The sequence below is a fragment of the Chenopodium album genome, chromosome 8 (genome assembly GCF_948465745.1).
Source record: "Chenopodium album chromosome 8, dcCheAlbu1.1, whole genome shotgun sequence".
In the NCBI taxonomy this organism is placed as follows: domain Eukaryota; kingdom Viridiplantae; phylum Streptophyta; class Magnoliopsida; order Caryophyllales; family Amaranthaceae; genus Chenopodium; species Chenopodium album.
The window spans coordinates 70,555,893-70,694,878 of record NC_137841.1 but is presented as its reverse complement, the minus strand read 5'-3'; the positions used below and the strand labels follow the sequence as shown (position 1 = coordinate 70,694,878).

Genomic DNA, 138,986 nt, shown 5'->3' with positions numbered 1-138,986 from the left:
CTAATTATCCACCACTCATAAATACTGACTATTTCCCAACTAATTACCTTCAAATTCAGTGATCAGCTGTAATTGAAACCTGAACACATGCAACTCCAATTCACACAAATCACTTCCAGCTTCAAAATAGTGTCAACCTTCCCCTCCCTCCTCTCTCCTCTCCTCCCAAACAAACATACATAAATTCATACTTCCTCAATATCCCAACTCGCCCCGGTTACCGCTGTTTAAGTTATTTTGATTAATTTGTCGTAATAAACAGAGGAAAACAATTGAAATTAAATTAACCAAAATTCATGAATCAGCTAGTTACACAAAACCCATAACACAAAATTTGATAAAAAGCAAGGAAACGCATAATTATGTCATCACAGTAGCAAAATTTAACCAATAAAAATCACCCAAAAATGCAAAATTATTGGGAAATACTTAATTAAACAAAAAAGAGTATGTTAATGAGAAAAGATTACATTGTTGAGAAGGGTACTGACGATTTGTTGAAGTTCTTTAGGACCAGCATTTTTAAGGAAGATACATGGCAGTTCCAAGAGGATTGCCTTCTGGGTCTGTCAATTGACACATCACACTGTTCCCATTGTTCATCTCTTTATCTCCTTCAACCTCCATTGTTATGGTAGATTAATAATTATCAGAGGAATTCTTCAAAGTTTGAAGCTTGCAGGGTTTTGGGATTATTAATTATCAAGCAACTTGAGGAAATAAGAGGGACAGTGGGCTTTTATACTTTTACTTCGTATTTATTTATTTATTTTTATTTTTATTTTTGACAGCCAACCGTATTTATTTTGTACGGAGTATTTGTCTTCGAATATAGTACATTTTATTTTACTACTCCGTACTAAATACTGAGTCTTGAAATCGAGCTTATGTAGACATATTGTGAGGAATAGTTTTTAAATAAGGCATCAAGGCAAATTAGTTTATATTTCTACGGGAATAACTCGACAATTGAACAAGTTTCAAGGATTAAAAAAGTATATTCTTAAAAAAAAAAAAAATAAGGATTAAAAAAATATATTTCTACTTCACACACTTCCATCAAGACATCAACCACCACATCCATTCGGTTCATCCATCACTACTCAACCATAAGAATAACGAAAACCAACATTTATAGTTAAATCTACCACAAGTCTACAAGTAGAAACTACTTACTATCAACGATATTGAGTCATATTACAAGTACATTTCTCTTCATACGGATTATTTCTTTTGTAGACAAGGGAATAAACAATCAAATATATACTTTCTCCGTATTTTTTTAAATGTTAGAGTTTGTCCGACACATAGTTTTAGACAATTTAATTGACTTAAATAAAATAAGAGGTAAGTGGGGTAGTTGAAGTATTAAAAAATTGTAAAAGAAAGATAGTGGGGTTAATAGTTTATTGAAAAGTAATGAATGTGAGAGGAAAGATATAATATAAAAGTAGTAGTGGGTTTGGGTGGGCAGATGAGAGATATAATATTTTTATGTAGTTTTTTGCCAAAAAAAGAAGTGTAACACTTAAAAATACACGACCGAAAATGGAAAGTATAACACTTAAAAAAACACCGAGGGAGTAAATAATTTTAATATGTGCAAAAATAATATTCGTAATAGAATATTTTTTTTTTGAGGAAAATTCGTAATAGAATATTACTCGTAGTACATTGTAATATTTGATTTTGTTAGAATTATTCCAATATTAAATTTAAAATAATTATTTTAAAAAACAAATATATACAAATTAAATTAAATAAAAAGTTATATACATATAAAATAAAGGAGTACTTATTATAAAAGTATATATCAAAGCGAATCTAACGAAATTCAATATTCATATCAAATTTTCCGATTAATAAACAGCGTATGAGCATACGGATACAAAATACTACTGTGGTTTACTCTAAACAAAATACAGAGTACTTCAAAAAACTACAGAGTACTTTTAAAAGACAAAGAAAAAAGGGACCAACTTCAATCATTTTTAACGTTGACCAAAGAGGATAGAATTTGAGAAACGCAGCTTTGAATTCAATTGAATGTCTTAAAAATTCCCTAATTAATCATGAACAAAATTAAGTCATTGCTTCCGATTTTAGCTCTGCTTTTGATTTTCCAAACATGCGATTCATCTCAACAATATTCAGAAGAAATTAGGTCTGTAATCAACCGTTTAGATTCTCAACGATCATCTCCAACAATCCAGGAAAATGCAGCTAAATCCCTTCTTCAGAGATTGTTGCCTTCTCACTCTTCCTCCTTCATTTTCAACATCATTTCAAAGGTATCATCTTTTTTTAGCTATTTATTTTCTGGGTTTGATTTGCATGTATTTTCTACTTTAAGGGTTTTGACTATGATTGTCTTTTAATTCTTTGTCATTTTGTTAGCTTTAAAGGGTATATTAGTTTGAATGGGTGTTTTGCATTATGTCAAGTTTTTTATTTAATTATAAATTTGTGGGTTTTGTAGGTTTGGATTTTGGTGTTTGTTGTTTTAGATTGTTTTCTTTAATCAAATGTATATTTTGAGGTTTTATTGTTGATATTTATAAGTTTGTTCAATCACATGACCAATGTACCTGAGAATTTGGTTCGAAATTTGTGTATCATCCCTCGAATGTGCTTTGTCCTCTGCATCTTCTTTGATGCCTTACCATTTTTGGATAACTTGGTTTTGTTGTGCCTAATTTTTCTGACAAGAAATTAGAGAAGGGTGACTAGCTCTCTTATGTGAACTTGCAAGAGCAAGTTAAGTTGTTCTTCTTAACTAGAACTAGGTCGCGGGTTTACTGTTGCCATGTTTTTTAAGCAGCGCTTTGTCATGAGCACCAATGGCTGCTTTTCTAATTCGATTGTCACCAATCAATGTCATAAGTGGCTGACAAATAATTACTCTAACTTCTTTGATTAAGTTGCTATGCCTTAGAGAACATACATTGCTCATTGACAATCATAAGAAGTTTTATCTTTATATTTGGCGGTCTGACGGATTGCATACTCTTTCACTGGAACCTATAATCCATGAGATTTGTGTGTGCTTGGAATGCAAAATGCTTTCTAAGCAGTCTGGTTGTCTATATACATGTGTGACTAAAGTCGTCTGCATTTACCTAAATTTTGTTGCCATCATATAGTGTGCTTCACAAATTACAACTAGTGTGAGGATTGCAATATTGCTGAAACACATATTTTGCTTACAAAATCTTATTTTCCTGTAGTAGGATGTTTGTGGTGGAGACAGTTGCTTTAGGATTGAAAACTACAACAAGTCAAGCAGGCATGGCCCGCAGATAGTGTAAGTAAAACGCAATTATTGCTGTTAAATGTCACATCACAATTGTTAGCTACCCTGTCATCCTTCTCCCTTTTTATCTCTTGGCATGACATCTGAATGTGCTAATTCATCTTTCAGGATAAAGGGTACCACCGCTGTGGAAATAGCCTCTGGCCTTCACTGGTACTTGAAGTATTTGTGTGGTGCACATATTTCATGGGAGAAGACTGGAGGTGTTCAGATGGCTTCTATCCCAGATACGGGATCACTTCCTTTTGTAAAAGATGGGGGCTTGGTCATGAAACGTCCAGTTCCTTGGAATTACTATCAAAATGTTGTTACTTCAAGTTGTGAGTGTTATTCTTCTACCCTTGGCTTTTATCTCCTTGTTTATTTCTGCAGTTGTTTTCCTCAATATTTATAGGCTACCTCTGTTTCACATTTTTTTGCAACTTTGAAGGGTGCACGGACTCCTAGGCAAAATTTGTTTGTGAGTGTAAGATAGAGAGAGAAAAATAGGAATGCATGTGATGAAGAGAGAGATAGAGAGAAATGACAACCTAAAAAGGAAAGAAAACATTAGTTGCAAATAATGTGTAGCATCCATTTTTGGCAAAAGTTGCAAAAAAAATGAAATGGAGGTAGTAGTTTTGTTTGCATGCCAATGCTACAAATTTATAACAAGAACTTGCTTATTATTAAGGGTGGAAGGTAAATTTCGTTTTTTTTTATTTGGATCTTATTCTGCCACATTCTAAAAAGATAACAAGTATCCTGCAAATAGCTGGGGATGCATTTTAGCTTATTGCCTATTAGCGCATTCTAAAAAGATAACAAATGTCCTTTAAATAGCTGTGGATGCATTTTAGCTAATTGCCTTTTACTAATAGTGGAAGTCTCACACTAAGTCTATAAGTAGCAGGGAATTATTGAACCTCAAAGGATTGTATGCAGTGTTAAAGTGATTGGTTGGTTGACATTGTTAACTGAGACAATATTCACAAACTCACAATACCTTAATTATAGCCTGTTTCTAGGCTTCTCAAAGTCTAAATGATAATGCTCCTAATTTTATCTCATATTGTCTCTCATTTTTTGTATCATCTGCACTGTTACTTAATTTTCAGTTTTCCGCTTTTACCTTCTTCAATCTTTTCATTTGTATTGCTTAAGTTGGCATTCTGGATTTGTAGATTCCTTTGTCTGGTGGGATTGGCAAAGATGGGAAAAAGAAATTGACTGGATGGCTCTTCAAGGTATCAACTTGCCTTTAGCTTTTACTGGGCAAGAAGCTATTTGGCAGAAAGTCTTTGCAGTGAGTATTGGCAGTATTCTCCTAGCGCATTTAACTTACTGCATCATGTTAAGCTTTCATTTGAAGTTGTGCGTACATGTGAATACCTGATGGTCAAAGACCATAAGCAAGCCAACTTGTAAGGGAATATTGCATAGCTACCTAAGGTAGCCAACAATTTAACTTAATTGTATCTCTTTATACCTATGTAAGTTAACTCATTGGTAGGTTGAGGACTTGAGAAATGAGAATTGACTTTTGTTTCACAATTTCACTGCCAAGATCCTTCACTACCAACATATGAATCACATAGCTAAACTCCAATGAGCTATGCATCAAATTGATTATTGGACTAGGAATGTTGAAAACTTGAAACTGTTTTAATTATTTGAAACGCCTTATTTCTAGCAATTCAAAAAATGTGAATCATTATAGATTCTTGTAGAGAATCAAATTCAAACACAGTAGTACATAACTGTAATAGTAGTTGTTTTTACCTATTTTTACTTTTGTGGTTGCAGGACTTCAATGTTAGTAAAGATGACCTGAATGATTTCTTTGGTGGACCTGCATTCCTTGCATGGGCACGCATGGGAAACCTACACGGGTCAGTACATTATTATAAGTTATTGCAATATTTTCCTTTACCTCTATGCATATCAAGTATAAAGAAGTGCTCACTGCAGCCTTGTTACATAGATTGCTAATGTTTTGTTCAGGTTAAATATAACCTTCCTTGAGAATGCACTACATCTACATATGTAACTATATTATTAGTACTCTTACATTATTGTTTGAAGGTTTCTGTTTGAAATCTGGTTCATCTATCAATTATTTCAGTTTTTTGCTCATCTTAATAGGTTCATAGGATAGCTTTTTTATTTTCTTATTTCATTTTATGTGTGAGATGTAGCATAATGGTCTATGACTACATTTTGTGCTATCAATGGACTGCTACTTCAGACCCTCTCTCTCTCTCTCTAAGTTATCCTCACAGAATAACCAAAAAGAAAAGTTATTACAATTTATTTGAATCTCCCCAGTAGATTAATCCTTAAAACCCCTTCCTGCCTTTCGGATAAAGATGCTAACAATCAAGTTACATAAATATTACTTGGAAGAACAACTAGATACAGGTATCAGATTAAGTTTGCTGTGAGGCTCTGGTTATATTCATCTGGTGGGGCATCTTTATACCTAGCAGACTATAAGTTGATCTTGACCTTAATTATATTTTCTTAATGATTTAAGCTGCAGAATATGTATAATTTTGTATCAGCAATTTTCTGATATAAAAAGCCATGGTGGATGACATGGATCCGATACATACATATCATTGTAATCTCTAACAGCCCGTTTTCTTATGATGCAACAGCTGGGGTGGACCATTATCACAAAATTGGTTGGATCATCAACTAGCCTTGCAGAAGCAGATATTATCCCGGATGTTGGAACTAGGAATGACCCCAGGTATGATTCAGCTAACCCCATATTTTGCCAGTCCTCTATAATTTTAAAAAAAAAATTAATAAATCATTTACAATTGATAGATGTTTTTAAAGTATGTCTACTGTCAGATACAATTATGATTGCAGATTGATCCAATCACAACATTTTTTATTTCAGTCTTGCCTTCATTCTCTGGAAATGTACCTGCAGCACTGAGAAAAATCTATCCCTCATCAAATATAACAAGGCTGGGGAATTGGTATTCACTTCTCTTGCTCCTTCCCCAAATATCTCATGCAATATTTTAACTTTTAAGTGCTTCCTCTATTCTACCTTTGTTTTCAATAGTTCTACTTGCCCTTTTTCATCCACTTTTCTGAGTTACAGTCACTCCATTCCCTTATTGGAAATTTTATTTCATTTCAAAAAAAAAAAAAAAAAGTTTCCTATCCCTTCTTGTGGGAACCTATTACATCTGACAAATCCTTTACTCTGTATCACTCTTATCCTAGTAGTAAAGTAACCCACATGTGTGGTCCCCCTTTTAATTTATCCTTGGTTTTTGTATCTGCAATAATTGAGTTTTTACTGCTACAGTACTAAGTAGATCTCTGGGAAGTAGAGGTAGTAATGATTTGCCTGCTGATTGTGTGGATATCTCAGTGAAGTACTTCGATAACTCCATGAGTGTTTAGTAGAGAATGTGTTTAATTAATGAATTTATTGTTTAGATCATAAAATCATGTCCTGTTCTTTTTTACAGGAATACAGTTAGTGGTGACCCCAGATGGTGCTGTACTTTTCTTTTAGATCCTTCTGATCCATTATTTGTTAAGCTGGGCGAGGCATTTATCAAGAAGCAGATTAAAGGTGAACTGCCTGTTTCTAACTTTATAAAATATCATTTGTTAGACATGCAGTGATGTTGATGATAGCATGCCATAACTTTCGTGTTTTGTTAATGTTTATAAACTTCTTGTAGATAGTATGTTTATGTGGGGGAAAAAAATTATGAGGTCTCAGAATTACTTTTGAGAGACATACACGCAAAGATCCCTGTGTTTTTAACAAATTACAAAGCCGTGCATGTTAAAACTGCTTAGAAAATCATTAGTATCCGAAAATGATAAAAATCATTAGTATCCGAAAATGATAGAACTCATAGAATTTATAATAGATTAGAAACTAGAATTTCTCTTATGGTAGTATATTTTTGCATATTTGTGGGAAAAAAAGGTATGAAATCTTAGAAAAATAGAAAGGTACTTTAAGTGGGACGCACACATAAGGTCCTTGTGCTTATTGCAACAGTCTACAAAGCCATATTTTTGTGGGCCAGAAGTGATTGGCAAACCTTGAAAAAGATGTAGAAGTTGCAAAACTGCTAGGGGATCACCCCCCTTTTAATGATCTGCCATGCCCATTATGAACTTTGGCAGAAATGCAATTTGGTGTTTGCGTTTAGCCCACACAAGGAGTTGTTGGTCTCTTATGTCCATGTATCTATGGGCCAGATTGAAGGATTATGAGAAGTAAGTGAAGGATCATATTGAAGCTGAGTTAGCTCAGAGGATTGACTGGATTACATAGGTTTTATTTCAATATTCGGTTCTAGCTGTACAATACATTTATACTACCAAAAACCTGATTAATTAAAATGCAATGAAAATGTTGTCTGGGAAGTTACAAAAACGGTTGATTACTTATTGGAAGTTCACCCTTGGCTTGATCGGACAAATTTGATAAATGTGTACTTAATAACACTGCTGGAGAACATTCTTTCTGGGTTGATAGATGGGTACTTAATAGCACAGCTGAAGAACTGTCTCAATGTGTTTGTTTTATCAGTCATTGTTTTCGAATTTCAATTAAATGGTGAACTTATTAATTTTATCCTTTCTCCCTTTTACAGAATATGGAGATGTGACTGACATATACAACTGGTAAATGGACATTTAAATTTTGTAAGTCCAGTTTTTCCATGAATCACTTAGTAGTAGTCCACCTAGTCCTTAACGTTGTTTGTGCAGACACTATACACTTGAGTTTTAGGTAGTTGCAATTTTGCATTACTCTCTTCTAAGTGTTATCTTGAATTATTGACGTTCCAAGATGTCTTTGCTACGTATGCTTTTTTTTTTTTAATTTTTTTTAATTTTTTTATTGTGGAGTCCACAGGCTATTTATGGTCAAGAATCCATGCAACCCACGTGGTGGGTGTAAAATTGTATGTGATAAGTATTTTCTGTAAAATGTTTATTTAATCATGTTTGCTCTACGTTTATGATGGTTATAGTATACTAACAATCACACACACATAAATGCAATCAACACATTTCTTAATAATTAGATGGTTAGAGGATACATTGTTAGCTAACTCTTTTCATTCTTGAATGTTTTACTGCTGGTTTGTACTATGGAATTTTATCTTTGCTTTTTATTGAATTGACATGGACAGTGACACTTTCAATGAAAACTCTCCACCCACTGACGACCCAACTTATATATCATCACTTGGGGCTGCTGTTTATGAAGCTATGGTCAAAGGTGATAAGTATGCTGTGTGGCTTATGCAGGTAATATAATTACCCCCCTCCCCAAGTCCCTACTTTTCTGGATGATATTGTATTGATTGCTGAAACTGGAGCATATTTATAATGATGGACAAGGGTGTAAAGGCTTGAGTATTAAGCAACATATTCAAATAATTAAATGCAGGAATAAGTTCATTATTTGATTGACTGCTCTTGGTAATGTTCAGTCATCCATGATTTGTATCAACTAAAACATGAATCCCCCATTGTGTATCTGGAATCAATTGAGAAACGTTATTATAATTGTATTATTTACCCCCCACCCCCTCTTTTTTCCTATCTATTGTACATGGTAGGTTTTGTCTTCACATCCAATCAAGGAAAGACTGATGTTACGTGTTTTCTTTTGGGAAAGAAATTAGGAAATGGAGTTATTGATAGTTACCAATTCTATGGGCACTTGTCATTTGAGTATTTCATCATTTAGTCTTAGATTGATTGTATGTAAATTTCAACATCACCAAAGGCTTAGTTGTTAATAATATAATCCAATGTTTATTTCTTTGTAGGGATGGCTCTTCTATTCAGATTCGAAATTTTGGAAGCCACCTCAAATGGAAGTATGTTCTTGGCTCTTCTTTCTAGTTTTTAACCTCACAACCCTGATAAATTTTGGTTGTTGATAGTTTGATACCATTTTTTTTCTTTTTTGCACTAGTCATTTTAGTTTTTTCTCAATATGAATGAGGTTGTTAGGCAGAACTAACCTACTCAGCCATGGGATCAGCCTTAGAAATTAGATCGCCCCCCCCCCCAAAAAAAAAAGATAAGTTTATGTACGTTATAAAGGTTAACTTTCATTCATTTATTATTGGATGATCAGTTATGAACTTTATGACTCAACTTGCACTATTGATCCTTAGCATATTGAATTCTTTGTTGTATCAAAAAAGAAAAAAAAAAAAAAAAAAAAAAATCATTCTTGATGTCTCCTCTGTGTGAAATTTGACACTTGCTTCTTTCCAATGTAGGCTCTCCTTCATTCTGTTCCCAAAGGGAAAATGGTAGTTCTTGATCTATTTGCTGAAGTTAAACCTGTATGGGAAACATCTTCTCAATTCTATGGCACTCCTTATGTCTGGTAAATAAACTAATTTCAGTGGGCAAGTCGTTATTATCAATTAGACAATTAATCGTAGTAATACTTGTACATTTGTTACCAGGTGCATGCTTCATAACTTTGGTGGAAATATTGAGATGTATGGTGTACTGGACTCTATATCTTCAGGGCCAATTGATGCTCGAACTAGTGAAAATTCAACTATGGTACATTGTGATATGTTCGCATACATTCAGCTCTATGGATCAAGAACTGAAATTTTTATGTGTTCTGATAGTTTTTATCCTCATTAATGTTTCATTTAGGTAGGTGTTGGCATGTGCATGGAAGGTATTGAGCACAATCCAGTTGTTTATGAGCTCATGTCTGAGATGGCCTATCGAAATAAAAAACTTCAACTTGTGGTAAGTGAATAGATGTGATTATATGATTGATATGTACTTGCAGATATTGGGTGCACATGAATATTGATTACAGGATTGAATATAAATTGTGCAGAAAACCTATATATGACGATAATTGAAATCTTAGTTCAATTAGTGGTTTTTTTTTTCCCCAGAAGAACTTTTACTTTTAATCTCATTATAATACCCATGTTTGACATGTGAGACTTCTTACAGTTAACCCTGGCGTAGAAACTTTTTACCACATAATTAGAATTCTTGCATAAATAACAGGCACTTGAGGGCAAAACTTTCTAATTTTGGAAATCCATAAATGGAATACGACCTTGTCTTTCATGTTCCCACCAGCTCATCTCTGACAGAACTATATATGGACCCTTTATGTGAGTATGGTATAATATAAAACAAGCTAATAAGTGCATCCTGTTATGTCACTGGTATGAGTGGTATCCATCTCGCCAGGGCATTGTCAAATATTCCAAATTGTGTTTTTCTAACTGATTAATTCATATTGCCAACCCTCAATATCAATGCCTATAGCCCTAGATTCTCTTTTTAGCAGGATGTTGGAAATTATGAAACTTGACCAGTTGGGTTTCTGCTTTGCTTCTGATTTTTACTTTCTATTGTTGTCTTTGATTTTGGATTAATGTCCTGTTGCATGACCACCAGACATAGAGACCTTCCCCGTCAGAGATATTCTGAATTTGCTAAAAAAAATGTAGTAGTTATTAAAAGATTAGATTATGGATTGTTTTCTTATTTATTTTTAATTTTACTTTTGCTCAAATTAAGGTTCTCACCTACCCTGAAAATGCTTGATTTGCAATTTTACTATGTTTCTTTATCCAGGACTGGATCAAAACTTATTCTCATAGGCGCTATGGCAAAGCTATTCATCATCTAGATACAGCCTGGGAAATCCTTTATCACACCATTTACAATTGTACAGATGGAATTGCAGTAAGTTCTGTAACTTCTGTCCAGCTGATAGTATATGTGACTTTTTTCCTATTGATATATGTTGCTTCTTTACGCATCCTCATACTCCAATGACAGTTATACATCCCTTTAAGGTGGGTTTTACTCTCTTGCTGTATTATCATGTTTTTGTTCATACAAAAGTTGTTACTTTGACAAGGGGAGTGACCTCCATCAGAATTTTGAGAGACCCGGTAGGTCGTAGCTGAATATACAAATTAAAAGATTTGACAGTTTGAAAACAGCAAATTCTGATAGAGTGAGAAATATCTCAAGTATTTAGAGCTCCTCTCCCGTTTCCAGGTGATCATGGGATAAATTCTCATGACACGCCCTTGTGGCTCTCTAAACACCAAAATAAAATAAAAATAGCAGATTCAGTACAAGGGCAAAAAACTAATATGAAACCATGCATTATGTAAATACTTCCTCCATTTCAAATTAGCACGTTTTGACTTTTGACACTATTCACAAACTCTACTTTGACTAACTTTTGTAATTTATAGATAAATAATAACATAGTCATCATGTAAGATCTTGTTGGAATCCTCTTAATGTGTAATTTTCAATATATCAACTTTTTATAATTTTTACTTATTAATAATTTGAGATATTTACAATTAATTTATGCATTGGGAAATGTGATAAAAGAAACATGTCATCTAATTTGAAACTGAGAATTTATTAAAGTAAGACAAAACTACTGCTAATACAATTTGCCTTGTATAATTTTTCGTCCATGGAGCTGAAAGAGTCATTACTGATATTGTTTTAATATTGGATTGAAATTGGAACAACCTTTTGTATTTATAGAGTGCTATAGACTGCACATGTCTTATAACTCTTACGCCCTTACCCTGCTTAGAGTCTCATTTGAGGAACTCGGGTATTCTTTATAATTCTTTTTTTTTTAGCATGCAAATTCTTTTGCCTAAAAAAAGAGATAGAAATAACTTTCAAGTTATTCAGCGTGTTTAGATCAAATAAAATTGAAAAATCTTAATCTAATATGATACTAATATATTAATTAGCAGTTTATGAGATGAATTCAAACTCATTTTCACTCATTCAGTGTTTTGTTAATTTGTTTTCTTCGTTTTTGCAGGACCACAACAAGGATTATATTGTTGAGTTTCCTGACTGGGATCCTGTAAACAACACGGTACTGGGTGGAACAGGAAATTATCAGAATCACAATAGTTTCAACTCACACAGAAGCATGAGGCATATTTTTCTTAACTCAGGGCCTTCTCTGCCATCACCGCATTTGTGGTATCCAACTGAGGAAGTTATCAAGGCTTTACGTCTATTTCTTGATGCTGGGAAGGATCTTGTCGGAAGTTCTACTTATAGGTATGTTATCTTTCATTTGTGTGTGTGTGTTGGACTGTAGGGGGGGGGGGGGGGGGGAATTCTGTAACTTGTTCCTGGAAATCCAAGATGAAGATACCTTTGTTGCAGATGAAAGGTACAGCACAGCTAGTATAGCCTATGATGTTAAGTATCTATCTGTTTAATGCCAAGGGTTGAATCATCTACTAGATTTTATAGTACTCATATAAACTTGCTAATCGTGGAAGTTGAAATTTTATTTTATTTTTTTCATAGAAATTTATTTGGCAACATATGATGCTTTTTCCCATCATAGCAATGTATATAATATCACTTGCATATTGCATTACATTTTAGACACATTTCCAAAATCACAGTAATACTTTCTTCGGTGATGTATTTGTATCTAAATGTGGCTAAATGATGCGTGGAGTATTGGAGTTGGTCCCATAGCTCTACTACATGCACTTTAACTTGCCTTTATTATGACAGGTATGATTTGGTTGATTTGACTCGGCAAGCACTTTCAAAGCTAGCAAATGATGCATATCTGAAAGCTGTGACTGCTTTTCAGCATAAAGATTTGAAGGCATTAGATTTACACAGCCAAAAGTTCATTCAGCTCATCAAAGACATCGAAAAAGTTCTTGCTTCTGATGAAAATTTTCTTTTAGGGACTTGGCTAGATAGTGCAAAAAGGTTGGCTTTAAATCCGAAGGAGATGAGGCAGGTCAGAAGTAGTTTTATCTAGTTTTTGTGCTTATTCACATTTTCTTGATATCAAAGTTTCCATGATGGTATCAATGCAAGTTCACTTTTGCCGCAGTATGAATGGAATGCGAGGACTCAAATTACAATGTGGTTCGATACAACAGAAACCAATCAGAGCAAGCTTCATGATTATGGTAAATTGTGTCCCTAGTAACCCCCCGCCCCCCTTTATTTTCCCTTTTGATTCATTTGTTAGTTTGCCGTGGAGGACACAATTCCTTTGAGGCTGGGGAAGGAGGCTGGAGAACCCAACCTACCAGAAGCTTCAGCCCAAAGGCTCAAACCCCGTCAACCTCTAGGTTGGGGTGTGACCTTAAAAAGGATGAGCGAATTGTGCTCCCACATAACTCTTCTACAGTTGTAGTAGATATTGTATGTTTAATATTGTACTGCTTGGTGTGGGCTGTTATTCACCTCTTCTCCAACTGCTCTGTTCAGCAAACAAATTCTGGAGTGGGCTGCTGGAAGACTACTATCTTCCTCGTGCAACAACCTATTTCAATCATCTCAGGAAAGCCTTGCAAGATAATGAGGTCTTCAAGATTGATGTATGGAGAAGAGAGTGGATATCCTACTCAAATAAATGGCAATCTGACACGAAGATATATCCTATAAAACGTCGAGGTGATGCACTTTCTATAGCATCTAGGATGTACGAAAAGTACTTCAGCTAGGACTTCGGATTTGGCTGAAAGTGTAATTTGCATGAAAAAACAATCAATCATTTCCACTTGATGGATGGAAGTAATAGAACATTATGTTACATAAGTTTTTCATAACTGTATTAATGTCTTTGGATTTATGAATAATTAATAAAGCTTGTAACATTACATTTGCAATAAATTACTCTGTACACTCTTGTCAGCACATATATATGAGGGAGCCCAAGTTAATCTTCAAGATAAACATAATTTGTTTATGTATAAATAAATCAATATTTATGGGACCCCATTTAATCAAAAAAGTTTGTCTGGTAGCATTCATGTAAATAAATCAACACCTTTTATTAATGCGGATTCCACTAATGTTGATTCGTTTAAATAATGCCAGGCTGATTGGAATATTTTGTTGTTATATTTTTTAGAAATATATTTTGTTGTTATATTTATAGAAATGCCACTCGACAAACGAATTTTGTTTTTCACTAAGATAAATTAAGGCTTCTTCAAAAATGTATGTTTTTTTAATTTTTAATGTTATCTTGACCACAAAAGACAACATGTCAATAAGACCCAGATCCTAGAGGATGGGAATTGAGGAAAATGAGTTGAGACGGCTGAAAACAAGTGAGTTGACTTGATGTCATTGTCTAGGAAAATAATGTACTATTCAAGGTCTTTGTTTCCATTACTCTTAATTTTGATTTTGATTTTGAACCTACTTTTGTTTTTGGGGTATGAATCCTACTCAATATACTACAGTATATCCCCAACACTTGTTGATTCACCTCAAAAATTGGAAACAGATCCAATAAAGGCTTTAATCAGCCGTTTAGATTCCCAAAGGTCAACTCCTACAGTCCAGGAAAATGCAGCTAAAACCCTTCTTCATAGATTATTGCCTTCTCACTCTTCTTCCTTCATTTTCCAGATTATTTCAAAGGTATCATCTTTCCAACTAATATCTGTTCGTTTGACATGTATCAAGTTTTCATCTTAATTACATATATATTTATGGGTTTTTCATAAAATTTAATTATGTTGATTGTTGGTTGAACTATCTTGTTGTTATGTTATAGTAGCTTTTAGGGAGTTTGCTTCATTCACATCATATTTGACACTTGTCTTTCTTGTAAAAAAAAAAAAAAAAAAAAAAAAAAAAAAAAAAAAAAAAACACTAGTTTTTATGCGCGCGATACGTGCAAGAGTTAAATTTACTAATGAATTATTAAGTACTACAGAGTAGAAATAAAGATAGTTTATAGAAATATAGGTAAATAATGTTTTTTCAATATTAATGTCTACTGTATTTTTTTTTTTCCCTGATTCAAAGACTCAAAGTATTAACTCATTAATTTCCATTTTTTTTTATTAAGATTGATGAAACTTTTTTTTTTTTGGTCCCCCAACTTACCTTGTAAAGTTTGATTGGATGATTGGAATCTTAATCAAAATACGGCATATACAAGTTTAAATGCCAAATAAACGAATTTTTGTTAATCTGGTGACATTTTTATAAATATATTGAAAAAGCATGGTCATTTTTTCATTACTTTTGGTGAGCTGTCCACTTACATTTAGAAAATTACACATGTATCCCTCAACTAATACATGAAAAGATGCATGTATCCCTCCACCAGTACTTGAAACAACGATTTATATGAGGAATTAAGTGGGCACAGCTCATCAAAATATTAAAATAACATTAATCGACTTAAAGGGCAACCCAAATAGGCTTTGTATTGTGAGACGGAGGAAGTAGAGATTTACATTGGTATTGATCTATTTAAGTTTTATTAATCTCTTGAGCATTGTACCTGATATGTATCAACTCATAAATTTTTGTATAGTACATTATTAATCTTATGGATACCACAATCTTCCTTTTGATTCTGTATACTGCGAGATTGTTGCATAATAATTTCATTCGCAGTCTGGCAGTCTGTATGTAGTTTGTGTATAACTTTATGTGTGTGTGAATGTGTGATTGATGTTGTTTTTATGTAACTAAGATTTATAACAGTCTGTAACTCATACGAGTATTTCAAATTTGCAATAGCCGATAAACAGGTTGTATTAACATAAATGCATAAACTTATTTTCATGTACTAGGATGTTTGTGGCGGGGACAGTTGCTTCTGGATTGAAAATTGCAACAGATCGAGCTGTCATGGACCACAGATAGTGTATGTAAAACAAGAACTGTCATATCACATACTACCCCTATATCTGAATTGGCATGAAATGTAAATGTGGTTAGTCATATTTCAGAATAAAGGGCACCACAGCAGTGGAAATAGCATCCGGCCTTCACTGGTACTTGAAGTATTTGTGTGGTGCACATATTTCTTGGGAGAAGACTGGAGGAGTTCAAATGGGTTCTATCCCAGAACCAGGATCACTTCCTTTTGTAAAAGAAGGGGGCTTGGTCATGAAACGTCCTGTTCCGTTGAATTATCATCAAAATGTTGTTACTTCAAGTTGTGAGTGTTATTCTCCTGCCCATGGCTTTCATTTCTTCGCTTTCTGCTGCTGTTTTCATCCTCACTAAATCTGCAGTGTTGTTTACACGCCACTAATATGAAACAGCAATTTATGGTGATGGTTTAAAGCGTCGTTATTGAATTTTCTTTGGATACAAATGGATGATGTCAGGGGTAACTTGGAGTCCCTTAAAGGGCCTAAATGTCTGAACAGATAATGTAAGCTACTAAGCTGGATGTGATCGATATTATCTGAATTGTAAACTCAAATGTCTATCTATATTTTTCATCCTTTGTTTCTCCTCCTAATCATCCTTTTCTATTGTATTTTATTCTGCAACATCCTAAACAATAACGCAATACATGTACTTTTGATTTTTGCTTGCCTATGATTGGCATTCTGATTGTACCATATTGGTCATTTTTGACACTTTGTGCTAATAGTTTTCAGTTCCTCACTTTCACCTTCTTCAATATTGTTCAATACTTTGATTCTTTTATTGGTTTATAATTGACATTTTTGTATTGCAGATTCCTATGTTTGGTGGGATTGGCAAAGATGGGAGAGAGAGATTGACTGGATGGCTCTTCAAGGAATTAACCTGCCTTTAGCTTTTACTGGGCAAGAGGCCATTTGGCAGAAAGTCTTTGCTGTGAGTGCATGATAATCTTATTGTATCTGACGATTTTTAGTCATCCTTAGAAAGCATTTACTAATCTGTGTATATGCCTTATGCATGCATAATCAAGCCAACTCTTCGGAGAAGGTTGCAACTAAACTGGAGCTTTCTCACCTGATATTAAGATGCACAACTGCCCATGTAACCAACTCGCCTGATAAGTAGGAAAAAGTTTGGATTGTTGGTTACTGTGCTCCTGATTGTTTCACACTTCTCTACTAAGGACTTTGACCGTCAATTTACAGTCACTAAGCTAAACTCCAATGAACTATGCAATAATTTGATTATAGGACAAACAGCACTTGAAACTGTTTCGAGTCATTGAAATCTTTGCTCTAATGTTGTAAACCATGTTAGCCATTCCTGCATCCTGAGGAGAGTTAAATTGAATATGATTAACACATATTTGTAATAGATGATTTTTTTCCTTTTCCACCTGTTCTGGTTTCAGGACTTCAATATCAGTAAAGAAGATCTCAATAATTTCTTTGGTGGGCCTGCCTTCCTTTCATGGGCACGCATGGGAAACCTACATGGGTCAGTACATAATTAATGCATCTCATTGTCATCTCTCTTAATGCATACCAACTATAAAGGTTAAAGTAGAGCTCTGTGAATCTTTGACATCTACGCTTTGATTGGATTGAAGGAAAGGGAGGGAAAAGAAGGGAAGGGAAGGGAAATAGAGGGATGGATAATCTTTCATTTGGATAACAAATGAGGAAGAAGGGAAGATAAATGGAGGGATTAAATTGTAAGAAATTGATCTCTCGAACAATGGAGAAATTTGGACCAAAAACTCATCATTCTTCCCTCCCCCTACCTCCCCTTGTTCTCCTTTCCATTTCTCTTTCCAAAGCTAGAGTGTTAATTATATATTGTTCAAGTTAGATATATTCTATTGAGAATGCTCTGCAACTCTACGCTATTTTCAAGGTTTCTGTCCTATATCTAACTTATCCATTAAATTATAACTTGTACCTTTTTTACTCTCAACTAGAATGCCTTCTTTGCTCTGTGTGAGTGAATTGTTGCATAACTTGCATTATGGTCTATCACAATTTTGTGCTATTAATGAACTGCTAATTTAGATACAAACATTTCTTCGTGATCATTAAATAAATCAGGGTTGGAGGAAATTTTCCTCATAATACATGAACATTCTTTAGGAAGAAGTGAAGAACAACTAAATTCATGTAGCATACACAACTGCACAAGAATGATATTTGAGATATTGTGCATAGGGCTTTGTACAACATTTTGTTCTTGTTGGATAGATAACTGATGGTGCATTTTGTTCTTAAAGGTTATAATTATAACTTCTTCTCTAACAGCCAAATTTCTGTCCTGTAACAGCTGGGGCGGACCATTATCACAAAATTGGCTGGATCAGCAGTTGGCCTTACAGAAGCAGATATTAACTCGTATGTTGGAGCTAGGAATGACCCCAGGTATATTTGGATTAATCCCATATGTTATTATAACCAACCAAAATTTGAGAGAAAAGTATTACACTGACATTTCATAAACTTGTATAGTTGTATGTTAATGTAAGTTTTGTTTACTTTTAGTAAAATTTAAGATTGATCTAATTCTAATATTTCCTTGTGTCAGTATTGCCTTCATTCTCTGGACATGTACCTGCAGCCCTTAGAAAAGCTTTCCCTTCTTCAAAAATAACCAGGCTGGGGAAGTGGTATGTCACTTTTCTTGCTACTTTTCCATATATTATATGCAAGCTTTTGTTGATATGTTCTTTAGTAATATATCTGCTGATTGTGCATTTACCTACGTCTGGATGGCTGTTAGCCACCTTTTATAATATGCTATGAGTTAGCATAGCTTCGGACTGAATTTAGAGATTAAATGAGAAGAATTAGGGAAGAAGATGAGGAATTGAGGATGATTGAATGGAAAAACAGCAAATCTGGAGGATAAGTATAAGCATTCAAGAGGCTTGTTCTCTTCCATATAGTAAAACAATCTCTGAATTCACTTTAAAGCTGTGCTAATCGCCTCTACACTTCCACCAGTGTCTGCAATGATCAAAATGTTTAATGAAACGCTTAATGGTTACATTAGTTTGATAGAAGATATGTTATTAATTGTTAAGTGAATGAATTGGATAATAATTTTGTATCCTGCTCTTGATTTTTTTTCCAGGAAATCTGTTAGTGGTGACCCCAGATGGTGCTGTACCTTCCTTTTAGATCCTTCTGATCCATTATTTGTAAAGCTTGGTGAGGCCTTTATTAAGAAGCAAATTAAAGGTGAGTTGTCTCTAATGCACATTAACAAGTAGTGTAATCGTATCATGCTCCCTTGTGTATAACCTAACAATTGTGTGAATATAATACGAAGTACATTTATAGGAAGAATGAGATAAATAAAATCGTATTTTTTCTTGTGTAAATTATCATCTGTTAGTTTTAAACCTTTAATTCAAAAGTGAATTTGGATTGCTGCTTGATTGTTTAGGTCAGGCTTAGGATTATTCTAAGAAATTCAAAACCTTAATCAAATAATCAGGATTTAGAGTTTGATAAGTTTTCTGCCTTGCTCCATATGAAAAAAAATAATAACACTGTAAGAGTTATCTTTCTGATTTAGCAAAGGTTGAATGTAATCAAATGTACTGTTGAACAAGCTTGCTGTATTTTTTTATAACAGTTTTATTCTTGGAACTTATCTGTTGCTATCTGTCATTAAACAGAGTACGGAGATGTGACTGACATATACAACTGGTAAGTAAATGGTCAATTTTATTTATTTATTTATTTTTAAGCTCAGTAAATCTATGACGAACTATGCTTTATAACTGATATACTAGGCAGTACATCTAGTCCTTTCCTATCAACATTTGTGTAGACATTAGTTGCTTGAGTAGGTAGCATCAGTCTTGCATTTTTTTTCCCCCTGCTGTATAACTCTTTTTTTTAGTGTAGATTCCGTGTGCTATTCGTGGCAAAGAGTTTATGCCACAAACCACCTTGTGTCATAGGAACATCTGTTCAGTGCAATTGTTGATCTTATTAATTTGGTTACTGTAAATTTATGATTGTTACACAGACACACACACACACTCATAAAACTACACTCAATACATTCCACAACTTATCAGATAATTTGTGGGCAACTTTTTAGTTAACTTTTCATGTTATATTATTCAGCATTATTCTGCTGGTTCATATTTGCTTTTCTAATGTTTTAACATGGACAGTGACACATTCAATGAAAACCTTCCACCCACTGATGATCCGACTTATCTGTCATCACTTGGGGCTGCTGTTTATGAAGCAATGGCCAAAGGTGATAAGCATGCTGTGTGGCTTATGCAGGTACTTACCTATTTCTTTCTCCCATTTCTTATATTCCCTGTTTTTCCGGGCCCTCATAGCCCTTTTTAATGTCTGGTTGCCTGGTTGGTATTGTATATACCAGACGTCCAGACTTCAATTATAGAAAAACATTTAGCAACATGATTTGGAGCTTTGATAATATTTAATCCTCCATGTAAATATCAGTTCTCATATAAATATGGTTGTATGGGTTCTCACATATGGACTTATTCTCAGTTTCTCACCTGCTAGCATAGTTCAGTAAAGTTACTTTGAACAAGGATGAGTTTAGCATGGAGTTTCTGAGTTTTCAAGAAAGATGTCTAACATGTAGGAGGATACATTTTGGCCTCTTTGTAAGTTAACTGGAAGCTCGAGAGTAGTTGGAACAAGCAAGGAACTGTGGTCTAGAGGAACTTAATTAAGAGTCTGCTCCTAGGGAGTTAGTTCAAGTCATGACTTTCATGCACCTAAATTTTTTATTTGAGAATTTGTTTCCTCATTGTTATCTAAGTTGTCAATTCCGTCAATTGATAATCAATAAACAGAATGCTAGTAACTTGAGTTTGATGAGGAATGGCTTGAGTTAGTAATAGGATTGTGATTGAGTTGATGTACATTTATTATGAAGAGTTTGATTCAAATTGCATGTAGTTGAGATTTTCCGCTTCCTATTGGGCATAGGAAGTTTCCTTGTATAATTCTCTCTTGCATTGATTCAAATCTGGCATTTACTTTCAAGTTTCCACAAATTGTAGACAATTTTAATACAATTCAGTCTCCTCTTGTTACTTCATCCAGATAGCAGTTGTTCATGGCATATTAGCCTTCATATCCAATCCCAGGAAATTCGAGCTGAGTATTTATGTTCTTTTGGAAAAGAGAAGAATAGGGGACTGAAGATGGTGATGAGTGCAACTAGCAAGTGACTGGTCTATAAACTCTATATGAGCTTGTCATTTAACTGATTCATCATGAAGTCTAAAAAGGACTATATATAAACCAAGTGCTGACACCCTACATACGGTTTGCTATCATTTACTATATAATTGTATGTTTGCATATAAAATTTCAAATCAACAAAGACTCTATATTTGTTCATATAGTGCAGGCTTAACCTATCTATTCTGCTAGTAATTGTGCAATCCATTTTCTCTCTTTTTTTTAAAAAATTTTTTTAAAAAACCTTTTGTTGTAGGGATGGCTCTTCTATTCACTTTCAAATATTTGGAAGCAGCCTCAAATGGAAGTATGTTTATGAGTCTTGATTTGAGTTCATGAATTTTCTTTCTGGATATTTACTCAAGCTGTTGCTCCTTACTTTTCGAATACTTTGTTGAATCAAACAAAAAGATTTTTGCATGCTGTCTCTTTGCTGTGAATTTTGACACCTTTCTTCAATCTAGGCTCTTCTTCATTCTGTCCCAAAAGGGAAGATGATAGTTCTTCATCTATTTGCAGATGTAAAGCCCATATGGGAAAAGTCTTCTCAATTCTATGGCACTCCTTACATCTGGTAACCTTTTTTACTAGGCAAGTCATCATCAATCAGTGAACTGCATGCATTAAATCTTTGTTAATTTCTGTAATTTTTCGTTAGCAGGTGCATGCTTCACAACTTTGGTGGAAATATGGATATGTATGGTTTACTGGACTCCATATCTTCTGGGCCGGTTAATGCTCGAAGTAGCAAAAATTCAACAATTGTATGATTTCTATTATCATAAACTCAGCTTTACTGACTTGTAATAAAAGTTTGTGTGTCCTGATATTCATATCTTGTTACATGATGCACCTAGGTTGGTGTTGGTATGTGCATGGAAGGAATAGAGCAGAATCCAGTTATGTATGAACTCATGTCTGAAATGGCTTATCGAAATGAAAAGGTCGAACTTGTGGTAGGTGAATAGATGTAATTCCTATGTACTTACAGATAATGTGTTTATATAAATTGGTACTGTGGAAGGACTTCCAGATCTCCAATGCCCATATCCAATTCTAGGACAGGGTCTCTGTATTCAGAAATTGATCCTTGATCTGACACTTGAATATGTACCCATATTTGATGCTTGTACCATTGTAATTAAAATTTTGTGATAATTCTTTTCTGCTGATGAAGACCATAACAGCCATGTTTGATGAATAAGTCATCCTACAGGGGAGACCCTGACATAGAAATATAGTACCAAACCCAAATCATAAACTGAAGATTTCTGGCATAAATATTACTTGTAGCACTCTAGCATTTATCTTTCTACTACTGGAAACCCTTATATGATACAATAAGCATCTGTTATTTTGCATTTCTTCTGATGCTGTCTTGTCCTCACATCGATCTCATCTCAAAACTTGTACGCCAAATTGATTGCATAATTCCTGCTGGAAATCCTCAATTTTAACCTCTCTTTGACAGGATGTTGGATAAGCATCTTTCACTTGTTGTCCTTGTTTTTCGGATAGATTTCCAGTCGTATATAGCCCCCAGAATTCAGGACCTTTGCCCTCAGAGATGTTCTGAATTTATAAACTATTTGTTTGTGTATAAATAAGTAGGTGGTAATTTTTTTCTAAAAAACTTGTGTTTAATTGATTATTTTCTTCATACAGGAATGGATTAAAACTTACTCTTGTAGGCGCTACGGTAAAGCTATTCATCAACTAGAGACTGCTTGGGAAATTCTCTACCACACCATTTACAACTGTACAGATATGATTGGAGTAAGTCATTTGTTCTTTATACCTGTTAGTGTAGCTGGTTTCTTTACAAAGGTTCATGCAACAATGATTTAGCATTTCACAGTATTCGTCTTAATGTGCAGATCGAATATGAATCAGAACATCTAATGCTAATGTGATGTAATGCTTATCAGTGTTGAGATGATTTTATACTCCTTTTACAATAGTTGATATTTGGCATGTTTTCAACCTTTTTTTATTGTTCAGGATCACACAATGGATTATATTGTTAAGTTTCCTGATTGGGATCCTGTAAACAACGCGACACTAGATGTCACCAGAGAATATGAGAAAGAAAATCTTCTCATCTTACACAAAAGTATGAGGCAGTTTTTGCTTGAGTCACCGCGTTCCTTGCCATCGCCGCATATCTGGTATCCAACTGAGGAAGTAATTACAGCTTTACATCTGTTTCTTGATGCAGGGAAGTACCTTGTTGGAAGTCTTACTTTCAGGTTTACTTCTATCAGAATTTTTTTTTTTGTCCGGTCACTTGTCCTATAATTCTGAAATATATACGAAGTGTTGAAACCCATTGTAGCCCACTTGTGAGTGTCCCACATTAGAAAAAAAGGAGAGGTGGTTCCACTTTATAAGGTAGAGGAGTTACTCCTGCTATTGCCAATTGGTTATAGTATGGAAGCTCCAAAGCCTTGTTTGTAAACCAAACTCCCCTCTTCCTTGTTCGGGTTGCCCAGACCCACTGATTCACTGACACTAGTATCTTTTGTTACATGAGGACATAGTCATTGGTTTTGTGATTTTTACTGACTTTTATTGAATGAAACTTATTTTTCTTGGTTTAAACTGATTTTAACTTAAATAGATCTTTTTCTAACCGAGTTTTTTTTTTTTTTTTTTTTTTTTTTTTTTTTTTTTTTTTACAATTGAGCTTAGCAGAGATTAAGGGTCTAAAATTTAGGCTGGTAAAAGTAATCTTGAGTTGCAGAATTTTTAACATAAAAGTTGTGGAATTACTTGGCAACATACTCCGGAGTAACTTTTTTCTCTATCTTAAACGATAGATACATCAGTATTATCTGTAGAACTGAAATGCTTTGTACAGAAACCGATTTTCTAGACTAATTATAGTAGAAATGGGATTACAGTTGCATACTTGCATAATATAAACTTGGCTGATTGGTTCGTCCAACATCAGGTACGATTTGGTTGATTTAACTCGGCAAGTACTTTCAAAGCTAGGAAATGATGTATACCTGAAAGCAGTGACTGCCTTTCAGCGCAAAGATTTAAAAGCGTTAGATTTTCACAGCCAGAAATTCATTCAGATCATCAAAGACATTGACGAAGTTGTTGCTACTGATGACAATTTTCTTCTTGGGACTTGGCTAGATAGTGCAAAAAGAATGGCTACAAATCCTGAAGAGATGAGGCAGGTCAGATATAATCTTCATTTTGTTGTGACATAATAAGAGTAAGATGAGGATACAAGTCCTCCAACCTATGATCCATGACCATAAGTGTTGAAAATCGGACTTCCATGGTATGGTGAGACCTAAACTCCTGTTTTTAATGCAATTGGCTTTTGTTGCAGTATGAGTGGAACGCGAGGACTCAAGTTACTATGTGGTTTGATACGACAGAAAACCATCAAAGCAAGGTCCATGATTATGGTAAAATCTACTATTCCCAGTAATTGTCATTATTTTTGTTGTTATACTAAGGCCATGTTTGGTAATTGGCTTTTTACTGGCTTTTTGGTTAGCTTTTGGCTTTTGGCTTTTGGCTTTTTTAGGTGATCAAACAGCTAAAAAATGTGTTTGGTAATTGGCTTTTTAGTCAGCGAAAAAGCTGGCTTTAAAGCCAAAATGAAAAAGCTGCTTTGATTAGCTTTTCAGTTGGCTTTTGGCTTGTTGGCCCACAAATTATCTAATAAACAGCCAACAACCAACAATTAATTTACCAAACACTTTTATAAACAGCCAGCTTAAACAACCAATCTCAAAAGTCATTATAAACAGCCAAACATTCCAGCTGGTCAAACAAGCCAAGTGAATCAGCCAATAGCCAACCGCCAACAGCCATTTGCCAAACAAGGCCTAAGTATTTTCCCTTGGAGGGCACAACCCCTATGACTCTTTAAAAGGAGTGATACTGAAAGTCTCAGTTTAAGGAATTTCGTGTAATAATCAGATCCCGGATACCCCCTTCCCCTTAACCTCAAGGTTCGGAGGTGGGAGATCAATGGTAGAATCCCCACTTCATGCTCTGCCTGTAGGCACCAACGTTTTGTTGACTGTTGGTGTCATATATAACTAAACAAGGGTATAATATCACTAATTAGTGTGCTCTTTTAGCTAGCAAATTCTGGAGCGGACTATTGGAAGACTATCATTATCCTCGTGCAGCAACATATTTTGATCATCTCAGAAAAGCCCTGAAAGATAATGAGACCTTTGAGATTGATGTATGGAGAAGAAATTGGATATCGTATTCAAACAAATGGCAATCTGATACGAAGATCTATCCTCTTAAGGCTCGAGGAGATGCACTTTCTGTATCTAAGAAAATGTGTGAAAAATACTTCAGCTAGGGACTTCAGCTAGGGACTTCAGCTTTACAAACAATTTCGGCTGCTGAGCACCTGTCATTCTGTCAGAGGCGAGTACATTCAGACTTTCAGAGATGCACAGCAGTTTGTTTCTTTTATTTTTCTGTAAACAATTTTGTTGTGAAATTGCATTTTGCAGTCTTGAGAATATTTATATTTAATGTTTGATCTTTTTTTAATTATCTTTTCAATTTGAATCTTTCCTAGAATAGAATGGTATAAAAGTATAAAATGCTGCAGAGAATTTCCTACAAGAAATTGCAAATTGTATGCCTGGAGTTCATAGTTATATACTACGTAAATAAAATGTCTTCAATCTTACGCGAATACAAGGTAAATTTAACCAGCCAATGGATATAGCTCCCAACTGTTGTCCAAATTGGGAGAACCAAACAAAAGCTCCTGTGCCAGCAGCCGGATACAAAATCATTGTAGGTGCAGTGTAATAGTGTACTGATGAGACAGAATTTAGTAGTATTTGGATTTGTAAACAGATTTAAATTAAATTAAAATGCCAATGTAATTTGTCTTTACAATATGAATCTTTGAGTTCAAACAACAAGAAAGTTACCATCAGATAATCATATACGTACCAAAACTACTAAACTCTACCTGAAATCCACTTCATCACTTCAATCAATATCTTTATTCCTATCTAGGTATCAGCAAATCCGAATCATATACTGTTCAACTTATCAAATTAGACTTTCCGTAATTATACATCAACCGCGCCGGCCAATGCACGCAGCTCCCCACCTGTGTCACTATTATTTAGTTTTAGCTTAATGGGGAAAAACCACAGTGTGGACTTGGCTGCTCCCCAGCCAATGCCCCGTGCTGGTCGTGCACTTGAGCCTGCTCTGCTTGTTGTCTTGGCAAGTGCACCCCTGAAATCTAACTAATTGTTCACCAGTGACTGATCCATTTAGTCATAAGATGGCTTCTGGCATTCCTAGGTTACTGCCAAGGAAGATTTGCCTAGGCAGCTCGTACTTATGAAGGTTTGATACTTTCTCAGTTTGAGGTAATGTCAGTGATCCTGTTAGTGCTAGCAAGGGTTCCAATAGAAAAGGTTGGCTAATGTCGGTTTTTCTTCCCTTTTCTGTCGTCATTTCTTCCAACAAAGCGTTTGCACTGTCAATACCTAATTATATATGTTTTGATTAGACACCCACATTATATATGCTATGCTGCATCAATAGGATCATGATATCAAATTTGACAGCATTTACCTGCGAGATATCCTCCATGAACGTAGCCATTAAACCTCTCACTGGTATGCTCTCCTGAGAAAAAGATGCGCCCTACAGGATCCTGATCCAAAAAAATAAACAATGAATAAGCTAATTTGCTAAACAGTTATATGACAAACTGTGAATCAAAGGAGATAGTACTCCGTTATGTTCTTCAAAATGTCACCTTAAGAAGGCTTAATGCAGAAAACAACAGCAAATGCAGTCAATCTGTCCATGAGAATTCAAGTACCTTAAGGTCTCGTGCAACCTTATTGTTGGAAATAATGGGGTAGTTGCTATAGCTGCCCCTCTGAAAACGGTTATTCCACCAGCGAGGGACAAGTATGTCTGTAGCATCTGGTATGTCAGGGCCGAACATATCTTTCAGAACTTCCATGGCTTCTCTGAGAGTCTCTTGGTCGGATTGAGCCTCAACGCGTTTAGACTCGTCATTTGTTAATGTTACAACGAGTATATTAGATCCTGGATAGGCATTATCCATGTGCTGTTGACAAGTCAATAATACATAAGCAACTGTGGTCAGATTTGAAGAAACTCAGAACAACTATACTGAGGAAAAAAATACTCAAAATCTTGGTGTTTTATCATGCAGCAATTAACTGACACCACGAATGGAAATCACAGGCAATATGACTCAAATTGTCCACAGGAAGCTAAACACATGACACATTAGTTAAATATGGTAACATCTCAATCAAACTTATTTTAGTTCAACTACTTTGTTCCCCAATATTGTGATCATTGGCTGATAAAATAAAAACCATGGACTGACTTCCACAGCACACAGTTAGTCTTGACACATTTTTCAAGAAACAGTTGCCATGTATAGCAAGGGACATGGTACACACAAGCCACTATACCATTAGATAGGATTAGGAGCAATACCTAAAGCTAAAAAGAAAACACCAAGTATTTCAATAACAAAAACTTATTTCTTTCAACATAACAATCTACATCGTTAAAAGAGTTTGCCTGATATGAATGATATCTAAACAACTAAAGTGATGCCGTAATTTGTGGCAGACTCACTCCAAATTATTTAAAGTAAAACCGTTTTTTTTTTTTTTCTTGTTCAAAGTGAGTCAGTTTTTGGATTTGTTGAGGAGAATCCTCACATCAGGAGCCACCAAAATAACATTTTAATGAGGGTGGATCCTCTATCCAAATAATCAAAAGGAATCAAGGAGAGCGCATTCAGACATTCTGATAAACCAAACCGCTCAGATTAATCCTTTTTCATGGAATATGAAGCCATAAAAAACTTAAAGTTCATCAAAAGACCCCACTAATCCACCATGTTAATCTCTTTGTGACTAAATAAAAGATGATCTTAAATGATTTCATTGTGTAAAGGGAAAAATGCAGAGCGCACCAAGGCCACCAACACACCACTTTATGTAAATTTTATAATGCCTCGGCAAAAAAGATACAAGAAAGAAGATTCACTAGCTAGATATATGAAGCCTCAAACACACCTGCCAGAATGTGTAGTAGCCTCTCCTCTCATGTGCATAGATAAAGAACTCTTTCTCCACCCCAGAAGGCCAAAACTTAGATGGAAACTTGAGGAAGATTTTTGTATATACCATCACATCACATTTTTCTATGGCTTCTGTCTTCCACCTCTGTTTCAAACACGGAAAGAGTCATTCCATAAGAAAAATACACCATTGCATCACTGAAATAATCAGAAAATGAATACATGACCGTCCTTATGTTACAGCATTTCACAATCTCGAACTAAAATTTAGGCCATTAGTCCTCAACAGAACGAATTTTATACTTCAGACTACTATCACTTCATCTGAAAATGACATTATGTGATATTCTCATGTACTATAGTGAGATAGCTGTACCTATCTCACAGATTTATGGGTCCACAGGGCAGGCCAGAATGCCTGCAAGTTTACCAACAAGATAATATTTAGCTTTTGAGAGTGGTCCAATTCTTAATCTAGTTCGCTGCACCCACCAAATTTCTTTTCCCTTATATCATAAATAAATATGAACTTTAAAGTTTCAATACATTTTCTATGTGGTGATGGACTGCAATGATCATTGACTAAAATCAGCCATATAAGACTATAAGGTAGTCATGGCTATACCTCCGATTTGTGAGTTGCTAAAAGACCAGACAAAACAAAGAAAAATCACATATAGCAGCTGAATGCACGTGGACATAACCGTGGCTTCTATTTAGAACTCCGTATTTGATTAACTCATATTCCGTAGTTCACTTGTAAGATCTAAAATGCTTAGAATCACATGTCAGAAACTATACAAGTCCGCAGCAGAGGGCAACTTAACCAGGGACTTAGCCTATTGTGGACCATGTATCCTAGCAGTAATAATACTATCAATGGTTATATCCATAAGTTGGGAGGTACTATACATACAATACAACTATAGATGTAAAACATTATATACTTCCTACCACAACAACAATGTCACAGCCTAAATCCCAATAGAATGGTACCGGTTGCATGAAGCCATGAACCGAGGATGCATATAAAATGAAGCCATGAACCGAAAAATGTGTAAAATAAACCATACATGTTCATTAGAATCTCACATTGGAGGAAAACATAGAAGATCTAGGAAAAAACATGAATTACTACATAACACATCCTGTGGTTCACCATTGTGCAATACATGGAGTACATATGCATAAAAATCGGAGTACAATAGAGTATGGAGTATATTATACGTGTACACAAGAATAGAAGGGATACGTACGGGTAAAGGAGGCCGAAAAGAAATAAGATCACTTTGGAGTACGCCAATGCTAACAGACAAAACCACATAACTAGCCTCGTAGATGGAACCATCCTCCGTTTTTACCGTAACGCCGCTCCTCGAGTTTTGAATTTCTCGAACAACCTGCCCATAAGCCATATATGTACGTGATTAACTCCAAAAAAAATAGCTTGATTAAGAGTCTGTTCTCATTGACTGAACTCAGCTGAACTGAACTGAACTCAATTGAATTTCAATGTACGAGAACAGGCCCTAAGATGATAAGAATAAAAATTATTAAATTGTAGCTAGAGGACCAATGTTACCACCTTAGAAAAATAAAATAATAACATCATTACATTGCACATAGAATTCAAGCGACCGCCACCACAATCATCATCACATATTCAATAGTGCAAATTTTTTTTAAATGATTTTTTTATGATTTGAGCTATTAAATTTTAGAAATGACCCCGCCTTGAGTCAGTGGGAGCTTTTCAATCAATACACCAAGTTAAAATGTAGAGTTACCTTAATATAATAACATTACACAGTATACTAAAGAAGAACATGTGCATCTACAATCAATCTTCTACTGTTATCAAAGTGTTGTTAGATCTTACTGTAATAAAGAGTCGGCATAATAGCAATTTTTATGATGTGACGATAGTTAACCAACCACAGTGCATTGAACGTTAACCCTTAAAATCAAACGTAGTATTATTCTAATCAGTGTGACCTCAACCATAAGTTTAAGCTTTAGGTTAAATTAGTCCACTGACACAGTGTTATCGAATAAGGTAACCTTAAATCAAGTTTACATAAAAAAGAGGAGGAGGATTCATTGACTTGCATGGTTTTAAGTCTGATTTGACATTTCATTATATTAATAGGTAGCTAGTAATCTAGCTAGTATTGTAACCTTTTGCAAATTGCAACATACAAATATGGGGCACAGTAAAAAGGTAGTGCAAGATATGTGGGACCCATGATGCAAATAACAACTGAGGAGAGTCAAGAAGAAAATCATCACAATTCATTACTGTATGATTAGGAATCATAATATGGATAGGTCAAACAAGGCTCTGTTTGATTGGGTCATGAAAATAGGAAAAAGGAGGAATTTTATTGATTTCATTGCACAATTTGATGTGTGCATGTGCAAATCTGCAAAATTAAATGATGGTCAAGACTCAAACACACCACCCAACCCAACTAGCTAACTACAGCCAAGCCTACATCAACACATTTCATTTTCAGATATCAAATCAGATCTTCTAACCCATGCATTAACATAATAATGACAGCTATATATCTTAATTCAATGTTTCTAATATTAACTCTGATCAATATCATAGATTTTGGAATGGTAATCCAGATATACTTTGAATCGGATTGAATTTCATCTATGCAATAGTTATTCATAACTCTTTCTACACTACGAGAAAAATAAAAAAATAAATAAATAAGACACGTACAAACTACATAAACAAAATGAGCTTCAATTACCGAATAAGACAAGATAAGTTGTCGTTTTTTAACTATTCTTACGAATAATGACATAATTAGCTAAGATCCGTGACAAAATCATATTGATTATCATATTACCCTCATTGTCATTGTCATTGTCGTTGTCATCATCATCATTTGTGTCATTATCATAATTGGCTTATCTATTTGCTAATTTAAGTCAAAACCAGAGCCAATTCTAAACAAAAATGATACGTATTACAATTTGAAAGCTAAAGGATGTTGCATGACATAAGTTAGATTGAGAAAACAGGCATATAAATTTGGATTACATGATTATAATGATTCATACAGCCTAAAACAACAAGCTTATAACTGCTCATTGAATTGATCACTTTCCCCATTTATGAAAAAAACAAAAACAGAGATAACCAACAAAAACACAACTTCAACAAAGGTATCATTATCATACAACGTCTCCCAGCTAAGAATTGAAACGTGCAAAATTACACCGCTTTAAATATTTCATCTTTATTCTTGTTGAAACAAATTAACTGAATTTGTTTTACGTTTATTTGCCAAAATAGATTAAAAAATTCACAGCGATTATATTATACTAACACCGTGTTTAATTTAAAAACAATCCTATCGTATGACTTTTAGTTAATGAATTTGTTACTTAATCAAACAATAAATAATTACCGTGTTGAGTTTGAGCCGATTATCCAATATCTCCCCATCAAAAGTCAACAGAAACGTTTCAGCCAATTTGTATAACAAATGCTCGTACCCTCTTTCATCAGCAACTAGATATTCCCTTTCTCCAAAATCAATAAATGTTGATATTGGTTCCACTTCTGCAATTAACAACATTTCATATTATATTAACCTCACTTTTCCTCAATCAATTATGCTAAAGATCATTAAAATAACTTACCTTTATATTTTCCTTGAATTTGTGTAATCATAGTTAAGTTCAATTGTCATATCAAAGTAGTAAAGTGGTGCACAATAAAAAAGATGAGATATGTTTGTATAATTACCAATAGCCCATCTCCGTATACACTCGACTGTACTATGAATGCATATGGTATGCTAAAAAAAACATTCTAAATAGAATCCGTGTTTTTTACATATGTCCTAGTGCACAATAGAAATCGTGTCTACTTGTACAATCGTACAACCCAAAAAATAGGCTTGGAGTTTACTTATGTCCCGGTGCACAATAGAAATCGTGTGGTTCGTATCTACTAGCACAATATTATTAGAACCCTAGATAGAATAGCCTTGAAGTTTCATTATGTCCCCGTTTACACTAGAAATCGTGTATACTTGCACAATATTACAATTTACCCCAAAGTTAGAATAACAATAAATAAATTAAATACGAGTAAATAAATAACTCACCGGCCATTTCAAAATCATGGAGGATAAAATCAATTGCCAATTCAATTGGAGTTTTCGGCAAACTGCAAATTTAAAGAAATAGATATTTGAAAAAAAAAATATTAATATAATTTCGAAATTAATATATATAACTAAAAAATGTGCGACAAAAATTAAATTTAAAAAAAAAAAAAAAAAAGTTTTACTCCGAAATTACTTGGGAGGCTCACTGGTGTTATCAACTTCATCCTTGAGTCGCTGAATTGCCGAGTCAACCGCTTTTTTATACGAATCAGCTGCAATTCCACTCGGAAATATCTTCCCACTGCTAAATTTCCACAAAATTAATTCAAATTTTGTATAATTTCTTTCAATTTTTAATCATTTCAACTGAAATTAAAGAGAGAAAAATCGAACCCTCGGTCATAAATATTAAAACGGGCGTTACTATAATCAGAGAAGCAAGTACGTAACCCGGCCCGATTAGCAAGTTCCCAAACCGGGTTGGACTGTTTACCGCCGACGCCGGCAATCCAACCGGCGCCGAGTTCGACCGGAACTCCGGCGAATTGCTCCTTACGAATACGACCGCCGATTCTATCGGAAGCTTCAAGAATTACGACATCTTCTACGCCATTATCAGCGAGTTGCTTCGCCGCCGATATACCTGAGAAAAACAGAGCATTAATGGAGATATTCTTGGAATTTATTTGAATTTTTTTTTTTTATTGAAGAAGCATTAATGGTGGTTTTACCGGAGATTCCAGCACCGATAATGATGACTGAACAATGTTTGATAGAATCCATGAGAATTGAGAAATACAGAGATTTTAGTTTGAGTGTTTCAGATGAGAGGACGCGGGGTGTTAAAACAGCGGGAGTCTATTAGTCTATTTATATAGATAGTTTTTTTTTTTTTTTTTTTTTTTTTTTCTAAAAATTAAAAAATAAAAAATAAATATTGTTTTTTTTTAATTTTGTTTTGGAAGGTACTCCGTAATTAACAGATTTGGAGGGCCTACTTCCAATATTACAAATCTTGCGAGTATGGACCATAAGAATTAGAAGTTGGGAGTCTTGGGACAAAGTGATTAAAAAATACGGGTTGGGTCGGGCTTTAACATCAAATTTTATGACTGACTTTATAAAATGAGAATTAGGGTCTATTCACATTTATTGAACTGAATTGATTGGAACTGAACTGAACTGAACTGAATAGATCTAAAATAAATATTTAATGAGTGAAGGAAATTGGGGGTGGAATTGAACTGATTGAAACTGAACTAAACTAGACTGAATTGAAATTAAGATGAAGTAAACAGGCCCTTAGAGGGGAATAAAAAAAATGGGATGAAAATAATTGGAAAAGAAAAAGGGCATGTGATGGGCCGACGCCAAAAAATAACAAGTCAATGTTGGAAAGTAAGGGTTTGTTGTCTTAGCTTTACAAACATGTTTGCCAAAAAAAAAAAAAAAATTTAAAGGTTTTTTCGACTAAATTTTGCTATTTTATTTATTCATTTTACTTCGATATTTAGATTGTGTTCTATTACTAATATAACAATTCTACAAAATAATTTATGTAATGCTGCATACTACTCGTATGTGGTTCAAAAAAAAAATGCATACTATGCATATTACAAGAGATAAAAACTTATCAGCATGTATTGTTTGTTATATAAAATTAGTGTAAATGGATACTACACATTATATTCATTTTCCTCTAGAGCCTAGACGGTGATGTTTGATGTATTGATTTTTTTATTTATTTTTTATTTTATTTTTTTTTTTATCGATGTGTACTCTTGGATCTTGATATATTTAGTACAGTATATTTTTTTGTTGAGGATATTTGTTTATTATCCTTTGAGAAATGCTTAATTGACACGTACAAACTTGAATTTTAATGCTCAATTTTTAAAATCAATAAACAAACTTTACATTTACTCCTATAATTTTAGGGAAATCTAGCATGTACTAATACGAAAAAAAAATAGAAATCTTAATAAAGCCAAACTAAGCGTACAAAAACTCCCCTTCTTTATGTAATAATCTTAATCATATTCCACTAATAACACAAATCCACACAACAAGTATTCTCATCACAATTAAATTTTCGTTGTATATTGCTTCACTTAATTAATTTCTTCTGTTCAACAAAGGAAAGAATAAATATATGTAAGTTTAACATAGCAAATAAATGCATGCACCAACAATTTCATGTGCAATAAGCCACTAATCCTAAAATTTATAACAATCCACAAGCACAGGGCACACTTGGTAATTTAATTTTAAAATTCTAAACATGCACTAATCACTTCTTTATTAAAAACTTGATCTCAATGAAGGAAATTGATAAGGCTGTAATGGTGTTATCCCTTATAGGATAACAAAGGTGTGTTCTGCAGTAGCTTTTGAGTACCTTTTTTAATTATTTAACAAAAAAAAAAATATGATCTGAGTGTTTGGTAATGTAGTGGTTAGGATAGCTTACTAAAAGTCCAAAACCTTAAACAATGGTTAAAATTATCCTTAATAAGCTTAGAAAACTTTAATTTTATGAGTTTTTTTGTGTAAAACATATAGGGGTGTTTGGGAGTTAAGAGGTTTTAGGAAAAAAAAGAGGTTTGAGAGGAAAGAGAGGTTTGACCAACTCAATAAGCTATTTGGGGTGTTTGGTAGTTAGAGGTTTGGAAGAGAGTTTTGGGATAAAAAAACTCTTTTTCAAAAAGCTCATATTAGGAGCTTTTTGGTCATTTGATCTCAAAAACAGCTTATAGCTAACCGCTATTTACCAAACAGTTTTACACAAACAACTAATATAATCAATTAGTTAAATCATCTACCACAATCAGCTAGTCAAATCAGCTAACTCAATCAGCTAATCTCTAACAAGTATCAGCTAACTCCCAAACAGGGCCATAAACTTATCAATTATCATTGAAAAAAAAAAAATCCTGCACGAGTAACACGATTACACGACAGAAACGTAAGTGTGGTTAATATGGGAACGCGACAAGCAGTGGAGTGGATTAGCTAGAAAGGAATAAGCCATCAAGCAATATCGTGTCACCGCACGTGGTAATTAGAAATGAAGCAACCGAGTGAATAAAGTAGAGCATTTTATTATTATTTTTTTTAAAAGGAAAGAAAAGATAATTTGATTGCATGATAATATTGGTATATACTCTTTAATATCAAATCTCATATACTACGTATATTGTATTATTTCAAGACTTTTACACACAAACAATATACTTATAGTTAAGGTTCTTAAAAACTTATTAATTTTGTCTTTAGGTTCAAGGACTAAGAGACATGTGATATATGCAACTATATCTTTAATCAAGAGATCGGAAATATAAGTTTAAAATTTATAAACAAAAATGTTTAAACATTACTTGAGACAAACTTAAAATAAAGGATTTTTCAGACTAACTCCAAACGAATAGAGTTACGTCACAACCTACATATAAGGGTATGTTCTCATTGACTGAACTGAGCTGAACTGAACTGAACTGAATTGAGCTGAACTGAACTGAACTGAACTGAAATGAATATTTTATAAGAGAAGGAAATTAGGAGCTGAGCTGAACTGAACTGAACTGAGCTGAACTGAACTGAACTGAATTTCAACGTAAGAGAACAGGCCCTAACTCTTTGCTTAATTAATTTCAACCTGTAAAATGATTTGAACTCTAGAACCCAGAGGGACTTTCCAAGTCTCTTTGCTTACATTGGATGAGAAAATTGACACGTAAATTAATTATATGCATAAACCATCATGAAAACATGGTTATATTCAAACAACCAAAATTATTAATCATAATGCATAGCTTTTTGGCAATATTAGCGTTGAGGGTAGAGGGGGTGAAGCAATGTAGTTTAGACAAATGGCATTGATGTGATTATTGTCAACTGTGATTGCAAATCCACCACAATTAATATAATTAAGGTGGCTAATTATAAAGGGGGAAAAATGACCAATCCAAAGATTAGTTACTATCAAAAGTGTAGTGAATGGTCCCCATTCGTTAATCCATAATTAAACCATTTTAATTTTTTTGATTGGAGATTTATTATATTAATTAATTGGCATAACTAACTAATCAATAATCTATGTACCCCTTTGCCTGTCTCTTTAAATTTGTCTCATTTTATTTTTAGCTAACACGTGTGGTTTCCACAATCGCTCGATCTACTATTGATGGTTGACTGATCAATATGATTCATAGTAAAAATGTTCATTTTCTTAATTGAAAAAAAAAATAAAAAAAATCATGTACTTGTAATGGAGTTGGAGTTTATTCCATTTTTTATCAATTTGGTCAATAATGAATCGATGCCGACCTTAATTAGTTTGTGAGGATGATTGGAATTGAAACTTGTCCATAGATGATTCTACTAATTTCATTAATTCGTAATCTGATAGGATGGGCTTAAATCAAATGAAATCATTAAAGTTACTAGACCATCCAAAATATATATATATATATATATATATATATATATATATATATATATATATATATATATATATATATATATATATATATATATATATATATATATATATATATCAATCAATTACATACTACTAAAAGCGAATCTCTAGGAACACTAGGCAACATATTATTAAAAAAATTCCCGCCAAAATTACTTTCTAAATAAAATCGTTATTATATAAAAATAAAGATTGCATTTAGATTATGACCTTTTTTTTTTTTTATAAAATCTAAAATAAACTTCCTATAATATCAACTTGCACATTATAACTATAAATATTTTCTCTCACATGTTTTAATTGTTTTAATATATTTCATGCACTTTAATAACTGATGAATCGATTCATTAATTTTTATATAATTACATTATTATCATAATTATTCAACAACCGTGCATTTGCACGGGGGTTTAACCTAGTATATATATATATATAGATTTGGATAACCCTTTTAAAATATTATCTTTTTATAATAAAAATTTTGGGAATGCATGCTAAAATCACAAGTTAAACGGTGTAATTTATGTTTATTTCAAGTTAATATTTATGCTTTTAATTATATTATTCAACCCATTCGGAGCGTTGGTTAGCTTTCTTCTATTTGTACATATATTGATATACAGTACAATACAAAGTACCACTATAGATTTATAGTTTATGTTGTCTTAATTTCCTCAGTTTCATTTTAGTTGATACGTTTCTTTAGTCACGTTTGTCAATGCATAAATTCAACCATGTATATCTTTAATTTCTGTTAAGCAAAAATCATAAAATGTTGATATTTAGAAAATATGTATCGTGACTATTCTAACAAGATCCCACATCACTATATTTTTCATCATATATATAAATCACAAAATACGGTTAAAGAAAAGAGTGTGAATAATGCTAAAGTCAAAACGTGTCAACTAATAAAAAACGGAGGTAGTATTACCTCAAAATAATGGTATAATATTTGATGTATCAACAAATTTACTTGTATCATAATACACTATGCACAATTACCCCCATATTATTTACATACAGTATGTCATATTACAATTTATTATATCATCTTATTTACTTCAAAATACATAGGATGGCCCTATTGATCAATGATTAGGACTTCTCCGTAATGCCGTAAGATACTCCTCTTAATCTCTTATTACTGGTTAATTAGACTTATGAAGTTATTAGTTATTACTTATGATGGAACCCTTAGCTTTTATGCTTGTATGAGCTTTGGAATTTATGTAACTTATGCATCCATGTTTATTTGTTTAAACTCGGTGAAGCTAAGACTTATCTATTTTAGTACAATAATATATATAGATCATAGGTCTCAACCATAAGTTTAAACTTTTGATTTTATGGTCCTTAAACATGAATTACATTAAATAATAATTAATAATGCAAGTCGTATTAACATAGGTAAATTTGTACGTTACTAAACTACGTAAATTGAAATATAGCTCAACTTAAATGGTGTATGTAGTAGAGATGAAAGAGGCCCCCACATTAAGGAGGTTTTGGCCAATATAATGGAAGCAAATGATTAAGAAGACCGTTTATATTGACGCAATAACAAAGTGAAGGCAAGTACTTAATTAACTTTATCCAAAAGTCATTCTAGTAATTAACGTATATATTACGGTGTGGTTAATACCTTAATTTGATATCATGAAATTTGACCTTTGGTACGGTAAAAGTGTGAAACCCATTCATCCGTTGCCAAGTCTTCCCTTGTCTTTGAAGCTTCAACTATAGGTATGCATTTTCTGTCAATTTAAGAACATAATTATCACATTCTGACTTTTATTTTTTAGATAAGAAATTGATGTCATAGCCACTATATATTTTCTTATTATTATATAAACCCTTTTATAATTTAAATTTAATTAAACGAGTCAACTAGGAAAATTAAGCACTTTTGATGATTAAATTTTTAAGAAGTTTCTCTAGTTGATTAAGGATGCACATATATAGTCAATTGAAGTTGGGGTTTGACCAAAAATATTTTGTTTTTTGGTTATGAACTCGTGTGAACGATATATATATATACCTTTGAAGTTTGAAGTGTAGTAGCATGTTATGTTTTAACAATGTGAATGTGACCAAAGTCAACTATTCTAGTGATGAGAATTAGGAAGACACTGTTTTTCTATGGGCGTTGACTCCCTGAGAAGCACATAGGGTGGAGTGGTGGACTGATGAGAATAATTTGGCTTCTTTAAAAAAAATTAAAAAAAAAAAAAATAATAATTACAGGGATTTGGCTAAAATTATTTACATTGATTCTTAAGTTTTCGAAATATGTACCAATAATTATTAGAAATCTTTTCTTTGTTTTCATTTAAACAAACGGGGAATACCTTAGGCTTCGAGCCATTATTGATAAAAATGGGCAATCCAATCACATATCCCTCGTTTCATAATGAGAAGCGTATTTCAGTTTTTATTTTTTTTTTATTTTTTATTATGCGAGTAATAAATATAAGAAATAGGCTTCTAATTATGAAACGAGAGAGTATAAAATATAAGATTTACATGAAACTATATACTCATAAGATATGAAGATAAGAACTTATTCTTTAGAATTTGACTGATTAATCACATTTTAAGTACTCCAAGTGTTTAATTTTTTTTACTTTTGCCATAAATTATAGCCATTACATACAAATATAATCGACTCAAGTTCTATTTTATGGGTTTGTTGAGAAGGAACTCAGATGCAAGTTTGTCTCGTATTGGAGACGTGAAGGATGTAACAAATTAAATACTCCATTTTATGCTCATTTAATGTATCAATATTACCTGCACTTGGTGCTCTGGTATCGATATCAATTCAAGATGAGGTTCCATGGTGTATAATATTGGTGGATGAAACTAAAGATGGGGTCAATGCCATATTTTAGCAGTGGATGCAAATGTTGGAATCTAGAGGGTTTAAGCTAAATCGGAGTAAAATAAATATTTGGTATGCCGCTTTGGTACACAAAGGAGGACAAGTGATGATGTATAGAACTTAGACGGAAAGGATTTGACTATTGAGTGAATGTTTTAAATAGATCGATCATCTATAAAAATGGTGACATTGATCACCAACAGGAGTCGGGATGGCTTAAATGGATAGCGGTTACAGGGTGTTATGTGACCGAAGCATTACTTTACAATTAAGGGGAAATTTTATAGGACTGTCATAAGACCAGTGTTGCTCTATGATACAGAATGTTAGGCTTCTACGGAGGAGCACATCAAAAAGACGGAGTTAAGGAAATGCGAATGTTAAAATGGATGTGCGGGAACACTCTAGAGATAGAATTAAAAATGAGGTTATTCGCAAGAAAATAAAAGATAGTATTAAAAATGAGGTTATTCGCAAGAAAATTAGGTGCACACAAACTAAAGGAAAATTGTTCGCGTTGGTTCGAGCATGTAAGACGACAACCCAAGGGCACCGGTGTGAAAAGTGGAAGAGTGGGACCACGGAGAGGTTAAACGAGGGAGAAGGAGACCAAAAATGACTTGATTGGAAGGAGTTAGAGAGGATAGGAAGCATATGGAATTGCATGAGAATGAGGCATTTGATTATACATTTATACAGGATAATCACTTTTGGTTTATGTAGCCAACCCCATTTATGGGATTAAGACTTTGATTGATTGAATATCACTGTCAAAAGAAAAACACATAAAACCATTTCCGTCAAAAAAAAAAAAAAAAAAAAAAAACCTCTCTCACACACACATATAACCATTGAGAACACCCAAAGAAACAACACAATACGCAAAACTGCAATTACAGTCATCCAAATTGGGTAATTGCAATGGTACATCAGCAGCCAACTGTTCGTTCTCATGATTGAAGCAAATAATAATAATACCCCTTTTCCCAGATGGAGATATACACAGACAGTGCATTGAATTGTTGTCTAAGCATACAAGTTGAACGCCGATTGGGAAGGTAGACTTAAGGATCAACAAGATACGTGGTGGTCTCATCAATGCATCTCCAAGAATTGGCCTTAATGCTATAGACCTTAACCTTACAATATACATCATGTGGTTTCCAATAATAATCAACAACAAAAGGTTTGAAATCACCCTTTAAATTGTCATAACCAAATCCAGTACACGTTCTTATAGGAAGATCAGTTGAGACTTGAGATGTTAAAGAAGATCTTTCCAGTGAAAGGATTTAGAATAATTGTGGAGTACTTCATATTATTGGTATTACGCTTAATCAAATAAGAGGACTTAAGGCAAATCAAACCATTGCAAGAACCAACGAACTCTAAACACCTGAGACTGCCATAATAACTATCGTAACCTGTGATGAACCAACCACAGCCTGCACTCAAGGTCTACACAAGAAGAGGGAAAGCAGAGAAAGCAGCCAACGGCAACAATGACAGGGCAGAAGAAGACGAGCCTCATTAATTTTCCACTATGGGGGAGTGGCACCTTGTCCTCTGATGTTCTGTATTGCAGTAGTACAGGACAAACACCTTAATTGGAAGCTAGGTTATTTTGTAGTAGTGCCTTGGTATATAAGAGGCTAATTATTCAGTAGTAGTTACGTACTTATGTGAGAAATGTAAGAAACACTTTGAGAGATTAGCAGCCTAAAGTTGCCTTGAGAGAGTTGTGGCCTAAAGCCACTGTCTTGTTACTTTGCTAGAAATCAATCAAACAACCAAAAGCTTCCATCTTTATTACTTGAATTCCTTATTTTACAATTGCTGTTCCTTAATCTATTACATAACCACAAAAGTTTTGGGAATTGCAATATAGCAAGCCGGAGAGTCAGGTGAATCAAGATCTAACAAGTTAAGGCATTTTCGGCAACCTTTCATAGCAGCAAAAACGATGAAAGGTTGGTTGGTGAGGGAGGAAACAGAATGGTGAAGTTGAAGGTCAAAGAAATGTTTTGGCGAAATATAGGGATAGAAAAATTGTTAAGGCACTAAAGTCATTCGCGAAGCTTGTTGTTTCCATTAAAATTCTTTAACACAAGTAATAAACACAGAGCATACTATATTACTACTCATATTAGCTATGGCAAAAAAACTGAAACGAGGAGAATTTTACCATAACTATATCAACAACAGCTAGCTGTCACATAGGCCTCCAATCTTTCATTTCTTGCAGTGATAGTTGGTCATTATCACAAGGTAGTAGCACAGAAAAATGAACTAGCACCCAAGCAGCTTAGGTCCTGAAATCAATAGAAAGTGAATCTCAATTCAAGAAATTTCTGTCAAAAGGTAAGATCATACAGTGTACTTCATATATGGCATGGCCCAAATGATTTAAATATAAAGATAAAGACAGACCTGAACAGGTTTGTAACGACGACATCTTTGCCTCAAAATGTTCTGCAGCTTCACTCATCCCCTTAGCATTGTATGCTTGTACCATAGTAGCAAAGGTTACATAATCTGGATCATAGTTTTTCTCAATCATTTCCGAGAATACCTCACTCATTTTATCAACATTACCAGCCCTTCCATAAGCACTGATGACACAATTAAAAAATGGAGTGTCCAAAACTGCATTGGAGTTCTCAACTTGCCTAAGAATTGAATCCACTTTGAACAGCTTTCCAGCTTTACTATAAGCATTAACAAGTGAGCAATAAGTAATGGTGTTAGGCTTCATCCCTTGATGCTTCATTTTTAGGAAAAATTTATCCATCTTCTCGATATCACCAGCTCGTCCATATATATCTATCACTGTATTGAGAGTCACGACAGTCGAGGAGAAGAACCTATTTTTCATGAAGTCCAGAACAGACTCCATTTTCTGATACATGCCTGCTCTCCCATACGACCTTATTAAGATGTTAAAGGTCCTCACATCTGGGCTTATCCCCATTAACTGAAACTCTTCATACGACCTCTCCATCTTCTCTATTTGCCCACAATTCCCATAAGCTGAAATGAAAGAGTTCATTGTGAAAACATCTGGATGGCATGTACCACTATCAATCATGTCAGATAATACGTTCTCCATCATTTCAAACATTTCAGCCTTTCCATAACCATCTATTACAGTGTTATATGTAATTGAACTGCATTCTATTCCCAAATAAGTCATCTCGGCAAGAATCTGACTAACAAGATCAAGACGGTGATGCTTAATGCAGCAGCTTAGTAGTATTGTATATGTATAAACATTAGGTTTACAGTCGTACACAGATTTCATGTCATCAATGGTTGAAAATGCTTGGTCAAAAAGGCCACACATTCCATAAGCATTTACCAATGCACTGAAAACATCAACAGTAGGCTGAAGCCCATCAGACAACATCACCTCAAAAAGCAAACCAGCTTGCTCCGCCTTCCTACATTTTCCGAGCATCATCAAAAGCTTTGTGTATGTTTGACATCTTGGTTTATACCAATGCTGTTTGCGAAGCAAGCCAAATATCTAGGATAGTGTCTTTGTTAGACATGATTTGCAGAAAACATATAATTAGATAGAGTACGAAAGGATGAGTTAGGCTGGTCCTTTACTAAGTGATAAGTTCTGCATAATACTCGAAATTCAACAAAGCAAGAATAACCAAGAAAACACCAACTAACCTTGAGAGCAGACTCCCAATTGTTCAGCTGAATAGCATCATCTAAAGCCTCCAAGACAGCTTTTGGCCACAAATTCTTATACTTTTTCGACCCGGCTTTACTCTCAATGGCTTTAATGGCTGCCTCAGTCCACAACATCTTTGATAATTCCTTTTTCTGGCGCTTCTGAAGCCCCTTTGACACCACTACACTGGTCTTCTTTGCCGCAACACGAAACCCAGATGGGTTTTTTCCTATTCCTGGTTTTTTTTCATTGAAGCATTTCTTCAAACAGGTAGAAGGCATAAACGAGGATGACAACCAGTTGAGATTGAGTGAATCTACAAGTACTATATTATCCATTATACTGATTGATGGGTTGAACGCGCGTTAGTTAACTGCAAGAGTTTAATTTTGTAAATTAGGTAATTCAGTTTTATACTATGATCACTAAATATTTGAGCATATATTGCTCATTTATAAATTACAAACCACCTGAATTTATTAACAAAGAAAAATTCAACAGAAGAACAGAAACAACTCCAATTCAACAGGAATTGATATATAGTGACAAAAAATTCAAATTTAGCAAATTCAACAAATACAAGTATATATGAAGCCAACAATCATAAATCAGGGATTACAAGAAATTGAAACTAAACAAGATTTTAATAACCTGTTAATTAAGATTGTCATCTTCCTCACTCACCTTGATTATAGGAAGTGCACTGCAATTTCCTCAGAATTCATCTTCATAGCATAAATTCAATAAAATTTGAGCCAAATTGTGCAGTAGGTACCACTGTTGAGGTTTAATTAATTCCATGGATACCAAACTCTGGAATTAAATGTTGAGGTGATAGAGGGAGGAGGTGAACGATAAGCGTCGTTTAGCAGTAGGATAATAAATCAGTAGGTGGATCCGGGTTCAGTATCCACTAATCGGTCTTACCATGGCACTGACTGGGCCAAACCATAACGTGACATAGGCATGAGGTAGGTAGACACAACATGGCATGTTATTGTGCGTGTTAGGCCGTGGGCTGTCCTCGGCTTCGCTTTTGTAGAGAAGCACGATAAGGCATGATCTAACATGTACCAACTACCAAGGGTATGGAAGTACGAAACTGTGGCACTTGAGCTTGGCCCAAGGGGTGTTCAAGGATTGGGTTTTAAAAAAAATTCTGAACGGCACAACATGTATCTAGTGGGTTCATCCATACCTCATGCCTAACCAAGTTATTGAGTATTGATAGTATGACACGTTGGCTCGGCACAAGCTACGACTCATAGCTATCTTAATTGGTTACCATCACTCCCATCCCTTATATTGTATAAGCTAGGTCAAAAATCCATGGCTTTGATCACTATTCACAAGTATTTAGTGATATATGAGGAGAATAATTCATTTCCTTTGGAGTCTTTTACAATTCTTCTCAAGATTTTTAACGCGTAATTTTAAAAATTTGATTTCGGCTACTCCAAAGAAAAAACAAATAAGCTTGTGACGATTTAAATATGAACATTATATCAAAACTATAATGTTGATTTTAAGATTAATGATGAAGAGTTTAGGCAGATGATTAGATTCGAGATTCTAAATTAAAGAAGGAAAGCATACACGTATATAAAACCAAATTTATTAGCATAAACTCAACAATCAAACATCATAATTATAATGAGTGTTAAGTTGTATCTCTCTAATTATCTATTCCTTATGGTTATCGAGGTATGTTATCCAATTTTCATCTTATCAAAGGTTATTGAACATTTTTTTTAATTTTTTTTTTAAGAGTACATTTTTTTTATTGTTGAGTTAAAAGGCCTCACAATGATCAATTGAGTTACACATAACGTAATAGAGGAGCTAATAGTGCTCTTAGTTTGTAATACCTTTATTTTAATTTAAATTGTTGTAAAAAAAAAAACGTAGTTATACCATGCTTAAACGTGCAAACCTAGTGTAAAGAATAAAAATAACCCTAAAATCTTCACCTCCATCCATTTTTGTTTTTTTTTTTTTTTTGGAATATCCATTAAATTTATTATCATCTAGTCTATCCTTACTTTTTTTGTAAACGGAACTTAATATCTCAAGGAGGAATGGGTCAATCCTCGCTCAATTAGTAGGATAAAACAATTTTTTTGCGAAAGAAAAATAAATACACTCCTTTTTCCGTCCCATAATATATAAGATGTTGGACTTTTTTTCACTATTTTTGCATCAGGTTTCACCATAATTTTTTACAACCTATCAAGAATATATTTTATGATAAAATATATTGTTAGATAGGTTTTAACATAAAGTTTCATAATATAATTTAAAAAATAATTTTTATTAATATTAAATTATATAAAATTAAAGTCAAACCAGCATATTGTCATATATGCAATGTTTAACCGTGTTATACCAGAGTATACTATTGATTTATTGAGGTGAAATTTGTGATTTAAGCTAACCATAGGGGCAAGTATAAAAATCAATAATAGAAAGGTAAAAAGTCTAGAAACGAATAAAAAGGGTAGTCCAACAATTAGGTAACCGCGAATTAGTGGCTACCAAACGCCGCAACGATTCGCGCATATTGAACAGCACAAACGCGATTCTTTCCTCTGTGTTTCTTCAACGCTACTTCCATTCTCCCCATTTTATTGCCTAATTCAACGCATTTCATTCATTTGACCCAAACACAGCAACTATTAATTCAAATTAAATACCAATCATAAAATAAAAACTTTTTTTTAAAAAAAAATATCAAATTGGGCCCGGCCCATAACCTAGGAAATAACATAGAAAATGAAATCCCTAAAAAAATCACCTATAAATAACCACTACTCCTTCTTCCTCATTTCAAACCACAACAACTCCCATTTTTTTATGGGATCTCCTATGTTTGACGTCTTCTAAATTTTCTTCCTTTTTCTTTTATCATTCATTCATTTTCTCTCTCCTCAAGAACTTCAATTCATTCATTTCCAGAAATAAAGGAGAGAGAATTCAATTTAGAAGAACCCTAAAACAAAAATGAGCAAATATTCAGAGTTGTTGGATATTGGGGTCAGAATCGCTGCCCGTTTTCATTCCCACTGCCCGCAAACTGCCCGGATGTATTATCATCCTCCGCCGAACAATTCCTCCTCCGCCGGAATCCACCAGTTTCCGACGCAAGACGGCGGCGCTGTTGGTTGCAATGGGAGTTCTTCTGGGGTTGATTATACAAAGGATTTGATCCTTTATACTATCTGTTGATTTTTTTATTTCCCTTAAAAAAATTGGGATTATACTAATTTTAGGGCATTTTTAATTTTTTATCATGAGAGGAAAAAAAAAAAAAAAGAATTGTTTTAGTTTCAGTTTTTGTTATTTTGGTGGATTGTTTTGAGGATTGATTGGTTTGATGGAATAATATGTGGATTGTGCATCATTTTATCTTGATATTGTGGCTGCTTATTTTATTATTATTTTTTTCTTGAAATTTCGATCAACTCATAATTATCCTGTTAAATAAAAATCTGTATAACGTCTTAAAATAAGTAGATTTAATCTGTAAAATTAGGAAGATTACTAACCAATTTGCAAATTGGTTGAAATTAATGAACTTGTTATGCGAATAAATTCGTTGCTTCTACGAGAGGTAATGAGGTAAATGATGCTTCAAGGTAACCTAATTTTAAATACGGAGTAATTAAGATGATCTCATTTATGGACCAAATCCTTTTTTAGAGGAAGTTGTAACCTAAAGAAATTTTTTAAATTGTGTTAATGATTTACCTATTACTTAACAATCGGGAATTGTCCCCTTTAAATTAATACGCCATACAATAAAAATAAAAGTTATGTCGATTTGGAGTGACATTACATACTCCCTCTGTCTCAGTGTAGAGATCTACTGGGGAAGGAGCATCTGGTGCTGGTACAATTTGCGCTACTTAGGAGCATCTGGTGCACGATAACTGTCACATGACTATTATCGCTATATGTATTATGGGCTACACCTTTTATTTTTTAGTCGGAATTTTTTTCACTATTCATGTATTATGTATTATGGAGTATTTGACTGAGGGAGTATAAATGACTAATCTAAGATGAACGTAAAGGAATTACAACCCTTAGATTTAACCACTAGACCAAATCTATCGGGCACCAGCAGGACACGTGATTGTGAGCAATTCCATTTAGCTGGAATGACTGGGTCATGAGATTAGGCAAGATATCCAACTTGTGTGGAAAGAATATCCCCCACGTTCATGGGTATGAGAGAAAGAAGACACAATCAACGGATAATATTGTAGATCAGACAAATTGTCCACCATTCACTTGTACAAGTCTACAAAGTACAGCAATTTATAAGACTTTACAGTATTGTAATTTATTTTTTTATAAATGAAAGGTTAGCTATATAAAGTGTAAGATAATAAGCACTTGTTATTGGAAAAATTCATACCATTAATCCCAACTATTGGATGTCTTCTCATATTAATCCCAACTATAGGTTATTCTAGAATAATTCCAATCATGGGAGGTGTCTTCTAGAATTGATTTGTGACCTGTTTTAACTTATTAAACCGGTTGTTTGTATGAGGTGGCATATTGTGATTGGCTTATACTTTTTTTTTCTTTTTTTTAAAAAAAAAAAAAAAAAAAACAATCTACAATATTATATCTTACAAAAAAAAAAATCGACCCTGTCCTTTTTAAATTATTGAGTTCAGGGAAGAAGACAGAAAGAGAAGAGCTTACATTGTTGATTGAACATGACATCAACAAGAAAAATTCCAATACAACAACATACAACTACTGTACAACCTATCTATACTAATATAAACTATCATTGTCGTTTATGATTTTTCATTATATAAATTATTGTTGTTTGTCCTTTGATTTTAAATGAAAAAACACAACAATCATTACTTTTTAATGAAGAGGAGGAAATTAGGGGCAAGATGAAGTAAGGGAATGAAAATGCAAAGGAAATATGAGGGATCGGAGGAGCTGAATTTGATCGGTGCGTGTTGAGTAAAAGTAGTAATACGGCAATACGCTGATCAGTGGTGTAGATATGGTGTGCGGTGTTTTGTGGCTAACAAAGAAAGCGATAAATGGTGGTTATTTGTTCAAACCACCCACCGAAAGGAAAGAATGGGAAGGTCGTAATCGCAGTCGAGGTCTGACAGTGGTCAACAATGGCATTAAGAGGAGAGAGCAGCAAAGGAGACATTGAGCCATTAAGGGCAAGCAAAAAAATGGTGCACATACGTAGGTGGCTGGGTGGTGGAGGGGAGCAAAATAGGAGTGGTGGACCGGTGGTTATGGAGCCGGGCAAGGGGAGGAGAGAGAGTGATGTTTAAAATAAAAATATTAAAAAAACTTTACCTGCTTAACCGGTTACAAGTCATACCGGATCATTTTTGAAAGACACTCTTCATAGTTGGGATTAATTTGGGAAGACTATCAATAATTGGGATTAATCATGTGAATTTTTGTGAATCTAAAATAAAGTGGCAGTCTACAACTCCACCTTTAGTTTTTATTTTTATTTTTTATTGTTTATTTATTTTTTTGAGAAAAAAACTCCACCTTTAGTTAATTGTTATAAAATCAAGTTTACAATTGCCTTTTCACAGTCACTAAAACCAAAATTTGACTACATCTTTTAAGTATATAAAGTAATATTAATCGTATTTAATCATTATTAATAGTACAAACTACGTAGTAGTTGACATTTCAAAAATACATGGAGTGAATGAGAAACGAAAGCTCGTACTAAAGAAGTACTATTTGAGCATAGAAGTATAAAGCTGTAAAAGGATTTTGAATTTTCGACTCTAAAATGCCAAGTGTGAAATAAATTACTTCTCATATGAAAAAAGATGAAAATTATTTTAAATGAGGAATGGAAAAATGGTGATAGAATACATTTTTCCATATCTACTTAGCACATAGCCCCACATAGCATATTCCATTATTCCTATCTTGCATCCGCACCTAACAAGGCTAATAGACAGTTCATACACATTAGTGCATGCAGTACACAGGCAATACTCTAAAGCGAGAACATGCATCAGCATCATGTACATGGCCCGCATCATTTACGCGTCACAGAACAAGTTTCACAGCTAAAGAAGAGAAATTCAAAGATAACTGCACTAGTAAATTAGCAAGAGCGAAAATGCAGCAATTTTTTGGCAAATTACACATTAATAGGTGATGATCCAAACCAAAATGTTGACGAATTTGAAAATTGCAAGGGCACAAGGTGAAAAAAAGATCTGCTAAATAGGTAAACAAGAGGCAAAGAGGGAAAAAGGACCCGAGTGAGCTAGCAACGTTTTGGATGAGGTTGAGATGTACTAAATTGCATGCGTGTGACACACAAGACTGCATTGACGCTTGTTCTATTGGTCACAATTGGAAATTACACCAACCAGATGTCCCTCGTCCGCTGCATAGCTTTTAAACCAAAACAGTACATGTGTTTAAAGTTACTCGGAAGGTGACAAGGGCTTCCGCGCCACAAAAAAGTACATAGGAGTGAAGATCTCTCTCCTGAAAATTTCCAGTTAAGAGTTAAGTAAGATACTATATGAATGATAATGATGATTCACAATATTTTCCAGGAAGGAACATAGCCTCTTCAAAAAATAATCAAATTGGTGTTTACAATAGGTAGCTGTTGAAGGTAATCAAATGAGCCTTATTTAGCAAAATAATGTTACTAACCTTCCACCCTCAACAAGCCCTTCAGCAGCCTTTTCTAGAAAAGATTGAACTCTTAAACTCCCCTTTGGAGCAAGTCCGACGTATTCTAGTGACTTGACCTAGAAAAGAAACACAAGATAGTTAAGAATTGTTCTCTGTGGATAAAGCAAACTCAAAGTACTAACAATTTTTCGCATACTAATCTTACCAGGTTTCTCGTGAAGAAACGTCCAACAGAAGTTAGACGGAAGCTACTAAAAGAAAAGTGATTTGTATCCAAAGGCAAGTACCAAGGAACTGGTGAATCAGGTGCAAGATCTCTCTCCCAAATGACCTTAAAAAGTAACAATAATTCGCAACTTTAGAACATAAAGAATGAATGGAGGTTGAGCAAAAATAAAACAATGAGATATTCATAACTGCAGACCTCAAATCCTGCCTTCTTTAGAGCATCAAGGCACTGTCTTGTTGATCTGATGTCTGGAAGCCCATCACCAAGCTCAATTTCTGACTGAACTCATCAAATTGCCAACAAAAAAATACCAAATTTTAAGATATTAGTCATCCACAACAATTGCATATAATAATGACCACTAGAAAGCATAATCAGATACTGTTGTTTCAGTAACAACCTTGATTTTCTGGTGATCTTGATTATCGGGATCAAAGGCATCTGTCATGCACCACTCGTATGCAGCAAAATGTTGCCCAGGCTTTAACACTCTGTATATCTCTTTATAGCACCCAACCTTTCTCCATCAGAAATGAAATAACATACATGTGAGTATGAATAATCTCAGCTTATAAATATTGAGAAAGAAAGGAGATTATTGTACAACATACAGCATCTGGAGCATGACATGTTGCCTCTATGGCATAAACAGCATCAAATGAATTGTCAGGCATTGGCATTTTCATGAAATCAGCCTGAAAAAAATGATTTAAAGATGCAAGTTATTTAGAAGTTGTCCATATCTCCGTAATTTTCAAAGCTAAATTTGCAAAAGTAAAACAACCATTATGTGGCTACCCTTACTTTAATAAAATTACATGTCTTGTCAACCCCTGCAATCCGATTCAGTTCCTGTCATGCAGTGAAGGCAATCAATAAACAAGCATAAAAGCATATCCATTGATTAACAGAAAATGGAAATGATGCTGGCATGAAAGATTCAAAAACATATTCACCTAATGCAGAAATAGATACAAGAGAGGTAAAGAGCACCAAAAAATAAAGTGGGATCATACCTTTCCCCTTGTAATTTGATATTCATTATTGTTCAACCCTGTCACAGATGTTGAGCTGCCAAATATTCAACAATTCAGATCTCCGACCAAAAAAAAAAAAAAAAAGAATGAAAAGGACAGGATTTTCAATAACTTTAAACTACACATGATATTGTTTATTGTAACTAACACTACTAGCAGGTACTGCGCAACACTTACAATGACGCCAGGTTGATTGATACAGCAACGATAGTATTACTTAAATATTACAGAATAGCATGTAACACACTGAAACCTCATAACATTCTACAGAATACCAACATGTATACACCAACTGTACTTAGAGAAAGTGCAGATATACAATGCAAACAGATAGTATTCCCCAAAGAGGCATATCAACAAAGGCTTTAGAGATAATATTTAGAACATTGAACATATAACATTGCACGCCAAAGGTACCTGAATCTAGAAATTTCCCTGAGAGGTCCTCCAATACCACATCCCACATCTAACACCTGAGGAACACCCAAATTCAGGAAAACATTGGGATTAATTCTCAGTGTGAATATAAATCCACCACGAATCCCGAAAGGAAGGAGAAAAAAAAACCTTCTGCCCAGGCTTCAGTTCTAGTTGCAAAGCAAGGAAGTGCTCGTGGCGTTTGATGCTTTCACGAAGAGATTCCCCATTCCATCTGAAAGCATAAAAATATAAAATTCCATGCATTTCATCCTAAAAAAAGGTAAAATCTGGAGAAACATGCTAGCAACAACATGAATACAGTTATAATAAAGTAGAATAAAAAAGGTTGTTAACAGAATAAAGGCAAACCTGTGAGCAAAATGAAAGGACTCTCCCCAGCCAAACTCGTAGAAACTAGTCACCAAATCATAATACTTGTTGACCTGTCATTAGAGTACACCAAGAAAAATAGCTCATTCAGATTAAAAAAGTAATAAAGTAAATAATTTTTACAATCAAGCCTGGACAGAGATTCTGTGATCATCATTCACCAGTTAAGAAGAATACAAAATCTAGATACTTCAGAGTGCAAAACTTGTAATGGAGATATAATCAGAATAATATAATTACATAATATAGAGTAAATTAAAGTATTAAACTACATGCTCATTAATCATTATCTAGCCTTACAGAGAAGCATACATCCTCAGAAGCAATCAAATAAATTTATAAAGCCAGCACATTGGTATGAGCAATGCTTATTGTATCCTGCACTCAAAGGAAGTGAAACTAACTTATAGCCGATCCCATATATAATTTGGTTTTATCTACACTAATACATATGAATATAGGATAGTGAAGCTTAAACCTTCAAAACACAAAAGATCAAGATAAAAATAAATTAAACTAAAAAAGCTATTTCAACACTAGAGACATTTACATTGAAATCGGAATTGGGACTGACTATATATTCCCTAGTAATCCCCACCACACAAGATTGTACCCAAACTTGAACATGCTCTCTCTAATTAGATGAACCACTCAAGTTTCAATTTGTCACAGTAAGATACAATCCCTACTTCATACGTTCATGTTAGCTAAACTTCCAACTAGCGTCAATACCTAGGTAGCAAAGATACTTCTAGATAATGACATGTTCCCTATTATGTACTTGGACACTAGCATGTTCCATTTGATAATATTCGATAATCAACACTTAAAGCAAGCTAGCGGAAGTTGGCAACACCAAAATAAATTGAATAGATGACACAATGATCATTAATCCCCAGATCAGAAACTCTGAAACCAAACAACAATTGGTGCAATTTTAGTAGTGTTCATTACCATATCGGTGTAGTTAGATTTTCTTCCCTGTTCTTCACCTCCATAGTAGACATGGTATTTCTCATACCTGAAGCAAGAAAAGTATACTAATTACTTGACGCTGAGGGATCGCAAACAGAACGAATATTCTAAACATTTTGCATTGGCTTTCATTACAGTAATCAATTCAAGAAAAATTTAGACGGGATCTCTTTCCTATAATTATATTTCATATTAACTGATTTACCATCATTATTAATAAGCTTCACCGTGAACAGTTTGATCCGAAATTACATATTTCCCGTGTTCTTCACAAGTTTATCATTTCGATACGTACAAATCTAAAGCTCTAAACAAGTTGAATGAACAATACCTACTCACACAAAATGTACTAATTTTGTAACCGTTGACTTATTAAATGGTAATTAAACAAACATTGCGTGATAAACAACTCAACATACAATGAGGAGAAAGACACTTAGATTGTGCAAGTACAATTCCTCAACAAATTCAAAATAAACGTGGTAAGAAAATTACTCCCTCCGTCCCAAAATAACTCCGTAAGCCACGACTTACGACAATGAGACACAGATCATGAGGTGGGCAAACATTGTGTGATCAGACCACCACAAAAAACACATGTGAAGAAAAACACTTAGATTTTTGCTTACATAATAAAAGCATGGATCTAACCCAACAAACATCCTTAAATTGACCATCATCAACAACACCAAACTATGACAAATTGACAATTGACAGAAATTGTTTACAATAATTCAAATAGTAAATCAAACATCATAAATTCATTCAATAGAGCAAGTTTTGCTAGTTGGAGTTCATTAATTCAGATATCACGTGATTTTATTTTTCTTCTTTTTTTCATTGCTGAATTAGTGGACCCCAATACTCAATTCAAGTATTCAACTACCATAATCTATCTCCCTTTCATCATATTCATAAAAAGTTTTTCTAGTTTTCTATATCGATGAGGTCTTCGCCAAGTGGCAAAGACCGAGGGTTTGTGTATGATAAGTCACAGATTCAAATTCCGAATAATCATAACAACAATGCAGTAAAAATAAAAAAAGAGAAATTACTTGTCAACGGCGGAGAGAACATCATCTTTCTCGATCTTTCCGCCAACGCCACTAGCAAGATCAAAGGCTCCAGTCTTTGACATCTTTCACTCTAATAATAATCAATTAATTAAAAAAAATGTCAATTAAAAATCAATTAACGCAAAAAAAAGCATGAGAATGAGAAAGAAATATTCGAGAAATAATTGGAGAGATGAAGAGAGAGAAAATGTACTTTAGAAGAAGATCTGAGAAACCTAGAGAGAGAAAAAAGGCGGAGAAAGAAAAAGGAGAAAAGCTTTAAGAAAATTGGGAAATGCAGAAGAAATACTGGTATTATAGAGTGAGCGTGAGAAGCAGTAAGGAGGGGCCGAGCCAAGTGTTGTATTTTGTTTGTTTGTTGTTGTATACTGTAGTAGTCTAACAAAAACGGCAATTGAGTTGTATTTTTCTATATTCAGAATTTTTATTTTCTGGCTATTATGAGTTGTTTGATGTTAACGCTTTTATAATCTGTATTTTTTATTTCAGATGCGATTGGGTCAGATTTTTAATTTGAGTTGCGATTGTGTTAGGTAATCTTGTGAGTTGTGACTTCCGTATTTTAATTGTAGTACTGTATGATGTTTATCATAATTGTGAATTTTATTGACGAGGACATCACTTGATTTGTGCTTTTTTTTTTTTTTAAGAACAGTTCTAAAGTAATATTATGTATTACTTGAAATCGTAAATAAGGACTCTTGTGTGATTACTCCTAAATAATTACTCATATGTGATTGTGTATTGGTACCTTTTAGATACTCAGATAATGATGTATGGATGTGTGTGGAGTTTCGAGTTAATCCTATCAAAAAAAAAATGGAGTTGATAATCAAAGTTCGGGATCGATTTGTATACTCTATTATTCCCTCTGTTTTTTTTTAAAAAAAATACTTGGGATTAATAGTGGGGTATGTGGAAGAATAAAATTTGTATAAACCAATATTAGTTGAGAAAATTAGATGAGAAATAATATGAAATTAATAAAAAAAAATAATTTATGTTGGATCTATTGGTTGAAAGAAATGAATTAAATATCATAAAAGTTTTTCAGATAAGGAAATGAAACAAGTATTTAAAAACGACCACAAATGACAAGTGGAGTCGGTATTTAAAAAAGGAGAAAATATTATTCATAGATCGTATACAATGTATTGTTTAAAATTCAAATGTAATTGGTTTGAATGATTCTTAGATAGTCATCTTTTGAAAGAAGTCCTGAAGGGAAACTAAATTTCATTAATTAAAGTCACACGGAATCATAATTGACAATTAACGATAATAAAAAAAAGAATTTTAAAAAAATCAAACAAGAACTAGTCGGGGAAGGCTAAGAATTCAAATAATGTCTCATACAAGTTTTTGACTGGATTCGTCATCGCTTCGCAATTTATGACAAAGTAAATTCTTGTGCTGATAATGTAACCTGAATCTGAGCCATAATCAATCGTAGCCCCGTACAACCGGAGACCAAATTAAACACAAATAAAACCTTGTCTTTTCGAAGGAGTGTGAAAAACCTTGTCTTTCGAAAAAGATCGAAAAAATCTTGTCTTTCGAATGAGATAAACCCTAGACATTGTAATCTAGGAAACAAAAAACTTAAAAGAAAATAAAGATTGGGGTTTTTCACCAATAAAATACGATAGAAGCCCCTTCAAATTTACACTAAAGGCTTGAGATTTAGAGATAGGAGATAGAGGGTGGTAAAGTTTTCCAACTCGTCCTTAGATAGTCATCTTAGACGAGCATGTAAAAAACAAAATGAAATGATTGATTAATAGTGATGGACCATCTAATACTTTTTTTTTTTTTTTTTTTTTTTTTCCTTTTTTCCTCTTTGGGTTATTGTAAACCACTAGATTGCTGGACCATCTAATAATTTTAAATTTTTTGTTTCCTTCTTCTCCTACAACCATATATACTACTCCGTACCACCATTTCATACTATTATAATGGTTAGACATGAAATAGAGAGGAAAAATGTCTAATCATTACAAATAATATGAAACAGAAGTAATATATAGACTATTACTTCTTCCATTTATAATCAAAGGTTATTCTCATTTAGCCATTTGAGATCTTGGCATTATTCATTAGATGAGAAGATCTACTATATCACTCATAGCATATAAAACAAAATATTACTCATAGCTAATTAAAGTGTAATTTTGGAATTAAATAGGTTCCAATGAACGGAAGGTACGCATATTATAACTCAAACAAGTTAAACTCTCAACTGTCTCGCAATTTGTTTGCCCTAACCATCACACAAATATTTGCTCCATTTCATAATAATCACAAAAATTTGCTTGTCTTATATGCCCAATGTACAAATTTAATCATTAATATTTGTAATTACATATTAATTAGAAGTATAAAGGGTTGATTCCTAGTTTCCTACCTTATAAAAAGTACAAAAGAACTCTTATGAATAGTGTGATGACTTTTTTACCCCTAAAAATGTTTATTTACCCATATACCCTTTTAAGTCATATTAACTTTTATGCTTCCATATTTATTTCTCTATGCTTCTTTAATCTTCCTTCCCTTCCAAGTTCCAACATTTTCCTCTCTTTTAAACCCCCCTTTCTCTCTCCTTCCTCCTTTACTTCCATAGTCTCTTTCTCTCCTCCATTAAAGCGAAGGAGCCCTCCATTAAAGCACCTAACGAGCTAAGCCACATGAGGAAGAGGAAAAGGAGAAGGAGAAGGAGAAGGAGGAGGAGAAAATTGTTGAATTTAATGGCAAAACTATTTAACGTAAAAATAATCCTCTTCAAAGGGTGGGGGAATAGTCTGGATATAACCACTTTGTTACTATTTTCTTTAAAACAAACAAACACGCACACACACACAAATTAAACCCACTGAATTTAATTACCTAATCATCTAATTAGACATTTTTCTTTTAAAGTTTTTCCGTTAAATTTTTAGTTGCAACATTTTAACTTTCACGCTTGTCAATACATAATTTCAATCTCTTGTATCTCTAATTATAGACATATAAATAATCTAAAGATTAAATATTTAAAACATATATATAAATCGAAATGAATCTAATAATATCTCACACGACTAATTTACCCAACAAAAAAAGTCAATAAAATAAATGTCAATTATTAAAAAATTAATAAATAAATAATAATGTATATATTTTCAAGTGTTGAAACTAATTAGTGACGGATGATATTTTATAACTCACAACAAAAGCCATATTATACCATAAGAAACTTATAACTAAAAAGTGAATAGTGTTTATATATTTTCAAGTGTTACATTTTTGTACCTATGCAAGGGTATGATCATCAACAATTTATTTCTTAGTATATGCATTCAAAAGCCTACCCAATAAGTTTTGGGTGTCATGACAAGCTATTACAACTCGACCATAAACATCGATTATGTCGCGCGCAACGCGCACGTAGACTTCCCTAGTATAATTAAAATATACATAAAAGTTAATAAAATATATTTTATATGGCAACATTATGTAGTTTAAACAAGTACTCGTATATGAATATTAAGGGTTTGTTTTGCATCGTTGTAGTTTTAATTTGGTTTTTTGTTTTCCAAAATCATATGATATATGTAACATAATGAATAAAAAATTAGTCAAATTTATTAAGATAATGATAATTTTGAAAACTGACAACAGAAAAGTGAAAACACTTTTTTCTTGTTTCTTATTTTTGGTTTTTTGTTTTAAAAAAAAATAAAAAATCTAAAAACTGAAAACAAATAACGATGTCAAACAAGCCCTAAATTATTGTGATTATATCAAACATCTATTGTATATATTAAGGATAAATTCCTCTGTTCTTTTTTCCGTGACCTGATTCCTTTATCACGCCTATCAATGCAAAACTTTAACAATTAATTACTTTAATTTTCCATACTTAAAAATTATAAAAGTTATATATTATCATAGTAATTTTGAGGCGAATTCAAAAAGATCTCACATGAATATGTTATTCCTTACATATTATTCATAAAAGACGGGCAAAGGAGAGGCGATAAATAGTGTAAAAGTCAAAATAGATACAGTAAAAAAGAACGGAGGAAGTGGTAGGGCTCAAAGTTTTTGTTGGATCTTTCTTGCAAATTTGACGGCCCAATGGGCCAGATTGAAGAAGCCTATTTTGCCTATTCCTACCAAATTTGACTTCCTTTCTTACAACTACCAAAAAAAAAAAAAAAAAAAAAAACCCGAAGTAAATAATAAAAAAAAAAAATAAAAAAAAAAATAAAAAAAATAAAAAAAACGTATAATAATCACCATTTTTATTGACCATGCAACCCAACAATCTCTTGGCGGCTCAATTACACTAGAACTGACGAAGAGAGAGGTTTACTGATCAAACACTTTCAAGGTAATCAAATGAATTAATTGATGATTCAACTTTATTTTGTTCAGAATTTTAATCAAATTTATTTGATTTCTCTCATCATTTTCATGTTTTAATTTCTGATCTATTTGATGAATACTTATTGATTGTATATAGATTTTAATTAAAGTTTAAGTTTTTGCTTGATATGTTGAGAATAACGTTGTTTTGAATTGCAGACTTTAGAATGATTAAGATATCAGTAATTCTTCGTTTTATTTGTTACCATCAACTAATTTTGTTGATTGTTACAAGTGTATAATTATGCAACTTTATTACCAGATTTGTTAACCCACTTGTTTGATTGTAATTACATGATTATTAATGCAATAGGGTAATTTTAATTCTAGGGTTTAATGTGGAAGAGTGTATACAGATTGAATTTTTAATTTTGATGTTGTAATGATTTTGATGAGAAATGAAATTTATTGAAATTGATTGATCGTATGATGTTCTTAAGCTAACTCCTTGAATTTCTGATCCTTGTTACAAATATAATATGATAATTTAGTCTTAATGAGGAAAATGCTTTATTTTTTGAATTACAAATGGAATTTTATTGGTTGAGAGCTAGATTTGAAGCTTTGAATTGCTCCATATAAATTTTAAGCTACATTTTATGTGTTGAACGGAAAAGCTTATTAATTTCATATTGGATTAACAGGAAGGGTTTTTTCATAAGCTTTGTATTCGATTGTTTGAATGGATAGCGGAAAGGATGGCGATTTCACATTTTGTCAGGTAAGTTGGAGTTACTGTAATATTTTCATTGACCAGACTATGATATTTTGTAAGAACGTTGCGTGAAAGTTGTATATTTTATTTCTGTATCTAGGTCAGTGCACCCGTTGATCAGAATGATTTTAATGAACAAATTGTGGTTCCGGGTATAAGTAAAATCACTATTAATGAGGAAGCCTCAAGTAGTAATAGTGGTGAACAAATTAATCTATGGAACAATACAAGTGTTCCTATATCTACCACTGTGAAGGAGAAAAAAGTTGGATCGTTGTCTTTCAACGTCATTGATACAACTCAAAAGCAGGCTAGCACTGCACAAAAACAAGCAGGGAAACCATTAAAGGATCCAGCAGAACAGAAACCTGTGGCCAAGAAGCCTGCTGCTCGGGCCAAGGTTCCTTTTGAAAAAGGTTATAGTCCAATGGATTGGGTCAAGCTTACTCGTACGCATCCTGACCTTGCAGGTTAGTTCATGTAGTATATTTTTGTTGAATTGTTGTGTCTGGATGAATGTGCTTTGGGGTGTTGGGAAGCCTGATAACAGACAGGAGACACCCCACCTCTCAACCCTTTTTAAATGATCAAATACCCTAACTGTGCATGCAGGCCAAGAGTTAGATGAGTGACAATGATTTATCGCTACTCCTGGCTTTTGTTGTATATAAGTGGTCATTAATTAATGCTCTTTAATGTCCTGTTCTTTTTTTCCCCAATTGTGTATGCAAGCCTAGAATTAGATGTCTGGCTATTTCGTATGGCAACTCTTGCTCCTTGGTTATATTAAGTGATCAGGAATGCTCCTTAATGTTAATTTTTTGTATCTGTTAATATAGGATTGAATGGCCAGTCAAATAGGAGGCTTATACCTATGAGTGAAGTCAAACAACATCAATCAGAAGGGACCATGTGGACGGTTCTGCATGGACGTGTTTATAACATTTCTCCATACATGAAATTTCACCCTGGAGGTATGTACATTGTTTTTGCTGTTAGCTATGTACTTTATTTTTCTTCATTATTGTGCATTTGTGCCCAGTTTTATCTATCTTCGTTACCATCCATATGTTATGTTCTGACTGCTGTGAGCAATATCCTTGTTACCTTCCAGAAGTTAATTTTATGTTTTGTCTGCTGACATGTTTGCAATATATGCCCTGCATTTTTGAAATTTTCTTTAATGAAATGTACACTCCTTTTGCTGTTTAAGGAATTCAATAGGGAAAAAAAACAGGGTCCATTGTATTAAACAGTAGCCAGTAGATAAAAGAATGCCATCTATGGGAATTAGTATGGGATCAGGAAGAAGGGTACAGGCTGTCAAAACCTGGAATTTGAATTTATATATATATATATATATATATATATATATATATATATGCTTAGGTGTTGACTGCTGAGTGCTGTGTTAGAAAATTATAACCTTTGCATAAATGAAATAGCAGGAACAATTAGTGTGACTTTTATAATAGGTAGGATAAAACAATGGCATAATAGACAAAGGAAGACCTTATTAGTACTCTCAACCATGAAGCCTTAACTTCCAGGCGTTCTGAGCAATGCCCCCATTTATATTGCAAAAATTTTCATGAAAACTGGATATAATGAGTGTACATAAGCTTATATCTTTAGTTGAGCTATCATTTAGTTGGCCTTAAATTTCAGGTGTTCTGAGCAATGTCTCCAACTCCCCATTCTTATTGCATCAGCATGTCTAGTTGTCTACCAAGTGAACCACAATAAAGAATGTGTCATGGGTAAGTATGATGATTATCTATAGTCTGAGCAGTACAACCATACCCTGTGTCCCTATCACCGCTTATATCCTTTTCCTGTATTCACCAGAAATGAATCTACTGGGTGTTGCCTGGTGGTTCTGATTTGTTCATATTTTTGTAAGGATATAAATAACCTGTATGTATTCCCCACAAATGGTCCTTATCTGGTGAAATCTCTGGATATCACTTATTTCGGCATGATGCTTTACTTTATCTAGGTTCCGTATTCCCATAGATCATGTGGTAATTGAAATAGACTGAGTAAGTTAGAAGGCTTTCTCTTGAAACTAAAGAGGTTCGTCTTGCTTTTATGCTTTGTGGCTTTGTGCAATTGAGTTGGTGATAGCCGCTTATGACCCATTATCATAAGGCCGTTTATATATTGTTGAAGACCATTGCCAAGCAGCTAATTGTGCAGGATAGTTGACTACTTATACTCATTCCTCCTTTCCCTACTCCCTTCTAAGTTATTATACTCCTGATGCATTTTAGATATTGATGAAGCTTCATCTTTATTTCTCCTTCAAACTGAGGAAAGCTCTTATCAATTAGTGCTTTCCCACTCCCCAACACTAAAATAAATCTGAAGTGAAAATGATTGTTCCATCATAAAGTTATTTAGCAGTAAAATCTTAGATGACTCTGTTGTCCCTTGAAAATTAGTGGCCAATGACAATGAGAATAATGAGATTTCTCTCTCTAGTTGTTTTAGGCAATCAATTCCTGTAAAAAAAATGCTGTACCTAGTTGTTGATAAACTTTATTTAGTTATTGGCCATGATCCCACCCCGTCAATACAAGATACTCTTTGAATCGCTTCGCTTGGCTCTCCTGCTACTAATTTCTGACTTCTTGTGCTGATTGTTTTGTCTCCAGGTGTTGATATGTTAATGAAAGCTGTAGGAAAAGACTGCACATCATTATTCAGTATCCTTTGGCAATTGGCATTTCATTCAGAACTCTCCTCATCCAAGTGAATTTTTAGAAAGATAAATACTCCCTCTGCCTGGAAAGTCACATTGCCCCAAGGCCCTTAACTCCTCATAATATGAAATAATTTTACAAAAAAAGACCCTCGCAAATAGTTGGACTTTAACCATATTTTTTTTCACTACTCAAGTATCTTAAAGTATATATCCGACTCCTTGGAATTAGCCTTTTGGTTTGTTGTAATTTGATATCTGGATATAGGCCATATCGCAGTGCAACAAATCTGGAAAAAAAAAACCTTACTATATTAGGAAATGTGTGACAGATTATACTAGACTTCCTTGTATATTACTAGTATTTGTGACTTGTGTATTCCAGATTTTCAGACAGACAGAGAAATTTGCTTGTGAAATCTTTTTTTCGCACCCTGAGAATGGATTGTTATTCAGATTAAAGATGCATGTATCAAATTAAATTAAATTCAGTGGTTATGTTGATCAGCATATAAAGGAGTCACTGGTGGTTTTAAACATTTTAAGTGCTAATCTAGTGTTTTCAATATTTGTTCTATTGAGGCCTGTTTTGTAACCCTTGACCCTTCTTCAGATAAATACCATGCTTGGGTAAATGCAGATTTCTTACTTGAGAAGTGCTTGGTGGGTATCTTAGATGATAACAAAGGAGGGAAGTAACTGTGTGGTGAAGTCTTAAATAAGCAATTATTGGCAAGAGGTAAATTACAACTTATGGCCTTATGCTAATACTTGCCCTGCCTCTACATGACACATGAGCTGAAAAATTATTAATATTGTTTTGAATTGAGTCACTTATTGTTTTAATTGAAGATGGGTCAATTCTGTTTCGAATTGAGTCACATATTGTTTTTATTGAAGATAGGTCAATATGCTGTATATCTCACAATTATGTAGTACATTGATTCTTACTAGTATGAAATAACTTTTACCCATCTATTTTGTTAGATTGGTTTTTTTTTTTGTTTTTCATTTTAGACTTTTGGCCTCTGAAATAATGTGCATTGGTGTTGGTTATCAACCGATAATTTCTTAATGTGATCAAATTTCTAGATTCACATTAACATGTGGGGGATTTGCCAGTTTGCCACATTGGTATAGGGAGGGAAAAAAAAACAGTGACATATATAAAAAGCATGAGAACAAATATTATTCCTGGATTAGCAGTAAGCCATTTTATCTTATAACTTAAACTTTAACAATTTAAAACACAACTTTAACTTTAACCAGAGTACTTAAATTGTATCAGAAACTAATTCAACAGATTAGTGTGGTAAAGTCCATATTTTTATCCATCAATCTCAATCTGATACGAATAATTCAAGGGAGAAGGGACTAATATATGTGGCTTTCCTAGTTCCCAAAGGATTGGAGCTGACATGTGCTATCCCCTCTGTTAGATGCTGTCTGAGCATAATGGTAGTTGTACTAGAACTCTATGGTCTCTGTCTGATGTTTTACAGTAGAATAAGTAGATTGAAAATTACGATAGTACGGTTTTCATTATTTAAGGATTTTATGATGGTACCTTATTCCTTTTTTAACAAAGATTGACCGGATTATCTGGTCAATAGGCATTTGCTTAGGAATTACGGAGTAAGGAGCTTTCTTCGCCATCAAGTATTGTGTAACTTGTATAAGGGGATCTTTCCTATAATACAAAGTCGGTTGTGCATATGAAGAGAATATTAAGGGGATAGTATTAGCTCGCTGCTACAAATTGGTGTAACGTTCACTACGGAGAACATAATAGCAGAAGCAAATAACAGTTGTCCTTTGGTACATTACCGTCTTTGCTCAAACTACAGTCTGTAATGCATGCCTTTGAAATATAAGTGGCATAACAAATCCCAAACCTCTAGCAAAAGGCATAGTGTCAACTAGACTCAAGAAGTTATACAAGGATGGCTGAAGGGATAACATAATATACTCCTACCATCTAAGCAGTAGGGAAAACCTTAACTTCATCAAGAACTGGACCACAAAGTATACCAAACCCGTCGGCCCTGCTGTGATAGTATGAGCTGAAAAAAGTAACCCTAGTCCTGGGCGAAATTGCCTTAAATTTCATACTGACTGTTCGGAACCTCCCAAGACCCTGGGATAGGAAGGGTGCTTTGAGGGTATCCTTCCCTGCAAATGCTTCCACCAACATTGATCCTTTGCAACCATTCTTAGCATCCCCGATTGTGAAGGTGAGGTTGTATGTCTTGTTGGGAACTGTGCGGATAACCTGGGCAATGGCACTCTCCCTTCCTGCTACAAGCTCGATAGCTGCACGGCCAAAAGGAACATTGAAGTGCCTTTTGTCAATGAACTTAACCGCCTTGAGGGATTCAACAATCCATCCGGGAAGTGGGGAGTTAATATCTTCTTGTTTGGGAGGAATGAGTATCCCATTTGATGAGTTGAGCAACCTGTAAGGTCCCTCTTCAAAACCACCATTCCTTACGAGGTTCCCTGTTAGGACATTGCCGAGATAGGTTAACAACTTGGGATAGAAATTTTAACAGATCAAAGGGCTAGCAACTGTAGAAGAAAAATACAATTTGATTTTGTAATAGTCTGCAATATCAAGTTTCAAGTTGTAACATGCTATATGGACCACAAAATCAAGCCTGTATGCTTCAAAGTATTTCGGTATACACAGTGTATTTACTTGTGTGTTCTGATTGGAAATACAACATTACTTGAAAGTATCCTACAGTTTAATGCATCATTCAGAAATACAGATAGACAGTAATTTAATTTGCTAGCTGATTCTTATGAAAAAAAAAAATCTTGGATCAAGAAATTGCAAGTCGCGGAATAAATTTGAAAATGATGCAGGAAAATCAAGTCAGTGTGAATCACAAAGCAGATTATGCAACAATCAAACAGATATACTGATATAGAAACAAACAACAAATTTAGTTGATATACCTTTGGTAGGGTAAACAGGCAAAAGCTCCTTGAGAGCAATAGCATCAATTAAAGGACCGCAAGTAGGATCTTCTTGCACCCCAGGATTATGGAAAGTGATCTTAGCAACCTTAGAGACCGCCTTAAAACCAAAAGCATGAGTATCGCCTCCATCGATACTGTAAAGTGTTTGAATGGGCAAGTCACCATGAAATGGAGGGACACTGACCCTTAGGACCTCATCTTGGGCACAAGTCCTAGAGGCCCCAAAGGTCAGTGCATAGAATGACCCTGGTTTCACAGGCACTGTCTGTGAGATTGAAGCCTCGTTCCCGAGTCTCACAGCGTGGACTCCATGGGCGACGGCAAAGTACATCCCTCCCGGCTGAGGTCCACCGCGAATGTACTCCACAAGTCCATTGATTTCCCACTTGGGTAAGGAGAATTTCCCTATGATTTTGGTATTCTTTACTTGTTTTGGTGGCTCTTCAAAGTTCCCATTTGGAATCAGTCCTAAAGAAAATGAAACTGGGTTAATTCTTTAGTGAAGTGGAAAAGTTAAGAGTTGTAGTGTTTTGACAATAATTCCAAACAAAAGTACTTATTTCAGACCTTTCAGTGTTTATGTACCAAACTATAGAAAACAATAAGAGTACATAAAACTGTTCCTTTTACTTGTATTTGATAGGTCAAGCAAAAGATCCATATTTTCAGAAGTTACTAGTAAAATCCCTGAACTTGTACCAAGATTTGACACATTTTCACTAAAATGTCCTAATAACAAACCAAAATTTGAACTGAACACAAGAAAATAAGAGGGTTTCATCTTCATTTTACTGAGCTACTGTATACATTACTATTTATGCTATAATTATACTAATTTCTCCCCAAAAAAATAAATTCAGGCAAGTGCAGAAAAAATCAGGTGAAATTAACATAACATTAAATAAATTATGCATTATATGAGAAAAATGAGAAGAGTTAAAGTAATACCTCCCCTGTGATTTTGATTATGTGTAGCTCCCAAGGCAGTACAAATTGTGAGTAGAAGAGCTAAAGAGAGACAGAGTGAAATTGGTGCTGCCATTTTTGGTTTTGAGGAGAGAGAAAGAACAAGTTTAGCTTTTTATAAGAGTATGTATGAGTTTCAATGAGAAGGGCTCATTTTTATAATGAAAGGTCAGTTACAGTAACAGAGGTAGTGGATAATGGGCTCAGGGAAAAGTTTACAAATTGTTGATTTTGTCTCTTTGTCTGTTTAATTTCAAACCCACTCTTTTTTTTCCTTAAATTATGGTTATATTGAGTTTCAAATCTCGAAGTGCTAAATTTTGTTTTGAATTATTGAACCTCCTACTAGTATTGGATTTTAAATTAAAGGTAATCAAGGATCATCGATTATCATAATTCATAACATAAATCATATTCCGTACATTATACAAATTCCGCAAAAAAAGTTGAATCTTTATTTTGGGTCATACGAAGTACTCTATATACAAGTACAAAGTATTTCATATTGATAAAATATGCCGGATATAGGAGCCAATTGTATAGGTTTGTTCATCTCTTTGATAAGGACTTCTTGGTTTTTTGTTTTTGTTTTTTTTTTTTTTTTTTTTATTCTTATCTTAGGAAAAAAATCTGTCATACTCTATATGTTGTCATTGAATTCATGAACTTGACGTAGTAGTAAGAGAAATTACGTAAGTGGGAAATTGACACACCAAAGAAGAAAAACTGCACCGATTGTTAGCAGAAGCACATGCAATACTAATACAAATAGCATCAAAATTGTGTGTTAAAAGTAGCGTGATTGGCTCGTTAGTTAGTGCCAAACTTCAAACAGCTTTACTAATACTCCGTATCTTTTCTGTGCATTTTTTTGTCTTTTTTTTCCTCTTAACATGGCTATTGTCATGGTTTGTTAATTGTTATTCACTTATTTGTGCATAATATCCAAAATAATAATAATAATAATAATAATAATAATAATAATAATAATAATAATAATAATAATAATAATAATAGCATTAGTAGATCAATTATATAATGTGGATGTTAACTTTCATGAGTCTCAACCAATTTTATTTAAACAATGCTTGTAAAGTTGTAAGTTTGTAATAAATAGTGGAATTGTATGACAAGTTATGATACTAGCCACAAAGTAGTTTTCATATTAATTATCATATACGTGGTGTACTACAGTGTATTAATATTTGGAAATTATAGTCCATGTTATAGTTAGATATATAGCCCGATTAAGGCATTAACTGCTAACTACACATATCTATTCATTTGACCCCCTCCCAAGGCTCTCATTGAGTCCCATCATCCTATGTATTGCCTAAAATTCGTGTCAATTTATTTTGTGACGTTTAAAATCCATTGGTGGAAATAAAATAGAGGGAGCAATTGATATTTCCGTAATAAAATTCGCGGTAGCTAATCTTTTTAAAAATGTACTAGTATTATACTCCTTAAAAATTCGAGTATATGTTTAACTCTTACTATGTTTTTGCTCTAAGTTGTCATGACTATAGAGCAAAAGTTAGAGGGAATTTCATCTTTACTTATATGGATTGAAATCACAACACATGCAAACACTGTGGAGTAATCACTCAATAGACTTTATTATTCGCATACTCTAGGTTTCAATAAGAGAGTGAGAGACCATTTGTAATGTTAGTATAATGGTTGTTAATTGTGATAAATGGGTGTAAACTTTGATTTGATTAAGATACATGGACATTTAATCATATAGGAATATTTTGAGTGACGGATATCCAATTGGACAATGATAGTGATAAAAAAAATAAATAAATAAATAAAATAAAAAAATAAAAAATAAAAAAAACTTCTCTTATCGCACAAATCTTATAGCTATAAAGGGTGGTATATTGGGAAGGAATAAAAAAGGTGTGCATATATTACTAAACAAAGGAAATACGATTTTTTTTTTTTCGTTCCACTCATCAATTTCCTATTTTTATCCCATTGCTACTTGAAATCAGTCAAGAAGCAAAATAAGAAATACTAAACCACTTACGCTTAGTTTAGTTTAAATTTAGTAACAACATAGATGAAAAGGGAAGCCAAAGAAAGATAAAGGAAATATACCTAATATTCGATGTTTGAGTTAATGAAGAGAGGTGAAAGGTATAATGTCATAGGGAGGTTTTTCATTTTTTTTTTTAATAAAAATTCCTATCATCTTTAAAGTGCATTTTTAAAAATCTTTAAAAAAAATGTACATTTTTAAAATAAATTTGTTCACTTATAATCCTCTTATTTCTTTTCAAAATGTTCACAATAAAATATTCTTTTAGTTGAGACGAAAGTTTTTTCCACTCATCCTATGCGATGTAGATTCATTCACTCTTTTCTTCTAACACTTTCACTTCAAGTTTTATGTTATGTGAATGACTGAGTCCTTATATTCCGCATATATATACATTTAATTGTGCATATATTACTCCTTTTGTTTCGTTGTTGCACAAAGTTTTAAGAAATTTATAGTGTGGGAATCAAAAGGTGAAATTTATAATATAAAGTATAGTTAGTGGGGATATATTTAATTATTAATTACAGAGATAATAATATAAAAAGTAGTGTTGGTGAGATTGGTAGAGGAGAGAAATAGCGAGTCCTTACCAAATAAAGAATTGTTGCAATAATTATGAAACGAATGTAAAAGGAAATATTGCAATTGTTACGAAAGGATGAAGTAATTTATTACAAGTATTTTTCTGACTTCTACCAAAAAAGTTATCCACACCATACTATATTCTTGAATCTACGTCCCTAAAAGGGTCATTTGATTTGACCTTTTGAATGAGTAGAAATGGCTCCAGATTCAATTCCAGCCAATTACAAAGTAATATATTGTTTAGACTTTTAGTTGTGAAACCTCATAACAGAAGAGTGTTTTAAACTTCCAAGGGCTTGTTTCAATTTATTAAAAACAACTAAATTGAATTGATTGGAGATGAACTGAATTGGACTGAAATGAGCTGCAATGAATTATTTATGAGAGAATGAAATTAAAAAATGAATTGAACTAAACTGAAATTATGAACAAACATGCCCTAACTCTACCCTATCTCCATAAAATCCCGTTCCCACCTCACCACCTTTTACATTCACAATTCATCCAATCAATGAGATGTGGAACCATTCCAACATTATTAAAAATAAAATAAAATAAATAAATAAATAAATAAAAAATTTTGAGACTAGTAAAGGCATGTTCACATTTACTAAGATGAATTGAACTGAAATGAATTGAACTGATTGGAGCTAAACTGAGTTGAAATAAATATCTTATGAGAGAGGAAAATTAGGAGCTTAACTGATTGGAGCTGAGCTGAATTGAATTGAAATTAAGCTGAAGTGAACAGTTCCTAAGTATAAAATTTAGAATCTATGCCCTTAATAATAATACTTCCTCCGTGTTTAAATAAGTGTTACACTTCCTTTTTTGGCAAAAAACTACATTAAGATATTATATCTCTCCCATCTCATGGTCCATACCCAAATCCACTACTATTTTTTTTTATTATATCTTTCCTCTCACATTCAGAGTGCTTTCCCATAATAATGTTCCAACTATTAGCAATTCCATAAATACAACTATAATTTTACTATTTCCCAATCTACTGTCCACGTCACTATTTAGTATAATTTTATATATTTTTTAAAAAAGATTAATCCAAAACCGCCACTTGAATTGACGGTTTTCAATTATGCAAAAACCGCCAACTCAAGTGGCGGTGTTCAATGTATATGAAGAAAAATTAATTACAAAGTAATTTTTAGAAAATGAGTACATGAAGAATAATATTGTAATCCATCTTCAATGATTCATTACCTTTATAAAAATTCTAAGGTAACGAACAATATGAAGAAAATGAAATTGAGGCAAAATTACTTAAACACCTCCAAATCAAACACAAAAAATGAAAAACAAAATCAAATCTTAATTTAATTAGTGAAAAAAAAAAGTAATCTGAATTTAGAGAGAGAAGGGGAAGAACAACAGAGAGAAGGGGATGAACATGAGAGAGAGCTGAGAAGTTGTTCGACCAATTGGTGTTAGATCTTAGCTTCTCAGTGCTAAAACCCGACAACCTCGCCGCACCAAGGTGTTAGACCACCTCCATCCACCGCCTAACTCGCTCAAAATCGTCCCACCACCAATTTTAGTGTTTCGTACCTCCACATTGTCAGTGAGATGTTTTTACCCAGGAAGCTTTAATTATCCATGCCCAAAAAATCCACCCACAAACTTGATTTAATTTGTAGATGATGTGAAATTGAAAATAAAATTTGAAGATTGAATGAGAGTAGTTTGATAGGGGATAATGGCAATGGTTCTCCTTGGTTATAACGACATAATTAGAGAAAGAAAAAGAAGTCAGAATGAAAAAAATATAATAGGTGGGAAACCGCTATCTCAAGTAGCGGTTTTCCCATACAAACCGCTACTTGAGATAGCGGTTTCATACAAAGAAATTAAAAAAAAAAAAAAAAAAATTAACTAAGTTGTTGATGTGGACGGTAAATTGGGAATATTATAAAAAGTAGCTGTATTTGTGGAATTGTTAATTTTCCCAACAATATTAAGGGAAAGCACTCTCACATTCATTACTTTTCAATAAATTATTAACCCCATTATATTTCTTTTACAATATTTTAATATTCCAACTACCTGCTTACCTCTTATTTTATTTAAGTCAATTAAATTGTCTAAAACTATGTGCCGGTCAAAGTGTAACACTTAAAAAAATACGGAGGGAGTATGAGATTATTATACATCAAATCTATACTTCTATACTTAGTATTTAAAAACTCTAACCGAAAAATACACATGTCTCCATCCTATTACACTTTTCTAGCTTCTTTTACACTAGAAGTGCCTCATGTCTTCTTATATATATATATATATATATATATATATATATATATATATATATATATATATATATATATATATATATATATATTAATTTTTTTTTTATTACACTATCTTAATTATTTCATTAAACTTATATTTTCATCTCTCTCATACACGCTTCATATTCATCTCCCCTATTCAATTCAACATTTTCCTTTTCTCTCTTTAATTTTAGTCCTTTCACCTTTTTTTTTAAAGCCTCATTCTGAATTAGAGCCCTAAAAAACTAATTTCTTTAACTATATTTTAGATTACACATTACACCCAATAATGATTTATTGGTATTTCCTTGATCATTACCTTTTAAATTTCAATACAACTTTCTATAAACAATCCGTGCGTGCATTGCACGGGCTAGAAGACTAGTTCAAATTAATGAACCTTACAATTTCTAAGCTAAAATATTCGAATCCCTAAAAAAATATAAAAAAAGGCTAAATTATTCGATGATGAACCCAATATAGTTTTTTCTTGTAAAACATTCAAGCCCAGTTTAAAATGATGCAACACGCAAGTTATATCCAAGCCCATTACAAAACCCATAAAACAAAACCAGCCTAAAACGACACGTTTCAACTCTCAACATAACAAAACGATACACTCCACCAATCACTCATCTTCTTCCTTTCCAAGCTTGGAATCTTGGATAGAAAGAGAGCGTGAGTGTTTTAAAATGCGTGTCAGCGTATTTGTCAGTTCAATTCAAACAAACTTTCCAAAATCCCGCCCATTTTTCAAATTTCAAATTCAAATTCTATCGACCGTTAAACCCTTTCTTCTTCAAATACCCCTCTTCCTCTTTCTTTCCCCTCTTTCATTCTCACCCCCATTTTCTCAGACACCATCTCTGTGTCTCTCTCTCTCTACTTTCTCTCTCCTCCATTCCAAAAATGCCTCCAAAAAAGCAACCCCTTCAAACCAGCACCACCGTCAACATCCAACCCATGGATTCCGACCCTCTTCCGACCACCGGAAAAACCATCGAAGAAATGTACCAGAAAAAAACCCAGCTCGAACACATCCTCCTTCGACCCGACACTTACGTCGGATCCATCGAAAAACACGAACAATCTCTCTGGATTTACAACCCAGATGGTCAAATGGTCTACCAAAGCGTCAGCTATGTTCCTGGGCTCTACAAAATCTTCGACGAAATCCTCGTTAATGCTGCTGATAACAAGCAGAGAGATCCGAAGATGGATCGAGTTGAAGTTGTGATTGACAAGGAAGAGAATTTGATTAGTGTTTATAATACTGGAGATGGGATTCCGATTGAAATGCATAAGGAAGAAGGTGTTTATGTTCCTGAATTGATTTTTGGGCATTTGTTAACTAGTAGTAATTATAATGATAATGAGAAGAAGACTACTGGTGGTAGAAACGGGTATGGTGCTAAGCTTACGAATATTTTTTCTACTGAGTTTATCATTGAAACTGCTGATGGAAAGCGTCAATTGAAGTATAAACAGGTATAATTTTAATTTCTATCGGTTTTCATTAGCTCTTGATTGTTGTAATCTGTGTGATTTATGATTTTGTTGATTGTAATTTTTAGGGTTTTGGTTGATTGTTTGTTGAATTGCTGAATTTAGGGTTTCTGGTTGCTAATTAATTGATTGATTGTTTGTTTTTTATGATCCGGATTATTAATAATTAGGTTACTTGTTGTTGTTTTTGAGCTAGATCTAATTTGAATAATTACATAATTAGGTCAATTGTTGTTATTCAGGTTAATCGTTTTTGTGTTCGAAGATTGAATACTGAAATTGATTGTTGTATTTGTTGATACACAAATTAGTTAGGTTCTAATTGATGTTAATTTGTTATGCTATAGAAAAGTGAGCCAACTTCATTACATTATGTTTTCGAATGTTCTTCGTATGACTTTATACTTCTATGTCTTCTCCATAATGTTTTAATTTTAGGCCTGATAAAGTAGGATTACTGCACATTAGGGGTATGATTCGTAATCTATGTATCGAATTTGGTTTACGAATTTACGATACTTGGATTACTAGACTTGTAGCAACCTTGATCAGTAGTCAAACTTATACTTTAGTGACACAATGTTTTTGCAATTAAATACGAGCATTCGTGTGATTCTGGTGGTAATTAGTCGCCTCGTTTAGTTATAGGTGATAATATGAATAGAGTTGAAGAGGAGGCATTAGATATTTGCTATAATGTTAACAATGACTAATTTGATTTGGTTATTAACTAAATTTCAACCTGTTTTGTTGATGTGAAGGTGTTTGGCAACAATATGTCTGAAAAGGGAGTTCCTGTGATTCAGAAGTGTAAGGCTACTGAGAATTGGACAAAAGTGACATTTAGGCCAGACTTGTCCAAGTTCCAGATGACCCATCTAGAAGATGATGTGGTGGCCTTGATGAAGAAAAGAGTTGTGGACTTGGCGGGATGCCTGGCCGCGTGTCCTGGGAAGAAAGTAAGAGTGTTTTTGAATGGAAACGAGGTCCAGGTGAAGACGTTTCACGATTATGCTCAGCTGTATCTGAACTCTGCTAACAATGCCAGAGGAGTTGAACTACCCAGGTGGGCATAAAAACTTGCCTTGTAATTGATTTGCTCTAGTTGTTGAAGGTGGGAGTTATCTTCTTTGAAGCTGACTTGTTTTAGTTAACAGGATTGACAATAACACTAAAGAAGATATGAATCCAAGGTGGCAGATCTCTGTCAGTCGCAGTGACGGGCAATTTCAACAGGTGACAAACAATTTCTATGACCATTGGAGTTGATGCCTTTCTTAGTTTAAGTACACAGTTGGCTAACCTATGCATTTTGTTAACCAGGTCAGCTTTGTCAACAACATAAACACGATCAAAGGTGGGACTCATGTCGATTACATAACTGGCCAGATAACCAAATGTGTGATTGATGCTGTTAAGAAGAAGAAGAAAGGTGCAAACCTCAAGCCACATATTGTGAAGAACCATTTGTGGGTGTTTGTCAATGCTCTTATTGACAATCCTGCATTTGATTCTCAGACAAAGGAAACCCTAACAACTCGCACAAACAGTTTTGGTACTATTTGTGAATTGTCAGATAAGTTCTTGAAGAAAGGTTTGTAGCCTTGTGAATTGATCACTATATTTCTTCTCTGAACAAGGCCTTATTTTCTGATGTTGGTATTTTCTGACATAACTTGTTTTCAGTGGTGGAAACTTCTGGTGTGGTGGATAACCTCCTTGAATGGGCTGATCTCAAGCAGTCCAAGGAACTAAAGAAAACTGATGGGTCCAAGACTAGAAGGATACTTGATGTCCCTAAACTAGAAGATGCCAATGAGGCCGGAGGTAAAGAGTCTCACTTGTGCACTTTGATTCTCACTGAAGGAGACTCAGCAAAAGCACTTGCTGTAAGTTATTTAGCTTGAATTATATTTTCAATTAAACACTACAGCTTGTGTTTTTATTGATGATATTCTAATTTCTTCGCAATTGAAACAACTTCAAATAGATGTCTGGGCTCTCTGTTGTTAAGCGAGACTATTATGGTGTGTTTCCTCTGCGAGGAAAATTGCTAAATGTAAGGGAAGCAAGTGCTAAGCAGATTACAGAAAATGCGGAGATCAATAATCTTAAAAAGATTCTTGGGCTCAAGCAGGGAGAAAAGTATGACAAGGATAACAGTATAAAGTCATTGCGATATGGACATCTAATGATCATGGCTGATCAGGTTGGAAATATTTTCGATTTCTCAATACAATTTTAGTTATTTGTGTTTCATTTTCTGCCTAAATGTATAATTAAGTTATCAATCAGTGCATCAAGTTTGATTTGTTTTCTCTCACAGGATCATGATGGTTCACACATCAAGGGGCTTATAATTAACTTTATTCATACATTCTGGCCTCCATTGCTGAAGAATCCTTCCTTCATGCAAGAGTTTATTACCCCTATAGTGAAGGTCTGCAACAATTGTATATCTACTCTTTTCTTTATCCCTATGTGCTATGCAGTTCATTGAAGGGTATCTGGAACCCTAATAGCTTTTCCTTTTGCAATGCAGGCAATTAAAGGACAAGGGAAAAATAAAGAGGTTCTTGCTTTCTATACCATGCCTGAGTATGAAGAATGGATCAGAAGCATGGGAAGAAATTTGAAAAGTTGGACCATTAAGTACTATAAGGTGTGCTTGTGTAGACCAACCCACAATGTATAATTATTTGAATTTGGTTTGTGAGTTTCTTGATTTAAGGGTTTTTGACACAGGGGTTGGGAACAAGTGATGCAAACGAAGGAAAGGAGTACTTTTCAAATCTCGAGAGGCACAAAAAGATTTTCTGCTGGGAAAATGACAATGATGGCAATGCGATTGAGCTGGCCTTTAGTAAGAAGAAGATTGAAGCCAGGAAGGATTGGCTTCGGGAAGACGAGGTCTGAACTTATTCAAAATTTGTTGAGTACCTTTTTAAATGGCTGGTTGTAGTTTCTGATATTTGTTGTGATGCAGGTTGGAAATTTCCTTGATCATAACGAAGAAATAATCAAGTACAGTGATTTTGTCCACAAGGAACTGAAACTGTTTTCCAGAGCAGACCTTCAAAGATCCATTCCATCCATGGTTGATGGGCTGAAGCCAACACAGAGGAAAGTCCTTTTTGCTGCATTTAAGAAAAACTTGATCAGTCAGGCAAAAGTTGCTCAGTTCAGTGGTTACGTATCTGAGAAATCATCTTATCATCATGGTGAGGCGAGTATACAAAGCACAATTGTGGGCATGGCACAGAATTTCGTTGGATCCAATAACATCAATCTTTTAATGCCCCATGGACAGTTCGGAACGCGTAACATGGTATGTTTGGCTTAGAAGAAATTTGTGTACTATTGATTTCTTTGAATTAATCAGATTACGATGAGTTCAGTTGTCATGCTGACCCCCCCTCGTTTTATTTTGCTATTTCACAGGGTGGAAAAGATGCTGCCAGCCCCAGGTATATACACACAAAGCTTACTGAAATCACAAGATTCCTGTTTCCCAAGGATGACGATATGTTACTCAACTACTTAAAAGATGATGGCTTGACCATTGAACCTCAATGGTGAGTTATCCTTCTAGTGTGGAAAGGTGATGACTCAAGAGTTGACGTGGTTTAGATGAAGCTAATTTGACCTTGTGTTTCAGGTACATGCCAATAATACCAACAGTTCTTGTCAATGGATCTGAAGGTATTGGAACGGGTTGGAGTACATTTATACCCAATTATAATCCTAGAGACATCATTGCAAACATCAGGCGTTTGCTAAACGATGAGCCTTTGGTGCCTATGGATCCTTGGTACAATAATTTTAAAGGAACTATCCAAAAAACTGCAAGGAAAGACACTGGAATCACCTACACTGTTACTGGAATTATTGAGGTAGTTAATGAAAGCAGCAGTGATGATGACAGTAATGATGACGTAACTCTTTTAATCACTGAGTTGCCAATTCGGAAGTGGACCCAAGATTATAAGGAATTTTTGGCGTCCCTTGCCAAGGAAGTGGAGAAGGGCAAGGAGCCATTTATCAAGGTGATTTAACATTCATTTTACTTACCTAAGTGGCTCACAAAGAGATTGGTTTAAACTAATTTTGTTTTATTGTTGCCTGCAGGACTTTGTGGACCGCAGTACTAATGACACTGTAGAATTTAAGGTTGTATTAACAAGGAAGAATTATAATCTTGCCAAGGAGGAGGGCTTGTTGAAGAAGTTTAAGCTCACAAATACCCTCAGCACTAATAACATGCACCTCTTTGATGAGGAAAATAAGATCGTTAAATATGAATCCCCTGAAAAGAGTACGTCTTTAAACTTTTCCTGAGGGGTGCATGTGGTTTTAAGTGGTTACTCATTTGTAATGACATTTCTTGTGCAGTTCTTGAGAAGTTCTATCCGATGAGGTTTGTATATTATAGTAAAAGAAAGGTAAGTCTTAAAGCATGAAACACGTGATCTGATTCACATACTTTCTTAACTATGCAACTCATATTAGTTCAATGAAAACCATGGCAGGAAAAAATCTTGGAGATATACCATGCTGAGTTGATGAGGCTATCAAACCAAGTTAGGTTTATCTTGGCTGTAGTAGAAGATGATATTGTGGTGTGCAAGAGGAAGAAGGCGGAATTGGTCAATGAATTGCGGCAGAAAGGGTTTGATCCTATCCCCAAGAATAAATCTGTTGAGTCGGTTGTTGTAGGTGCCACTGACAATAACGATGAGACAGAGGATCAGGAAGTCAGCGCTGAGAATACTACGTCTGCTGCTGACCATTTGAGCGATTATGATTATCTGCTGTCCATGACAATAGGAAACTTGACTTATGAGAAAGTGCAGGAGCTTTGTGACAATAAGGGAAAAGTCGAAGAGAAAATTGAACTGTTGAACAAGGAAACTGAAAGGTCTTTGTGGTTAAGGGACCTTGATGCTCTTGAGAAAGCTCTTCTTGTAAGTGTTAGCCACTGAATTTAACTGTAAATATAGTGTTACAGTCAATGACTAAATAGTTCTAATATTATTTGTTTGTTTTTGCAGGAGAAGGAAATAAGAGAGGAGGAGGAGGCCAAAGATGCCCTGGATAAAGTGAAAGCTTCTGCCCAAAAACTGAACAAGGCACGTAAGCAAAAAAGGAATGCGGGCAAAGCCAAAACTGTCAGGGACTCCGATTTAGATTCAGGTTGAATCATCTACTAATGTTTTCCACTTACAATCATCAACTGCAGCAAATTTTTTTGTTCCTTTCTTGACCACCTTTCTTTTGTTACTTAGAATATCAGCCAGGGCAAGTAAAGGAAAAAGGCAAGGCTCCAGCTAAGAAGGTAGGTGATCTCTATTTACTTATATAGTTCTACATAAGACTCACACCTTACAACTTGGGTTTGTAAGAAGCTAACTTAGCTATGTTTTTAGCAACCCAAGCCAACTGTTGTAGCTGAGGAAGAAGAGGACGACATTCCTGCTCTAAGCCAACGGATGGCTGCCTCTTGCTTGGATTCTTCTCCAGAAAAATCTGCAGGTAACTTCTCATTTTACACTTCCGAATGTTACTAAATGCATTCATCTGTTGTTAGTAGTAATTAGTTTTCTTGTTTTGATCAGAAATGGAAACTGATGATGCCCCAAAAAAGGCTGATGCCAAGAAGCAATTTGCTGCAGTTGAAGAAATATCAGACAACGATGATGACGTTGACCTTGAAATTACAAAACCAGCACAGAAAGGAAGGGGTAGAGCTGCTAACCGCAAGGAACCCAAGCAAGCTGCTGTTACAAAGAAGAGGGGTCCTGTCAGTAAGAAATCTCAAGCAGGGCAAAAGTTGATAACTGATACCTTCAAGGCTTCAGATACAATGGATGCATCTCCTGAGCAGAAGGTCAGGAGGATGAGGCCTTCTCCCTTCAACAAAAAAAGTGGGTCAGTTTTGAACGGAGGAGAGTCAGGCAGTAGTAAAGCGAGTGATGACATCTCAGTTTTTTCTTTGGATAGTATTAATGAAGCCATGCCGGCAAGGTCTAGACCACAACGAGCAAACAGGAAGCAGATGACATATGTTCTGAGCGACTCTGACAGTGATGACTCTAAGCACCCTGCGTCTGACAATTTTTCTGATGCAGAGGATGATGATGATTCTGAATCTGAATAGGCAATACATCCACAGGAAAATATGGTAGTATTCTAATTGTATGCAAATTTAACTTTAGTCTTGTGTGACTGCTTGTCAAACAAAACAAATGATGTTATGGTGAACAAATTTAACTTTAGTTGTGCCTAAAAGCTGTTGTACAACTTGTTGTATGCAAGAATACACAGTTGTACATATTGAAAGATGGCAATTTCGGCATGAAGCAAATTAACCCGAACCCGTTTGATCCATTTTGTAAGTGTGTTTTTATGTACAATTTGTAAGTGTTTTTTTAGCCCAATTACTATTACTTCCGTTTCAAATTATTTCTAAATTAGATATTTTCTACTCACACTAAATGTTTAACCGTCGTAAATAATTTGAAACGGGTGTAGTAAAAATGTTTTTTGCCCCAGGGAATTAGCTACTTCCTGCCTTTTTGAGGCTGTTTTAAAGGTTAGAATTTGTAACATGCTTACAAATTTTTATTTTTTTGAACCATCTTTTTATGGGGCCAAATTTTTACTTCCTTATCCATATATTTTATGTGGTGCTCATATAAGATATTTTTCTCCTTTGCTTGAAGGTGACTGTATCAATCTTCTCAAATTGAAGAAAACTACAAAAACTTAAAAACAGTTGAGCTACAAAATTCTATTAAAAAAAGTTTTAATATTTCCTCCCTTTTTACTAAATGGCTGCAATTTCCATGAGCTACTGCCTCCTTGGCAAAAACCAAGAAATCAAAGAGCATAAAATGATAAGCATCCCCAAAACTTTGATCTCCTTCTCTTGCCAAAGCAGCAAGCCTGCAGGAGAGGAAGATTCGAGCGCGAAGAAAGAGAGGGGAGAGAAGCCATTGATGACACTGCCAGTTATAAGTGGAGTGTCCAAGTTGGGTAAACGATTGAAGGAAACTTTAAGTCCAAAACAAAAGGGGGACTTGAAAGATGTGCTGTTGATGAGCTTCTCTTTTGGTGTTTATGTGTATATATCTCAGAAGATTGTTTGTGCATATTGTGCTTGGATGTCCATGCTTAATCACCCTTGGTAATATAACGGAAGTTTGATTCTTTGTTGTTTTATTGTGTGATTAGTTATATGATTTGTAATAATAGTGTACACATCTTGTAAACTGCCATTAGTTTAAGTTTAAGCGCGATTGTTGTCAATAACAAGGAGCTTATAGATGGTGCATACTTCCCTGTTCACCCTGAAGTCAATTTGGTTCAGGATAGAACTTAATTTGTGATTGAGAAGTCCATTGTAGTTTATACATCAGCAAATCTCATCATTTATCGTCAAGTGTATTTGATACAACAACCCATTAAATGAATAATGTCTGTTTGTGTGATTTTACATCTTACAAGGTTGCTTGATGCCTAAAAGGGATCAAACTCATAGTGATCAAATGTTGGTAAATGAGCTGCAGGCTTGTACAAGGGCGAAATTAACCCAAATCCAAATTTACATTAAGTACTTTTACTTAAATCGAATCAACACGACCTAACCTGAAGTTTTTTGTGACAAATATTGTTTGGTTCATCATGATATACGAACTACAGATTAACTCAAATACGACCCAAAACTGAAATCAAATTACTTATTGTATCGAAAAATGCTCTGTATGTTACCGCGGAATTTTTTAAGCTTCATTGGCATACGGTTGGGGATTCGGTTGTTGCGGCCGTTCAAAGTTTTTTTCGTACGGGTTTCCTTCTTAAGGAATGGAATCAATCCCTCCTTGTCATGATTCCTAAGATTGCCTCTCCTACAGAGGTTACTTACCTCCGTCCTATTAGCCTCTGCAATACGATCTACAAATGTGCTTCTAAGTGCTTAGTTGCTCGGATACATCCTTATTTACCTGGTCTCATTTCTGATTCTCAACACGCCTTTGTTCAGGGACGACTTATGTCAGATAACATCTTAATGTCTCATGAACTGTTGGAGAAGGTTAACTCTGCTAAAACGGGTTCCTCTTGGCTCGCTGCGCTAAAAATTGATATGAGTAAGGCATATGACAGAGTTCACTGGACTTTCCTCCTACAGGTTCTTTAAGCCTATGGGTTCCCTGCTCGATGGCTTCACATGGTTCATCAGTGTATCTCGACAGTATCCTACAAATCTCTCATCAATGGCAATACTTCTGAATCATTTCGGCCTCATTGTGGTCTTCGTCAAGGAGATCCTTTATCGCCTTATCTCTTCATCTTTTGCATGGACATTCTTTCCAGAATGCTTCACTTGGGCCAGGATCTGAACTATTTTCAGGGGATTAAAATCTCCAGGAATAGTCCGGTTATTTCTCATTTATTTTTCGCTGATGATGCAATGGTTTTCTTCAAGGCCACCTCTTCTTCGTGCACTCATATCCTCCAGATCATACAGCGCTTCTCTAAAATCTCGGGACAAGAGCTTAATCTCAACAAGTCGTTGATCAAGTTTAGTCCTAACTCTCCTCCACTGGTGCAGGATGAACTTAAAACTATTTTCAGAATGACAGTTGTTCAGGTGCTTGACCATCATCTAGGGTCCCCTATTGATTTCATTGGAAAGAAGAGGGATTGTTTCCAATTTTTGGTCGATAAGATTGTTGCCCGGATTACGACGCTCAATGCTGTCCGTCTCTCTCAACCGCAAAAGTTAATATTCATTAACTCCATCCTGGTTGCTATGGCTTCTCACATTCTTTCCTGCTTTGAGATTCCTCTTTCTGTTGCGGGGAAAATTGACGGTCTTCTGTTAAAATTCTTCAGGTATCACTCGGGGAGTCAGGGTATGCACTGGGTTGGCAAAGATAAGATGCACCTCCCTCGTGGTATGGGGGGGTTGGGTATTCGCTGCATTTCAACTTTAAATAAAGCTTTTCTTATGAAGCAGGTCTGGAGAATTGTTAACAACCCCCAACTTCTTGTTTCCCGACTGTAGACACCCATTTGTGTCTCCCCAAAACCAAACCCGGTGATGAGTGCCTTTCACGTCGAATCATAATCGAATGAAACGAAAGTGTGGAAAGGTTTAGTGTTGCGGAAAGTTTTATTTCTTTTCTCTTCTCTCTGTTTTCGAAAACCCACTCTATTTTATGAAAACGTCCATTCCAGTTTAGTTTGGTCCATGATAAGGGTCCAATAATGATGTAGTTGGATGGGGCTTGAAAAGACCTTTCCAACAATATATTATAAGCCCAATTCCGATGAATAATGAAGAAGTTATGGCCAAAATACTAAACTGGGCCCAAACCGGATTTTACCTACGACCCAATGATCATGAGGAGGGTCCAAAGGTTTAATCCTATTCCTAAACTAATTAGGATTGATTAGAATCTTTTATAAGTTTCTAAAATATCTTAATTATCCTTTTTTGAAAAGATAAGATTAAGGAATTTGATTTAAATATAAACTTTCCTTTTTTATAAAACTTTCCTTTTTTAAAGTCCTATTCGGATTTAAACATGTTCAAAGACAGTCAGATATTATTTTCGTGCCTCATATTTTTTATCCAAATTTTATATGGTTGGATAGATCTTGAAATTATCTTTCCAATGATATATTATAATAATAATTCCGAGCTATAACGGAAAAGATAAAAATAAGATATCAAACTCTATCCAAAACTGACACCATCTGACTATTTCGTTCATATCTTTTATTCTACAACATATTTTAATCTGATTCCAATTGGGTTAGAAAGTAGGCTTCAAGATCTTTCCAACGACATCTTATTCATCTTATTCCGATTCCTGGATCAAAAGATATGATAAAAACAAAATCCGCAAAAACTGTTGTCTACGAGTTTTATTTCGATTCGAATTTGGATGTTTTTCTTAATTCTTCGACCCTCTTTTTTTCTTATAAATAGAGGTCATATCTCCCCTTTTTCAATAACCAACTCTAATCAAGATTTTCTTGATTATTCTCTCTCTCTCTCTTTTCTAAACTAGCCTTTTCTCAAATACAAAATTCCGCATTCATTAGATCTAGAAACACTTAGCCATATTCGAAGTTGCCTTCGCTCTAGACGTGAAAAGTTTAATTTCTGAGGGTTTGGTCCCAAATCTCTCTTTCAATTATTTAATTTAATTATTTGTTTATTATTTTCTTTGAAGTTACTAACGTGTGTATTTTGTTATTAGAAAGAGGTACGAGGCATCCGAGTAAGTACTTTAATTGATTAATTGATTTATGATGTAGAAATCATGTTTACATTGTTGTTATGATATTCCTAGTATCATGTCTAGGGTATTTTTAATATCAAATATGATTGTTATGATGCTTCCTATTCTTTTCCTAATATTTATGATTGTTAGTATCATGTTAGGGCTAAAGCTTTGATTTTTATTGCTTAGTGACATGCTAGGGTTTGTTATTAATCTTGTTAGTATCATGCCTAGGATCTTGCTATTATTATTATGCTTTAATATTAACATGAATATGATTATAATTATAATTGTTATAATGATTATGAATACTATTATTTTGATGATTATTTTATTTATGATAATTATTTCAATTATTATTAATATGATGATTATTTTCTTTTATGATTATTATCATGATTATTTCAATTATAATTTATTTTTATGATGATGATATTCATTATTATGTTGCTTGATGCTTATTATTTATTGCTTGATCACACCTTTTATGCATGTTAAAGGGAATTTGGTACTTGTAATCACGCTTAATAAGATAATTAATAATCTTGTTAGGGTTAATGTGATTATAATTCAAGTGATCGCCAATAATAGTTTATTTGTGCATTAAATTCAACCAACATAGATTAAACAGGTTTAAGGTTAATCCTATTGATTGTATGTTAGTCAGAAAGCGCACATGAATACGAGCAGAATAAAGTAGAGGCCATTATTAGGGCAGGTTCAATCTCTTTTAGGTTGGATTTGTACCTTCATCCCCGGACCCTTATCTAGTTCATGACCTTATGGAGTTGACGATCTCTTGGATCGTTAAGGGGTGTAACCTTCACCTCGTGAACGGTTTACAAGTTCCTTAAAAACTTGTTGGCGACTCTTTTGCTCTATCTTCTTCCCTTTTGGACGCCACCGTACTTTAGTGTATGATCACAGTGGGGTTCGAGCTAGTGGGATTTTTAAGGCTTGAAATTATTCCCTACACCGACTTTATACTGCCCGTGCTCACTTCTTAGCTTCTGCCCCGTTTCCTGCCCATCGCTTTTCGGGATGGAGTTCCTACGGCCTAAGAGGTCTCCTTCATGCTGATGCCCTACTTTCCAACGGCTGCAGCTGGAAGGTTGGGAATGGCAAAAACATTCTTGCACGGCATTCAAATTGGGTCAATGGTACTATTCCTGAGTTCAAACCAGGAATCCTCCTACACACTACACACGACTTGACGGTAAATTTCTTTATTCATCCCCACACTCTATCCTGGGATGTTGATAAAGTTCATCAGTATATTCAGGCCCCGGACGCCTCTACAATTCTTTCTATGGAAGCTCCTAATGTGGATGAAGCTACTGGTCGTCCACTGTCTCGGGTAAATATTCGGTCAAGACGGGATATGCAATGTTACTACAACAACTGTCTACTCAACCGGCTGACCCCTTCTGGAAAACCCTATGGTCCCTTCCCTTACAACCAAAATGGAAACTTTTTTTATGGAAGTTACTTCATAATGGCTTAGCGGTTAGATCGGAACTTCATCGTCGGGGGGTTCCAATACAAGATTTGTCTTGTGACCTTTGTGGTGCACCGATTGAGGATTTCAACCATCTGTTTAGGGAATGCAGAATTGCAAGAGCAGCTTGGAGGGGTGGATGTTTGGACATCCACTCACAAGTTCATGGATGCCTTTCTATTTCAGATTGGATTCAATATTATATCCGACTTTTCATTAGTCAGGATGGAATTTCAAGTTCCAACATTAGTACCTTCGTTGGCACTCTTTGGGCTCTGTGGTTATTCAGGAATACATGGGTTTTCAATCCTGATATGCCGGTTACACAACCTGTGGGGTTGCACGTTTCGCACATCCTGCAATCTCATACTCTCTTACTGGATACGGATACTACTACGACAGTCCCCCCGCCTCCTACTATTCAAGAGGGTTTGCCCCCGCCAGGGTTTCATATGGCCCAGTTAGGGGTTTCTCGATCAGGCTCTATCTTCGTTCAGATTCAGATTGACGGCGCATGGTATAAGGACACTCGGCATGCAGGTATGGGGTGGTGTGTTGATAATGTCGATCCGCTTGATGACAGGATTATTGGCGGGAGTAATTTTGGACTTTGCGCTTCCTCCCTTCATTCAGAAGCCTTAGCTTGTTTGTATGCCCTCCAATGGGCTTCAGACCGTCACATTCATTCGGCTCGACTCTTTACGGATTCTTATAATCTTGTTACCCTCTTGCGGGGCAATGGCCGGGGGGATATTGGTGTTCTTTGGCTACTACAACAGATACGACGTTTAGGCTCCACATTCCAACATTGCGAGATTTACAAGGCGGACAGGCAACGTGTCCACCGGGCCCACCTAATTGCAGGCGAAGCTGCTGTCCTTTTTATTTGCTTTAATAGTAGTGTGTTATAGCTTTTCTGTCTTTTTATCCGTTGTAAAAAAAAAAACAGAAAAATGCTCTGTAGTAATCTAATGCAAGTGAATCATTCATCACCTTTTGTACAAATATGAAATTAGTCCATGTAGTAATCTAACAATAGTCCTGTCCTATTAACATGACATGAGCTTCAGAAATTAGGACAATATATTATGGTTTATTAATTGACTAAAAACAGTTATACAGTATATACATCAGTTTGATTTTATTTAACTCTAGCTCATCACAATTTTGGGCACTATATAGGATAAATAAACTAGTCAGATTTTTGTGTTTTCTGCTTGAAAATTTTATAGAATAATGAGATCAGCCACTGCCAAAAGAGACCTAGCCAACTAGTTGGCCTGGGTTCAGGTCTTGGTCCAAGCATTCCTTTGTACATCTCCTTCTGCTTCTTATAGACAGATTTTTCATGTTCAGCAAGAACCCGCAGTTCTCTGGCAATTGCTTTGTCATCCGGAGCATATTTACGAGCTTTGAGCAAATCTTCTCTAGCTGCATCTGTTTGCCCTAGTTCTGCTCTTGCTTTTCCTCGTCTGTACAGTGCTTTGACATTATTTTCATCCTCAGCTAGGACCTGACACCAAATCAACCAGTATGTATTCAGTATCATCAGACCTAAATTATGAAGGAAAAAATATTTCTGAAGCAGTTTAATATGTACTGGGCAAATACGGCGAAATAAGCTAAATATTCTAAACAATAAAAAGTAATGGCAACATAACAGAGATTGATGCATGAATTCTTCAAGAATATTTTGGTCCATACAAAACTCTAAAAAGGAAATGAAGCTTATACATTTCAAGCTCAGCCCAGGCCAACATCTGAAGGTAAGGGAAGTTCCATACTTCCATCATAGATTAGTGCAAATGCATGATAAAGGTTAGGAGTGAAAAACATAAAGTTCCCTTGTTGATACTGCATCAATTGTCAGATGTAAACAAATTATAAATTCAGACTTGCAATATGTTTGATGAGGCCATCATGAAGAAGCAAGCTAAAGGTTCTAAGAACATTAGTACGCCCTGGCATACAAGGGAACAAGCAACCCGTGCTGAAAAACTGAATTAAGTAAAAAAAGCCCAAAGATGTTGCACACTAGGGAAAATCAAGGGCATATGTTTTATATAATAACAATTCTGCACTTAATAGATTAAAGATGGCCCGCAAGCAGGAAATCAGCCGAAAAGTATCATCACCAAAGGCCATAGTGCCTCTGCAAAGACTTGTGCCTTATAAACAAGATACTAGGTTTCAAGGAAAGAGGAAGGTGTTAGCAGTCCTTAGCACTTAGCAGCCTTGTCCATCCGATTACAAAAAAGACTATTTTATGGACCAGGTGTACAAAATTCTAATATGTTTTCTGTGTTTGATGTCAACAGAACGAGAACTACAATATTTTTTTGTTGTTTTAGCACAGGGCCTAACTATACCATCAATTTTCAGAAAAAGACAAGCTAGATCCACATTCTTTGATGAGACAAGGTACTCACAATGCTGCATTGCACTATGGCATCATCATATTGCTTGAGCTTAATGTAACATGCTGCCATGTTGAGATGACAAGGATTCTTGACAGCCATAGCCATATCACGGTACTTTCCAAAAAGCTGGAACATGAAATCATCTCCCATATATGCTATTGCCTGAGGCATCAAGACATAGCAGAAACTGATTGAATGATTGATGCCTAACATAAAGATAAGTAGAAATCCATAACAATAATATGGTAATAGTGAAAATTAGAAAAATGAATAACCATTTCATACTGTTGCATAGCCTCCTCCAGTTTCTCCTCCTTAAATAAAGCATTTCCGTCCATTCTTCGTCGGTCTGCAGCGCCAATCCTTTCCTCAACTGTCATGTCACTACGTGGTTTACCCTATATCCCAGATGCATTCTAATTCAATAGTGAAAAGGTAGATCTTTTCAACCAGCTTTGGATCTAACAATACATAGTTCATTATATAATTTAGGTGATTGATTACATACTTCTTTGGTTTCATCAAATCCAATGAGTTCAACTTCATATATAATGTCAGCCATGGGTGGAATATTTGGAAAGGAGAAGCTTCCTTCTTTTCCATAGCCTAGCTCCCAACCAACGTGTAACAAGGCACGTTCTCCAGACTTCATGTTTGATATACCAATTCCTAAACCTTCCATCTCTTTCTTCTCTGTCAAATAAAATAAAATTCAACTTAGTCTCAAAGTAAGTAGTCCAAGAGATTATCAACAACGCCAATTTGATGAAAAGAAGTATGAACACAGAACTTGTACCTAGAATGAATTCAGAAAAGCTCAATATTTTCAGTGAAGAGGATAATAATGACCCAAAAGAAAAGTCTCACATAACAATCCTTCAGCAGTTTTTATGATGACAAAATATGAGGCACTGAAACTTGATCAATTTAGAAGCCAGAATTCATGCAAAAGGGCATGCATGCACTCAGGATGAGGGTAGTGAAGAGCCACTGCTATATCTGTACTTCTAGGCATAGCTGTAAGCTCGGACGGGAGGAATTATCACCACTTGATAATTAAATTTAGAACGCATAGCACACTAAAAGATTAGTCAGGCAACTATACAAGCTAGTAGAGTTAGACAGTCAGGTCCCTTGAGTCATTAAGCTGGTGCCACTTACCTAGGTGTCCTAAAGTAACCTAGATTGATTTAATAAACCCCCAGCAAGGTATTTCATCATACTTAAATTGATTTGCATTTGATTGCAATAAAATAAAGATACTATATATGCTGATATAGAAATGTCTATACCCAGCTACATAAAAAATATGTAAATACATGAAATGGGCGTCTGTCAACTAGAGCAATAGTGACATTGTGAAATTCAATCTGTGTGATGGAAATCAATCTCAGAAAACAAAAGGAATCACAGTTGGCAAATCCAGCATCAAGCATATCAGGCACCAAGCTTACCACAGAATAAAGCATATTTTGAGCATTACCTTTTCCGAGAATTAGCTCTATTGGCCGTTGCTCCTGCCACGTGTCTTCAAACTTGTGTTGTGTGCTCCCAGTCCATGCTCTGTAATGCACTATTAAAAGGGGAAAAAACAGTCATTTTGAAACTAGAAACAGATCTAGACTCTTCCCAAGCTCATTACTAAACAAACACACAACTTAATTTGCTTTTAAAATGTGCAAGTCTAGCCATCCAGAAAATAAGTGATATATAAAATCACAACTTAGAGCAAATGTGCCAACAAAATGAATAAACTTGACTAGATTAGAACAATGTCTTTGTATAAGACAATGTTGCTGAAATTTCAATTAGTTATATGACACACATAGTAACAAGGCAGTGAAAGGAGAGGATAATTTTTATACCCATCCATAGTCCATAGTAACCAAGTGTAAAAAAATCGCAACAATTTGAATTTTCAGTGGGGAAAATCTAAGAGACTAAGATGGAAGCCAATTATACTTACTAAAGCATGTGGAATATTTGGATGGTTTTTCACCGTGACCTTCTTTGATTATTTGCTTGGTAACTTTCTCATAAAGAACCTCAATTTCAGCATCTACTTTTGGGGGGCCATTATCATCTTGATGAGGTGCTCCATGGACAAAGGTAGCTTGTTCAGTTACTATATCACTCTCTCCATCTTCACCTTCAAAGGAGTATAGCAATGTGAGATTTTTAAAAGGGATATAGGAGTATGATTTGCGGTATTTGATTGAGTGAATATAGAATCTCATTTCCAATTCTAGAGATAGGCAATTCATTGAAAAAATGTATCATAAATTGGCTAAAAGGGATGTATTTTACCTAGTGATGGATTCTGTTGCTCCACAACATCCTCCATTTCTCTTACTAACCACAGTCCACAGTAGGTTCTTATAAACTACCTTCCTGTTAACCTGACCAGGCTCAAGTTAGAATGTTGCAAATTGCCTTATAACTCAAATAATACCCTTGATCAAATATTTGAATTGGATAATGAATTGAAATATTATAATCTTATAAACATTACAAACCCATTTCATTGTATGTTTGCAACAAGTCATACACTAAACAGATAAATATGCATCTGAATTTGGGGAATGTGAATCAAATAATACCCAAGATCATAACTTTCTGAAACTAACCAAGTCAATTATTTGCTTCACCAATTACCATGCTCAATTACAGTTTAAAAAAAAAGGTTCTTTAACAAAGTTAGAAAAATAATTTGGAACAATTTGAGAATCAATGAAAACAAAAGTCAATTAAGTTCAATTACTGCAGAATTCTTCTTGAGGCAACCAGAATTGTATTTATAAACCCAATTCATATACACATAAATTGGACACAGACATACCCATCTGAAGTTGCTGTGATTGGAAGATAAATTACTGCCCAAATTCCTAATTTTCAGAAGCTAATCAAGAAAGCTATGTACTGTAACAACCCAGCTCAATTACAGTAGATCAAAGTAATAAAGACTAGATTTTGACACAAAATTCTGTAATAGAAATTAGTAACAACAGCAGAATAAGATGCAACTAACGAAATTAGTAGAATATACTTGAGAAACGTACCCAGAAAGGAGAAGGGGCAGATAAGGAGTCCCTTTTCCAAGATCGAAGAAGATTGATTTGCAGATAAATGTAATGGGGAATTTTAATTTGTGGGATTGTTTGTAAAATTATACTTCGTACTGTTTTTGTACGGAGTATCACTTTATTTTTATTTTTTTTTTATTTATTTGGGCACTTTAAATCATGTCTTCCAAGTTCCAATAGAGGAACAAATGAAAAAAAAAAAAAAAAAAAAAAAAAAAAAAAAAAACACTAAACAAGTTAGATAATTTTAGTTTGCCTCAAAAAAAAAAAAAAAGTTAGATAATTTTAGTTGAAAGTTAGATAATTTTAGTTTGCCTCAAAAAAAAAAAAAAAAAAAAAAAAGAAGATAATTTTAGTTGAATATAAAAGCTTCCCTCAAAAAAAGTTGAATATAAAATCTTAATAAAAATGGCTAAGATAGCATGACTTTTAGCTTAATTATGAGAAATATATTGTTAATTTCGAGTTATGAATTATTTTTCATAAATTCCGAATTAATACTACTACCTATTTGAAGTATTAAATGAGTTATGAGTATATGTAGCTTTGCAACCCTTATTATTATTATTAATTTACGGAAAAGACATAAAAAAAATAAAGAAAAAATTGACCAATATAATCGACATATTACACATGTACATATTCCCCAAAGAACTCGAACCTTTAACAATAAATTTCCTCAATTAGAATGATTTAAGAACACCATACATTTTCTTCTCCCTTTCTTTTCCCTTTTTCATCTCTCTGTCTCTTTGCATCAATAGTAATGAACTTCCACAATGGCAATTAGAGACATTGACAGGTAAAAAGTCTATTTTTTTTTTTTCATTCTTCGTAATTAATATTTTATTTACTATGTGTATATGTCAAAAATTGATCTAATTTTTGGTTATTGCTTTTCAAAAATATTGGGGAACACAATTACATTGCTTTTATAGTTCATGATTCATGATAAACTAATTACAAATTACACATGTTTATATAGAAAGTTATTTTATTCAAGGTTTGAAGTTACATGTATGAATTAATTAAAGAAATTATATGTATGTAGGCTTATTCTCTTTCGATTTAGGTTATAGATACATTGAAATTTGAAATTCGTTATTTTAGGTAAACTAAACCATGATTCTTATATTATTACTAGCTAATGGGTTTATATATATATAGTATGTAGTAAATCTATTGTCATTTGACATTGTTTGTTTATCAAGACTCGATCTTTTAACATTAAAGGATATAACTAGAATGGTAACAATTAAATTGAAAGAGATCATTACAATGACTACTACGAAATACTCCTTTTTTTTTTTTTGCCTTATTTATTATTATGTCTATCCTTACTATGGTATTTTGTTGCATTCTTCCATTTTGTGATATTATGTAATATATAATAATGGGAAAATACAAGTTAATCTGCCAGATAAACGAATTTTTGTTAATCTGATGACATTTTTGTAAATATATTGAAAAAGCAGGGTCATTTATTCAGTACTTTTGGTGAGCTGTCCAATTACTGTCTGTCTTTTGCTTTTACTGTTTGGTGAGGAAATTACACATGTACCCCTCAACTAGTACATGAAAAGACGCATATACCCCTCCACTGCTACTTGAAAGACAATTTTGTTTATCTGGGGAATTGACTGGGTATCCCCTCTATAATAATACATATATCACCAAGAAAACTTTAATTTCTGTTAAAGTATAAAAATGTTTGTATATGCTTGAAAGTTAGTTGGACACAAAAATTGTAATTTCATACTTCCTCCGTTCTATTAATATTGCAACAATGGACTTTTTACACTATTCATCACTCTTGTTTGACCATATAATATGAGTTATACGTTAAGCAAAATATAGTCAAGTGGGATCTTGTTGGATTCGTCTCATATAATACTTTCACTATATCAACTTTTTATAATTTTTACTGTTACACAATTATAGATATTTAGCATATAAAATGTGTTTTGGGATGCGTAATTTCCTCCTTGTTGCAATATTAACAGAACGGAGGAAGTATTATATATACCCTTCATAAGTTGGACGTACTCATAAGCTTGCTAATTAGTATTACTTGTATTTGCATGCAGAAAAGCTAATGGAAGAGATTTTTAACTTCATGCATCTCAACTTGTACACAAAATATGGAAGTAACGAAAAGAAGGACTCATATCCAATGAATGATATAATAATTGATAGGATATAATCAAAAGGAGATCAAAAACGAGAAAAAATGGAAGATGATATTACAGATTGTAACAATGCGATATCAAATGTTGCTTCATACGTTATTTGCTTCATTTCTTTGCTTGGACTTTGCCATGGCTTGCATATCCTCGTAAAGCCCTTTTCTCAGCCTCGAATCATATCGGAAACTATTGTATGTCTTCTACATTTTGAATAATCTATATACATACATAGTATATTTCTTTATATGCATATGTGTACTATGAGAGTGAGGGATAGCTCAAGTGGTTAGAGCTTCCCTCCCGATTCCAGGAGATCCTGGGATCGATTCTCACCCCCGCCCTTGTGGCTCTCTAAACACCAAAAAAAAAAAAATATGTGCATTATTAGTTTTCTAGAATACAACAAAGAAATTGTTGTAATTGACATAGAATGTTAATGATCATTTTTGCAAGCTACCTTAATTATTAAACTAAACTAGCCTTTTGACCCGTTCGATGCACGGCTTGTTACTTAGGTTATTTTTCTTGAAAAGTGTCGGTGTTGTTGTGGAATTTAGCTAGGTATATATACATAGATATTGTAGGGTATGAAATGACACATTGGTTTAAGTTATATTTAAGTTAAGGAGATGAAAAAACTATTTTATTGTTAATGTAATGAACGCTAATTAGTTAACTTTAATTTACTATATTGAATATGAAACACTTAATGTTCTTACTTAAATTTGTAAGTTTTAGAATGCATAAAGATTAAAGACTCAAACATTATTTATATATTTTGTTTTTATATTAAAATGGGAATTTAAAAAGAAAGGATTAAGAGAGGTGACATGTGGCATATGAGTGATTATGGTGACATGTGGCTTAGTATAGATTTGTGGTTTGTCTTTTTAAATACTAAGTATAGATATAGATTTATTATATATGTGATTAATGATAAGTATTGTGTTGCAGGTGGGGTTTTCGTTAGCCAATTGGACCTTAGTAAAATCGTCAATACTACATATAGATGATAACAAATTGAAAAACATGAAATTTCTAACGGATTTTGGGATGACCATCTACATGTTTGCACTAGGGCTCGAAATGAATCCTCTGGTGTTTTTTCGCATACCTAAGAGAGAGGCTATTTTTGCATACACGGGGATGATTTTCACATTTATTATGACAAGTGGCAGTGCTCCTTTCCTTCATTACGGGGCGAACTCAAACCTTAAATTTTATTTAGCTTTCTCTATAATGTTGTCAAGTACGGGGTCCCCCTTGCTAACACGTGTGTTAACAGACCTTAAAATTGGAAAGTCTAACATTGGCAAGTTTGCCATTTCTGCAGCAGTGTACTCTGAATTGGTAACTATTTTTATAATTTGTGTTGGATATGTCATATTCCAACCAGAAAGAGGGTTTCGGGTTCGTGTAAGAGAACCTGACCAACATAAGTACCTTAAGGGTCATGGTGTTATCCCTCTTGGCGCGACACTGTTGGTACAAATCATCATAACCCTCATTGTAGGACCTAGAATTCTTCATTGGGTCAACAACACCAATCCTCATGGAAAAACATTTAAAGGATCACACTTGGTGCTCTCAGTTGCGTTTGTTGTGTGTATTGGCTGCATTTCACCCCTTATGGGGTTTACTCCCGTGCTTAGCGCTTTTGTAACTGGGGCATTCTTACCGCGAGAAGGGAGGATTTCACATTTTTTCATTTCTAAATCTAATTACTTTTTGACCTTTGTGTTCTATCCTTTCTTTTTTGTGTGGGTGGGTTTGGAAGCACAAATTGGACGATTTGAGTTTCAAACTCTAGGCTCTTGGGCAAGGTTGTTTGGCTTTTTTGTTGTCGAAACGATTGCTAAGATTATTGGAGCGCTTTTATCCGGGTTAATATTTGATATTCAATGGCCTGAATCCATAACACTTGCATTGCTTTTGAATGTCAAAGGACATTTGCATATATACCTCACTATTATTGCCATGAAGGTACACATTTTATTTTTTTTGATGCGATTAAATTTTGCACGAAATTTATTTCTCATGGAGGCATTTTCATGAATAAATCAACAACTTTTTCATTATCGTGGGCTCCATAGTTGAATAAAGTTACTGGTTTATTTACGAAAATGCCATATGAGAAATAAAATTTGTTTCTCACCATGAGAAAATGGGGCATCCTCCTTAATTACCACATGTATGTAATTTGAATATTTTAATTTGTTTTTTCTTACAATTAGTATAATGGATTGATGCAGAATCGTATCATCAGTTACTCAACAGGTATTGGTATGATATTTGCAATGCTTCTCAAGATCATCTACATCCCAATAGTTGCAAAATACATTGTTCGACGAGCTAGGAAACGTTTCCCAAATCAACCTTTGGCGCTACAATGGCATGATCCTACTAAGGAGCTAAGGATTCTATTAGGTTTTCATGGAGTCGAAAATGTTCCTTGTGCTATAAATCTCATGGAGATCTCCAAGGAGACAGGTGACCCGGGCATCGTGGTGTATGCTACTGACATGATAGAACTCACAGATCATATAGCTGCCACTTTAGTCCCCGGAGGAGTAGATGCTATAGAGGTGACTGATGAGGTGACAATTCAGAATAGAGAGCAAATTACAGCCACATTACAAGAATACCTTGAGAAGAATGGAGATGGAATCACCCTTCGAAGAGCCATGGCCTTGGCCACTTTTAACAACATGCACCAGGAAATTTGCAACTTAGCTGAGGATTCAATCATCAGTCTAATAATACTTCCTTTTCACAATGGTCTTCCAAATGATGGGAAGACAAATGATAGTCATGTAGGTTTTAGATATGTTAATCGCAAGGTAATGCTCGTATTTATTAATATTATGTTAATCCACCTAATCCCCTTTGGTAAAATATTTTAATTATTACTAGCTTTCTGGCCCGTGCAATGCACGGGTTATTCATATAAAATTGTATTGAGAGATAAGTGAGGAAATATCAGTAAGTCATTATAGGGTATAATATGTAATCGGAAACATGATTAAAGAAATTAAAATTTTGGAACTTTAATCGAAAAAGAGGCTTAAATAGAAGGTGGAAGGGCTAAAATTAAAGAGAGAATAGGAAAAGGTTGAATTAAAGGGGAGAGATGAAGTGTATATGAAAGATGAAGTATAAGTTTAATGAAAGAATTAAAAAAAATGGTGTAATAAAAAATTAAAAGTGTAAGATGACATGTGGCACTATGGTTAGAGAAGTGTAATAGAATGGATGGGGACATGTGCCTTTCTTAGTTTCTTGGTTATACTTTTTAAATACTAAGGGCTTGTTTGGTTGATGTAGGAAGTAAATTCCCATGAGAAATTCTAATTCATGGGAAATTACTTCCTTTATTAAAATTCCTAGGAATTACATAAATATGTTTGGTTGTTATGTGGGAATTTATAAATCATGGGAATTGTGAATGATCAAGGGAGGGGTGGGTAAGTAACTTCCCATGTTTTGTAGGAAGTAAAATTCCTATGAATTATGACTTCCCCTTTTTTACTTTTTAATGTCAACCAAACAACATACCCAAAAGGAAATTCATGAGAATTTTGAGTGCCCATGGAAATTAAAGGCAACCAAACAAGCCCTAAGTATAGATAGATGAGTTATCAATATAATAAGTCGAGTTAGGAGCTGTTTGTGAGATTCTATCATGATCTTACTCTATTTAGGACTTGTTTGGTTGCCTAATAAATTCATGGGAAGTTTATTTTCCTAGGAAATAGATTTCTATATACTTGTTTGGTTGACAATAATGTAGAAAGTGTAACTTCCTAGGAATTTCTACTTCCCAAAAAATGGAGGAATTAACTTACCTAATCCCCCCTAGGTAAGTTAAACTTCCCATGGGAAGTAGAAATCCCACATTCAACCAAACAAAATTTGACAATTCCTAGGAATTACAATTTCATGGACATTGAGTTTTCATGGGAATTTCTACTTCCTCCATTCAACCAAACAAGCTCTTAGTCTAATACAACTGAGTATAATTTTTTTTTTGTTTTGGTTTTTACTAGGTTCTTCGCAATGCCCCATGCTCCATTGCAATCTTGGTTGATCGAGGTTTTGGTGCCACCAATCAAATATCGAAATCGCGAAGAAGTACTTTGAATACTATTGTTATTTTCATCGGTGGCAAAGATGATAGAGAAGCATTAGCATATGCAGGAAGGATAGCTTACCATCCGGGGGTAAAACTTACAGTGATGAGACTCCTAGTAGACGTAGATGCAGAAAGTAATAACACGAGAAGAACAAACCAATTATTAGAAGAGATGGAACTCGATGATGAATGCTTTGCAAATTTCTACGAAAGGCACATTGCAGGAGGGAAGGTGTCTTACTTGGAGAAACACTTGATGAATTCGGCACAAGCTTACACCATATTAAGATCATTAGATGGGCAATATGAGCTTTTTATCGTGGGACGAGCTGGGCGAGTGAATTCAATGTTAACAGTGGGAATGAATGATTGGGAACAATGTCCAGAATTAGGGCCTTTAGGTGATATACTATCGTGCCCTAATTTTTCCACCACTGCTTCTGTTTTAATCATTCAACAACACAACCCCAAAGTTGAACCCGGAGGCTGTGATAATGAGCTTTCCTTCCTATAAAATTTTGAAGATTGTATGAAGCAATTTTACTAGAATTCAATTGTATGTTAACTAGGATATGTGTCAATATGTAAGATAACATAGCGTTTCCTTATTAATCTAGCTAGTCATACATATATAAAACACAAAATTCAAGATTAAGGCTTCGTTTGACATCGTTGTGGTTTTCTGTTTTTTGGTTTTTTGTTTTTTAAAAGTATATTATATATGTCACATAATGAATCAAAAAATATTTAGACTTATTAAAATCATGATAATTTTGAAAACTGACAACTGAAAAGTGGAAACACCTTTTTCTTATTTCCTGTTTTTGGTTTTTAATTTAAAAAAAACAGAAAAATGAAAACAAAAAATGATGCCAAACAAGCCCTAAATGAGTTGTTAATACCTTATATTGGTACTTGCCTTGGTTTTTAGCGCCTGGGTCGCGACATTACAAGACAATTAACGTTAATTTAGGTGGACAAATCCCTTAGTTGACATAGTAAACTTATCACGATTTTAATGATTAAATCTATTACGGAGTATTATGTTCTACTTAAAGAGAAAGATTTGATTAGAGTAAATCATCCTAACACAAATATTAGTCATTAAATGCTCTCCTTTTAAAAATAAATGTAACCGCTAATAAATTAAACTCGCGCTACGTTCATAATAAATTATCTAAAAAAAAGGCTTTACCTTAGATCTGGCCTTTTTAACTCAACTTCCAACAACCTCAATACAATACAAAATTACCATAAAATTACCTTATACAATCCCGCCTTCTAACTCACCTATCAACAACCTCATCAGTACCATACAAAATTACCCTAAAATTCCTTCATACAAGATCCCACCTTAAATTAAGCCAGCAACACCTATGTCTATATATAATCAACCGTAATAACTAAAATAAACCGAACACTAGTAAGAATGACACGTTAAACCATCAGTGTTCTAACAGAAGTAACAACAATACAACTATACAGGTAAATAGAAAACACGTAGAATAGAGTTGAACACCGATTAGGAGGACACGTTAAGTTATAAATGTACTCTAACAAGAGTAACAAGTTAAACATGTAGAATAAGGGTAGAATTGTCAAAAACAAGGTGGGGGGGGGGGGGGGAGGGGTAAAATAGAGAAGGAAGAAGCTTGATTTAAAGAGAAAACAAAAAACCTATACTGTATTTTTTTTCATAAGAAAAAAAAAAAAAAAAAAAAAAAAAAGGAGAAGAGAAGTGAGGTAGCGCACCCCCATCAAAAATCAAAAAGAATTGGGTTCATCTCTCTCTCTCATCACTCATCATAATATGGCATTTCACGTCGCTTGCCCAATTACATGGTAAACTAGTTAGTATTACACTCTCCTCTTTTCTTTTCTTTTAATTTTAATTTTATTAATTCCCTCTCTTTTTATTTTTTTTTTTGAAGAATCTAAAATTGTTGCTTACTAACCTCTTCTTCTTCTTCTTCTTCTTCTTCTTCTTTCTTTCATTCATTCTCCTCTTTTAGCAAGCGAATTTGTTTCTGCGAGTTAGGGTTTCCGCAGATTAATTCTGGAATTTCTGATTTCGAGGGTGGGATTTCGAGGTTGAACGATTTTCTCAAGGATCCATGGATTATTAGGGTTAAGGAAGGTGCTACGGTTCAAGTTCCGGTTCCCAAGGTTGTTCCGCCGCCTCCTCCGCCGCCTGTTTCTGCTCTTGTTAATGGGGATGATGCTGAGGAGTTGTTGTCTGCTCAGACTAAGAGGGTTGCGTTGCAGAAGAAGGCTGCTGTTGCTTCTTTGGCTGCTGAGGATTTTGCTCGCCGCTTTGAATCCGGTGCTTTGGTGGTGAGGGTTTGTTTTTCTTGTTTTTGCCGATTTCTTTGTTTTTGGAATTGGGGATTTTTGTGGGTTTGGACTTAATTGGGGTTTGTGGTTGTGCATTGACTTGTTTGGATCTGTTTGATTGATTAAAGAGGTGTTTTGCTATTTCGTGTTGTGCTAAAGATTGTTAATTGTAATTGTATTTGTGTTGTAAATTGACAATTAATGATGGATTGATATTGTGAGTAGCATGGAATGTGGAATCATGGAAATTAGTTTTGTGGGATGATGACATTGATTGGAGGGTGTTATTGGTTGTCTGATTTTATCCCTAATTGGGAAAAGAATGTGACTTTGGTTTTGGAAGGAGTTTGAATTGCGGGATTGCTTTTGTTTTGGGAGTATGTGTTTGCTTTGTAAGTGATCATACTGTAGGTTCTGTCATTGCAGCATGCAAGAGCTCGGGTTGGTGGGAGTGGGGTATGGATAGGAGGAGAGCAGGATAATTTTAAGTTTTTAACGGCTATGACTTTTTTTTATTTAAAGCAACGATTTAAATTGGATAGGAGGAGAGCAGGATAATTTTAAGTTTTCAAGGTGATGAATTGATGATAATGAATAAGTGATTTGAGTTTTTGGTATCAATGAGAATTATTTGGTAATTTACGTTATTCTTTTGAAATGTGGACTTATTTTGCAATTGATGAATGACAAGTGAAGATTTTAAGTTTTGGCCTATTTTTACAATACTTCCCACTCTTTGTCTGGGTGAGGAATGACTATGTTTTTACTCGGGTCAGTTTGTTGCTAGTTTTGAATCTTAAATCATATGGTGTTCCTTTCACTAATTTAATGTTGATTGATGCAAGAACATCTTTAAAGTTTCCCAGGCATTTTCCATACCTGTTCCAACAGCTTAAAGTTGGTGGATAGGATATCAAAATGTCCATTTGTTAGAGTGGGAAACAGGTAGTATATGTCGTCAGATGAACCTAGTATTATAAAGCTTGAATCTTGTCCCAACCTTGGGATTGGCAATCATGTGCTTTCTTAGATGGGTCATATTATTTGAGACTCTGGGGACTATGCTCCTTTTACTTTCTTGCTTCTATATTGCAAATAGCTTAGCTTGTTTTTTCTTCTGCTATTCTCAGGATGTCACCAAAGATTCTGGTGTAGAGGAGCAGGGTTCTTCTAATGTGAATGTGATGTGTCGACTGTGCTTCTCTGGTGAAAATGAAGGGAGTGAAAGAGCTAAGAAGATGCATCCATGCAGTAATTGTGGGAAAAAATATCACAGGAGTTGCTTAAAAACTTGGTCTCAACATAGAGGTTTGTTCAGTTGCTAGGGTTCTTGGTCTGGCTAAAATCTTACATTCCCCTTCTGAGTTATGTTTCCCTCTGCAGATCTGTTTCACTGGAGTTCATGGACATGTCCCTCATGCCGTACATGTGAGGTAATTATGTGCTGCAATATCTTGCTTAAGTCCATGGTTTATATCGTAGGATATAACTTGTGGTCTATAAGTTCTCTTTTTTGTGAGTTGCACTTGCTGGCTGTAACTTTTTGAATTTAGATTCACTGTATGGTTTTCACTCTTTAAACAAAATTATGTTAAAAATTAGTCACTTTAGTGCTACGTGTGTATCATAAGAAGCTTTACTTTCCTTAAAATATACCATTTAGATTCACGGTCCGTTATAACGATTTGACCTATAAATATAAGATTATAATATTTAAACCCACTTCAAGGAATTTCAAGTGTAATTATACGATTTTTTCTAGATTCATGAACCCAGTTACATGGCCTCTTCTCTTTTCAATAATTGGGGCCTGTTCAGCAAAAGCAGCTGCAATAGTAATTAAAATTTCTGAAAATTTTATATTTTGTTGAAACAATGGTGCCAGTCATTCATAGCTATTTCTTATGCGTTCTTATGTTTCTTGCTTTATGTGAAGCGTTAGGCTATGTATATATTTTTTGATGATAACATAGTTCTTTGAGATATCATTTAATATGTTATTTTTTAAATTGTGATTAGTGCTTTGCATATCATTGAACTTATTTATTTATTTTTATTGAAAGGTCAGTTTCTTATTCAGCATGTGGAGGATTTGATTTTGGCATATCCAATCTCCTAATGGTTCCTGAATATCAATACACTCCCTGGGCCCTATATATTTTTCATTGAAGCCATCTTTTATTCTTTAGCTTCTCTTTTCAGGAATACTAAAACTTTTGTCTGCTGATAATTAGTTTATATAGTGTTGGTGCAAATTGGTACTTCAGTGTTTGGTTTGCTTGTTTGTTTGACAATGGGTATCTTTTTCTTATCTCATTTCCCTTCCAGGTTTGTCGTAGAACTGGAGAGCCAAACAAGTTTAAATTTTGCAAGAGGTGTGATGGTGCCTTCCATTGTTATTGTATGCAGCCTCCGCACAAGGTTGTTTTTGTTTTCTTTTTCTTCTTTTAGTTTGTTACACTGTGCACATTGTTAGATCTTAATATATTTTGCTGGTGCAGAATGTTAGTTCTGGACCTTACCTTTGCCCCAAGCATACAAAATGCCACAGCTGCGGGTCAAATGTTCCAGGAAATGGTCTGAGTGTAAGGTATGTATTGAAGTTCTTGGCTCTCATATTAGATTGGTATTGCCTGGCTGCATTATGCTTTAAGTATGCTAGTTACAGCTTTTGATGATTGACATGTATAATTGTATAATTGACTCACTTTGTGTATGGAATAAGCATTTGGTTGTAGTTTCTAAAGAAAATTTCTGGTATTAAAATACACTCATGCATCTAGCATCCTTTTTATATCTTGTTCATATAGTTCTAGGAAAGGTTTGTGTATGCTTATTCTCCATTGTAGATAGTAAGATCCACATGGGCAATAGTGGTCTGTGTTTGGAATGCTGTAATGCATATGTTGACTAGCAGTAATTTGATTGTTATATGTTGCACTTACTATTGTTTAAGCTTTTGTATCATGTCTCTACTTTTTTTATTTGTCATTTTTTCTTTTGACCTTTTTTGGACACTGCAGGTGGTTTCTAGGGTATACTTGCTGTGATGCTTGTGGGAGATTGTTTACAAAAGGCAATTATTGTCCTGCTTGCCTGAAGGTATATATAATTCTGTTTTATTTAAGATTATATGAATGTGTCGTGCTATGCCTTGGATTCATCTTGAAATTCGATGTTGGCTGTTTCAGTCATATCAGCATCTAATGCCCCACAGAAACTTAAGTAGTTTTATGCTGTTAATGTTTGACTTTCATTTAGAACATTCCTTCCCCATCAGTTGAAATGAAGTTTTTTAATCATGTGGATTTAATGCTTCCCTTCTTTGCTGTAAACCCCCTCCTCAACCAAGGGTCCGCTCGCGCGCACACACATACACACAGAGACACCCAATTTTCACTGCTTCTGCTTGGTCTTTGACCATAGTGAGGCCTTGTCAACTTTATTCACTGTATTGACTTACATGCATCAGTGATATTTGACTAATTCAACCTTAAATTTATGTAGGTCTACAGAGATTCAGAGGCAACACCTATGGTTTGCTGTGATATTTGCCAGCGCTGGGTGCACATTGAATGTGATGGAATCAGGTTATTTATTTATTTATAATTTTTTTTTGTCATCATTTTATAGTGAAATTAAGTTTGATGCTTCAACTTTTAATGATATCTGAATTGTGATGCTATTATACACGCAGTGATGAGAGATATTTGCAGTTTCAAATAGATGGAAATCTTCCATACACATGCCCAACATGTCGTGGCGAGTGCTACCAGGTATGCTTAGAGAAGGTTTTCCTATTACTATTACTACTTCTACCACTATAATTTACTTGTGAGTTAACTCTCCTTTCCCTCTCTTCCTCTCATTATTTGCAGGTGAGGGGTCTTGAAGATGCTGTGCAAGAGTTGTGGAGGAGAAGAGACGAGGCAGATCGTGATCTAATAGCAAGTTTAAGGGCAGCTGCTGGTTTGCCGACTCAGGAAGAAATATTTTCTATTTCGCCGTTTTCTGATGATGAAGATTATGATCTGGGTGGTGGGAAGGGTGAACATGGGCGCGCTAGATTCTCTTTAAAAAGTTTGGCTGATTTCTCCCCTAAGAAGATCAAGGAATCTGGCAAGAAACCATACAGCAAAAAATATGTGAAGAAAAAGGGATACCAGACGTCTTTGGATGGTAAAACGGAGGTCAAGCCTGAAGAATACAGTGAGACTCAGTTATTTGGATCTAGATTGGGGAACAATAAAGAGACGTCACAGCCACATGGACCAGATTTTTTTTCTTCTCCAGTTTCTGGAAGTTTCAGTCCAAATGACAGAAATCTTTCTAATAAGGAACAGGGGGTTTTGAAGCACAAATCTATGGATGAGGTTGCGGGGAGCAATGCAGACAGAAGAGCAACAGTTTTACAGATTAAGAGCAAGAAGCCTAATGACACTGCTGTTAGTGAGGATGTGGGGCAATTTGGCAACAAACCAAAGACCATTAAAGGAACTAAGCTGGTTATACATTTAGGAGGACGAAATAAAACCATAACTAATTCTCCGAGGTCAGATTCATCAAGCTACCAGAGGGAGCAAGATTTGGTGACATTAAGTGGTAAGTCTTGTATTGCATAGTGCATACAGCTGTATGCTAGCTGTTGCTCGACATTGGTTACCTGTTTTCTGCTGATGCATTTTTGTCTTTAGAAGAAAGAATCATTTATCGTTATCTATTCTATTATCTATTAAGAGATGGAGATTTATGATATGATTTGAATTTCGGTGTCTCGTGTTTGTTCCAAATTGTGTATAAGCTGTGTTCATGTTTTTTTGGTAGGGTTTTGACTGTTGTGTATAAGTAGCCTTATGAAATTTTATTGTGTTCCGTCCATTGTTGGCATGTGATTCAACTTAAAATTTGGTTATGTGTTTTTTTTTTTTTAAAAAAAAAATTATTTAATAAAATTTAATTGATTTCTATTCATAATTTCAGTTTTATTTAGTTGTTTTAGGTCTTATAGCTCTGTTTTTCTTTGTTGGATTCAGGAGGGAATGAAGCAGTGAGTCAGCATAGGACAGGTGATAATCTAACAGAAAGATTAGATGGCACATCAAACTCTGATGATGGTATGCATTTGGCTACTTCTGTTCTTAATCTGTAATGAATATGAACTTTTTTATTGACTCATGGGAATTTGCAGGTTACAAAGTTGATGGTTCTCATGATATAAGAGGAGTGAAACTAAGGGATCGTAACATAATAAAGCTTGGTAAAGGCAAATCTGAAGCTTATGGTCCTCAATCTCACAGAGGGAATGGATCGTTTGGTCTAGAGAGCACACATATCACGCCGTCAAAAAAAAGCCATGCTGACAGTGAAGGGCTACAGAACAATGTATCCAAAGGTGAGAAGATTTCTTTGAGAAGGCATCCAGATAGCAGGCATGATATGTCTGGTGATGGCAATAAAAGTAACCAGCCGGCACCACCTGCTGTAGATGCTTCACTTAAGGACTCCAGGCCTTTGCTTAGACTCAAATTCAAGACTCCTTATCCTAGTTCCTGGGTTCCACATAGCGAGGAAGAGAGAGGATCTGTGAAGGGTCAAAGGTCTAAGAGAAAGAGGCCATCACCCGTGGTGGAAAAGCCTAAACATCATGAACAGGAAGATGTGACAGAATCACAAGATGACAATTTAATGAATGAAATTATGGATGCTAACTGGATTTTGAAGAAGTTGGGTAAAGATGCTATAGGAAAGAGAGTAGAAGTTCATCAGCCATCTGATAATTCCTGGTGAGTCTTCCTTCATACTAGGCAGAAAAAATTTGTTTAGATTTTGGTCCTTGATTCTTTGATAATTATTTCATGATCATGCTTGAATTGTGTGGTTTTGGTTGCTAGATACATTGTTTTTCTGTTGTACTTTGTTGCTTTATTATTTTCAATTCATCGAAACTTTAATACTTTACTGGTCAATACTCTATTTCTGAATGCATGATATACTTGGTTTACTGTTTCTGTTTATAATTGGTTATAAATTCTACCTTATCAGGCATAAAGGAGTTGTCAGTGACGTTATTGAGGGGACAGCAATGTTGTCTGTTGATCTTGATGATGGAAGGGCGAAGACCGTGGAACTTGGAAAGCAAGGCATCAGATTTGTAACACAGAAACAAAAAAGACTGAAATCTTGATGATCAAGTATATAGATTAAAGCAAAGCTATTGTCTTTGCAGTTCAGAGTTCTCCAAATGTTCTCACAGTTTTGCTAGCAGGTGGGTGAAGGCCCATAGGATATCTGCACCATTGGTTCAGTTGGGGTCATAGTACATTGACTGTTTGCACTTAAGGGATGTTACTGTGAATTTGATATCTCTGGGCCTCACCAGGGTTCAGATGATAATTTTTCTCTACCCTCAAATGTGCAGCTTCTCTCAGTGGGGAAAAGGTTTTTACTTGCTTCCTCATGTAACCTTAATACTTTAATAGGATGCATTTTGACACAAGTCTGATCTGAATACTAGTGTAGATCGCTATTTTCTTGTGTTTTAGTCAGTTTTCTAAGCGTTGTTGTAAATGATTAGGAATACACAGCTTTCTCTATCGTAGCTATGCTAACAAGTTGTTAGCTTCATTTGTACCCTTTAATAATAGTTCATTTATTTTTTCAGCTGCTTAGCAAAAGGTGAAAGGAGTCTGTATCATGGATATTTTATAGCCTTGTTGCATTATCTTGAGTTCTTGACATGTTTAATGAAATCATGCTTGCTATGCTCACAAATATTGTTGAAATGTTGATGCTGCTAATGTTTATACAAAGTATGTTATTAGTAATAATGTAATACCGTGTTTTTTTTTTTAATACGTAGTAGCAAAATCTCATGAAATTCAGTCTAAATCCTACAAAAAAGCCGTCTTTCTCATAAAGCTGTGTTAAGTCTTTATATCTTAGGAAGTCGCCTATACTTAACAAATAGAAGATACAAGAAGAAGGCTCTTGTTCAAGAAAATGAATGGGTATTTGCCTATTGCTTGCTCAAGATTGCCCAAAGGTTAATGTACATGAATTAAACAGGGGGTGGTGGCAAATCTAAGAGGAGCCAAAACCCAACACAATCATCTGAGTCAAGGTCCTCTTGGATAGCAAGGAAATGCAAGCCTCCACAGGCCTTCTTTGTTGCTTCCCATGCCTCAGTTTCTTGTGTTGTCTCAGGTGTTTTCTTATACGTAGCATAAATATATCGGGTTGAAATTCCCACAGACAAGAGCAAGCAAGCCCGGGCAGTATCAGCTTCAATGGAGCAGACTTCCAATCCATTCATCCATGCTGCATTTAGAACAAAAATAAGATTAGTTTGGAGTATACAGTGGAGAATTGGGTAGGTTGATGACAGGTCTTGGGCTCAAGGTTTTGAAGCTATCTTTGAAAGGCAGCAAGATTATAACATGGTGACACTAAGTTATACATTATAATTTAATACAGCTCATAACCATTCTAAGAGAAATATTACTGAAGTGACAAGGATTAAGGGTTTAGGGTTAAGGAATGATAAATAAACAGGTAAGTTTACATTTTCTCAGATTTAAAGCCAAATGAAGCAGCCCTACTCATACATGTTAGTGATGTTACTGCTACATGCCTACATGCATGGACACTAAGTGTACAGTTCAATAGAGCAAGGTAGGGAAACTTCTTAATGCATGATATAAGTGTTCCTATAATAAGCTGCTTAATGCATCGGTATCCTCGTTTAGTGCATTCAAGGGGAAGAGTGTCTAACTCTATTAAGTAGCAGTTTCTGAGCTAATTTTGTAGCAATATGACAAGACCTGAATACGAAGTTAAGCAAAGGGTTTAACATGATTCATACCTGCCAAAGGTTTGGCACGTGAAGATGCAACAGCTAAACCAGGAATTAGTGTGTCATCATCAATATCAATACCAAGCAAATCCAAATCTAAACTAGCACCAAATGCAAATTTCTTCTCCAAGGTTTCCACCTCCTCCCGCACCGCTGAGACAGTAAACTTGGATAATTAGTCAACTATCCATCACCACAGCAATTATACAAATTTCACTATCTGATACAAAGTATTACACAATGCCATCTTCTAGGATTGATTACCTGAATAAGGCAATTGGACAAAAGCCCATCTATCTCCGAACAGATTCTCAGGAAGTTCCATAGGAAAAGGGTTATCTAGCACCATAAGAGGCTTTGCTCCTTTCTGAAAGCCTGGATGGCGAGTATAAATGGTCTCATACCGTTCTTCCAACCAGAGAAGCAACGATAAACACTGCAATAACGGCAAATATTAACATCAACTATGAACTTTGTGAACCAAAGACTAAACAGATAAAAATCTTGGAACAATTACAGCAGGAATCTTCCAAAGTATATTGCCAATAGACAGCATATTGCTCCCATGAAGTCAAAATCAGAAAATTCCAATCATTGATCACTAATTCCTTTCAAGGAAAACTCAAAGATGATTCTAAATGATTTTCATTCAATTCACAGAAAAGGAATTTTAACCTCCATGCCAAGATTTCCCCTTTCATTTGACATGTTCTCCATCCATAATCTCATTTCGTGAATAAACTAAAATCAATATTCAATACTACCTCCGGTCTCAAATTAGTTGTTCCATTTGTGTTTTGCACGGTTTAGAAGCTACTTATAGCAACATACAAGTGTAAAGAACTAAATTAAATCAATCATACTAGTTTACCCTTTTACTTGGAATAGGTTTAATTCCAAGCTCTTTGCATGCCTTGGTTATAATGGTCTGCAACTGAGACCTACATAACAATAGTCAATCAACATACAACCCAAAATCAGTAAATCATTTCACAACACAAATTAAAGAAACACACCCCATAAAACTCAAACTTCAAGCCCCATTTTTTATTTTTTAATACTAAAATCAACAAACAAACTTGAAGAAATTCAGAAAAAAAATGACCTGAAAAACCGAATTTTCTCAGGAAGAGGGACACCCAATTCATCACAAATGGCAGCAATGGCATTCTTCAAAGTAATGCTATTAATAACATTATTGGGGAAATACTTTGTGTATTGTAAAGATAAAGAATTATCACAAACAACAAGTTCCCATATCTTTTTACCCCTGATATCAAGAATGGGTCTTGAGCAAAAATCCAGTTCCCATTCAATAATGTTTTCGGGTTCAGTTCCCGGGTCAAGAAAACTCATTTCTGCTGTCGGGTCATCATCAATAACATCTTCAATTGTTTCAGCTTCTTCGATTGAGCTTTCAGATACTGAATTGACCAGAAAACGGCGTCGTTTGCAGTTTGATGAGGTTTTGAGGGTGGGAGAGTTTGAAATGGTATGAGAAGTTGAAGTACATGAAATTTTTGTGGGTTGTGAAAAAGAAGTGAAATTGGAGATGGGTTTGTAAGGAATTGAAGTAGTTTGGTCTCTGAACTTTGTAGGATTGAAGCTCAGAGTAGCCATTGAAATTTTTGATTTGAGCTTACTGATAAGGCGCGGTATAGAAGAAGAAGATGAATGTTATGGTTGGTTCTCTGCCACAGAATATGATGAGCATACCCCGGGTTTTTTTGGGTGCCAATCAGGGGCCAGGGCCTCACAAAAATAACAATTATGTTCCATAGAGGTGTTAAATACTGACTCGATTGATTTGAAAAAAAATTTAAAATTTTCGACTCGTATGAATTCAATAATTTAGTGTGACTCAACTTTGAAATGACTCGACCCTAGCACCTAATCTAAGTACCTAAATTGACGACTTCATATAGTTTGATATGTTTTAGGAGAAATCCGGTTAAGTCATTTTAAAATAAGAGCTGGTAGTTCTCAAATATAGAAAGACTATCAATGTTTGTTTAAAATAAGGTTAGATACATTTTTAAAAGTGTAAATTAAGTGAAATGAATGCACCATTAGCTCCAAAGGTTTCTTAAAAAAAAGCTCTAAAGGTGATCTGGAAAGATTGCACCGGTTTGCTTAATTAAGACCTTTTATTGAAAGCCAATAAACAATGTGAATATCTTCCAGTAACGATGTAAAAATTCACATCCCAAAGACCCAAACTATTTTCGTCACAATTTCTAAATAACACGAGTAGTTGATAGCGTGAATACGTTCACTATTGTTATTGACTTTTACATAAAAAAATATCAATAATTCTTTAAAAGTCATCTGTCTGCAAAGTTAACTTTTATGCAACTTCTTTTTAAAAATACTCTTATGTAATATTGAACTATAATTATATTTCATTAATTTATTACCATACATTAAAAAAACCAAAAAAATCCACAAATTTAAAGTGGTAATAACATAAAAATGAAATTTTGGATTTGAATATATGAAATCATGTATGGGCTTTGACCCAAACTAGATTAGATAAAATAAGCCCAAACTAGAGCAGAAGCAGAACCACAGGATCAATTAACTGCAGTATTCTTTATTTCTCCAGTTTCCAAAAACAAAGAAATATAACCCGCAAAATTGTAGAGTAGCTGCTCTCTTCGTCTTCATCTCCCTCCTTATTATTGCTGCTGCTGCAATTTCAAACGCCTTTAATTTGGTCGTTGCTTCAGTTTCAAGTAAAACCCTGATTCCTTTTTTAATTTCCTTTATCTTGCTATAATTTTCTGTTGTAGTAGTTCATAATTCTGTTCAATTCATTTAATTTGTATAATTTGTGGGTTATTCTGTTCATAATCATTGGAAACTCAGATATCATTTGTTTGTTCTATTAAATTTAAGTGATTATGTTACTAGTATTCGAACTAATTATGATAAATGGGTTCATGATAATTCAAAGTTTTGATTTTTATTTCCTGAAGTTTTTTCTGTGGGTATTCTAAGATTTAGATTCAAGGATCTAATAATTTAATTTTGAGCTCACAAATTATGTATTATGTAATTTGTATGTTAAAATGCTAATTTACTATGTTCAATCCTTTATAAAAATTCATATTCTTGTTGTAGCTAATGATATTTGTTATGTGAGTGAACTCCTACATAATATTCATGGAGGCTGTGATCTGATTAGGGCATGATGAGGTCTGCAGGGTATAGTGTCGTAACTTCGTGTGCTCCTGTACTTTGTTTAGTCACTCAAACTCGGCCCCGGTTTTCATCGAATTTATTAGTTGGAAATTCAACATCATCAAAGAGATTATACTGTTGTGGCCAAGGCTACACATTACATAAAGGATCATCAATGGTTGTGGCACGCTACCCTCCTCCCCTTTTCAGGTGTGTTTTCGTCTTCCTTTAGGGTTCGGATAATTTGATTAACTTCACCAAATTAAACTCCATTTTGACATGAATTTCTAATGTTACTGATTTGATTCCCAGTGTCGCACCAATGATGGAGTGGACAGACAATCACTATAGGGTGCTCGCAAGAATCATATCAAAAAATGCTTGGCTTTACACGGAGATGCTTGCTGCAGAAACAATTGTTTATCAGAAGGGTAATCTGGTTAGTAAATATCCTTTGCTGTTCTCATGTTCTGTGCCTTAAACTTGGGTTTTATTAGAAACTATAGCTTAGTCTTCTGTGTATCTATTTTTCATCGGTTAGGATTGGAAGAAGGTCTTCCATTTAAAATGAAATTATGTGCTATGGATATGCTTTGTGCTTCTATAGTTCTATGTTCAAATGACTTTCAATGCTTAAAAGTTGTAATATGAGATTAATTTTCAGTAATTAAATATGAAATGGTGGTTTTTTTTTGTTGTTTTTTTTTTTTAGCAATGCGTCTTTTTTTCACTGGTTTGCATATTTTGTACTTACGTATAGGTGTGGGAGTATGTTTCCTTACAAGTAAATACTGAGCGCTAAAATCTAAATTATATTGGCTATGGAACAATTTTATGAGGCACATTTTCACTTTTTTGGGGCATTGATTGGGTCAAATATAATTTATTTTTGAAATGTCCAGGACAGGTTTTTGGAATTTACTCCAGAGCAACATCCTATAGCTCTTCAAATTGGCGGGAATAACTTGGAGAATATTGCAAAAGCAACCCAACTTGCTAACGCTTATGGCTACGATGAAATTAACTTAAAGTTGGTGCTCAATATCTGTTTTCTATTTTATTTATTGATGTTATTTGATTAGCTTCATTATCTTCTTTTATTTGACTGGTATCTGTTGGTCTTTGTCTTACCAAAATTCTGTGACCTTTTTCTCTTTTTATCAGTTGTGGATGCCCTAGCCCTAGGGTTGTTGGACATGGATGTTTTGGCGTGCGCCTGATGCTTGATCCTAAGGTTAGGAACTATCTGTACTGACGTACTGAACTGCAAAAGAAGATTACTTTTTGTCAATTTTTTGTTAGCAAGAAGAATCCCTAATGTTATTACTCTTTGGCCTTTGCAAGGAAAGTTTGTCGGCGAGGCCATGTCAGTTATTGCTGCTAATACAGATGTTCCTGTGACTGTCAAATGCCGCATTGGTGTTGATGATCAAGATTCTTATAATGAGCTGTGTGAGTGATTTGCTTTAAGCATCATTTGTCTTCCACATAATAAAAAATTGAGCTTTCTGTTTGTAGAATTGTAGTCCAACTTCTTAGGTCTCTCATTCTCTATGCCCTCTTCTCCTCTCTTCCTTATAGTTTATGTGGACTGGTTTTGTTTATAGTAACTCTATGTGGCATTTGGAAAACGGACTATATCTTTACTATATGGCTTGCTTGTTGTCATTTTGAAGATTTTGTCGGCTTTCATCTGGTGTCTGATAAATATTTGGTGAAACTTTATTGTGATGCCCTCTGAGGCTCGATTAATTTTTTTCAAATTGCTACTTTTCCTGTTATTCAGGCGATTTCATTTATAAAGTATCTTCGACATCTCCCACCAAGCACTTTATCATACATTCGCGGAAAGCACTTCTCAATGGCATTAGCCCAGCTGAAAATCGATCAATTCCACCACTCAGGTAAGTAATAGTATTTCAAATGCTGCCTCTAGACTAATTTAGGTTGAATTTAATGGTCGGAGGAGACCTATTTGAATTAGAGCTGTATTTGATAGTGCTGTGCACTTGAAATGATGACTGATGGGGTAATTCAATGTTTGTTACACAGATATGAATTCTACTATGCTCTAGTACGTGACTTTCCAGACTTGAAGTTTACAATAAATGGAGGCATAAATTCAATTGAAGAGGTAAAACTTTTGTCTAGCCCCTTGAGTAGTTCTCTGATCATTATGCTTATTCTCACTGTCTAGAAGGTTTTTTTTTTTTTTTTTTTTTTTTGGTTGGGGGGGGGGGGGGGGGGGGGAGTTAAGTACTTCCATATCAACAATGCCTTTTTTTTTTTTTTTTTTTACCATTGCCTGATGGCTCATCCCCATTTGTTGTTCTGTATTGACACCTTTGCACCGGTTCACACTATCTGTGAGCTACCTTCACAATCTAATCTAGCTATGAAGGTTGCCATCTTTTCATGATGTATCACTCGCAGTTATTCACCTTTGGTTTATATGAAGAATGGTCCAACATGCTTTAATTTGGCTGGGATTTTCTTCAGTAAATTAGTTTGCTTTAGTTTATCCGTGGAAGCAATGTATAGGTCAACTTCTGTGGGGTTTTGTACATGTTATTTCTTAGTTGATGACAAAGCCCTGTGGTATACTCTACCAAGCACTTGTGAAAGCCATAAAAATACAGATTATGCCTTTAATGTAGCATTTCAATAAATGGGCTGTGACCATTTACTTGTACGGCTTTTTAGCTATAAGAAACTGGCTATACCAAATGTGTCTTGTGAGCTAAACAGTATTGGTGCAATTTTTGTGTTTATGTTTGTGATTTTATCATCTTTTGTCTGATGTGAAGTCTTATGATTTCATGTCTCTCTTTTGTTGGTGATTGTGATATCTGGAATCTAATATTATTTTTTTCCTCCTTTGTCTTTTTATCTGGTTCAAAGGTGAACGGAGCACTGAAAAAAGGAGCTCATGGGGTAATGGTTGGGCGTGCTGCCTACAATAAGTGAGTATATCCTGGAGTACTAATTGATTGTGTTGAAACATTTTGATGCTAGGTTTGGAGTTTTTCCTGTAGTTGACTTTGTGATATTCAGCTACTTGCCATACCAGTATACCTTTATAGTTTATACCACACAATGTATATCTTGCAATTGTTCGGGTTCTATGATATTGATGGGTTTTTATATGTGATGTAGAATTTCCTATGGTGGGACTTCTTGGCATGCCTTTTTTTTTTTGGTAGACAAATTTATTTATTTAATTTTTTACATTTTAACTTGGATCTTCACTTTTATATGAAAGTTAATCTTAATTATAATGAAATGGACATAACTAGGGAAGGTGAAACTCTATATGATTAGATGATGAGCTTTGAGAGATTGGTGCCATGGTGGAGTATTAAATGCATCATCATTTGTGATAGACCTATTGATGAAAACCTGATGAGGAACCAGCCTTCTTGTTTCTCTCTTTTCCTGGAAAAACTGTTTTTCTTTTATTTTTCCTATCTTCCTCTGAGTAAAAGTGCTTGATAAGGGCTAGTTTAAGAGCTTGTTAACTTGATAAGGGCTATTTAACTTGGCTAGGGCTAGTGTAACTTCTTTGAACGATGTATTCCGGCTTGAACTATTAAAATCTGTGCATAGTTTGTCTATGTATCTGGTCTTTGTACAGAGGCATGAATCCTACTACATAGTTTGTTTTCTCTCAGGTTATGGTATTTCCTCATTTCACGAATCATCTTTAAAATTGCAGCGCAAAAACTTGGTGGTGCTTTGCTTAATAGTTTACTTGTTAAAGTTTTTACATGTATTTGCTATTGGCTGTTTTTCTGAAAAACTATGTCAATATTGCAGTACTTGGCAATTGTTGAGAGACGTTGACACTGAAGTCTATGGTGATCCTCCCTCCAACCTTACACGTCGTCAGGTTAGCAGTTAGTGGTTACTGGTTAGCCTTACAGATTGAGTCCGCATCGTTGTGATTGACAATGTCTTTGATATCCTGGTCATTTATGTTGCTGATCACTTTTGTTGTAGGTTTTGAAGGAGTATCAAGAGTATGCAGATTCTGCGCTTGGCAAACATGGCAATAACAGACCAAATGTTCGGGATTTGGTCAAGGTAACAAATTATTAGAGAATTTCTTTTATTTATTTGCCTTTGGCTCAATCCTATTTGAACTTTCCTGAATTGAGATGTGTCTATTGTTCAAAAATAAACAAGTGTAGAATGCTACTGATTTTTATTTTTCAATGAAACCCTTATAGCTGCTGGACTCTTGTACAGTTTTTTGGTAATTAATCAAACTGCAAAAATCATAGCATTTTTTTTTTTAATTTCCTTATCAGACTGATTGCCTTCGAGGCATAAATAGGAGCTTTGCTTCAATTCCTTTTAGATATCTGCACTTTGTCTCCATTTATATTATGTAAATATAATATTGTCCTTCATCCCCTGAACTGTTTTTCTCCTGTTTATTTGTGTGAAACAGCCTTTGTTGAACCTTTTTCATTCCGAGCCTAGAAATGCTGTCTGGAAGCGCAATGTGGATGCTGCATTTTTCCATTGCACGGTACGCCTGTCATTGAGATTCATTTGCTTATCTGTTGCTTACCAAAAAATCTTTTAAGGAAATGTTTCTCTCTATGGTCTGGGAGATATAGAGCTATTATGGCTTTCTCCATCATCACAAGAAGTGTACATTTTTCGAAAACCATTTTGCTACATCTGCGATATCCTCACTCATTATTGAATCTTTGCAGACTGTTAAACAGCTCCTTGAGGAGACATTGCCCATTATTCCAGACTACGTCCTTGATTCACCTGCTGCTAGGGTGCCACCCAGCCGTGGAGATATATTTGCAAATGTGGATGATCTCATGCCTCCCCCATATGAATCAAGTGAACTGGAGCTACAATATGCTTAGTTTGTTGTAGGTTGAGTTCTTCTTATAGATGATAGCTACCATTAAATTAGTATACACAATATATTCATCATTCTTTGGAATATGATCTATGTCCCTAGACGGCTAGACCCTAGTGATAGAATGTACTCTATTTTTTGCACCGAACAAAGAATTTAATAGTGTATTTGAATATGAAGAAATTGGTAATGCAATCGCCTTCTTCATTCTCTCTCTCGGTGTTTTTTTTTTTTTTTTTTTTCAAAAAGAATCTTTCTTGTTGATTTTTAGTATAAATTTTGAGGCTCAACGTGAATTCGATTGTTGATGGGTTGAGTCATCTGACTGGCCTTGGTTTTGCTATGTTTGATGGCCGGTGGCCGAGCTGTTGGATCACTAAACAACTTTCAGGCCTCGGAAAATTCTATGCCACTGCTGAAAAAATTACTAAATAATCCATATCATCAGTAATTTTAATCAATTATGATTGAGCACGTTAGATATTTTAGCTGTATGTAGTATATACTGTATTTAGTTTATTTGACGTGGCATTTCTAGGCCATAAATTTTTAGCTAAATTGCTTGTGATATGCCAAGCACCAATGCAAGATTGCCAACTAGGACAAAATCAACATTGACAGGTGGCAGGCAGTTGTTGGTCAAGTATAATACAGGGATAAGATGCTAAATTGTCACCAAAAGTTTCAGGTTGAAATTAAGCTAAGCTATCCTCTTCCTCTGTTCAACACACACACTCACACTGAAACACACACTTCATTTTCAGACACCAGAAACAGAACATTCATGGCTTCAATCAGCATGTCAGCATCTTTCCTCGGTGGCGCTGCCGCTATCTCCCCTGCAGCTGCTTCCCACCGGAGGCTTGTCATCACCAACAGTGTTAAACACAACACTGTGAAGGTCAGCTGTGAGGCCAACCAAGAGGGCAGCAACAATGGAAGGAGAGACATTATGTTCGCTGCTGCAGCTGCTGCCATTGCTTCAGTTGCCGGTGTTGCGATGGCTGATGAACCAAAACGTGGTTCCCCTGAAGCTAAGAAAGCTTATGGTCCTGTTTGTGTCGCCAATCCAACTGCTAAGATCTGTAATAACTGAAAAATATTCTGCAGTTTTTTTTATTACTATTCTGTATTTCAATTTTCATGTGGATGATTATCATTATTAATGTAATTTATTTACTGCCTGGTGTTTAATTGAGAACTCTGCTTATATAATATGATTAACATCTTGCCAGTATTACATTACGTTATTAGTCTTATTACCTTCTGTTATGCTTTCATTTACTGCTGCCTTAATTCAGTATAACTGCTCTTTTGCTTGATCTTCCTGTTTAAATCCTGCCTTTTCATTCAAATTCCAATCTCTTTGTATTCTTTGTTTATTGCTGTTGTTAACATCAATCAATGCATGTCTTTTCGCTTTACCTTTGCCTGTGTTTTCACTCCTTATATATCTCTCCTTTTACCATCTTCCATTGCACTCGAATCCCTTTTTTATACTCTATTCCTTAATACATTTATCATGGCAGCATTTTCTTCAGTAATTTTGCATTGTTCATTCTTGTTTATCTGTCTTTCTTCCGTATTAGCAGTAGCACTAGGTTTCACTGTTGATCTAATTCACAGAGACTCCATCATATCCCCTCTCCATAACTCCACCAAGACTCATTGGGAGCGGCTAAATGATGCCCTTCGCCGCTCCACCACCAGGGCCAGTCACTTTGAGGTGTTGGCCTCGCGTGCAATGGTCCAGTCCCCGGTGATTCCTGCCAAGGGGGAATACTTAATGAACATATCAATAGGTAGTCCCCCGGTTACCATGCTTGGGATAGCTGATACCGGGAGTGACCTCACTTGGACCCAATGTAAGCCTTGTGTTCAATGTTACAAGCAGAGATTACCAATCTTTGACCCCAAAAAATCATCCTCTTTTAAGCCAATACCTTGTGGATCCCCTCGTTGTTACACAGACTTGGCGACTAGAACGTGTAATTCTAATGGTGATTGCTCTTATTACTACTCCTATGGGGATAAGTCCTACACAAATGGAGTCCTTGCCTCTGAGACTGTCACCTTCGGGTCTCACACACCCTCGTTTCCAGAAGTGTTAGTCGGGTGTGGGCATGAGAATGGAGGTACCTTCAACGAGCTAGGGTCCGGCATAATTGGGCTTGGGGGAGGTGCACTATCTTTGGTGTCCCAAATAAAGCCTACCATTGGTGGGAAGTTCTCATATTGCTTAGTACCCTTCTTTAAAACCGACTTAGTTGGTAAGATCAGCTTCGGACCAGAGGCCTTAGTCTCTGGTCCTGGGGTGGTTTCGACACCTCTAGTAACAAAAGATCCATCCACATTCTATTATCTGACTTTAGAAGGCATATCAGTTGGAAATGTTAATTTTGAGTATAAAACATCAGTCTCTTCCATGACAAAAAATAGTAAGTATACTGAGGAAGGTAATATTATAATTGATTCAGGAACAACATTAACACTGTTGCCTGAGGAATTTTATCAGGATATAGAGGCCGAGTTGAGGAAAAACATTAAAGCCGAATCTGTTGAAGATCCGGAAGGAGTAATGTCACTGTGTTACAAGAGTGAAGAGGATATGGTTGTTCCGGTAGTTAAGGTGCGTTTTGCTGGGGCTGAACTCGAACTCAAACCATCAAATACTTTTGTTAAAGTGCAGGAAGATATGGTGTGTCTTGCAATGTTACCAGCAAGTGAAGTGGCCATATTTGGGAATTTAGCTCAGATGGATTTTCTTGTAGGGTATGATCTTGAAGAGGGCAAAGTCTCTTTTAAAGCAGCTAATTGCTCTCATCACCTTGAATTATAAGTCTTTAGTCTTGGTTGGTTTTGGTTACTGTGGAACTTTGTAGGATGTTTTCCACTTAATTCCTAGATGTTTAATCAATGAGTTTAGAGTTAAGTTAATTATCTAAATCTTGAATTTTCTTAAGAAAAGTTTATGTTTAGCAATCATAAGTACTGAGATGCCAAATGTGAAATGTTAATCACAAGTTTGTAGGTCAGTTCATTTCGGCTATTACTTGTTGGCTCTTAACAGTTTGTTTCAATTAGTTCATTGATTTGCTTAGGAACAATCTTGTTCCCTTTTTCTTCTAGTTGGATATAAAAGACTAGTCATAATAACAATGGAACACAAGCACACTTCTCCTATGACTTGAGTTGAGTTAAGTGAACTCGAGTTGAGGTTCAACCAGTATTAGTCAATTTGTGTTCAAAACTTCAAATTGATCAATTGACATATCTAGGAGATAGTATTTTAAGTTAGACTCTAATTCACATAAAAATAATCAATAAAATTTGCAGAGTAACTTAAATTAAAACAACTATTTACAATGTTGAAGTAAAATCAAAATAGGGTTTTCTTTTCTTCTTCCTTTTTTCAAACAAGATTTAAAATGAGAATTGAGAGCAAGTCAAATACTATGCTCGAATGCAAGATGAACTCTAATAAATTTCTAGCGAATAAAAAAATTCAATATACAATTTACTATATACTCGTATTCTACATACATACAATACTCAAAATAAAAGAGCACATACTCCGTATGTGTCAATTAATTTGAAATTACGGCCTTATTTGGTTGACATATTAAAAATAAATAAATAAATAAATAAAATTAAGGAATTAAAAACTCATGGAAATTGATAAGGTGACTAGCTGAGTAGTTGTTTAGTTGATACACAAAACAAAAATGACCGAAATGAGAATTTACAGGAGTTTTAACTTTCCACAAAAGAAATAAATTCCCAAACCCCCTTTTTTTTTTATTTAGTGAAGGAGAGGGGCTTGCCCCTAAGAAAAAAGAACAACCAAAAACAAAAACATAAACAAACGAAGAACATAAAATGGAATAACAAACATTCCCTAACCCTCTTTGGTACACCAAAATTCATAGAAATTTCAATTTTCCTTATTAACAACAAAACAAGTTTAATAAAATCCCGAGCATTTTATATCATGTTAACCAATTGAACCAAACAACACCGTACAAGACATGGGAGTACCTCCATGGGTAAATACAAGTTAATCTCTAAAATTCACAAAATTTGTTTATCACATGGTAATTTTGTAAAAAAATCAACAACTTTTTCCATAAAAGTAGGTCCTAAAGTGATAATGACCGGATAAAATTATTAATTTATTTACCAAAATACCATGTGATAAACAAATTGGAGCTTCCTCTACCTCCCTAATCCCTATCATCATTTTCCTAATTATAAAACCTAGACAATTAATTTAAAATACTTCGTATACTGAATTAGAAACACAGATTTTGGGGGTGATCATCATTCGTCATCCCTTCTCCAAAATTGCAGACATCTTACTTCTCTTACCTTCTTCCTCTGCTTGTGTTATACTACTCAAAGCTTGAAGATTACGAACAACTTCGATTCCAGAATCAATGGAAACCGAAACCCTAGATATTTCTGCTACTAATTTCACTTCATCATGGCCGATCATTCATGGTTCTCTCGAACATTCTATTACTTCCGAGTCCTCCATTTCTGCCGTTGATTCTGATCCTGCGCTTAAACCCCCTCTTATCCTGCGCCGTCCTTCACCGGATTCCGGCCCCTGCGAGATCACAAGTAAATTTTTTAAATTTTTTTTTTTTTTCGAATTGATTATACTATTTTCATCATTTTCTGATTTAATTGCTCATTGTATAATTTTTTTTTTCCCTGAATTGGTTAATATTTATGTAATTACTGTATAATATAGCTTCTTTTGATAGTAGTAATCAAGTTGTTTGTAATGCCTGATTGTATTTTTCGGATTGTTGTATTGATTACAATATTCAGCGTTGAGATGGCGATCAATTTTAGAATCATATATTTTGAATTATATTTGCGAATTTTTAGCTTAGTCAATTTCAAAGAACCATTAACAGGATCTTTATTGCTGGAATTTTTAGTTTTTATGGGTAGAATGAAGTATGAACTTGTGTAATCTCTTCAAATGTACTCCGTAGGATTTAATTTGCTAGAGTGTACTCGTAGATGGGTAGGAATAGATTAATTGGGTAGTCAACTTCAAAGAATCGTTAACATCGCCTTTAGTGTTGGAATATTATTGTTTGTTTTGGGTAGGATGAAGTATGAACTTATATAATCTCTGTAAATGTAGGATTTAATTTGCTGGTGAGTACTTGTAGATGGGTATATATAGATCCTGGATTTAATTGAAAAAAGGAGGTACAAGGTCTTAAATTTCTAGAAATGACCTAGACTCAAGCTGAGCTATCCACCCCGTAACCTACCGTGTATGAGGAATTTGACTCCCTAAGCTATTGGTTTTTCCGATATTTTCATTACAACAGCCCTCTTGATACTTGTAAAAAGTATACTGCAGGTCTATAATTCTATGTTTTTGCATGAGATGATATCATGATATAGTCCTTCTTTGCCTTGATTTAAACTGATGATGTTTTATATAGTGTGCCTGTGAGACAGGCTTTTGTAGATTTTACAGAATAATGTATGAGTTGTTAACTTCAACAAGAATATAACGAGTCATAATTTGAATGATGTTAGAGACAGGAGGGAGATACAATGAGAGAAGAAATCACATTTGAGCATGAAACATTACTAATCTCCTGTGACTGGCTGGTGTTTTTAAAGAATGCTCAATTTTTAGTTCTATTTATTCATTTTTTTTAATGAGATTTTTCATATTTTTAATTTATAACAGTGGAAAGATCTTACCAATTGATCTTTTCTTTTGTTTTATTTGTCATCCGCTTTCGCATTTACTCTTTTGCACTAGGCTTATGCTTTTATTTCCCTTTTCAGTTTCTTTTACCCAGCAACATGAAATCAAGCAGGTCTATGTACGTAGTACTGCTAGAGTCTATGAAATATACTATTCTGCTAATGAGAAGGGTGAAAATGAGTACCTATGTACAGTTCGTTGTGGGGTTGCTGCTAAAAGTGAAGAGCTACTGCAAGAGACAGATGGTGTAGGATTTTTGCCTATAAGTTCTTGTAGCCCCAATAGTAGTTCTTGTGATGGCCATTTAAGATCTGATAGTGGAGGCAGCACCAACGAAGATGATTGGGTGGATGTGAAAGTGCGAAATTCCGCTATGCTTGATGAAGGCACACCTCTGTCTAAAATAGATGAGAGCTGCATGGAACGAGGCAATCAGGTATTTCTGATTTACTGCAGAGCTTTTTGACCGATTGATATAGAAGTTAGGTTTAGGTTTGGTACTTATTGAGTTTTGGTTCTCTGTATATTGGATCACTTGCTGTTATTTGGACAAAAATTACATAGTATTTGTCAACCGTGGCCATTTCTTTTTTACTTTCAGCCTTTTAAGTCCACTTTGGTCGACTAAGACAGAACAGTAATACCTTGTCCTCTCCTATTATAAGAAATTGTGCAAAAGTTGAACTCTTAATTAAAACACAAATATGATTTAACTTTAGTAAATTATTCTTATTTCTCGCAATTATTTCACTCCTATGAGCCAATATTAATAGGACTTTTTCCTTTACCTTTTTGGTTGACCTTGAGCATGCTGGGTCTGACACATTATTTCAGGCTATTTGAGCTCTATGAAATGTAGGTTCTTAGTAATACTATAGATTGTTCTTTGTGGCTGGCTTGTGGTTGACTTTTAGTTGTGTCAATATCCCATCGATTAAATTTTCAGGACTACTTTGAGGCTACTGCAGAGATATCTGATGCTGATCCGGTCCTGTCCATAACTCTCCGTTTGCTGTCTATCCAGAGTGGAGATTGCATTTACATAGATGAAGTTTATGTGTTTGCTGATCCTGTAGTATCAATTGATACTAATTCTTCGACTAACGCACCAGAATCCTCTTCTGAAAGTGCTAAGATGTCCTTGCTCATCCCGACACTTTTGAGCCTATCTAATATTCGAAGGAATCAAATGCAAGAACAAAGTGATTCTGCTGTTGGAGAAAGGAAGCACCAAGATACTGGAGTCAAGTCAACTAGTACGTTTGTGTCTTCTAACACCACTCAGTCTGAAAGTATCCAGGGAACCATATTAAATGGTGCACCTGTACACATGTCCCAACCAGAGTTTCCTATGCAAAGGCCAGATTCTCAAATGAATCCTCATTCAAACAGTGAAAGGAATGAATTATCTTGTAGTCGCGTAGAGAAAACTTTGGACGAACTTGTTTCTCGTGTTGCAAAGATTGAAGACTTCTTTTTGAGGTTTGAGGAAAAAATGGTGAAGCCAATTAGCAACATGGAAGGAAGGCTTGAAAGGGTAGAACAGCAATTGGAGTTATTTGCCAAGACTATAGGTTCTGTGAAAGCTTGCAATAGAATTTCTGCTCCGGATTTCTCTGGCATTGATTCTGAATCCAACTCCATCTTCAATGAAGGAAATGGTTCTCCTGATACTACAAATTCTGAATCAATCAAGAAGGGTGAAAGTCGCCCTCCAGACATGTCAATCCCAACCTCAGATGTATATTCATCTCCCTCTGTTCTACCCGATAATGTGTCTTCATCCTCTTCCAATGCTGCCCCGCTAATTCCTAGTCTTGTTGTCACAGCACCGGACTTTTCGTGTGTTGATGATGAAGGAGAAAGTGACGCCTGTGAAGCAGTTAAGGACTCCCCAAAAGGCAATCTGAAGAAACCATTGTCTATTAATGATGCTCTAGCTTCTGCACTTGCTGGTTTCCTATCTTCGGCTTCCAAAGACACTGATGTGGTTGAAGAAACTGCTTATATCTCCAGTAAAGAAGAGAATGGGAGTCCTTGTCCGTCAGAGTCCTCAGACTCAATCCTATCTGATGAGCATGTTGTCTCTTCAGTCGATGTTGATTGGTATAATATTTCTACCAAGGACGATATTGTACTAACAGAGCAAGAGTTATTTAATGCTGGCAAAGGTTTTGAAGAGACTACAGAATCTGTTGAATTACAAAACTGTGTAATTGAGGAAGGAAAGAGTGAGAAGTCCCTTGACATTTCTGTTTTGAATGAAGTTATTCTTGAGAATCTTGACGTAGTCAAAACAGATATTGATGATTCGAGATTAGACAGATTTGGAGAAGCTGATGATGACTCAAATCATACAATTATTTTTGGTTCCACTGACTCCCCTGCTATCGATACCTCTACTGCTGCATCAGGAGTACCTGCAGCCATTATTGACTCCTGTTCTGGTGAGGAGATGGCAAGAGAGTGCCCTGGTATGCTGCTGAACATTCTGAAGTTACAAAGCCCTGCCGTTGTTGATTTTGGAACTCCTATACTGGACGTGAAATTCTTATCACAAGAGAAATTGTCTGCTACGTCGTCTTTTGATGCCCTATTGGTGGATGTTCCTGATGTATGCAGTGAAGTTCCTTGTGTTGATGAAGATAATGCTACTTCTTTCAATGGGCAGCATGATTTAATTATGATTGAGGATGCAGACTCCGCCATTTCAGAAACTCCTAATAACGAGTTCTGTTTAGATAACTATAACTTTGATTGCATACTTTCTAATAGAGAAGGACTGCAGGAATGTGGAATTCAAGATATGGGTGAAAGTCTTATATGATACTAATGTGTTATGAAATACATGTTTTGATCTGTAAATAGATATTCAACTTAAAATTTTATTTAATCAAATGCCTTCATCTTCTGCCGTAGCAAGCATTTTATCTGCCTTGGTGTGGTTGGTTCATGTGTTGTAAATTGAGTATCTCACCTTTTCTCAGAAGTTACAATGAGAAATCTGAGAATAATTTATTAGGAACCCTTAAATATTTTCCTAATGTTCAGCTGTGAAGGTTAATAGATCATGTAAGGTGCATCTTTCTCTGATTGATATTGCTCCTATTTTGAAGACCTTGCATTTTCCTTATCCATTGCTGAGGATGCCTTGCAAATATGACCTTGCAACTGACCACTGGTAGCCTATTGGATTTGCTATATCAAACCCTATCATATCATATTAAAGTTTGGCATTGGTCTCCGGGAAACACTTCATACTATTCTGGAAAATTCTGTTTTTAAGATTGATATTTCCTGATGAGTATAAAGCTGGATTAATTCTTTTATGATTGTGACTGGCTTAATTCTGATTTTCTGAGAGGAGAAAGTGAGATGATTGGGAGTATTTGCAGGTAACATCTTCTTATGCATTGGACTGCTAATATTTAAGTTGATGGTTCTGTTTATGTAGGTGCTTATGCATCTTAATGGTTTTTATGGAATTTGTGCAACAGATCACATTCATAAGTTTGATGCATCCTACTTCTTCCAGAGTTCCAGCATACAAGTTGGTACTTTGGTAGTATTGACAAATAAATTCATTCTTGAGTCTTGATCTTCATGCAACCTTTTGATTTTCATGGCACTTAAACAGTGGTTGGCCAGATGGGAGTGTCAGGTTTGCTATTGCATTCATTGTAAGTCTACTTTGCTTCTGATACTTATAGCTGATTATGTGATCGATTTTTTGTGTATTTTTTCCCTTTAGCACCATTGGACCATTATCTTTGCTTTCATTCAATGGTATTTAAATGGGTTGTATCAAGTGCTGTCTCTGTTAAGGTGAGTAGTCTCATCTATGTATTTTGGGAATAAGCTTCTGTACTTGCAAGAAATGAAAAGTTTGTTTGGGGGAAGCACTGAGGTTTTTGCTGTGGATACCTGTACAGTTTGCATCTAGGCCTATAAATGTCTTATTCTTTTAATGCCATAATGGACAACTAACACAAATTTTGTGAAAGATCTGAGCTTGCTATATATCTTGCTTGCTTGGAAGCAATAATGCAAAAGACTCCAATAAGAGTTTCTGTGTATTAGCCAATAACTAAGCTTGTATGGGGGACACATGGAGTCCATGACTTCTTTCAAGCATGTTAGATGTCTAATGACTAATCCTAAGATGATTATAGTGCATTTGAGGGCATTCTATGTGTTGATTACTTTACAGCCTTGGATACATGGAGACTTTTGCTGTCATCTACAGAGAGGCTGATGGATACAAATACAAAAATTTAAAAAATTAAGAGTGATTTTTTTTATTTTTTATTTTTTTTAATAAGTGTCTGCCCACACGTTTTACTCTCTCGAATCATTTGCTATTACATAAGTGTGGTGAAATGATTGTAGCACTGACAATTTTGTGCATGACAACTATGTATGGAGTACTTGATCTGAATATTGACTAGCTTAACACTGTTAGGGTACATACTAAGAAAGATTAAAACCACTAGAGTATGGGATCAGATCACTTTCACCTTACCCCATTACTCTTGTATTTAAAGAGAAAAATAACCTTACCCCTTCCAGCGCTTCTGCGTTGTTGCCATCTCTTTGCACTGACATGTGTACACAATAAAGATGTATATATAGAGGCAAAGGAAGGTCTCCCTTTACATTGGATGTTATTGAGAGGCCTAAAAAGATCTAGTAATCAAGTAAGTGGACAATACCAGCTAGGCAGCTATGTCACAATTCTTCTACTTTTTGACAGAACTTTTACATCTTTGTTGCCTGCTTCTATAGTGAACATATGAGTATATAAAAGATAAATTAGAAGTGGATTCTTTCATTGTACAATTATTCTCAGTTTCCCAGCTTTGTTTGGATGCAATTGTATCATGTGTTGGTGTATATTCCTGCAACTTGCACCGGTAAAAAGACAAATCATTCTTTGTGCTTTTTAAGTACTGTGCTAGTTCAAATAATTTGGTCTTTTTAGAATCTGCTTTTGGACAAAAGAAACATACCTCCATCTTCTTCAGCAGCTCTTCTGCTGATTCTGCTAAAATCACTATGTCTCTTTCTGTCTTTGCTATGAAACCCTCCTCGACCCCTTTATCAAATAATGTAAGCAAGCTGTTGAAGAATCCACCTACATTTAACAGGCCAACCTTTTTTTTGGTGGGAGAAGTTTGTGGTCAGAACAATAGTCAAGGGGGATATTAAGCAAAAAGGTGGAGATTATCTAAAAGCATTAGAGGAATTCTTACAGGTTTTCCATGAATTCCTAACTGGGACCAAGTTATCATCTCTAAAAGTTCTTCCATGGTTCCATAACCACCTGAAAATTAAAATCTTGAATTTTCATATCCTTTCCTATACAACGAATGATAAGACTATAAACTGTGCAAGGATGTGTATCTGTATGCTGGACCATTCCCTACCAGGAAGAGCAATAAAAGCATCAGCATGCTTTTCCATTTCTGACTTCCTTTGATGCATGTCTGCAACTATCTTTACTTCTCCGTGTGTTTCTCCTACTATCTAGATTGAATTGTTGTTATCAGTAAAGAACTTCTGAAGAGTACATTAGCTATTATGAACATGAAGATGTGATACCTCAATTGGTAGGAGCGGTCTAGGGATTACACTGTAAAAGATAAACATGAGTACACTCACTAATCAAAACATTTAATATATAAAAAGATGAATGTATAAAGGTAAACTGTCAGTGTTCTCACTCTCTATCCTTTATTTAACCCCATGTTTTACTATGAAATGGTTATTAAGGCATACCCGAGAACATGGCATCCACCTTGAAATACCGTCTTAGATATGGTTCCCATAAGGCCTATACTTCCTCCTCCATAAACCAAATCAATTTTTCTTTCCACCTGCAGAAACATATCATTGTAAATTCAATGTTGTCAAAAATGAAATGAAAAGAAACCTAGTTAAAACACTTAAATACGAGGATTTACCAGTGCTTTACCAAGTTCAAGAGCTGCTTCATCAAATAGGGGTCTGTATCCAGCTCTGCTACCACAGAAAACACAAATCCTCCTAAATCTCCTGTCATTGATGCTTTTTGATGGTATCACTTCCATTTTCCAAATTGTCAGGGTTGGAGAAGTAGGATTCAATGCTCTGAAACAGTGAGATTACTATATTACTGTGAAAGACTAGAAATGAAAGGAAACATTTCTCTGCCCCTCCCCCTCCCTCTATATAGCACCTCTTGTCTGCTTGGAGTAGTCGTTTGAGGAGAAATGTCTAACAGTAGGCCACTCAGTTTTTCTTATAAGTTCCTCTTGCAATTATCCCATATTCTGTGGTCTCTTGTCCTGTGAAGTTTAAAAAAAAAAAAAATTTAATCAAGTTGTTATCTGCTAGTAGTTTGCTACTTATAGAGTTGGTAACCATGCAAAAGAGTGAGCCATCACCAAACTTTGAGTTGGATGTTGACTTTTAGAAGAATCCTTTTGTAAGGTGTTTAGGTGGACCATGCATGGAAAACAACAAAACTAGAAAGGTATGCATAAGCTGGCCTTCCCTCTCTCCCAGGGAAACTACATACACTATACAGTATTCATCATTTTGTTGAATTCTTGGGAGAATCCACTTCAATTGGTTCCCTTCTATCTGGTCAATTATGTCTTTACCTACATTATTATAAATTTATAACCACCTAATGGTTTGAGCTTTGAACCATGCAGTGCAAGGTTTTTTTTTTTTTTTTTTTTTTTTTTTGGGTGGGGGGGGGGGGGGGGGGTGCGGGGGAGACTAGATTAAGACTAATGCAAAATTTTTATTTTTGCATTACCTGTTATATTAACTGTTATCCCCATTTAATGTTATTTAAGAGAAGAGTATCTTCAATGCAACTGTAAAATTTACTTGCCTTCCGATCATGAAATTGAGTAGTACCCTAGCAAATAGAAATTTGGGTGAAGATGTGCATAGAATATTCTCTTTTTTTAAAACATGTCAACTAGTTTCTGTCTATATTAAGCAAACTGCATTGTGTAATTTGTGTTGGCCCTCACAATGCTGAAAATGCTATACACGATTATTCTACAATTCTGTCATTTTCAGAATCTGACATTTATAAGCATCACCTTTTCTGCTAAAAGAGATGAAGGGGTGGATGACAAACATTGCAACTTTTATCATGCATTCATGTTGTTAATTGAATCTTCAAAAAGTAGAGTACGATGAGGGATGGGGAATTTATATTTGATGAGAGATAAAAGCCGTGAAGCAGTTGTTCATAAAGTTCTAGATGTTTTCTTTACATAATAAGATTCCATGTAGGAGTAAATTTAGGACAGCCATTGAAAATGGGCGATAGGGCGTAGTATATGGTTGTTAGTCTTTTGCTGATATATGATTCTCTTGTACTTTGAACTCAAAAGAAGACTGTTGAACATGTGGTTTACAAATAGTATCCTTGACTAGTGGTTGTTAAATAGGTGATGAATGTAATATCTTAGAACTCATGGAGCCAAAGTATCTTGTGGCTTTATTGTGGTCCTAGCTAGAGGCCTTACCGCCTTAGTAAGTAAAAAGGAACCTCCTGGCCTCCTTTTCTATTTTCATTAGGAGATATGTCAATTGTTAACAGTAACATGTTTGCTTGTTGATCATTTTTTCGATTGTGTTTGCTTTGTTTTGATGCATAAAGTCTCTTAGAATATAGTTACGTAAAAGCTTGCTTATGTTACAGAGTGCATCTACAGGGCTCAAGACAAATGAGCATTTGACATAATGATTAATTCTTGTGAGTTGTGATGGGTGGTTGCATTTTAGGTGACTTTGGATCGAGTATGCTTGGTTAATTTTCGTGCTGTTGGAAATTACCAGGGTGTTTTTGGCTGTTGTTATATGATGGGTTTCACCCTTTTTCAAACATGGATGTTATGCTTATGATGAGGAATGAGTACAGTAAGTCACACTTTGGTAAGGGGCCCTAAAGTGTTGTTTAAATTTTGAAGCCTCAATTGTAGACAGCAAGGCTAAAAGCACTCAAAGTCTTGTCTCCTGTTTCACTTGTGTTAGCAGAAGTTTTTAGGCCGCTGATTTGTTTCCTGATATCTTATATTGCTAGTACAGCTACACCAATGCCGACCACACCAAGCATCATGAGGGATATATGCAGTTTTATCGTTACGATAGGATAGGGCAGACAAAGAGAGGCTGTTTTTAATTTACATGTGAAGTTATCACGATTATCATTACCGGAGAAGAGTAGCTAAATCATTTTCCGTTCAAGTTATGTATCAGGCATTGGACAAAAAAGAAATGCCTTGCCTAGATTTACCCTTTTCCAAGCATAGCTGCTAAGCTCCAATTCCAGCTTCTCAAGGTCATGGTCAGTTTTGGATGTATTGACCTTTACATTTTTATCCTGGGTTGTATGAGTTGTCTCGTTGTTTCTTTCTGTATGAGATGTTGATAAAAAAACTCTAAGATGGTGTAGATCTCTCACAAAGCCTTAGAATGCCCTCTGGATATTGAGCCTTTCGTAGTATATGACAAAGGTTCGTCGAATGAAATTTGATTACTATGCTTCCCGTGAAACCCACCCCCACCCCCTTCTTCTCCCCCTCCCTGCTAAGTTGAGTACAAAAAATGTGCTGTGTTAGTTTGACTACCAAGCAGAGAGAGAAAAAAACTGCATGTGAAGGTTAGCTTGTGCTTTCTAGTAGCACTTAGGCAGTTTCCTAGCCAAGAAGTGAATTTTAACTGGTATATCTTAGAATCTGAATGTCTATTTTGGTTTCCCAATTCATGTACCAGGTTATTCCTGTTAGAATTTCTGGTCTGTTTTGAGTTTGTAAAACTCATCAAAAACTAATGCAATGAAATTTTATCATATAGTAAATGGATCTACGGGATCGTGTTCATTCATGTTGTTTCGGATCTATCTTAAAGTTTGTGTTGGGCACGGGTTGTGTTGTAGTATTAGGACATAGATTACCAGCTCCAAAGTCTTCTACATAGTGTTAACTTGTTACCTACAAGTATTGGTTTGAGCTTCAGTGATTTTAGATTAGTAAAATGATGACCTCATGTTGCAGTGTATACTAATCACTAAACGTAGCCCTCTTTTATGGGTTATTATTGGTCTGAAATTTTTTTGTATAAATTGACAAGGCCTTAACCTGGCCCAACTCAGGTTTGGGCCTTGGCCCTCCAAAATCCGGTGAACATGAGTTCCTACATGAAAGTAGAGCTGTCAAAAGTTGATCCGACCCGAAATACCAACTCAAACCTGATTATTAACCGACCCATCTGAACCCGAAAAAATGGTGACCTAAACCCAACCTGAAACCAACCCTAAACCCGAGTTGACCCGAGTATGTGAGACCCAAACCCGAACATGAACTGACCTGGAGATGAACCCGACCCGAATGTAACCCGTAAATTATAGACTTGAACCGAACCCGACTTGAACCAAAATTGACCCAAACCCGTTTTAACCCATCAAAACCCGAATTTAACCCGACTTTTTACTAACCTGGCCTGAATTCAACCCGACCCGAATTTAACTCAACCTGTTACAAACTCGACCCGAAATCAACCCGACTTGTTATTGACCTAACCCAAATTCAACCCGACTTGTTATTGACCTGACCCGAATTTTACCAGACCTTAACCCGACCCAAAAATTCAACGCGATATTTTACTAAACCGACTCGAAAGCAACACGAATTGTTATTGACCCGACCTAAATTCAACCCAAATTGTTCCTAACCCGATTTCAAATCACATTAAATGCAATTTAGACTATCGTATTATTGTTGATCAAAGCATTTTTTCTAAGGAGACCAAGTCGGTCCTGGCCAGCAAAAGAAAGGAGCATCATCCTCAAATTTAAGAGTTAAATATATATACTACCTCCGTTAACCATTATCTGCAACTTTGGGGAGAGGAACGGACTCCAATGCAAAACTTCTTAATGGAGTTTAACACAAAGTAAGGGTATGTCATTAATAGTTAAGCAAAAAATAAAAAAAATAAAAAAAATTGAAAGAACAATCCAGCGCCCCAGCCACCGAAACCCACCGACAGAACCACCACCTTCGCGAACACACCTTTTCCCAGATCGATGACCATCCTCCAAAACCCACCGACGGAACCACCAAAACCCACCCACCAAAACTCACCTACGAAATCCACTAACGTAAACCCACCCACGAAAACCACCCACAAAGAACAACCTGCGAAAACCCACCTACTAAAACCACCGGGGAAACCCTCCCACCTACGAAAACCACCCACGAAGAACAACTACCCACCGAAATCCACCCACCAAAAACGACCAACCCACCAGAAACTAAACCCACAACTCGAACCCAGAATTACAACCCACCCCAATTCGAACCCAAAACCACCAAAGAAACAGCCACACCCACCGAATACCAGATCTTCTTCTTCGTCGTCTTCATCTTCGTCGCCTTTCTTTGTGATACCAGATCTTGATTGAGTTTGAAGGATTAGGGAGAAAGGTAATGGGGAAGATGAAGAGGGTGAAAAATCAGGGTATGAATGTGGAGAAATTGGATGATTTTGAACTAGTTTGGTTGATTTTAATGAGTTATTGGGTGGGATGAATTAAATTTGATAGGAGTAGTTAGATTAATTAGGTTAGATTAGTAATTAATTAATTATGTTTTTAAGAATGTAATTGATGTTATAAAGTTTTAAGTAAGGGTATTTTTGTAATTTTGTTAATTTTTTTTACTAAATATGGAAAGGTCTGGAAATGTTGCACATAATTTTTAGCGTCCATTTTTTGTAAAAGTTGCAGATAATGGTTAACGGTGGTAGTATATAAATATATAGGAAATTTTGACTTTTACCACCAAAAAATTTGGACAAATTGTTTTTTACCACCTACTTTTTTAAAAGTTGTATTTTACCACCAAATAATGTTCTAAAAATTGTTTTTCACCATCTACCGTTAAGAAAACCGTTAAATCTAACGGTGTTAAAAAACATTCTTCGATTTTCGTGCCCCAAATATGTTTTTTTATAGGTTTAGGGGGGGCATTTTAGCCCTTTGGGTCCAATTTGAGGTCAAAATTGATAAAAAATTATCGAAAATACCTTGTTTTGCGTGTTCACGCAATTCGATGTATTTTTAAACACGCAAAACGAGGTATTTCCGATCATTTTTTATCAATTTTGACTTCAAAATGGACCCGTAGAACCAAAATGCCCCCCTAAACCTATGAAGAACATATTTTGGGCACGAAAATCGAAGAATTTAAAAAAATTCCGTTAGATTTAACGGTTTTCTAAACGGTAGGTGGTAAAAAACAATTTTTTGAGTTTTATTTGGTGGTAAAATACAACTTTTAAAATAGTAGGTGGTAAAAAACAATTTGTCCAAATTTTTTGGTGGTAAAAGTCAAAATTTCCAAATATATATATAGTAGGAAAACTTAGAAAAAATAATCCCAAATAATCCTACTATATATATATTTGGAAATATTGACTTTTACCACCAAAAAATTTGGACAAATTGTTTTTTACCACCTACTATTTTAAAAGTTGTATTTTACCACCAAATAAAACTCAAAAAATTGTTTTTTACCACCTACCGTTTAGAAAACCGTTAAACCACCCCCTTCGCCGCTGATTCCCCCTCCCTCTCTTTTTCGTTTTCTGGTGACACTTGAAACCCTTGAAATCTCTTCCTCCACTCAAAACACCCTTAAAACCACTTCCCTCACTCTCAAAAACCACCAAAAACGCCTCCACCACCATTGAAAACCCTAGCCGCAAGGGTTTCTAGGTGGTGGGAGGAGCGATCTGGGATTTTTGAAAGTGGGGAGGGGTTTCATAGGTGGTTTCGTGGGGGAATGGGGGTGGAGGTGGAGGTGGGTCGCAACAACACCGGGGGTTTGGGGGGTAATGGCGCACTGTTGGTGCAAGGGAAGGGATGGGTACGCGCGGCCGGCAGTGGCAGGTGGTGGTGGGGGGGGGGGTTATGGTGTTCAGATAGATATAAGGGTTTTCTGGGTTTTTTTTTTAAAAAATTATTTTTTTATTTTTCTTTTTTAGAACCAATTGCAGCTTGACACGTGGCACATAACCTGCTATAACAAGTCATTGACTTTCGTTGACTGGTTTGGGATTGAAGAAAAATAAGACCCCCTAAAGTTCGGATTATTCCAAAATAAATGAAAGTTGGGATTATTCCACCAAAATTGATGAAAGTTGGTATTATTTTTTCTAATTTTTCCTATATAATATATATTTGTTGTATGGTCAAAGGAGATAATTATCCTCCTAAAATATAAACTATAGTTCTCTAGTATATTGCCATATACATTTTAGTCAAAGGAAATAATTATCTTGATAAAAATGATAATTTTCTATTTAAAGTTAGTTGAACCCGAATATGACCTGACCTGACTTGGAAATGACCCAACCTGATTGTAACCTGCAAATTTTTTACTTGAACATAACCCGACTTGACTCCGAGAACGACCCGAATTGGAAATGATCCAACATGATTATTACCCCCAAATTATTAACTTGAACCGGACCCGACTTGAACCCGAGAATGACTCGACTTGAAAATGACCAGACCTGATTATAACCCGCAAATCATTGACTTAACCGAACCCGACTCAACCCGAGAATAACCCGACCTGATTCTAACCTGCAAATTATTGACTTGAACCGAACCCGACTCGAACCCAAGAATTACCCTAACCCGTTTTAACCCGTGAAAATCCGAATTAAACCCGACCTATTGTTCACCCGACCCGAACGTAACCCGACCTAAACTGCATTATATGACAACATATAATGATCATATATGGTTCAAGCCTACCACGAACATTTATGGCCAATTTACCGATTTACAACTTGCACCAATTTCATCAATTCAAGCTTACCGCGAACATTTATGACAACATATAATGATCATATATGGTTCTAAACGGCATTATATGACCTCGAGATGTATCTCTTTAAATCCTAAGTCTTTTCAACACTGGCCCCGAAACCTCCAAAATTTCTTAAAAAGCGTGGATATTAGCCTTCAATTTTGGAATTTTTTGACTTTTTTTCACCCGAAAATAAAAATTGCCGAAATGTTTACCATGTTCCCGAATACCCTCCGGGAGTCCAATTGGCTGGGTGAAACCATCCAATTTGTCTTTAAACAACCAATTTACCAGTTTACAACTTACACCGATTTCATTAACTCAAGCTTACCACGAACATTTATGACAACATATAATGATCATATATGGATCCAAACAGCATTATATGACCCCGAGATGTATCCGCTAAAATTTCAATGCTTTTCGACACCAGGCCCCGAAACATTCGAAATTTCTCAAAAAACGTGGATATTAGCCTTCAATTTTGGAATTTTTTGACTTTTTTTTTTTTGTCCGGATATAAAAATTACCAAAATGTTTAACATGGTCCCAAATACCCTCCGGGAGTCCAATTGGGTGGGTGGAACCATTGACAGGCTAAAGTCGTAATCACCTAATCAAAAGTATTACCTAAATCCACTAACTATGTGGATAGGGAAGAAGAGTCGAAGCACATGGAAACAAGTCAATTTATTCCTAATTAATAGTATAATCTAAATTATCAAGTAACCAAATTGTTATTATAAAAGGGAACTAAACTACTAAGAGTAAAAGTGGGAAGGAATATAAGTAGGAGGAAAATCAATGAGATAAAAGCCTAGGGCATAGGGTCGTGTAGGCGTCGTTTGAAGTGCGCCTACGTTAAAGCATGTGGTGAATATGCTTGGCACTCATAGGAAGTGGGAATTTACATATACGATTAGGGGCAAGGAAAGTAGGGAGCCGCCAACAAGTTTTTAAGGAACTTGTAAACCGTTCACGGATCATAAAAGGCAACCACGATAAAGGGACAACGAAGGCAACAACGATTGACCCGTGAAGGTCACACCCCATTCATAATCCATGAGATTACTAACTCCATATGGTTCGGAACCACGAAAGGAGGATCGGGGATGATGGTACGAAGTGAGTCATGGAGTCACATTCGCCCGTATTGGCCTCTACTCGATTCTTATAGTGAAAAGTATTCCTGTGATCTCAAAGGCATACAAACAATAATTCAATTCGCTCCAAACTATTATTTAACTAAAATGGTGGAACATTAATGCACACATAATTCTAAAATATTTGTGATCACTTCAATTAATAATAAGATTAAAAGGACCCTAAACCGGTTGTCCAAATTATCTTATTAGGCGTGATTTTCAATTACATATTCCCTTTAAACATGCAATATGGTGATCATAAATAGAATAACATTAATATTAAAACCCATTTAATCACAATTCCAACAACATAAAATCGTTAGAAAAATAATAAAAATAAAAGGAGCATGATCCTTACTTTGATTCTGTTTGTTTGCAACTACAAAATAATAAACGAGTTAGTAACTTCAAGGAAATAATAAAACGATGATTAAATTAAATTAAATAAAGTAAAGTTGATTTTGGGGCCAAACCCTTAAACAATTCTACCTTTCACGCCTTGGCTTAAGGATAGAACCACGAGTAAAGTATGGACTCCTTTGAGTACTTGAAGAAGGAATTTTGAAGTAGAAAAGGGTAGGCTAGTGTTTAGGCTAAAGCATAGAAGAGAGGAGAAAATAAAATAAGAGAATTACCCGGTGCCCCGTTCATCATAAATGAGGGGGTATTTATAGGGAAAATGTGCTGAGGGAGCACACGGAACCCTAAAATGATAAAAACCCTAAAAAAGTATACCGTGACACGGTCAAACTGTTTGTCAAAGGTGGAAACAGTGACCTTGTTTTGTTCCATGGTAGTGACACTAGTGGTAAGGGTTTGCATCATGGAAGACAGTGCCTCAATGGATTTGTTGATGTTCTCAATGTCTTCTTTAGTGGCTATTGAAAGGTGATGAGTAACGGAGATGACAAAGTTCTCTTTGAACGCCTATTAGATCTGAGAGATTGTTGCGGTAACGGCTCGAACCGTATTGATCTATCCCTGTTCCTTGACCAAGTAATGTGAAATAAAACAATTCACTTAATTGTTTGACTCATTGTTCAAGATAGGAAAGGAAGGAAAAAATAGACATTTGAAAACAGGTGAGAAAACTCCACTCATTTTTTATTATGACGAAAAAAGGGTGCATGAACCTAATATACGATCATAAACGACCTGGTGCACGACTCGAGTCGGAACATAAAGAGTGTGTGGACTATACTTGACTCGTGAGTGACTAAGTGATGTTATAAATTCTACTTGTTTATTTTTAAAGGGAGGATACCATCCGACTTACTCCGAAAAAAAAAGACACAAAAACAAGACTTCCTAAAATACGGTCAAAAAAGTGGTGCACGACTTAAAGCAAAAAAGTGTGTGAACACGACATGTGAGTGATTAAGTGAGGTTATGGACGCGTGTTTTGACCGTACAACTAGACACAACACAAAACTGGACACATCATTCGCACAAAAATCGAAAAAAGACAGGACACTTTTCTGGGCATCGTGTCACGGTACAGACTGTCGTGACACGGTGCAGTCTGCCGTCAGATGGTAGACAGCCCCGTGTCACGACACTATTCACCGTGGCGCGGCAGAACATGCCGTGACACGGTGCACAATTCCAGGTCAGTTTTGTGATTTTTCCAGATTTTAACCGATTTTAGATCCGTACTAATTACTATGTGAGAATAAAAACCCTCGGTCATGGGTTAAACAAAAGAGCAAACACATGAAGGTTAGCACCAAACAACCACATAGCATTTAGGCACGATGATGTACAAAAGTTCGCAACCTAGAGTCAAGATCTATGTTCAACTATTGGTCAAGCTTTGGGTGTCAAAAGGGTACCATGGTTAAGAGTTTGGACGCGTTAGCAAGGCAGCCTCCCTTGAGGGTGTATGCCAACGGGCGGCTCCGCGAGTTCGTGATGAAATCAAACTCGATTCCATGGTTTGGGTGGATTTAATAACTCGGATGAACCCTTATTGCCATGAGCGTTTTTGGGTCAATAGAGCTTAAATCCCCCGGGGCTAAGACGCATGTAGAACACATACGTTTTTTCAAAAAAATCGAAGGAAGTCGACTGTAAGGAAAGAAAATAAGCCACCGGACTGATTTTAGGACTGCCGTGGCACGACAGTCAGAAGATCTGATTGGTGCCCTGTTTTCCTTCGCGCGCAACCAAGTTATCCAATTTTTCTTACGGGACAGACCTGAATGCGACGTTAAAACGTCTATGCAGATGCAAAAATGCCAAATTAATCACAGGAATATTTTTTCAAGAATCTTTCAAGTCTCATCCACTCATCTTAATTAAATACCGATCACTCAAATCGATAAGTAATTAAGAATCCTCCCCAGTGGAGTCGCCAAATTGTAGACATCGTTTGAAGTGCGCCTACGTGTAGACACCCATTTGTGTCTCCCCAAAATCAAACCCAGTGATGAATACCTTTCACGTCGAATCATAGTCGAATGAAACGAAAGTGTGGAAAGGTCTAGTGTTGCGGAAAGTTTTTATTTCTTTTCTCTTCTCTCTGTTTTGGAAAACTTTATTTTTAAGAAAATAGTCAATCCAGTTTGGTTGGTCCATGATATGGGTCCAATAATAGTGTAGTTGGATGGGGCTTGCAAAGACCTTTCCAACAATATATTATAAGCCCAATTCCGATGAATATTGAGGAAGTTATGGCCAATTTACTAAACTGGGCCCGGTTTGAGCTTTATGTGCGGCCCAATGATCTAGGGGAGGGCCTAATATGATTTATCATTCCTAATGCAATTAGGAATGGTTTTGGTCTTCTAGATTCTTCTAGAAGGTTCTTTTCATTCCTAATTCAATTAGCATTGATAAGTTGACTTTGTTGACTTTTCAGAGTTTTAATCGAAATTAAATAGCATTTTCGAAGGAATTATATTATTTTATCCTCCAGTACGGTAAACTTATCGTATTTTCAAAAACGCGTTAAAATCAAGACTGGGGTCCAACCCCAGGCCTTGGCGCCTGGAACCAGGCTTGGCGCCAGACGCTAGCCATTGGCGCCTGGCGCTAGCCACTGGTGCCTGGCGCCAGCTAGCCAGGGTTGGCGCCAACCTTGTTTTGCGTGCGTCAGACTCTGTTTTGTTAAATTATCTTTTTTGGCTGATTTTCTCTATAAATATCGTATCAAAAACTCCGTTTTCATGGACGAATTGCCTACAATCATCGATCATCTACATCTATCATTCACCAATTCTCATCATTCACGAATTCTCATCTACAATCAGTTTTAATTAGCATTCTTTCATTCATTCAATTCTTACTTACTTTTTCATACAAAATTCCGCATTCACAAGATCTAGAAACACCTAGCCATATTCGAAGTTGCCTTCGCCCTAGACGTGAAAGAAAGAGGTACGAGGCATCAAAGTAAGTGCTTTAATTGATTTATTGATATTATTATGTAGACATCATGTTTATATTATTATTATGATGTTCCTAGTATCATGTCTAGGGTATTTTTTTTAATATTAAATATGATTGTTACGATGCTTCCTATGCTCTTCCTAATATTTATGATTGCTAGTATCATGTTAGGGTTAAAGATTTGATTTTTATTGCTTAGTGACATGCTAGGGTTTGTTATTAATCTTGTTAGTATCATGCCTAGGATCTTGCTATTATTATGCTTTAATATCAACATGAACATGATTATGATTATAATTGTTATAATTTATTATTATTTTGATGATGATTATTTTATTTATGATGATTATGATTATTATTATGATATGATTATTATTATTCTTCATGATTATTATTGATTATGTTGCTTGATTATTTATTCTTTATTGCTTGATCACACCTTTTATTGCATGCTTAAAGGGAATTTTGGTACTTGTAATCATGCTTAATAAAATAATTAATAATCTTGTTAGGTTAACTTTGATTATAATTCAAGTGATCGCCAATAATAGTTTATTTGTGCATTATATTCAACCAACATAGATAAACAGGTTTAGGGTTAATCCTATTGATTGCATGTTAATTAAAAAGCGCACATAAATACGATCAGAATAAAGTAGAGGCCTATTATTAGGGCAGGTTCAATCTCTTTTAGGTTGGATTTGTACCTTCATCCCCGGACCCTTATTTGGTTCATGACCTTATGGAGTTGACGATCTCTTGGATCGTTAAGGGGTGTAACCTTCATCCTATGAACGGTTTACAAGTTCCTTAAAAACTTGTTGGCGACTCTTTTGCTCTATCTTCTTCCCTTTTGGACGCCACCGTAATTTAGTGTATGATCACAGTGGGGTTCGAGCTAGTGGGATTTAAGGCTTGAAATTATTCCCTACACTACGTTAAAGCATGTGGTGAATATGCTTGGCACTCATAGGAAGTGGGAATTTACATATACGATTAGGGACAAGGAAAGTAGGGAGCCGCCAACAAGTTTTTAAGGAACTTGTAAACCGTTCACGGATCATAAAAGGCAACCACGATAAAGGGACAACGAAGGCAACAACGATTGACCCGTGAAGGTCACACCCCATTCATAATCCATGAGATTACTAACTCCATATGGTTCGGAACCACGAAAGGAGGATCGGGGATGATGGTACGAAGTGAGTCATGGAGTCACATTCGCCCGTATTGGCCTCTACTCGATTCTTATAGTGAAAAGTATTCCTGTGATCTCAAAGGCATACAAACAATAATTCAATTCGCTCCAAACTATTATTTAACTAAAATGGTGGAACATTAATGCACACATAATTCTAAAATATTTGTGATCACTTCAATTA

General features: G+C 34.8%; 17 protein-coding genes and 2 pseudogenes across 31 annotated transcripts in view; 11 read left to right on the top strand and 8 right to left on the bottom strand.

The window, feature by feature from the left end:
* Positions 1-695, bottom strand: part of LOC145556481 (notchless protein homolog) — a 12,849-nt pseudogene extending 12,154 nt beyond the window's left edge. Inside the window, exon 1 of the transcript XR_014091867.1 lies at positions 471-695. The product of XR_014091867.1 is annotated as a notchless protein homolog (transcript). The remainder of the gene's footprint in view (positions 1-470) is intronic.
* Positions 696-1,959: 1,264 nt separating this feature from the next.
* On the top strand, positions 1,960-14,037 carry LOC145642192 (alpha-N-acetylglucosaminidase-like). Its single transcript, XM_081693291.1, has 19 exons — positions 1,960-2,291; positions 3,231-3,304; positions 3,422-3,633; positions 4,477-4,598; positions 5,099-5,184; positions 5,953-6,047; positions 6,204-6,285; positions 6,790-6,896; positions 7,939-7,969; positions 8,485-8,602; positions 9,130-9,180; positions 9,592-9,701; positions 9,784-9,886; positions 9,986-10,084; positions 10,937-11,047; positions 12,171-12,418; positions 12,890-13,127; positions 13,224-13,302; positions 13,607-14,037. The coding sequence occupies exons 1-19, from the start codon at positions 2,073-2,075 to the stop codon at positions 13,840-13,842; spliced, it is 2,421 nt and encodes an 806-aa protein (XP_081549417.1). The 5' UTR covers positions 1,960-2,072; the 3' UTR covers positions 13,843-14,037.
* Positions 14,038-14,431: 394 nt separating this feature from the next.
* On the top strand, positions 14,432-25,786 carry LOC145556480 (alpha-N-acetylglucosaminidase-like). Its single transcript, XM_081618139.1, has 19 exons — positions 14,432-14,770; positions 15,940-16,013; positions 16,099-16,310; positions 16,842-16,963; positions 17,442-17,527; positions 18,347-18,441; positions 18,605-18,686; positions 19,154-19,260; positions 19,704-19,734; positions 20,211-20,328; positions 21,527-21,577; positions 21,735-21,844; positions 21,932-22,034; positions 22,128-22,226; positions 22,936-23,046; positions 23,272-23,519; positions 24,224-24,461; positions 24,620-24,698; positions 25,383-25,786. The coding sequence occupies exons 1-19, from the start codon at positions 14,468-14,470 to the stop codon at positions 25,616-25,618; spliced, it is 2,505 nt and encodes an 834-aa protein (XP_081474265.1). The 5' UTR covers positions 14,432-14,467; the 3' UTR covers positions 25,619-25,786.
* Positions 25,787-26,119: 333 nt separating this feature from the next.
* On the bottom strand, positions 26,120-33,405 carry LOC145556479 (polyamine oxidase 1-like). Its single transcript, XM_081618138.1, has 10 exons — positions 33,240-33,405; positions 32,902-33,151; positions 32,702-32,809; positions 32,506-32,567; positions 31,801-31,955; positions 29,629-29,772; positions 28,368-28,517; positions 27,122-27,376; positions 26,869-26,950; positions 26,120-26,780 (listed from the first exon to the last, which is right to left on the bottom strand). Exons 1-10 carry the CDS (start codon positions 33,289-33,291, stop codon positions 26,566-26,568), a joined length of 1,473 nt encoding a protein of 490 aa, XP_081474264.1. The 5' UTR covers positions 33,292-33,405; the 3' UTR covers positions 26,120-26,565.
* A 7,482-nt stretch (positions 33,406-40,887) lies between these two features.
* LOC145642190 (pentatricopeptide repeat-containing protein At3g53170-like) lies at positions 40,888-44,447 on the bottom strand. 3 transcript variants are annotated; one of them, XR_014115657.1, is made up of 5 exons: positions 44,242-44,447; positions 43,554-43,930; positions 42,303-43,398; positions 42,058-42,184; positions 40,888-41,446 (listed from the first exon to the last, which is right to left on the bottom strand). XR_014115657.1 is itself a non-coding variant. In XM_081693287.1 (4 exons), the coding sequence occupies exons 2-4, from the start codon at positions 43,893-43,895 to the stop codon at positions 42,162-42,164; spliced, it is 1,461 nt and encodes a 486-aa protein (XP_081549413.1). In that variant the 5' UTR covers positions 43,896-43,930; positions 44,242-44,447; the 3' UTR covers positions 41,914-42,161. The 3 variants fall into 3 exon arrangements, 2 of the variants coding, with proteins under 2 accessions (XP_081549413.1, XP_081549414.1); XM_081693287.1 differs by lacking the exon at positions 40,888-41,446 and having other exon boundaries at positions 41,914-42,184; XM_081693288.1 differs by lacking the exon at positions 40,888-41,446 and having other exon boundaries at positions 41,914-42,184; positions 43,554-43,792; positions 44,242-44,445.
* Positions 44,448-49,655: 5,208 nt separating this feature from the next.
* LOC145642191 (cycloartenol-C-24-methyltransferase-like) lies at positions 49,656-54,636 on the bottom strand. Of its 2 annotated transcripts, none has more exons than XM_081693289.1 (14): positions 54,578-54,636; positions 54,342-54,432; positions 53,266-53,332; positions 52,291-52,364; positions 52,069-52,153; positions 51,919-51,974; positions 51,481-51,535; positions 51,269-51,316; positions 51,076-51,159; positions 50,865-50,981; positions 50,660-50,743; positions 50,441-50,566; positions 50,254-50,351; positions 49,656-50,079 (listed from the first exon to the last, which is right to left on the bottom strand). In XM_081693289.1, exons 2-14 carry the CDS (start codon positions 54,422-54,424, stop codon positions 50,016-50,018), a joined length of 1,041 nt encoding a protein of 346 aa, XP_081549415.1. In that variant the 5' UTR covers positions 54,425-54,432; positions 54,578-54,636; the 3' UTR covers positions 49,656-50,015. The 2 variants fall into 2 exon arrangements, with proteins under 2 accessions (XP_081549415.1, XP_081549416.1); XM_081693290.1 differs by having other exon boundaries at positions 54,556-54,604.
* A 3,960-nt stretch (positions 54,637-58,596) lies between these two features.
* Positions 58,597-63,162, top strand: LOC145642189 (cytochrome b5 domain-containing protein RLF-like). Its single transcript, XM_081693286.1, has 6 exons — positions 58,597-58,734; positions 59,414-59,490; positions 59,585-59,954; positions 60,324-60,458; positions 62,142-62,192; positions 62,802-63,162. Exons 2-6 carry the CDS (start codon positions 59,452-59,454, stop codon positions 62,885-62,887), a joined length of 681 nt encoding a protein of 226 aa, XP_081549412.1. The 5' UTR covers positions 58,597-58,734; positions 59,414-59,451; the 3' UTR covers positions 62,888-63,162.
* Positions 63,163-63,979: 817 nt separating this feature from the next.
* Positions 63,980-66,323, bottom strand: LOC145642188 (protein TEEBE-like). The gene is made up of 3 exons (XM_081693285.1): positions 66,122-66,323; positions 65,150-65,641; positions 63,980-64,687 (listed from the first exon to the last, which is right to left on the bottom strand). The coding sequence occupies exons 1-3, from the start codon at positions 66,213-66,215 to the stop codon at positions 64,167-64,169; spliced, it is 1,107 nt and encodes a 368-aa protein (XP_081549411.1). The 5' UTR covers positions 66,216-66,323; the 3' UTR covers positions 63,980-64,166.
* Positions 66,324-71,922: 5,599 nt separating this feature from the next.
* On the top strand, positions 71,923-80,058 carry LOC145642187 (DNA topoisomerase 2-like). Its single transcript, XM_081693284.1, has 19 exons — positions 71,923-72,550; positions 73,330-73,634; positions 73,726-73,804; positions 73,892-74,162; positions 74,255-74,457; positions 74,559-74,777; positions 74,895-75,008; positions 75,111-75,230; positions 75,314-75,478; positions 75,555-75,896; positions 76,010-76,143; positions 76,227-76,614; positions 76,697-76,883; positions 76,961-77,010; positions 77,098-77,532; positions 77,620-77,761; positions 77,854-77,903; positions 77,995-78,100; positions 78,184-80,058. Exons 1-19 carry the CDS (start codon positions 71,972-71,974, stop codon positions 78,723-78,725), a joined length of 4,431 nt encoding a protein of 1,476 aa, XP_081549410.1. The 5' UTR covers positions 71,923-71,971; the 3' UTR covers positions 78,726-80,058.
* Positions 79,399-85,272, top strand: LOC145555450 (RNA/RNP complex-1-interacting phosphatase). The gene is made up of 7 exons (XM_081617190.1): positions 79,399-79,754; positions 79,850-79,931; positions 80,610-80,756; positions 80,808-81,525; positions 83,871-84,220; positions 84,368-84,522; positions 84,651-85,272. The coding sequence occupies exons 1-7, from the start codon at positions 79,399-79,401 to the stop codon at positions 85,270-85,272; spliced, it is 2,430 nt and encodes an 809-aa protein (XP_081473316.1).
* A 53-nt stretch (positions 85,273-85,325) lies between these two features.
* LOC145556477 (peptidyl-prolyl cis-trans isomerase FKBP42-like) lies at positions 85,326-89,992 on the bottom strand. Of its 2 annotated transcripts, none has more exons than XM_081618136.1 (8): positions 89,841-89,992; positions 89,089-89,172; positions 88,748-88,930; positions 88,265-88,354; positions 87,290-87,474; positions 87,057-87,179; positions 86,791-86,943; positions 85,326-85,874 (listed from the first exon to the last, which is right to left on the bottom strand). In XM_081618136.1, the coding sequence occupies exons 2-8, from the start codon at positions 89,123-89,125 to the stop codon at positions 85,554-85,556; spliced, it is 1,092 nt and encodes a 363-aa protein (XP_081474262.1). In that variant the 5' UTR covers positions 89,126-89,172; positions 89,841-89,992; the 3' UTR covers positions 85,326-85,553. The 2 variants fall into 2 exon arrangements, with proteins under 2 accessions (XP_081474262.1, XP_081474263.1); XM_081618137.1 differs by having other exon boundaries at positions 89,089-89,180; positions 89,841-89,927.
* Positions 89,993-92,094: 2,102 nt separating this feature from the next.
* CHX28 (cation/hydrogen exchanger 28) lies at positions 92,095-96,696 on the top strand. The gene is made up of 4 exons (XM_081618135.1): positions 92,095-92,241; positions 93,005-94,033; positions 94,303-94,890; positions 96,097-96,696. The coding sequence occupies exons 1-4, from the start codon at positions 92,095-92,097 to the stop codon at positions 96,694-96,696; spliced, it is 2,364 nt and encodes a 787-aa protein (XP_081474261.1).
* Positions 96,697-97,888: 1,192 nt separating this feature from the next.
* On the top strand, positions 97,889-105,176 carry LOC145642185 (uncharacterized). 2 transcript variants are annotated; one of them, XM_081693282.1, is made up of 13 exons: positions 97,889-98,024; positions 98,195-98,516; positions 99,647-99,824; positions 99,900-99,949; positions 100,845-100,937; positions 101,018-101,106; positions 101,540-101,618; positions 102,024-102,106; positions 102,214-102,292; positions 102,395-103,118; positions 103,550-103,630; positions 103,705-104,299; positions 104,559-105,176. In XM_081693282.1, exons 1-13 carry the CDS (start codon positions 97,993-97,995, stop codon positions 104,698-104,700), a joined length of 2,547 nt encoding a protein of 848 aa, XP_081549408.1. In that variant the 5' UTR covers positions 97,889-97,992; the 3' UTR covers positions 104,701-105,176. The 2 variants fall into 2 exon arrangements, with proteins under 2 accessions (XP_081549408.1, XP_081549407.1); XM_081693281.1 differs by having other exon boundaries at positions 98,195-98,522.
* Positions 105,177-105,404: 228 nt separating this feature from the next.
* Positions 105,405-108,105, bottom strand: LOC145642186 (protein TAB2 homolog, chloroplastic-like). Its single transcript, XM_081693283.1, has 5 exons — positions 107,474-108,105; positions 107,240-107,309; positions 106,633-106,804; positions 106,378-106,521; positions 105,405-105,833 (listed from the first exon to the last, which is right to left on the bottom strand). The coding sequence occupies exons 1-5, from the start codon at positions 107,986-107,988 to the stop codon at positions 105,574-105,576; spliced, it is 1,161 nt and encodes a 386-aa protein (XP_081549409.1). The 5' UTR covers positions 107,989-108,105; the 3' UTR covers positions 105,405-105,573.
* An 844-nt stretch (positions 108,106-108,949) lies between these two features.
* On the top strand, positions 108,950-114,647 carry LOC145556475 (uncharacterized). 6 transcript variants are annotated; one of them, XM_081618129.1, is made up of 13 exons: positions 108,950-109,103; positions 109,556-109,761; positions 109,864-109,990; positions 110,454-110,581; positions 110,716-110,785; positions 110,901-111,003; positions 111,338-111,455; positions 111,604-111,685; positions 112,453-112,514; positions 113,368-113,440; positions 113,551-113,634; positions 114,005-114,085; positions 114,276-114,647. In XM_081618129.1, exons 2-13 carry the CDS (start codon positions 109,559-109,561, stop codon positions 114,438-114,440), a joined length of 1,296 nt encoding a protein of 431 aa, XP_081474255.1. In that variant the 5' UTR covers positions 108,950-109,103; positions 109,556-109,558; the 3' UTR covers positions 114,441-114,647. The 6 variants fall into 6 exon arrangements, with proteins under 6 accessions (XP_081474255.1, XP_081474259.1, XP_081474260.1 ...); XM_081618133.1 differs by having other exon boundaries at positions 108,967-109,103; positions 109,617-109,761; XM_081618134.1 differs by having other exon boundaries at positions 108,967-109,103; positions 109,575-109,761; positions 110,459-110,581.
* A 463-nt stretch (positions 114,648-115,110) lies between these two features.
* On the top strand, positions 115,111-115,681 carry LOC145642183 (photosystem II 5 kDa protein, chloroplastic-like). The gene has a single exon (XM_081693280.1). It carries the CDS (start codon positions 115,221-115,223, stop codon positions 115,530-115,532), a length of 312 nt encoding a protein of 103 aa, XP_081549406.1. The 5' UTR covers positions 115,111-115,220; the 3' UTR covers positions 115,533-115,681.
* A 277-nt stretch (positions 115,682-115,958) lies between these two features.
* On the top strand, positions 115,959-117,294 carry LOC145642182 (aspartic proteinase CDR1 pseudogene; annotated as a pseudogene).
* Positions 117,295-118,741: 1,447 nt separating this feature from the next.
* On the top strand, positions 118,742-123,100 carry LOC145642180 (uncharacterized). Of its 2 annotated transcripts, XM_081693276.1 has the most exons (4): positions 118,742-119,059; positions 120,263-120,618; positions 121,129-122,656; positions 122,805-123,100. In XM_081693276.1, the coding sequence occupies exons 1-4, from the start codon at positions 118,873-118,875 to the stop codon at positions 122,861-122,863; spliced, it is 2,130 nt and encodes a 709-aa protein (XP_081549402.1). In that variant the 5' UTR covers positions 118,742-118,872; the 3' UTR covers positions 122,864-123,100. The 2 variants fall into 2 exon arrangements, with proteins under 2 accessions (XP_081549402.1, XP_081549401.1); XM_081693275.1 differs by having other exon boundaries at positions 121,129-123,100.
* A 1,500-nt stretch (positions 123,101-124,600) lies between these two features.
* LOC145642181 (cytokinin riboside 5'-monophosphate phosphoribohydrolase LOG1-like) lies at positions 124,601-126,712 on the bottom strand. Of its 3 annotated transcripts, none has more exons than XM_081693277.1 (7): positions 126,146-126,712; positions 125,961-126,058; positions 125,784-125,814; positions 125,609-125,708; positions 125,435-125,505; positions 125,192-125,335; positions 124,601-125,086 (listed from the first exon to the last, which is right to left on the bottom strand). In XM_081693277.1, the coding sequence occupies exons 1-7, from the start codon at positions 126,269-126,271 to the stop codon at positions 124,922-124,924; spliced, it is 735 nt and encodes a 244-aa protein (XP_081549403.1). In that variant the 5' UTR covers positions 126,272-126,712; the 3' UTR covers positions 124,601-124,921. The 3 variants fall into 3 exon arrangements, with proteins under 3 accessions (XP_081549403.1, XP_081549404.1, XP_081549405.1); XM_081693278.1 differs by having other exon boundaries at positions 124,601-125,080; XM_081693279.1 differs by having other exon boundaries at positions 126,157-126,712.
* Between the last annotated feature and the right edge of the window lie 12,274 nt (positions 126,713-138,986).

Bases quoted from the DNA above. Each gene is read 5' to 3' on its own strand.
- LOC145642183 (XM_081693280.1), top strand. From the start codon at position 115,221: ATGGCTTCAATCAGCATGTCAGCATCTTTCCTCGGTGGCGCTGCCGCT.
- LOC145556477 (XM_081618136.1), bottom strand. From the start codon at position 89,125: ATGGAGGATGTTGTGGAGCAACAGAATCCATCACTAG. The intron at 88,931-89,088 runs GTAAAATACATC...ACTCCTTTGAAG, and splicing joins GCAACAGAATCCATCACTAG to GTGAAGATGGAGAGAGTGAT. The intron at 86,944-87,056 runs GTTATTCATTTT...TTGATGCCTCAG, and splicing joins CTATGCAACAGTATGAAATG to GCAATAGCATATATGGGAGA.
- LOC145556479 (XM_081618138.1), bottom strand. From the start codon at position 33,291: ATGGATTCTATCAAACATTGTTCAGTCATCATTATCGGTGCTGGAATC. The intron at 32,810-32,901 runs GTTCGATTTTTC...GAAATTTAGCAG, and splicing joins TTTAATATTTATGACCGAGG to TGGGAAGATATTTCCGAGTG. The intron at 27,377-28,367 runs GTGTGTTTGAGG...ACTTGTCAACAG, and splicing joins GCTACTACACATTCTGGCAG to CACATGGATAATGCCTATCC.
- CHX28 (XM_081618135.1), top strand. From the start codon at position 92,095: ATGGAAGATGATATTACAGATTGTAACAATGCGATATCAAATGTTGCT. The intron at 94,034-94,302 runs GTACACATTTTA...GGATTGATGCAG, and splicing joins TCACTATTATTGCCATGAAG to AATCGTATCATCAGTTACTC. The intron at 94,891-96,096 runs GTAATGCTCGTA...GGTTTTTACTAG, and splicing joins TTAGATATGTTAATCGCAAG to GTTCTTCGCAATGCCCCATG.
- LOC145555450 (XM_081617190.1), top strand. From the start codon at position 79,399: ATGGCTGCAATTTCCATGAGCTACTGCCTCCTTGGCAAAAACCAAGAA. The intron at 79,755-79,849 runs GTAATATAACGG...AACTGCCATTAG, and splicing joins TCCATGCTTAATCACCCTTG to TTTAAGTTTAAGCGCGATTG. The intron at 84,523-84,650 runs GTTCATGGATGC...GTGGTTATTCAG, and splicing joins GTTTGGACATCCACTCACAA to GAATACATGGGTTTTCAATC.
- LOC145642189 (XM_081693286.1), top strand. From the start codon at position 59,452: ATGGATAGCGGAAAGGATGGCGATTTCACATTTTGTCAG. The intron at 59,491-59,584 runs GTAAGTTGGAGT...TTCTGTATCTAG, and splicing joins GCGATTTCACATTTTGTCAG to GTCAGTGCACCCGTTGATCA. The intron at 62,193-62,801 runs GTATCCTTTGGC...ACCCTTCTTCAG, and splicing joins AGACTGCACATCATTATTCA to ATAAATACCATGCTTGGGTA.
- LOC145556475 (XM_081618129.1), top strand. From the start codon at position 109,559: ATGATGAGGTCTGCAGGGTATAGTGTCGTAACTTCGTGTGCTCCTGTA. The intron at 110,786-110,900 runs GTTAGGAACTAT...TTGCAAGGAAAG, and splicing joins GCCTGATGCTTGATCCTAAG to TTTGTCGGCGAGGCCATGTC. The intron at 111,004-111,337 runs GTGAGTGATTTG...CCTGTTATTCAG, and splicing joins AGATTCTTATAATGAGCTGT to GCGATTTCATTTATAAAGTA.
- LOC145642191 (XM_081693289.1), bottom strand. From the start codon at position 54,424: ATGTCAAAGACTGGAGCCTTTGATCTTGCTAGTGGCGTTGGCGGAAAG. The intron at 53,333-54,341 runs GTAATTTCTCTT...TTCTTGCTTCAG, and splicing joins GTTCTCTCCGCCGTTGACAA to GTATGAGAAATACCATGTCT. The intron at 51,160-51,268 runs GTAAGGGTAGCC...CATTTTTTTCAG, and splicing joins AGACATGTAATTTTATTAAA to GCTGATTTCATGAAAATGCC.
- LOC145642181 (XM_081693277.1), bottom strand. From the start codon at position 126,271: ATGGAAGTGATACCATCAAAAAGCATCAATGACAGGAGATTTAGGAGG. The intron at 126,059-126,145 runs GTAAATCCTCGT...ATGTTTCTGCAG, and splicing joins TTGAACTTGGTAAAGCACTG to GTGGAAAGAAAAATTGATTT. The intron at 125,815-125,960 runs GTATGCCTTAAT...TATCTTTTACAG, and splicing joins GGTGGATGCCATGTTCTCGG to TGTAATCCCTAGACCGCTCC.
- LOC145556480 (XM_081618139.1), top strand. From the start codon at position 14,468: ATGTCATTGTCTAGGAAAATAATGTACTATTCAAGGTCTTTGTTTCCA. The intron at 16,964-17,441 runs GTGAGTGCATGA...TTCTGGTTTCAG, and splicing joins TTTGGCAGAAAGTCTTTGCT to GACTTCAATATCAGTAAAGA. The intron at 21,578-21,734 runs GTATGTTTATGA...TCTTCAATCTAG, and splicing joins GGAAGCAGCCTCAAATGGAA to GCTCTTCTTCATTCTGTCCC.
- LOC145642188 (XM_081693285.1), bottom strand. From the start codon at position 66,215: ATGGCAGCACCAATTTCACTCTGTCTCTCTTTAGCTCTTCTACTCACA. The intron at 65,642-66,121 runs GTATTACTTTAA...CATTTTCTTTAG, and splicing joins TAATCAAAATCACAGGGGAG to GACTGATTCCAAATGGGAAC. The intron at 64,688-65,149 runs GTATATCAACTA...ATGTCCTAACAG, and splicing joins GCCTGTTTACCCTACCAAAG to GGAACCTCGTAAGGAATGGT.
- LOC145642180 (XM_081693275.1), top strand. From the start codon at position 118,873: ATGGAAACCGAAACCCTAGATATTTCTGCTACTAATTTCACTTCATCA. The intron at 119,060-120,262 runs GTAAATTTTTTA...TTCCCTTTTCAG, and splicing joins CGGCCCCTGCGAGATCACAA to TTTCTTTTACCCAGCAACAT. The intron at 120,619-121,128 runs GTATTTCTGATT...TTAAATTTTCAG, and splicing joins GCATGGAACGAGGCAATCAG to GACTACTTTGAGGCTACTGC.
- LOC145642186 (XM_081693283.1), bottom strand. From the start codon at position 107,988: ATGGCTACTCTGAGCTTCAATCCTACAAAGTTCAGAGACCAAACTACT. The intron at 106,805-107,239 runs GTAAACTAGTAT...CCGTTATTGCAG, and splicing joins AACCTATTCCAAGTAAAAGG to TGTTTATCGTTGCTTCTCTG. The intron at 105,834-106,377 runs GTATGAATCATG...TTCTAAATGCAG, and splicing joins ACGTGCCAAACCTTTGGCAG to CATGGATGAATGGATTGGAA.
- LOC145642190 (XM_081693287.1), bottom strand. From the start codon at position 43,895: ATGGATAATATAGTACTTGTAGATTCACTCAATCTCAACTGGTTGTCA. The intron at 43,399-43,553 runs GTTAGTTGGTGT...ACACTATCCTAG, and splicing joins ATTGGGAGTCTGCTCTCAAG to ATATTTGGCTTGCTTCGCAA. The intron at 42,185-42,302 runs GTCTGTCTTTAT...TATTGATTTCAG, and splicing joins GTCGTTACAAACCTGTTCAG to GACCTAAGCTGCTTGGGTGC.
- LOC145642192 (XM_081693291.1), top strand. From the start codon at position 2,073: ATGAACAAAATTAAGTCATTGCTTCCGATTTTAGCTCTGCTTTTGATT. The intron at 5,185-5,952 runs GTCAGTACATTA...ATGATGCAACAG, and splicing joins CGCATGGGAAACCTACACGG to CTGGGGTGGACCATTATCAC. The intron at 9,702-9,783 runs GTAAATAAACTA...ATTTGTTACCAG, and splicing joins TATGGCACTCCTTATGTCTG to GTGCATGCTTCATAACTTTG.
- LOC145642187 (XM_081693284.1), top strand. From the start codon at position 71,972: ATGCCTCCAAAAAAGCAACCCCTTCAAACCAGCACCACCGTCAACATC. The intron at 74,163-74,254 runs GTTTGTAGCCTT...ACTTGTTTTCAG, and splicing joins AGATAAGTTCTTGAAGAAAG to TGGTGGAAACTTCTGGTGTG. The intron at 77,762-77,853 runs GTTGAATCATCT...TTTGTTACTTAG, and splicing joins GGACTCCGATTTAGATTCAG to AATATCAGCCAGGGCAAGTA.
- LOC145642185 (XM_081693281.1), top strand. From the start codon at position 97,993: ATGGCATTTCACGTCGCTTGCCCAATTACATG. The intron at 99,950-100,844 runs GTAATTATGTGC...TTTCCCTTCCAG, and splicing joins CCTCATGCCGTACATGTGAG to GTTTGTCGTAGAACTGGAGA. The intron at 103,631-103,704 runs GTATGCATTTGG...GGGAATTTGCAG, and splicing joins CACATCAAACTCTGATGATG to GTTACAAAGTTGATGGTTCT.